A 144,179-nucleotide genomic window follows, 5' to 3' on the forward strand; every position below is an offset into this window, starting at 1 on the left:
TATCAAAGTACTTTTAATGAATAATTTTGGAACAGATTGAAGGTTTTGAAAAACATAATCTCATGAATTCCAATCTGATTTTACAAAATCACATTCCAGAACAGATTTTATCGCAAGGAAGTGGATAGCATAAACTCTTTTGGAATGGTGTTGCAGGACTTGAAAAATAATTAGATTAAAAAATCTAATCGTTTCAGATTCAGATGACTTTATTTATCCCAGAAGAGAATTCAGTTCTAAAGCCTACCCGGCCCCGACGTTGACTGAGCCGCGCTCAGTGGGACTGCATGAGTTTTTAATGTGCAGGACTGCATCGAAGAGTCTAGTGAACAGAGAGAGCCTATTCCACATGAACAGAGTCTAGTGAACAGAGCCATAGAGAGAGAGGCTATTCCACATGAACACAGTCTAGTGAACAGAGCCATAGAGAGAGAGGTCCAGAAAACGCCTCTTGCCTCTAAATAGGCTACTTTTTCCTCTACTTGAGTAATTTCCTGCACTAGTAAACTTGTAGGCCTTTAAACGATTTTCAGACGGCAGCCCGTCTTTATTGTCACACAACACACTAAACACATGCACGGAGGGCCACAACACACACATGCTGACGGTGGCCGGTGAAATTTGTCCTCTGCATTTAACCCATCCTGGCTTTGTCCTTTCCTCCTGGGGCAGGCCAGGAGCAGTGGTCGCTTTCTCGTACAGCGCCCGGGGACCGACTTCGGATGTTGTCGTCACTGGTCGGATGACGATGACGATCTGATCTTCTGCATGTTTTTAGTGGGGGGGGGTTATATACGGAGGAACCCCCCTGGGGGAGCACGGGGAGAACATGCAAACTCCACACAGACAGAAAGGCCCTTACGACGAGATACCCCACCTGGGCAGTGGGCACTGAAGATATGGGGGGGAACACAACCACACAGCGCCCACAGTGTCCCAGGCGAGAATCGAACTCAGGACCTTCTGACTGCGAGGCGACAGCTCTACCACTGAGCCACCGTGCCCCCTTGTGTTTGTAATGTGCCAGCTATCTGCTGATCATTCTGCACTGCTGCTGTTGACCCAAGTCCATCCAAACCTCTCAGCTCTCATGTGCTCACAGGATGCTTCTGCAGATATCTCTGAATTCTCTCTGTTTTAGGATGGTTCCATGTTATTAACACATTCAGTGCCACAGCGCTTCAGTAAAATTGTCTGGAGCCTGTGCCAGATTCACTTCCATTCAGTTGAAAACAGCTATAGAATTTTTTCTATTATGGCTATATTAACGGGGCTGGACTTTAATGAAAGATTGAACACTCCTGCTTCTTCCAAAGAAGAAATTTTGTTTCTAGACAGTTCCATTATGAAATTACAGCCTCTCAAAAAAGTGCACTTTCAATGGTTTTCTGTCGTTTTTTTTTTACTTTCCAAGTTATAGGCCCTTTTATGAATACCTTTTGCACTCTAATTTCGACCACATTCACTGACTCTGGCTGGTGTTTTCTGATGTGGTGGCGTGTGGTGTGGTTTCTGTGAAGCCTGTGTGACACACACACCTCTCCCCCCCCCCCCCCCCCCCCCCCCTCCTCTCTCCACCTCTGAGCTGCGGGCTCCTCCCACACGCAGAGTTTGTTTTCTCGTTTTTGCCCCGGACAGATCCCAGCGCGCATCATTTCCTTGATGGGCAAACGCGACTGAACGAAAAGGCATGGCCGTTCGGCTTCGGATGCTGCCTTTCTAGGAAATCGTGTGGAGATAGATAGAAGCATAAGAGCTCAGTTGTGAGCGCGGATGCAGCCGAGCCCACTCTCCGCTGTAGGCAGAGCAATATATACGGCGCTGGCAGAAAGCATGCATCGGTTTCCACTTTCTCCGCTGTCTCCTGTACAAAGTAAAGGATCTGAGGTGGGTGGAGCAGCTCCTGTGACGATGTTTAAGGTGGCGCCGTGTGATCCCTTGAAGGGATTCATGCTCACTGGCTAGGTACGACCTTAAACAGCAGAATTATGGAATAATATGAATTATGATTTTAGGACGTCCACAGACGTCCTTGGCACTCCTCGTTACTTTTTTTTAGGACGTCCACAGACGTCCTTGGCACTGAATGTGTTAAATGATATATGTCTGCTGTGCCCTATGGGGTTTGTTGTGTTCAGGATCCAACAGGAGAGACCAGACTCTCCTCAACCCAGCTGTGTGTCTCTGAAGAGCCACCACTCAAAGGGTGGATATATTGATTTTAAAGATGGACAGCATTCTTCTGAAGAGAAGTAAGTTGTTTTAACTGACTCATGCAGAGAAGGTTTGCTGCAATCTCACGAGAGTAATCGTCTCTTTATGTTCACATACTTAATAACCTTTTGTTTGGTGCTTTGATGCAGCCAAGCATCATGGTCATGTGACAATTTACACTAACCATGTGACACTGCACATATTTCATTGAGACCCTTTATTATTTCAATACTTGCTGGAAATGCATTGATACATCATTCAGTAACATCTTTAGAGTCTTATAACTGAAATAGTTTCACGGTCACTATTGTGCCTGGTGGGATTAAATGCAGTGGGGAACCATTAGGGCCCTCTAGGCCTCTGTGAGGGCCTAACATGTTCTTAAAAAATAAAATTTAAAAAGTAATTTTATTATATTAATTCATAAATTGACAATCATCATCTAAACAAACATGTTTCTGAGTAAATAAGCCCTTAAAACTGCCTGTTCAGTTTGATTTGGACTGTGAAGGGTTAACTGAATGAAGCCCTTTGTGTGACCCTATTAGAATTGTGCACCTCTGTGTTGTTGGGAAGAATAGCAGAGCTCTCTGCTTGGCGTTCCCTCTACTAAATTCAGAGGGTTGATGTAATGCATTCACCATGAGGATATTTTTCGAGTGACAGTAAAATTTACCAATCATATCATCTCTGGCATGCTCAGGGTTGACTGTATGACAGATTCCGCCCTCTGTGTGGTCAAGCCCATGTCATGTGACTTGCAACCAGTCCAGAGTCAAGACCAAGACACTCCAGGGGCGGGGCAGAATTCACCATATAAACGCGCACAGTCTGTTTTGTTTTTGAGGAAGTCAGCATCACAGCCGCGCAAGGAAGCAATGCATTTCCCAGATGAATTAACATTGAATGAAAAGTTAGAGTCAGTTGACTTGGTTGGGAAGGGAAGGGAAGGCCCACACCAGCTCTGATTTAGTTCAGCAAACTAAAATGAGAGGCATTTCCACCACCACCAGCAATTATGCTCGTGGATGGATGACTGGATCAAGCTTAAACAGAAGCTGTTCGGCTGGGATTACTTTCTCCTTTTCGACACAGAGACTGAGAGCGGCTCTTGGACTATAGGATAGCACACAGACATCAAATCGTAAGTTATTTAAACTTATAGGCTAGGCCGGCTGCTGAGCCTGTGTCAATTAAACTGTAGGCTATATATACAGTGCGCTGCCGCTGGTGTGTGTGTGTGTGTGTGTGTGTGTGTGTGTGTGTGTGTGTGTGTGCGTGCGCGCGCGCGTGCATGCGCGCGTGCGTGCATAATTATTATTGTTTTCAGACAGTATTGTTGTCATAGGATAGGACACAAGCCAAGATGGTAATTCGCTTTTTTTCCCCGATGGAAGGGGGGGGGGGGGGGTTTGTCATGCGGGCGGTCAGAGGGCCCAGGTGTGAGAGGCAGGGTTCGCTACTGATTAAATGGGGTTGAATCCATATTGCTGTCCCTGAGTGTGAGCGCTGTTTGAACACAGCTTTGAAGCAGAGTGATATGAACACAGTGAAGCACCCGTGATGTTATACTAAAATATCAGCACGGCCAGGATCCCTCTTGTCCAATGAAATTGCTCAGTCAGAAACTAACTGTTGTATAAGGAGGTATAAAACTAACTGGAAACAGAGTGGCAAGATGGGGGCCCATTCATTCCAATGAAAGTTGCTCAAACAGCGCATGCGCCAAAAAAGTTTATATGACTTCTACTGCTGTGCTGATAGAGTCTATGCTGTAGTGTTTTTTTGGTCCCGCCTATTCCACATGAACAGAGTCTAGTAGAGAGAGAGAGAGAGAGAGAGAGAGAGAGAGAGAGAGAGATGCTATTCCACATGAACAGAGTCTAATCTGCCTTGGGGGGTTTATTGCACTCAGGATCCAACAGGAGAGACCCAACTCTCCTCAACCCAGCTGCCTTGGGGGGTTTATTGCACTAGTATGTCTAATCTGCCTTGGGGGGTTATTGCACTCAGGACCCAGAAGAAGAGACCAGACTCTCCTCAACCCAGCTGTGTGTCTCTGAAGAGCGACCGCTCAAAGGATGCAGGGATTACTTTTAAAGATGGACACCATTCTTCTGAAGAGAAGTAAGTTGTTCCAGTGTTACAATGTTACTGTCTCATGTTTTAACTATGACTCATGCAGAGAAGGTCTTCTGAGCATGCATGTTCTTTTTAAGCATGACTCTTCTTCACACACTGAGAGCTGTCCAGTATAACCAGTCTGTTACTGTGTCACACTGAGAGCTGTCCAGTATAACCAGTCTGTTACTGTGACACACTGAGAGCTGTCCAGTATAACCAGTCTGTTACTGTGTCACACTGAGAGCTGTCCAGTATAACCAGTCTGTAACTGTGACACACTGAGAGCTGTCCAGTATAACCAGTCTGTTACTGTGTCACACTGAGAGCTGTCCAGTATAACCAGTCTGTTACTGTGTCACACTGAGAGCTGTCCAGTATAACCAGTCTGTTACTGTGACACACTGAGAGCTGTCCAGTATAACCAGTCTGTTACTGTGTCACACTGAGAGCTGTCCAGTATAACCAGTCTGTTACTGTGTCACACTGAGAGCTGTCCAGTATAACCAGTCTGTTACTGTGACACACTGAGAGCTGTCCAGTATAACCAGTCTGTTACTGTGACACACAGAGAGCTGTCACACTGTCACATACTGCCTGCCTGCCTGCATGTCTGTCTGTCTAACCTTGTTCCTACATCAGCTCTGCTTTGTCCATCCTGTGTTTCTATCAGGATCCAGCAGGACAGAGCAGACTCCTCTGTCCAAAGCTGTGTGTCCATGGGGAGTGACCGGTCTATGGATCATCCTTATGTCTTCAAACATGGACACCACTCTACTGATAAAAGGTACAAACTTAAAACTGGTGAAAACAGATGTGTTTGTTGTCATCTGACTCAAAGTATCTTTGTACCACATGGTTTCTTCAGAGTAATTTTGTTATGTACAGTATGTCTAAAAAGTATTTGAATGCATGACGTCCTTACCTGTCAAACGATGGGAGGAGCACCTGAAGGCAGCAGGAATCTCTGTAAAGTGACCACAGCTTCATGAGTTGATAAATCTAGGAGATAATGAGGTGAATATTGGACTTTTAGACCCACTAGGCATCTTGCGCGCTACGCATGCTTGATTCCTAGGCTCGCCTGCTGCACGGCCTCGCCTGTCCTGCAGCTCACCGAGCTGGGCCTGCAGCTCATGTACCGGCCCGCTTGGCTGCTGCATCGCCTTGCCTGCCCTATTGGCGTGCGTGCAATGTCTCCCTCGCTCTCTCCCTCAGCCTCCCTCTCCTCTCTCCCTCTCCCTCAGTCTCTCCTCTCTCCCTCTCCTCTCTCCCTCATCTCTCTCCCTCTCCCTCAGTCTCTGTCCCTCTCCTCTCTCCCTCAGTCTCTCTCCCTCAGCCTCTCTCCCCTCTCTCCCTCTCCCTCAGTCTCTCTCCCTCAGTCTCTCCTCTCTCCCTCTCCTCTCTCCCTCATCTCTCTCCCTCAGTCTCTGTCCCTCTCCTCCTCTCCCTAAGTCTCTGTCCCTCTCCTCCTCTCCCTCAGTCTCTGTCCCTCTCCTCTCTCCTTCAGCCTCTCTCCCTCTCCTCTCTCCCCCTCTCCCTCCCCTCTCTCCCTCTCCCTCAGTCTCTCTCGTGAGCCTCAGACTGATGACATCACTGATGTCAGTGACATCATCACTGAACTATAGCCTCAGCCTTAACACTAGAAGGGCCTGTGAGTTAAAATAAAATATATCTTTGCACTCGATCGAGTTCCAAATCCCTACTTTCTTGACTTTTCCTAAATATGTCTGTTGTACGACCCTGTGTTCATACATTTTCAAAATCAGACCGATATCATGCGCTATCTACGCTTTGATGACAAGAGCACAAGGGCTGCCGGCCTTGTGGAGGACAAATTTGCCATGATAGCAGAGACACCTCCCCTCTCCCCGGCCAGTACATTTAGCATTTGAATAGAATTCATTTCGCATTTGAATAGAATTGACAGGGAGACTCCACACAAGAGGTGCAAATGCACAGCCTCTCATTCAAATGACTAGGGGTCAGTCGACCCCTCTTCTGGCCCTTGTGGTAGGTAAAAATGTCCCGGCTTTGCTAGTGTTAAAGCAAATTTATACTGACTGCGGAGTGTCCGGTGTCCGCGGTGTTCACGGCAAGACCGTTCTCTCCGCAGAGGCACATCCCTTTATGGTAAATCCGGTAGCAGTGCAGTTTAACCTACATGTAGAGTATGTCCTGTCAGTTATCAGAGGCACATCCCTTTATGGTAAATCCGGTAGCAGTGCAGTTTAACCTACATGTAGCGTATGTCCTGTCAGTTATTGTAGCCTATAGCAAACCCTGCAACAGGAAGTAAGCATGGCGGCAATTTAGAATGTTTATGTTGTCTGTCTTGTTGAAACCATCCTATACAAGTATCAACGCTATGTGATAAACTTACCTCATCGAAGTTAGTATCTGTCTCCCTGTGCTTTACAAAAACACTGAGCTAAGGCAGCTTGTTTAAGATGGGAGGAATTATTTTCCCACCGCCATCCCCACTCTTTCCTTTCACTTTTTTTTTGGCTTTCACAAATTTGTCCCGAAGGTTCTTCCACTTTTGTTTACAGATGTCAGGATCTGTTGACAAAACTCTACCAATTTCCCTCCACGAATTATTAGTAATCTGTAGGTCTTTGTAGTCTCGGGTGGATGAATCATACAAATTTCTGTATTCTGGACTTCTTCTGCCAGGCGATGCTCAAACCCGTTCATTTTGCACTGATTTCGCCGGTCACTTGGTCAGTTTGTGGAGGCTTCTTCCCTATACAAACCATAGCAAACATTAGCCAATCATAGCCTCGGAATTGACTGAACGAGCTCGCGGCGGGCTCCGCGGAGTTACATTTATTGAGAGGAGCGCGGAGCTCCGTGCAGTCCCTCCGCAGAGCCTGTGGGGAGCGCTGCATCGCCGCACAGAGCCTCCGCTCCGCGAACACCAGACACTCCGCAGTTAGTATAAATCAGCCTTAGGGCAATCAGCCTTAGGGCAATTAATCTGCCCTAATTAAAAAAATCTAGCTCCATTACACCCCCTGAAAGTTCACTTCAGAGTTTCTACTTCTATAATAAGAAGGAGAAGCCTATAGAATAAGAATGAGAAGTGTCCGTGTGTGTGTGTGTGTGTGTGTGTGTGTGTGTGTGTGTGTGTGCGTGTGCGTGTGCGTGTGTGTGTGTGTGTTAGAGAGAGATATGATATGATGGTATAACCTACTATATGATGTTTTGTCCCCCCAGAGTTTACCAGCAGAGGTCAAAGGTTCCCAGTGGTCAGTCTGCCCAGGAGCCTCAACCAGACCTGGACTCCATCTTTATGGTGTGGAAATTAACAAAAACACGTTTGACTTCACCAACGAGTCTTTCAGTCTATGATGGATCTGATGTTGTGTTCCATGATTTTAGTAAGAACGTTTAATTCATTATGATTCTGTTCCAGCTGCTTGAGGAGAACATCATCACCTTTGTGAAGAAGGAGCTGAGATGGTTCCAGAGGGTTCTGAGTCCAGATGAGCCAGAATGCTCAGAGAGTCAGAGGGAGGATGAGGAGGAGGTGGATGGTGAGGAGGAAGGGCAGAGGAGGAGCAGCAGAGAGGATTTTCTAAACATCACACTGCTCTTCCTGAGGAGCATGAAGCAGGAGGAGCTGGCTGACTCTCTGAACAGCAGTAAGAGGCTTTCAACAGCTTTAACATGATGGAGATGGGACAGGATGGAAAATGAGAGATGGATTTAAATCAACAGGTTCTCATTACCAGTGCGTCAAAATACGTTGATTTGTCACACGCGCCCTTCAATGTCATTATTGTCACATTTGGGTGTGTACGTTCCTCCAGCACAGATACCAGCTCTCCTTGTTTCTTTATCGCCCTCCTCAGCAAAATAACCAGGAAGAGAGCCAAGCCCTGACTCTCTTCCTGGTTATTTGGTCGGGGAGGTCGGCCGCGACCAGCTGCCACTGGACACAGCTACCGGCTACTGTGGCTACCGGCTACTGTGGCTACCAGCGGCCCGGCAACATTTCACGGGAGCCACGGCTCGAATCCAGGGTAAATTTAGGCAAGCACAACAACTTGGTTGGGTTTAGGGAAGTAAAACAACCTTAAGTTTAGGCAACAAAAACAACTTGGTTGGAGTTATGGTTCAGCTCAGGATTTGAAACAGGTCTCTCATGATGAGAAAGTTACAAGTTGGGAACACTACAGGTCTGCCTCTCCAAGCACTTCTCCCTATAGCGTGACTTTGACCTACTTAAGCCTCAGACTGTTATTACATTCAAGACCACTGGGGGTGGTCACGAGGTGACCTCCAGACGGTCCGGTGGTTCTTCTTCTGCATATTACAATGTGAAGGTACTCTTTCTCGTTCACAATAACGACGCCAAGGGGCCGTGACAAATCAGCACATTTTGATGTACTGAGAGTGAGAGCAGGTTGATTTAAATATATACATCTAAATATTTGTCAAACGAGACCAAATCAGTTCAAGATTAACTAATTCTCTGCCATCAGTCTGATGAAGAGCTTGATGCTCGAAATGTCACTTTAATCTTTTGCTGCTAATAAATCAGTGTAAACGGAGCCCTGCAGTGTGCCAGCTGTTTTTATTAATTTTTTGAAGATATACATTTACCAGGAAATGTTCACTCTTTGATGTTATTTGTCATTTGTTCTTTCAGAAACTCTTTCTCCTATCTGCCAACTCAAATGTAATCTGAAGGAGAGGTTTCAGCGTGTGTTTGAAGGGATTGCTAAAGCAGGAAACCCAACTCCTCTGAATCAGATGTACACAGAGCATTACCTCACAGAGGGAGGGAGTGGAGAGGTCAATGATGAACATGAGGTCAGACAGATTGAAGCAGCATCCAGGAAACCAGCGAGACCAGAAACAACAATCAAATGTGAAGACATCTTTAAACCCTTACCTGGAAGAGACAAACCAACCAGAACATTGATGACAAAGGGAGTGGCTGGCATTGGGAAAACAGTCTTAACACAAAAGTTCACTCTGGACTGGGCTGAAGACAAAGCCAACCAGGATATACAGTTCACATTTCCATTCACTTTCCGAGAGCTGAATCTGCTGAAAGGGAAAAAGTACAGCTTGGTGGAACTTCTTCATCGCTTCTTCCCTGAGACCAAAAAAGCAAGAATTTGCAGGTTTGACAAGTACCAGGTTGTGTTCATCTTTGACGGCCTGGATGAGTGTCGACTTCGTCTAGACTTCAAGAACTACGAGATCCTGACTGATGTTACAGAGTCAGCCTCAGTGGACGTGCTGCTGACAAACCTCATCAGGGGGAAACTGCTCCCCAAAGCTTGCCTATGGATGACGACACGACCTGCAGCAGCCAATCAGATCCCTGCTGAGTGCGTTGACATGGTGACAGAGGTGAGAGGGTTCACTGACCCACAGAAGGAAGAGTACTTCAACAAAAGATTCAGAGATGAGAAGCAAGCCAGCAGAATCATCTCCCACATCAAGACTTCACGAAGCCTCCACATCATGTGCCACATCCCAGTCTTCTGCTGGATCTCTGCTAATGTTCTGGAGTCTTTGTTGGAAACCAGTAAGAGAGAAGACCTGCCCAAGACCCTGACTGAGATGTACATCCACTTCCTGGTTGTTCAGTCCAAACTACAGAACGTCAAGTATCATGGGGGAACTGAGGCAGCTCCACACTGGACGACAGAGAGCAGGGAGATGATTCTCTCTCTGGGAAAACTGGCTTTTGAGCAGCTGGAGAAAGGCAACCTGATCTTCTATGAAGCCGACCTGACAGAGTGTGGCATTGATATCACAGCAGCTTCAGTGTACTCCGGAGTGTTCACACAGATCTTTAAAGAGGAGTGTGGGTTGTACCAGGACCAGGTCTTCTGCTTTGTCCATCTGAGCATTCAGGAGTTTCTGGCTGCGCTTTATGTCATGGTCTCATTCATCGACTCTGGCGTCAATCTGCTGTCAGAACCACAATCAACCTCCAGAGACAAATCTCAGGTAATTAACCTCTGCCAGAGTGCTGTGGACAAGGCCTTACAGAGCCCAAATGGACACCTGGACTTGTTCCTCCGCTTCCTCCTGGGTCTTTCACTGCAGACGAATCAGAGACTCCTGCAAGGCCTGCTGACACAGACAGCACGTAGCTCACAGACCAATCAGTACATCAAGGAGAAGATCAGGGACATTCCTTCTGCAGAGAGAAGCATCAATCTGTTCCACTGCCTGAATGAGCTGAATGACCATTCTCTAGTGGAGGAGATCCAACAGTACCTGAGATCAGGAAGTCTCTCCAGAAAGAAACTTTCCCCTGCTCAGTGGTCGGCTCTGGTCTTCATCTTACTGTCATCAGAAAAAGACCTGGAGGTGTTTGACCTGAAGAAATACTCTGCTTCAGAGGAGGCTCTTCTGAGGCTGCTGCCAGTTGTCAAAGCCGCAAATAAATCTGTGTAAGTGCATAGCAAACTGATAGATTCACTATATGATGTGATCTTTAAAACAGGATAGAAAAATAAATATTTTAATGTTATTTTGTGTCTTCATCACTAATTCCTCTTCAGGCTGAGTGGCTGTCAGCTGTCAGAGAGAAGCTGTGAAGCTCTGGCCTCAGTTCTCAGCTCCCAGTCCTCTAGTCTGAAAGAGCTGGACTTGAGTAACAACGACTTGCATGATCCAGGTGTGAAGCTTCTCTCTGCTGGACTGAAGAGTCCACACTGCAGACTGGAAACTCTCAGGTCAGGATAACTGTTCAACAGACACATTAAATTCTGCATTAGGCTATATGCACATTAATGTCAGTGAAAATACGTGAGTGAATGTTATTGACTTTAAAAATCCATACAGTAAGCCTCCAGCTGTTTCAAGTGGTTTCACATAGACAGACAGACAGACAGACAGACAGACAGGCAGGCAGGCAGGCAGACAGGCAGGCAGGCAGGCAGACAGACAGACAGACAGACAGACAGACAGGCAGACAGACAGACAGACAGACAGACAGACAGACAGACAGACAGACAGACAGACAAACACTGCAATCTCTCCATATACAGACATATATATGCACCAGGTATGACTGCTGTAAGTTGTTGGCTCATTTTTGGCAGTTTGTAAGCAAAAAAATAAAATTACCTTAGTTTTAAACTTTTTCCCCATTGTTCTCAGGTGTGACAAGGCCCAAAATGATCACTTTATTATGTAGATACTTAGGCCTCCAGCTCTTTCAAGCGGTTTCACATAGACAGACAGACTGACAAACAGACAGACACACACCACAATCTCTCCATATACAGACAGACATGCTGTTGACGCCATTTTGCATATTTCTCTTATTGATTCATAATTCATGTTGTGTTGAGACATCATGCATTTTCTGTTTATTATGCCAATCATGTTTGCACTGTCTCGTGCTGAGGTTTTGTTGTTTGGTTGATTGTTGCTAGTATTGTGATGAGTATGATGATTTGATGCTGAATAGGAGCGTCACCTATTAGGGGGTGGATGCAACCTGTGCACACTGATTAGAGCAAGCGGACAGGTGCTGCTCACTAGAGTGGAAGGGCAAACAATTTTCAACCGCATTTGTTTATAGCCTACGAGATCCTTATGTTTTAAGTTGGATAACTGTGATGTTTTGCTGTCCAAATAAAAGGACGTATTGTGACATTGAGAACAAGTGAATGCGCGTTGATTTTACGGACCGCTCTAACACATGCACCATATTGCTGCTATTTCTGGCAGTTTGTAAGCAAAAAATAAAATTACTGTTTTAAATTTTTTTTCCATTGTTCTCGGTTGTGACAAGGCGCAAAATGATCACTGTAAGCAGAGTATTGATCACTATAAGTAAACCATTTAAACAGCATGTGTATAGGAATGATTCAGGACCAAGCTTTATGATCAATATAATCAGTTGATCACTATAACCGTGATCACTATAAGTGGATTCCACTGTAGCAGGCCCGGCTCCAGACCCAAGTTACAGAGGGGGCCTGCCACTAGCTTGGGGGGGCCAAGCTACCCAAGGGGGGTCCGGGGGGATTCTCCCCCGGAAGAAGATTTTGTACATTTTAAAGTAAAATTCGTCAACCTGGTGCATTTGAGAGCAAAATGAAGAGGCTAAATCTGTGAAGAACTACACACATCTCTAATGTGTTGTGACTTTACAAATAATTAGGCCTAAACAATTAATATTAAGTGTATTTACACATTGTGCACAAATTGCATTCATTGTGACAAATTTACAATAGTTAATATCCAGCCAGAATCATTGCAAATGGATGTTCAAAGTAACAGTTAGCAATAGCATTCAGTTAATCAATGCCTAATGACAGCCAGATTCCATGTTAAACTTTAAAACAGAAAAACGGAAAAACGTTTAGCAAAAAAAAAAAAAAAAAAAAAAAAAAATTGGAATGGGGGGGCCAGTTTGTTGAATGGGGGGGCCCGGCCCGGTCAGGCCCGCCCCTAGCGCCGGGCCTGCACTGTAGTGAGTTTTCATTGAGAGTTGGGATCTCTCTTTCACAAAACCTGTGCAAAAGCTCACAACACTCAATAATAAACAATCAATAAATGATTATTGCTGGGTGATGTTGCTGAAAATGTTATGGGCAACATACGGCCCGCGGGCCGTATGTGTCAGGATCGGGGTGAGAAGTGTGGATCTAATCGCGGGTAGTTGATGACCACGGGAAACTTGGTAGGTCTGGAGAAGCTGGGGTGCTGTGGGACTTGGTAGCTTGAAAGCTGGGGGGCTATGGAACTTGGTAGCTTGAAAGCTGGGGGCTGCACTGTTCGAGGTTTTGGGAACGGTTGCAGAGATTGACGGATCCAAGTTTAGATTATGAATCACTGGCCAGAGCCTGCCGGAACAGGCCTTTATAGATCCGAGCATGACACCACCTGTGCTATGACATCATACCGTTTGTGACATCATCAGAGACATGACATCACCTGTGCTATGACATCACTAGCGAAAGGCATGAAGACACTTATGAATCATGACATCATCAGTGATCGATGACATCATAGTCGGAATGACGACGTCAAAGTAGGAATGATGACGTCATCCTAACAGTACCCTCCCCTCAACGGACGTCACCTGGCGTCCAATGAGGCCATCAAGGATGGCATCTGGGAGACAAAAAATCCGTAGGTTCTGGTGGAGGTGCTCTTCCGCAGGTGGTTAGGCCCCAAAGGGGGTGTAAGAGAGTGAGGTGCTCTTCAGCAGGTGGTTAGATGCAGGTGGTCAGACCCCAAAGGGGGTGCAGGACAGTGGAGGTGCCCCTCCCTAATACAGGATATCGAAGCCATAGATGGACCGATACGTGGATAGAACTTCCACCGGGTCCGGTGGATCCTCTGGGACCGGCCATCCCCCGGGGCACGATCCAAACATGGGAGGCTGGGGACCATCAAAAGGGTCAAATGCCGCCGTCTCCGAAGGTAGAGCCGCAGGGGGATCTGACACAGCGAGGCCTGCCCTCCCGACCTGTAGTTTGGGCAGGACACCCACCGTCTCCTCCTTTAAACGCCTCTTATTTCTTCTTGCTCTTGACCGAGGGCTGACGACACTACGGGAGCCTCCCAGCATGAGTTGTTGGTCCAGCATGAGTTGTTGGTCAAGGACAGGAATTGGCTGCTGCTGGGGTACGGGTTCAGACTCGGCGAGGGGAAGGTCCACAGGTTGTGCCTCAGGTACAGGTTCAGACTCGGCGAGGGGCAGGTCCACAGGTTGTGCCTCAGGTTGTGCCTCAGGGCCAGCAGACTCGGAGGCCCCCTGCGGGGGGACGGAGCCGATCTGCAGGCAGCGATTGAGCTTCCCAATGAGACGGTCGACAGTCCTCTCCAACTCGTTAACCCTCTTGGAGACACACTGCCACTCCTGGGTCCTGCAGGGAGCGCTACCCAACCGTACAGATCTTTCGGCTGGACACGTAGAGTCTTGACCCACTGAGAGTACCACGGGCCGGCGAGCGGTGGGACCACTTACTGGACGCCGGGAGCAGGAGGAGAGGTAATGCCCGGCTCGGCCACAGTACAGGCAGCTCCGGGTGTCCAAACGGCGCTGCCTCTCCTCAGGTGTGATGCGAACCCTGCCGGTCAGATCACGGTACAGATGGCTGCTGGGACTCGAATGTGGCTGCCCCTGCTCTGGGATGACGCGAACTCCCCCCCAGAATATGCCCTTAGCAGCTGGGGGCGGCCGAGAGGCAGAGCTAAAAGCAACGGCCGCTGTAGACGGGGGAGTAGCAGGTCTGGAAACCTCCGGAACGGCGGTGCGCTCGGAAGCTGGGGCTTCGAGACGATCTAGCCGGCCAATCAAGAGGGCGTGCCGATCAGCGGCGGCGGAAGCCAGAGCCTGGATTGCTTTTTCCTGCTGGGCGTGCCGATCAGTGGCTTCGAAAGCCAGAGCCTGGATTGCTTTTTCCTGGTGGGCAATCAGGCGACTTGACTCAAGTGCGAGGTCTTGCAGAGGCTGCGGGGTGGGACCCTCAGGAGGATTCAGTCCGTCGAGACGATCTAGCCGGCCAATCAAGAGGGCGTGCCGACCAGCGGCTTCGGAAGCCAGAGCCTGGATTGCTTTTTCCTGCTGGGCGTGCCGATCAGTGGCTTCGAGAGCCAGAGCCTGGGTTGCTCTTGCGAGCAGCTCAATTATCATTCGAAAGGCCTCCCTGATTGGCGGAGATGTATCCGCTAGATCCAGTTCTGAGTGATTCATACTGTCAGGATCGGGGTGAGAAGTGTGGATCTAATCGCGGGTAGTTGATGACCACGGGAAACTTGGTAGGTCTGGAGAAGCTGGGGTGCTGTGGGACTTGGTAGCTTGAAAGCTGGGGGGCTATGGAACTTGGTAGCTTGAAAGCTGGGGGCTGCACTGTTCGAGGTTTTGGGAACGGTTGCAGAGATTGACGGATCCAAGTTTAGATTATGAATCACTGGCCAGAGCCTGCCGGAACAGGCCTTTATAGATCCGAGCATGACACCACCTGTGCTATGACATCATACCGTTTGTGACATCATCAGAGACATGACATCACCTGTGCTATGACATCACTAGCGAAAGGCATGAAGACACTTATGAATCATGACATCATCAGTGATCGATGACATCATAGTCGGAATGACGACGTCAAAGTAGGAATGATGACGTCATCCTAACAGTATGCGGCCCGCGGGCGCCCCCTGTGTGGCCCGCGATGGAATTGCAAAAAAAAAAAAAAAAAAAAAAAAATTTTTTTTTTTTTTTTACACTGCACTTGAACGCAACATGCAATATACCCGCTGAATAAGTGTCCAAATGTTCATGTCATTCTGGGCAATACTCAGACTGAAATACTTATAGCATTTCAGTCTGGAATATGGAATATCTTTCAATAATATTTATGACTAAAAGGCTAAAAGTAATCTCATGTGTAAGAAATGACTGTTCTACATTGAAGTAGAAATTTAAATAATTAACTTGTTGGTTTTGGATTTATTTAGCTTCAAGAGTGCATTTTTGTTCTTGTGTGACCCTCAACACAGGCTTTGAGAATCCCGGGCCACTTACTGATACTCATGCTTAAATTAACCCACTCATATTCTGGTTTATTTCAAGAAAAACATTTCGGCTAGTGGAAATTCTAATTGGCTGGTAACTTTAAAATCTAGCAGCCATATTGGCAGGTGGTGAAAAAAGTTAATTTCAAGCCCTGAATGGAGAGCAGGTGATGACATAGGAGTGAGTGAGGAAAAGGATCAAATATTGGTGGTTAAGACTGAATAATGACGTCACAATTGTTAATTTAAAATTAGTTATTCCTCTAAACCTGGCTTCAAATGCCCCAAATTTTTCACGCTGGCGCCGTTCAGCCCTCAGCAAAATCTGGTAGCGAGGAAATCTTTTTGTGGCCCTCTCTATCATCAAAGTTGCCCATCCATTACGGCATGACAATATTTGTTCGGCCCCCGGCAACAATCTGGGTTTCTCATGTGGCCCCCCATGAAAAATAGTTGCCCACCCCCTTTTACATACACTTATACTATAAGTGTATGTAAAATCACCATTCTGTCAAATGTTTTAAAGGGTTAATGTTTATCCTGAATATAAGTTTAAATATATCAGTAAACTTTTATTTAAAACACGTCTTTATTGCTAGAATAAAAGTAAAAACACTAGATGTTCCTCAGTAGAGCTCAGAATTCCACCAACTCTCTGAATTTGGAGGTTGTACTGGTCAGCTTCCAGGTGTGAATGTGTGTGTGAGTGTGTGTGTGTGTGTGTGTGTGTGTGTGTGTGTGTGTGTGTGTGTGTGTGTGTGTGTGTGTGTGTGTGTGTGAATGTGAACAGGGCGCACCTTTTGGAGTTCACGAGATTCAAAGTGGTCAAAGTGGTCTTCTATGATTGTAGCGAACCTGAATACAACAAGACCAAATAGTTCTAGCGGGAGTGGGTGTGTGGTGCCTCGGGCCAAAAAGGAGTTAGGTCAATCAGCGCTCGATTGCTCTTCCTCCTTCCTCCTCTTCCTCCTTGAGGACCCGGATGGCGCACACTGTTGACATTTTTGAACACAAGATTCTGAAAATTTTGAATTGAATTTTGAAATAGGAATGTGGAAACTGAATAATTTCAAAGCAAATAAATTCAGTTTAAAATTATGCTATTCAGATTCAGTTTTTCAACTCACATAAAAAAATAAACAATTCAAAATAAAATACAGCAATTCAATTTCAAAATGAAAAAATTCGAATTCAAATAGAGCAATTCAAATTCAAATAGAGCAATTCAATTTCAAAATGAAAAAATTCGAATTCAAATAGAGCAATTCAATTTCAAAATGAAAAATTTCTAATTCAAAAAGAGCAATTCAAATTCAAAATTCAAAATTTCGAATTCAAGTTGAGCAATTCGAATTCAATTTGAGGTGGCACATAAATCAGCCCATACTCGTCCTTCTAAATATGACCTTAATGCACAAACGCAGCAGAAACCAGCAGCACAGCAATGAGTGGACTGAAGTGCAGAGACAGAAACTCAGCAAGAGGTCCGGGTCATGAACAGTACAGTAGAGCCATCTAGTGGTGAACCGGGGCTATAGCAAGTAAACAGGGGAGAGCGAGCAACATTCAAAAAGCATCAAATAACGGAAATGTCAAGATGAAAATTGTTCAGTCACAAGTCACAACTATCTGTTGGAGTGTGTGTGTGTGTGTGTGTGTGTGTGTGTGTGTGTGTGTGTGTGTGTGTGTGTGTGTGTCACAACTATCTGTTGGAGTGTGTGTGTGTGTGTGTCACCACTATTTGTTGGCGTATTGCGTGTGTGCGTGTGTGTCTCACAACTATCTGTTGGAGTGTGTGTGTGTGTGTGTGTGTGTGTGTCTCACAACTATTTGTTGGAGTGTGTGTGTGTGTGTGTGTGTGTGTGTGTGTGTGTGTGTGTGTGTGTGTGTGTGCGCACGTGCGTGTGTGTGTGTGTGTGTGTGTGTGTGCGTGTGTGTGTGTGTGTGTGTATTGGAAAGCAACGCCCCTGTTTTCAGTAACTGAATCAAAGTAAAACTACAGTGGAGGAAGTGATGAAATGTTGACGTCAATCGTCATGACAGCAAAGACGAGGAAAACAATATAAACTATAAATGCAACTGTGTGTGTGTGTGTGTGTGTGTGTGTGTGTGTGTGTGTGTGTGTGTGTGTGTGTGTGTGTGTGTGTGTGTGCGTGCGTGCAGGCTGTCAGGCTGTCTGCTCACAGAGGAAGGCTGTGCTTCTCTGGCCTCAGCTCTGAGCTCCAACCCCTCCCATCTGAGAGAGCTGGACCTGAGCTACAATCATCCAGGAGCCTCAGAAGAGAATCTGCTTTCTGCTGGACAGTGGAGACTCAGGTATGGAGAGGCAACGTCTGCTAGAAGGCTGAGAGTCACACACATTTTCTCTGTCACACTGCGAAGCTCATGCAGGAATACAGTTCAATGGAGGATATGAGAGGAAATCCTTCATAATGAAGGTTATTAATAAATGTCCATGTTGTTTCCATCATCAAAGAGAATCAGCTGATCTGACTTTGTTTATTCCTCCAGTGTGGACCATGGTGGAGTGCAGTGGCTGAAACCAGGAGGTCTGAGGAAATGTAAGTGTGTATTTAGTTTGATTCATGAAAACAAAGCAACACATTCAACTACTGAGATAGAAAGTCCATCTATGGCACAGTCTGTGACGTCCATTCATTCTGATCCTACTGTGAATCAGGGTGATGATGGCTGACATCATGCCTTTAATCAACATATTTGAAAAGGAGGTGAAATGAGTGAGGCAAAGTGTGCTGTGGTCTGACCAGTCCATCTCAGATGAGCTCGTGCACGTTTCTGGATGTGGTTGATATATGGCTTCACTTTGCATGGTAGAGTCTTAACTTACATTAAGATGCAGCGAGGAACTGTGTTAACTGACTGCTTTTCCCAAGTGTTCCAGAGACCATGTGGGAATATCCATGACAGAATGATGTTGGTTTTTAATGCAGTGTCGCCTGAGGGATCAAAGGCCACGGGCATTCAATGTTGGTTTCAGCCTTGCCCCTTACGTGCAGAGATTTCTCCAGATTCTGACCTGACCTCCTACTTCCTGCTTCAGCACTGTACCAGAGATTTTCATCTGCCATTTATTTTCCCATAGACATTTCGTAAAATGCTTATAAAAATAGTTTGACTTTGTCAAACCAAACGGTTCAGATATATTTACAAACAGGAGAGACCACATAACATTTCACTTGGACCAAAACGTAAAAATAAAATGCGGATTTAAAGAAAATATTTTTTCTGTGTAGTTTTTTAAAGTTCTGGTCAGAGTTAAATGTTCTATGGTCTCTCCCGATTCTAAATGTAGCTGAACCGTTTGGTTTGATGAAGTTAAACTATTTTTAAAAGCATTTTACGAAATGTCTATGGGAAAATAAATGGTGGATAAAAATCTCTGGTACAGCGCTGAAGCAGGAAGTAGGCTGTCACTTTGCCTCTCTAGTAACCTGTTTACCTGTGGAATGTTCCAAACAGGTGTTTTTGAGCATTCCTCGACTTTCCCAGTCTTTTGTTGCCTCTGTTCCAACTTTTGTGAAAGGTGTTGCTGGCATCAAATTCAGAATATGAACATTGTATGATGTGAAACACAATATTGAGCCAGGCTGGACTGGAAGTTGATCAGGTAAAACATTCAATATATTTCTACTGTATTCAATTGAATATAGGTGGAAAATGATTTGCAAATTATCACATTCTGTTTTTATTTAAGTTCTACACAGCGTCCCAACTTTTTCTGAATTGAGGTTGTAATTTCAAATACATTTGTCATTCTGAAATGTCCCATTGTTTGTGTTCAAGGATTTTTTTTGTCTAAATGTGAACACAAATAAAGGTAATTAAAATGTGTCTCAAGGGTGTGGAGTGTGACTTTAAGAATAAAATACACTAGTTTTCTACAGGGGAGTGGTGCTGGCCCAAACAACAGTACAAGTTAAAAAACAAAGGGATTTATTACTAATTATTAATTAATACACAGGACAAGATGTTACTATCCCTTGTGCCAAAATCCGAGGAAAAACACATTTAGAAGCCCAATCCAGAATAAAACAAGCTAACAGGCTAACAAACTAATAAACAAGACACAAATCACCAGTTACCTACCCTAGCCAACAGCAGTATGAAGCATGTCATTGGGGTTTTCAAGTGGGCACCTTCCTTCACCGACGTTTCGTTAAGTTAGGCCCACGACACCTCAAGAAGGCTTAACGGTGTAATCCAGCGTCCTGGAAACACCCCCCTCCATGCTACCACCGCACAACTGCATATTACCTCACTATCTAAGCCTAGCTATCCAGGTCGGTTCGGTATGACATTCCTGACTACACCACCACTGTCAATGATTCAGCCCTGTTGATGCGGACCGTCAATCATGACCAACAACAAACAATCCCTAACTACACCACCACTGTCAATGATTCAGCCCTGTTGATGCGGACCGTTAATCATGACCAACAACAAACAATCAATCTGACCTTAGCGAGCTCCCCAGCTAGCATGTTTCCTCCTTATCCACAGCCATTCACTTGCTCGTTCTGCTGCCCGAGACATGTTGCTAACCGCAAGTTTCAGGCTCCGTCCCCGAATGCCCAACTCAGTTAGTAAGGCAATAACGGACTTTGCCACAAAACCACGGCAGCCCACCTCTACAGGCCGCACTCGAGCCCTCCAACCTCGCTGCTCTGCCTCTGCTGCCATTTCAGCATACCTAGCTTTCTTGCGCTCATAAGCCTCCTCAACTCGATCTTCCCACGGGACTGTGAGTTCGATAAAATAAACTCTCTTCTCTACCTCAGACCACAGTAACAAGTCCGGACGTAGCCGGGTACTAACTATATATGCTGGGATAACTAGCTGTTCATTCAAGTCAACCCTCATTTCCCAGGCTCCACCTACACTTAGCTGCCCTAACTTGTGCCTGACCTTAATTGGTCTAATCTTTTCTCCCTCACGTACACATTTGATCTGTCTAGTCTCTTTGCTAGCAACTAGAGAATTTACTTCTAGCCGCTTTTCCTCAACTGCAGCTGCCAAACATTTCAACACCTGGTTGTGACGCCAGGTGTATCGCCCCTGGGAGAGACTGACCTTACACCCTGACAGTATATGCCTCAGTGTACATACACTAGAACACAACGGGCAGGCACCATCCTCGCACAACCACTGATTTAAGTTCTGGGGAGATGGCAGCACATCATAAGTAGCCCCTAGAATAAATCTAATTCTGCTGGCCTCCATGCTCCACAACTATTAAAATACAAGTTAAAAACGTGCCTAATTAAAAGAGTCCACCGTCCATAAGAGTTTAATGTCCAGTGTCCACTGCAGCCAAGAGTAGTGACTGTTTTGTCTCCAACAGCAGGCTGTCTTGCTGCCTCCTGGCGCCTCCAAGTGGCAAAGAAGTGCATTACAGAACAGACTTTAATGTCTTGCTTTCTCAGTGTATGGAGTTCATATAACCAGCTAAATGTAACACTGATTTAGGGAGGAGCCAAATTAAATTCATTATATAAATGCATTGCAACCTAAATCAAACCAGCAGGATTGCAAATAAAGCAAAAAGCCAAATGAAAGAATCAACAGTCATTAAAGTCGAGCTGAACCCAATAATGACTTTTCTTTTCTTTTAGTTCAAATACCTGGGTATGCAGTGCACCTATTTAATAATGTATGCAAAACATATCACAACAATCTAATTTCTTTCGTTTTTCACACTTTTTCACAGATTTCATTGATAACATTAATTTACAGTTTGCTGACATCACCTAGTACTATCAAATTTCTACCCCATTTCAACCAATCATATCACGACATGCAGCTGTCAATCAAATCTTCATTTCTGGATAATTTTCTCTTCCAAATGATGTAGAAAATGGTGCCTAGTGCCTGTCATCTGGCATAATTCCTATCCCATAAACTAACTACTAACTTGACCAATTGTTAGAAACATGAACAACAAACAAAAACTATAATCTCTAAGAATGCAAAGAAATGTAACTGGCTCGTTAAAACGCGCATTCCAGGGATATCGTATTTACAGAAATAGCGTTAAAAGGCGCGCGCTTGAGACCGTTTGAGAGCGTGGTTGTCAGGGGTCTGCCCTCGGAGATTCCAGGCGGGCGGGCAGCACCCATTCATTGGATTGTCCGCTCCCTCCGCACGAAGCAGCTGGCTGCCTGGTACTCCGCGGATCCCACTCGCGTAGCACGACAACACGCTGAATCCCACTCGATTTGGGGGTGGAACACGCCATGATTGGCCAAAGCCCAATCCAGTCCCCAGAATTGTCAAATAAAATCATCGACATGATACTATGACCCGCCTCTCAACCTGTCATCTTAGACAAACTATGTTTTCAGTCTGAAACGGACTCATTATGCACGTGACGAACAGGTTCAGTTCCATGGGGCTCTTCCCTTCAGCTCCAGTCTGTTGTCCTGATGCCAGGTTTTAGAGTTAGCCTCTTCCCTTCAGCTCCAGTCTGTTGTCCTGATGCCAGGTTTTGGAGTTAGCCTCTTCTCTTCAGCTCCAGTCTGTTGTCCTGATGCCAGGTTTTGGAGTTAGCCTCTTCCCTTCAGCTCCAGTCTGTTGTCCTGATGCCAGGTTTTGGAGTTAGCCTCTTCTCTTCAGCTCCAGTCTGTTGTCCTGATGCCAGGTTTTGGAGTTAGCCTCTTCTCTTCAGCTCCAGTCTGTTGTCCTGATGCCAGGTTTTGGAGTTAGCCTCTTCCCTTCAGCTCCAGTCTGTTGTCCTGATGCCAGGTTTTAGAGTTAGCCTCTTCCCTTCAGCTCCAGTCTGTTGTCCTGATGCCAGGTTTTGGAGTTAGCCTCTTCTCTTCAGCTCCAGTCTGTTGTCCTGATGCCAGGTTTTGGAGTTAGCCTCTTCCCTTCAGCTCCAGTCTGTTGTTCTGATGCCAGGTTTTGGAGTTAGCCTCTTCCCTTCAGCTCCAGTCTGTTGTTCTGATGCCAGGTTTTGGAGTTAGCCTCTTCTCTTCAGCTCCAGTCTGTTGTCCTGATGCCAGATTTTGGAGTTAGCCTCTTCTCTTCAGCTCCAGTCTGTTGTCCTGATGCCAGGTTTTAGAGTTAGCCTCTTCTCTTCAGCTCCAGTCTGTTGTCCTGATGCCAGGTTTTGGAGTTAGCTGTACTGTGGCTCGTTATGTGGACCTGTATCACCTCCTCATGGAGCCACACACACACACTGATGAATCAACATGAATCTAGACTTCACTGAAGGAGGTGAAGCCACTCCTCCACTCTCCCACCATGTCTCTTTTTCTCTCTCTCTCTCCTTCTCCCCCCACTCTTTGTTTCCCTCTCTCTCTCTTTCTCTCTCTCCCTCGTTCTTTCCCGCTCTCTTTGTTTCCCTCTCTGCCTTCCTCTCTTTTTCTCTCCCTCTCTCCCCCCCTCTCTCTCTCTCTCTCTCTCTCTCTCTTTCTCCCCTCACTCTTTGTTTCCCTCTCTCTTATTCTCTCTGTCTCTCTCTCTCTCCCTCTATTTCTTTCTCTATCTACCTCTTTCTCTCCCTCTCTTTCCCTCCCCCCTCTCTCTCTTTCTCTCCGTCCCTCTCTCTCTCCCTCCTCTCTCTCTCTCTCTCTCCCTCCTCTCTCTCTCTCTCTCTCTCTCTCTCTCTCAGTCAGCTCGTGTGAGTCTGCAGATGGCAGTAAGCTCCTCCCACGCTGGCGTCTTTCCTCTGTCGTGGCTCGTGCGCGTGTGGCTGCAGCTCCGTTGTCTCGTGTCGCGTGCGGCGTCTCTCTCGGCTCCCTGCGCACCTGCTGTGCATCTCCTAATCAGCTGTGAGCCCCGCGCGCGCTGTGTGTGTGTGTGTGTGTGTGTGTGTGTGTGTGTGTGTGTGTGTGTGTGTGTGTGTGTGTGTGTGTGTGTGTGTGTGTGTGTGTGTGTGTGTGTGTGTGTGTGTGTGTGTGTGTCCCATGCTGGCTCAATATTGTGTTTCACATCAAACAATGTTCATCTGTTGTGTTTCTCTGTGTCTCATTGTCTTTAGTTTTTAAATGGAACCTGTCAGAGTTTCCTGCAGCACAACACTTTATTTGGTCTGTTTTTAAGCTTTTGACAAAAGGTTTATTTATGTGAACATGAATGTGGTAAAAACCTACAATCAACCATTTCTTAAAATCACTTGTAAAATATCTTCATAACCACTAAGAATGATCGTTATTGTGAAACACAGCCCAGGTGTTTTAGATGAGAAGCTGCTGCTGTATTGAGTCTTGTTGTCTCATCAGATGCCTGTGAACTCACACTGGATCCAAACACAGCAGGCAGACGCCTCCTCCTGTCTGAAGACAACAGAAAGGTGACGATGGTGGAAGAGAAGCAGCCATATCCTGATCACCCAGAGAGATTTACCTACTGGTCTCAGCTGCTGTGTAGAGATGGTCTCACTGGTTGCTGTTATTGGGAGGTGAAGAGGGAAGGAAGGGTTTATATAGGAGTGACTTACAGAGGAATCAGCAGGAGAGGAGGGGGTGATGACAGCAGGCTTGGACATAATGAAAAGTCCTGGAGTCTGTACTTCTCTGATGATCATTACACTGCCTGGCACAATAACAGCTACACAGACATACCTCTACCCTCCTCTCGCTCTAACAGAGTCGCAGTGTATCTTGACTGGCCTGCTGGCTCTCTGTCCTTCTACACAGTTTCCTCTGACACACTGACTCACCTCCACACCTTCTACTCAACCTTCACTGAAAAACTCTACCCTGGGTTCTGTCTGTATGAGTACGGTCACTCAGTGTCTCTGTGTTAGATAGAGGAGTGAGAGAGAAACTGTCAGATAGAGGAGGGAGAGAGAAACTGTCAGATAGAGGAGAGAGAGAGAAACTGTCAGATAGAGGAGGAAGAGAGAAACTGTCAGATAGAGGAGAGAGAAACTGTCAGATAGAGGAGAGAGAGATAAACTGTCAGATAGAGGAGGGATAGAGAAACTGTCAGATAGAGGAGAGAGAAACTGTCAGATAGAGGAGAGAGAGAGAAACTGTCAGATAGAGGAGAGAGAGAGAAACTGTCAGATAGAGGAGAGAGAAACTGTCAGATAGAGAAGAGAGAGAGAAACTGTCAGATAGAGGAGGGATAGAGAAACTGTCAGATAGAGGAGAGAGAAACTGTCAGATAGAGGAGAGAGAAACTGTCAGATAGAGGAGAGAGAGAGAAACTGTCAGATAGAGGAGAGAGAGAGAAACTGTCAGATAGAGCAGTGGTTCCCAACCTTTTTTGTGCCGTGTACCCCTTGAGCTGTTTTGCCATGCCAAGTGTACCCCCTGACAGCGTGTTGATGATTCTCCCAAATTTGTTCCATTAATCTCATTCAACTTTTACTATCCAACACAACTGATTATTAACACTTTGAGTGCCACGGCCCTTGGGCAAAAGGTTGCTTGCTGTGCCATATAGGCCGCAATGCATTTTAAAACAGTCATATAATTTCTTTAATAATTACTATGTAAACACTGAACACGCACAAATAACGATGAGACTCTCTTCTATCACCTGCAAAAAAAAGTTTATTGATTCCATTTTCCGTTCTTTAGTTATGAGCCGGAGAAGATAGCTTGATTGAACGAAAAACAGACCTTTTTTTTCTACGAGCTGAGATAATGAGCCTTTTGTGAAATTAAACATTTCAAGCACATCACTGACTCTGAAGCTAATTTTCTGATGTAGTCACACCTCAAAAATAATTTCCTTCAATAAAACAGTGAAGGCCAGGGAATTTTGTTTGGCAGAATAATATTTTTTAGCTGTAACCAGCAGCACTGGCCGCTGCGTGCGCTGCTGGTTACAGCTTCCTCCTGTGTCAAATGCCATGTAACCGACCCTTCCTCCTGTAATCCTGTCCTGCTGTCTGGGTCTGTCTGGGTGAAGTGTTGTATGGTGCTCTGCTGCTCTGCGTGCCCCCCCCCCCCCCCCCCCCAACTGCACACGCCTCCTCCTGGGTGTGTCTGGTGGCTCTCTACTGAGTTTGCTCTGCACAGTGAAGGGTCCGCGACATCCAGCATTTTTACAGCGTTCCGCGTGTTTGTCACGGGCTCCTATGCTTCCAGTTGAGAATAATAAGGCAGTTTATGTGATTGTGCTGTCGCAGCGTACACGGAGGTGCTCAGTTGTGACAGCGGATGCTGCTGCTGCGGGCACAGCTGGCGTTGTGCTCGTTGTGCTTCATGCACGTCGATGCATACGGACGGATGCGATGCGATTTCCTCCTTTTCCCCAGCGACTTCTTCTGTGTGTTTGGCTCCTTTTTCTCTGATCAGGAGAGTGCTGTCGCCACCTAATGGGTTTGTAAAATAGGTTATCGACCTCCAATAGCTACAATATCGTTAGAGGCGACGTAAGAAGCTTAGATCGACACCCCCCCCCCCCCCCCGTCAAAAAAACAATTTGGAGTTACTGACGCCATTTGGCGTCGCTGGCAGCCTACGGTAAATTTCTAATGACGCCATATGGCGTCGCTGGCACTCAATGTGTTAAATTAAAACAATATAAAATTAAAATCGTTTTGAATGACTCCCCTTTAATACAAATAGCTATACACTTATTGAGAATGAACAAAATATTATATATAGCCTATATAGAGATAGATATATTCAGACTCACACAGTAACAGTTTCAACTATTTTTATTTAGTCACTTGGCACCTTTAAAAAGACACCTGAGCTAGTTTGTCTTTCATAAGCTTTGACGGGGACAGCTGTTACCAGGCAAAATATCACACATAAGATAAGTAGATCCAAAAAGCAAAAGTTCAAATCAGTGCACATCACACCAAAATAGCACACAAACATAGCACACATATTAGATCCAAAAGGCAAAAGTCCAGTGCACATTTCCCAGTTCAGGATATTCCCTTTCAACCTCACAGCAAAACACTGCCAAGAATGAAGACAACTGAATATTAAACTAAAATCATTTGAATGACAAAACTCTTATGATTCAGTTATTTGGCAGCTTTAACTCATTCAGGACCAATGACGTCTTTGACGTGTTATCAGGAATAGCCCAGAGGGCCAATGACGTGTTTGACGTGTTTTTGTTTTTATTCGTGCAGCGCATAGTTAAAACACTTCCCCAGCCTGTCACATGGTATCAGGTCCCTAGCATCTAAGACAACACGTGAACAAACACATACCGCAGCTGTTGTTTTGAAATTGAGCAAGAGGAAAAGCAGAAAACGGGTAACGCTTCCTTGTGCAGACAGGAGAAACGCCATTGAAACGCGCCTCGGCGCGCTGCACGAGCTGGAGTCGCCTTCCTCTGTGCCAGCCGGGAGAAAACGGGAGAAAGTAATCAAGAGATGTGTTTGATCATCGGAGGAATGAGGAAATGATCGATCAGTTTGCGAGGGCGGTGAGGACGTGTTGAATAGCCGAGGGGAAAACGGGAACGATCAGATAGCAGGGAGGATATGACAGGGAGACATGGACGAGGACTGGTGGACCAGAACAAAACAAAATAAACACACAAGGCAGAAGCGGCAGTCACAGCAGCCCGCTGTCCTTTCTCAAGAGCTATTCAGTTGGTTCATGAAATCGCTGGGCTGCGTGCCCTCCAGTGTTGCTCCTGGCCAATCCCAGCGCCACAGGGCGTGGTTATTGCTTATCCTATGTGGGGTTAGAAATCTAAAAGGGGGATCGTGTGTGTGTGTGTGTGTGTGTGTGTGTGTGTGTGTGTGTGTGTGTGTCTGTCTGTCTGTCTGTCTGTCTGTCGGTGTGTCTGTCTGTCTGTCTGTCTGTCTGTCTGCACACTCACTCACACCGAGTAAACTGTATTGTTGAATGTAAAAAAAAAAGCACTTCATGTGTATATATATATATATATATATATTTTTTTTTTTTTGTCATTTGTGTCCTAACGAATAATATTTACATGTCTGATGTCAATACAGTTCAAAATAAAAGAATTGAGAGTGAGTTCTGCCTGAGATTGTGCCCTTTTACAAAAATTGCCTTTTCTCCTGTTTATTTTCTCAGGGAGACCTATTGGGGGAAAACAGGGTGTATATAAATGGCTATAAGTAGAGTACAGAACATGCTAAAAGCTCACTTTTTTTTTCCTGGTGAACCCAGAGACGTACATCTTCATTTTGAGGTATTGCAAATCACTCTGGTGCTAATAGATAATTTACTGTGGGTCTTGAAAGATGACCAACAATTATGAAAATCTTTGGCCTGTGCTAAATATTGGCAGTCCTAAACTGGCCCTGAATGAGTTAATGAGACACCTGAGCTTGTTTGTCTTTCATAAGCTTTGATAGTTCTGGGGGCAGCGTGGCAACAGCTGTTACCAGACTGTTCTCCACATTCAGTCTGTTCCTCTGCTTGTTTTTGATGTGGGTCAGAGCTGAGAAGGTCACCTCACACATATAAGTAGATCCAAAAGGCAAAAGTTCATTCAGTGCACATTTCCCCAGCTCAGGATATTCCTTTTCAACATCACACCAAAACTCTGTCAATGACTTTTCAGCATGTGCCATCTTCAGCCCACGATCAGAGGACATGTCCACCAGATCTTCCTGCAATCTTGCAGGGAGGCTGCTGCTGCTTTCACTCACAGTGAAAGGGTTCCTCACCGAAACCCGGATCAGCCGGGCGTTTGAGCCACTTACGCATATTGATAGCTATTTGACCTGCAGCCAGCGTGAACGACTTCTTTTGTTTTTCACAGAGTAGAGGTGTCACAGTCAACACCTTCCGGGGAGCCGCCGGGGCAACATGGGGGGGTAACATGTAGCATTAATTTTTTTTTTTTTTTTTTTTTTTGTTGTTACCTGAAAACTTTTCGCGGACCCCCTGCAATGTGCTCGCGTACCCCTAGGGGTCCTACCCCCGGTTGGGAAACACTGAGATAGAGGAGAGAGAGAGAAACTGTCAGATAGAGGAGGGAGAGAGACACTGTCAGATAGAGGAGAGACAGATAAACTGTCAGATAGAGGAGAGAGAGAGAAACTGTCAGATAGAGGAGGGAGAGAGAAACTGTCAGATAGAGGAGTGAGAGAGAAACTGTCAGATAGAGGAGAGAGAGAGAAACTGTCAGATAGAGGAGGGAGAGAGAAACTGTCAGATAGAGGAGAGAGAGAGAAACTGTCAGATAGAGGAGAGAGAGAGAAACTGTCAGATAGAGGAGAGAGAGAAACTGTCAGATAGAGGAGAGAGAGAGAAACTGTCAGATAGAGGAGAGAGAGAGAAACTGTCAGATAGAGGAGGGAGAGAGAAACTGTCAGATAGAGGAGGGAGAGAGAAACTGTCAGATAGAGGAGGGAGAGAGAAACTGTCAGATAGAGGAGGGAGAGAGAAACTGTCAGATAGAGGAGAGAGAGAGAAACTGTCAGATAGAGGAGAGAGAGAGAAACTGTCAGATAGAGGAGAGAGAGAGAAACTGTTAGATAGAGGAGAGAGAGAGAAACTGTCAGATAGAGGAGGGAGAGAGAAACTGTCAGATAGAGGAGAGAGAGAGAAACTGTCAGATAGAGGAGGGAGAGAGAAACTGTCAGATAGAGGAGGGAGAGAGAAACTGTCAGATAGAGGAGAGAAACTGTCAGATAGAGGAGGGAGAGAGAAACTGTCAGATAGAGGAGAGAGAGAAACTGTCAGATAGAGGAGAGAGAGAGAAACTGTCAGATAGAGGAGGGAGAGAGAAACTGTCAGATAGAGGAGAGAGAGAGAAACTGTCAGATAGAGGAGGGAGAGAGAAACTGTCAGATAGAGGAGAGAGAGAGAAACTGTCAGATATAGGAGAGAGAGAGAAACTGTCAGATAGAGGAGAGAGAGAGAAACTGTCAGATAGAGGAGAGAGAGAGAAACTGACAGATAGAGGAGGGGGAGAGAAACTGTCAGATAGAGGAGGGAGAGAGAAACTGTCAGATAGAGGAGGGAGGGAGAAACTGTCAGATAGAGGAGAGAGAGAGAAACTGTCAGATAGAGGAGAGAGAGAGAAACTGTCAGATAGAGGAGGGAGAGAGAAACTGTCAGATAGAGGAGAGAGAGAGAAACTGTCAGATAGAGGAGAGAGAGAGAAACTGTCAGATAGAGGAGGGAGAGAGAAACTGTCAGATAGAGGAGAGAGAGAGAAACTGTCAGATAGAGGAGGGAGAGAGAAACTGTTAGATAGAGGAGAGAGAGAGAAACTGTCAGATAGAGGAGGGAGAGAGAAACTGTCAGATAGAGGAGAGAGAGAAACTGTCAGATAGAGGAGGGAGAGAGAAACTGTCAGATAGAGGAGGGAGAGATAAACTGTCAGATAGAGGAGAGAGAGAAACTGTCAGATAGAGGAGAGAGAGAAACTGTCAGATAGAGGAGGGAGAGAGAAACTGTCAGATAGAGGAGAGAGAGAGAAACTGTTAGATAGAGGAGAGAGAGAGAAACTGTCAGATAGAGGAGGGAGAGAGAAACTGTCAGATAGAGGAGAGAGAGAAACTGTCAGATAGAGGAGGGAGAGAGAAACTGTCAGATAGAGGAGGGAGAGAGAAACTGTCAGATAGAGGAGAGAGAGAAACTGTCAGATAGAGGAGAGAGAGAAACTGTCAGATAGAGGAGGGAGAGAGAAACTGTCAGATAGAGGAGAGAGAGAGAAACTGTCAGATAGAGGAGGGAGAGAGAAACTGTCAGATAGAGGAGAGAGAGAAACTGTCAGATAGAGGAGGGAGAGAGAAACTGTCAGATAGAGGAGGGAGAGAGAGAAACTGTCAGATAGAGGAGAGAGAGAAACTGTTAGATAGAGGAGAGAGAGAGAAACTGTCAGATAGAGGAGGGAGATAGAAACTGTCAGATAGAGGAGAGAGAGAGACACTGTCAGATAGAGGAGGGAGAGAAACTGTCAGATAGAGGAGGGAGAGAGAAACTGTCAGATAGAGGAGGGAGAGAGAAACTGTCAGATAGAGGAGAGAGAGAGACACTGTCAGATAGAGGAGGGAGAGAGAAACTGTCAGATAGAGGAGAGAGAGAGACTGTCAGATAGAGGAGGGAGAGAGAAACTGTCAGATAGAGGAGGGAGAGAGAAACTGTCAGATAGAGGAGGGAGAGAGAAACTGTCAGATAGAGGAGGGAGAGAGAAACTGTCAGATAGAGGAGGGAGAGAGACACTGTCAGATAGAGGAGAGAGAGAGACACTGTCAGATAGAGGAGGGAGAGAGAAACTGTCAGATAGAGGAGGGAGAGAGAAACTGTCAGATAGAGGAGGGAGAGAGACACTGTCAGATAGAGGAGGGGGAGAGAAACTGTCAGATAGAGGAGAGAGAGAGAAACTGTCAGATAGAGGAGAGAGAGAGAAACTGTCAGATAGAGGAGAGAGAGAGACACTGTCAGATAGAGGAGGGAGAGAGAAACTGTCAGATAGAGGAGAGAGAGAGAAACTGTCAGATAGAGGAGAGAGAGAAACTGTCAGATAGAGGAGAGAGAGAGAAACTGTCAGATAGAGGAGAGAGAGAGAAACTGTCAGATAGAGGAGAGAGAGAGAAACTGTCAGATAGAGGAGGGAGAGAGAAACTGTCAGATAGAGGAGGGAGAGAGAAACTGTCAGATAGAGGAGTGAGAGAGAAACTGTCAGATAGAGGAGAGAGAGAGAAACTGTCAGATAGAGGAGAGAGAGAGAAACTGTCAGATAGAGGAGAGAGAGAGAAACTGTCAGATAGAGGAGTGAGAGAGAAACTGTCAGATAGAGGAGGGAGAGAGAAACTGTCAGATAGAGGGGTGAGAGAGAAACTGTCAGATAGAGGAGAGAGAGAGAAACTGTCAGATAGAGGAGGGAGAGAGAAACTGTCAGATAGAGGAGGGAGAGAGAAACACTCAGACCAAACACAGCTGCTGAGATGATGCTTCACTCTGTACAGGATCACACACACACACACACACACACACACACACACACACACACACACACACACACACGACAGTTATGACAAGTCAAGACATAGAAAAGCTTGTCCATAGGTTTAGATCACATGACAGGAAGCAGCTAGAAGTGAAAAGCTGCCTCTAGAATTCTGACACAAACTAATCTGAACACAAAGCCTCAATTCTCAGCTCCCTGCAGTGACTCCAGTTACACTTTGTCTCCATCACTTCACTCTTAACTCAACATATAATTAAGCAATATAGCACGAGAGCAAGTGTGTTGTGGTGAATATATCCCGCTGATAAGCTGTTATCCCACTCGGCCTGCGGCCTCGTGGGATAACAGCTTATCAGCGGGATATATTCCACAACACACGCTGGTCGAGTGCTATATTGCTTTTATAAAACGGTTTCCAAGTATAATAATATAATAATAATAATACTATAAGTCCGACTGGCATGGTATTCTCATAGAGTCAGTTGAAACACTACTGTAAGGCGGGACCTCTAGCAAGAAGATAGACGTGCGGGTGATTTGATTGGATCGTTCTGGAGACTGAAGTCGACATTGGCCAATCCTGGCGCTTGCTGAGAGCTTTTTGCAAAGTCCGACACCAGAGCCGTATGCCGACACCAAGTAACGTTACGTCTTATTTAGAAATGCGGGGTTAAGAGTGAGGGTGCGTGAGAGAGGGGTTAAGACATTAGCCCCCGTCTATTCTTGTACAAAACATCATTTTCTGCAAAGTATTAGTAAAGTTATAAGCGAAGATCGATTCACAAGGATCTGAAAGCTGTCTCCGCCATTTTGTTTTTGAGGTAACCAAAGCCTAAGAGCGTTGCGCCATCATGCGTCTGGCTGCAAGCGAGTAGCTTTTTGTTTTGACACTACTGTAAGGCGGGACCTCTAGCAAGAAGATAGACGTGCGGGTGATTTGATTGGATCGTTCTGGAGACTGAAGTTGACATTGGCCAATCCTGGCGCTTGCTGAGAAGCTGAGAGCTTTCTGGAAAGCCCAACACGGAGCTCGAGCGCAGCGCTGCCTTTTAGTAAGAGAGTTGCCATGGCAACCAATAACCCATGGCCATGGGTTATTGAACTCGGTTACTGGAATTATACAATGGCTGTGAACCAATCAGATTGCTTGATTTGAGAGAGCCGTTTTATAATATATATTATAAAACGGCTCTCTCAAATCAAGCAATCTGATTGGTTCACAGCCATTGTATAATTCCAGTAACCGAGTTCAATAACCCATGGCCATGGGTTATTGGTTGCCATGGCAACTCTCTTACTAAGAGAGTAATAATAAGGCTTACCTCAAATGACAACGTAGAGAAAAAAAAATGGCGGAGACAGCTGTCAGATCCTTGTGAATGGATCTTCGCTTATAACTTTACTAATACTTCGCAGAAAATGATGTTTTGTACAAGAATAGATGCGGGCTAATGTCTTCTTTGCAAAAGAAAGGCTGTTAACCCCGCATTTAACCCCGCATTTAACCCCGTAACGTTAGTTGGTGTCGGCTTTGCAGAAAGCATTCAGCTTCTCAGCAAGCGCTGAGAATGCAGCGCTGCGGCTCGAGCTGCCTGTCGGGGATTCCAGAAAGCTCTCAGCTACTCAGCAAGCGCCAGGATTGGCCAATGTCAACTTCAGTCTCCAGAACGATCCAATCAAATCACCCGCATGTTCTTGCGGTCCCGCCTTACAGTAGTGTTTCAACTGACTCTATCAGAATGACATGCCAGTCGGAGTCGGACTTATAGTATTATTATTATTATTATATTATCATACTTGGAAACCGTTTTATAAAAGCAATATAGCACTCGAGCTGGGTGTGTTGTGGAATATATCCCCCTGCTCAGCAGTTATCGCACTCGGCCTGCAGCCTCGTGGGATAACAGCTGATCAGGGGGATATATTCTTCACAACACACTGGCTCTCATGCTATATTGCTTAAACATAACGCGGACGCATGTTTGTGTGTGTGTGTCTAAAAACTCCCTTCACATGTCACTGGCTGCACCTTATGCTAACCTATAGATAGATAGATATATAGACAGATAGATGGATAGATAGATAGAGACAGAGAGATAGATAGAGACAGAGAGATAGAGAGACACACAGAGAGATAGAGAGACACAGAGAGACAGAGAGAACATGTGGTCACTGTTTGACAGGTGAGGTCAAAGAGATGCACTTCCTCCTACAATGTAAAACCTTTGAAGAAACAAGGAATATTGACTTCAATAAACTCAACTCTGTAATTCCAGACTTCAAAGAACTTAATGAGCTCCAAATTAAAAGTAGTCCTAAGAGAAGGAGACAGGGCTCATCTGTCTGTCCAATATGTCTCAACCTGAGGGACAGTGAGTGACCTACATACACTGATGTGTATCAATCTGTGTTTTATAATTAATGTGTATTATTATTATGATTATTATTGCATTGTATGTATTGTATTACTGTATTATTGTATTATTCATGAGTGATGTTTAATGTTGAATGTGATTGTTTCTTGATGCTTTGGCAATATTGTTGTTATGACATTCATGCCAATAAAGCTATTTGAATTTGAAAAATTTGAGTTAGAGGGAGACACACACACACACACACACACACACACACACACACACACACACACACACACACAGACACACACAGACACACACACACACACACACACACACACACACACACACACACACACACACACACACACACACACACACAGAGATAGAGACACAGAGAGATAGAGATACAGAGATAGAGAGACACAGAGAGAGAGAGATAGAGACACAGAGAGAGACACATAGAGAGAGATAGAGAGAGACACAGAGAGAGACTTTTGATGTTCCTTTAATGAACAGTCAACTTATCTTTAAAAAAACAGAGCGACCTAACAAAGCCAAAACCTAAACAAACTCAAAATGCCCCGCCACCCACAGGCACACACACGCGCACACACACACACACGCACACACGCACACGCACACACACACACACACACACACACACACACACACACACACACACACACACACACACACACACACACACACACACACAGAGCAGGGATTAAAAAAAACCATGCCAACAAAACCCCACAGATGCACAGAAAGCCAGGTTAACAAAACCACACCGGCTACTCACACTCAAATACAAATGACCAGCCCCTCCTCCCCCACAGTGCAGACTGCCCCCCTCAGCCCCCAAACACTGATGAAAGCCTCCACATCATTATTCATTTCATAGTACATGTACTCAATCCTGAGGCGAGCTGTGATCATCCCCCTGACCATAGCCACAGGATCAGTGGGCCCAGCACCTCTCACCTTGTTCCTGCGTGTTAGCCAAATGGCTAGCTTAGCCTGCCCAAACAGGAAGTTCATCAAAGTGCACACCTGTTTCCTTCTGAGTGAATACACAGGCCCCAAAATGAAAGCTTCGACACTGAAAACCTCACCCAGCTTCACACACAAACCATTCAAAACAGTAAAAACATGTACCAAACGGCGGCATTCATGAAAAACATGTACAGTACTACAGTTTCATTGGCATTACAGAAAGGACATTCACTGCCGACCCCTGGAGTAAACCGGGCTAGAAACCTATTGGTCGCCAGGGCGCCATGAAGCACCCTCCACTGTAAATCGCCAGACCTTTTAGGGAGAGGAAGCTTGTAGAGCACTCTCCACCTAAACTTTACAGGGCTCTGGTCCTCTATCACCTCCTCCCACTGATGCTCCCTGACATCCTGTAAAGCCCCCAGGTTCTTCACCTTAACACAGGCTGCATACAGAGCCTTGGTGCCTGCCTGTCTGAACCTCCCCAGGCTCGGAGTGGAGAAGCACAGCAGCCTCCCTGCAGCATCCTGCCAACCCCCATCCTCAGCAGCTATCTCCAGTTCCGGAAACGCTGGAGTCCCGTCCCCCTGTGGCACATTGAAGCAGTCCCGCACATTGTCCGGCAAGTTCCTCAGGACCTCCCTCAAGAAGCCCTCTACCAGTCTCAGGGAGGTCACCCCTGCCCGCTGTGCCAGCTCATGGGGGGATTTCCACCCCCCTCCCCCCGGAGACCACAGGTGGCCCAGCTTGGTGATTCCCCCGGCCGTGAAGCGGTGTCTCAGCGTGGCAGAGCATGTAGATCCCAGTGGCAGCAAAGGGTTGTGGAAAATGGGCTCCTCCCACAGCCATGGCCCCGGCACTACACCTCCCCCTCGTGTAGGCCTTAGCAGTCTCCAGGCTCTCAAAACAGAAGTGTAGAATCCTGAGAGCCCCGCTGTGTTCAGACCGTCATGCTCCATCAGGAATAACTGGCGGTCCAGACCTAGACCACCAGCCTTCCGCAGCAGCCCACACGCCGGGTTCCCCCCAACAGACACCAGCATGGTACAGCAGTCTCTGTGCCGCCTGGAGCCGAAAAGCTGCCACTCTGCTCTCCAGATGTATCAGCCCTTGTCGCCCCTCCTGGACAGGCAGGTAGAGAACAGCGGCCCTCAGCCAGTGATGGCCCGACCAGAAAAAATCCACAAGCTTCCTCTGGATTTCGGCCAGTAGGCCTCCAGGGGGATTGAGCACAGCCAGCTTATGCCACAGGGAGGACGCTACCAAGTTATTGATAACCAGCACCCTACCCCTGTAGGACATAAAAGGCAATAACCACTTCCACTTAGAAAGTCTGGCATTGATAGCCTGTAGCCTCCCCTCCCAGTTCTGTGCTACATACCCCTCCGAGCCCAGGTACACCCCCAACAGTTTCACACCTGTGTGACTCCACTGCAGGCCCCCAGTTAGTGGTGGAGGCACCCCCCCCTCCCACCGCCCACACTGCAGAGCCTCACTCTTACCCCAGTTAACCCTGGCAGAAGAAGCCCTCTGATAAATATGAAGACAGCCCTCCACTGCGCTAGTGCCCCGCCCATCCCTGACCAGCACGGTCAGGTCGTCAGCATAGGCTGAGAGACAGACCGGTAGGCTAAACCCTAGCTGAGGTGCACAGACTCCCTGCAGCCTTCTCCTTAACAGACAGAGCAGAGGCTCTATGGCCAAAGTATAGAGCTGGCCTGAAAGTGGGCAGCCCTGGCAAATACCCCTACCTACCTGCACCGGCCTGCTGAGGCCCCCACCCACCTTGACAAGACATGAAACATTATTATACAACATTTTTACCATTGTACAAAAATGTGGCCCAAAACCAAAACTCTGCAACACTTTAAACAGATACCCATGGTCAACTCTGTCAAAGGCTTTCTCCTGGTCTAGGGAGATAAGCCCAAAGTCCAGGTTGCAATGATGAGATAAATCCAGCATGTCCCTTATTAGACACAGATTGTCCGACATCGAGCGCCCAGGGACACCGTACGATTGGTCCTGGTGTACCACAGACGCACTGATGCACAAGTTCAGTCTGTTAGCGAGGCATTTGGCAACCACCTTATAGTCCGCGGTGAGCAGTGCCACGGGCCTCCAGTTTTTTAGCGTGCACAAGTCCCCCTTCTTGGGCAGGAGAGCCAGAACTGCACGTCGGCAGCTCAGCAGCAGCTCCCCAGCCCGAACGCATTCACACACCGCGCTGTAAAAGTCCTGGCCGATAATGTCCCAGAAGGCCTTGTAAAAATCCACAGGCAAGCCATCAGCACCCGGGGCGCGGCCCGGAGCCATTTGGGCAACTGCCTTAGTCAGTTCAGCAAAGCTAAGCGGAGCATCTAAATCAGTCCTTTCTGAAGGTGAGAATTGAGGGAGGTCCTCTGACAACACATCAGTACATACAGAATCACATACATCAGCACCATACAACTCAGAATAGAAACGCACAGCCTCATCTCGCATTTCCCCAACCACACATGTCACATGACCATTAGGCAGGCGCAGACAGCGCATTTGCTTCTCCTCGCTTATCTTTTTCTCCAGCCCAAAGAAAAAAGAGCTGGGGGCGTCCATCTCCCGCAGCATGGTGACCCTAGCTCTCACGAGCGCACCTTTGGCCCTGTCAAGGAGGAAGACACCCAAATCTCTGCGCAGCTCCGACAAGTTCTCCTGTAGCTCGCCAGCATTACTGCCCACTAACTCAACCTCCACCTCTCTGATACTGTGCTCTAGTCCTACGAGCGCCCTCCTGGACTCTGCCGAGGACATAGCAGTATACTGCTGGCAAAAGTTTCTTACATGAGCCTTACCAGCATCCCACCACTGACTCTGAGACTCAAACCCTCCTTTCTCCTGCCTCCACCTGTTCCAAAACTCCTGGAAGCTAGAACAAAAAGCTGTGTCTTTCAATAGCTTTACATTAAACTTCCAATAAGCAGACCTGCGTGACCCGGCCGAAATAGCCAGATGCGCAGTAATTAGATGGTGATCTGAAAAACTAACGGGGCAGATCTCTGCTTTACATAGCCCATTACTTTGGTGGCGTAGAATATAAAGTCGGTCAAGTCGAGCTGCACTGACTCTGTCTCTCCCAGCTTTAACCCATGTGAACTGCTTCCTCCCAGGATGCTTGATCCTCCAAGTGTCAACCAAATCACTGGATTGCACTATCTCTCTCAGCTTGTTAGCAGAAGGGAAATGGGGATCCACCCCACTCCTATCTATGGTGAAATCCAGTGTGCAATTCCAATCCCCTCCTAAAACTAGCACTGCCTCAGGATTAAGGCCTGCGAGCTCCTGCCCTAGCTGAGAGAAAATGACTATTCTCTCCCTGTCCAAGTTGGGAGCATACATGTTGATAAAAACAAACTCCTTGTTATTAATACTCACCCTCACCAGCAGTAGCCTACCATTATGGACCTCCTTCTTGGAAAGAATATTGACCCCCAAGCCTGGAGCAAAAAGCACAGCCACTCCAGCACTAAAATTTGTCCCATGGCTCAACACCAAACCCCCTCGCCACCAAAGCTCCCAATCCCTTTCATTGTTCACATCGCTATGTGTCTCCTGTAAGAAGATGACATGTAAATGTTTATGTTTAATGACCACACAGCCAGGCTGGTGGAATTTGTTTTCAGTACAGTTCATACGTAAGCATGTCCAACATCATGATACATACATACATAAAACACAATAACAGTACACAATACAGTTATAGCAGCAGTGATATGGGGGTTGTTATATAGAGTTCAGTGTCCTTATAGCAGTGGGGAAGAAACTGTTTTTAAAACGGGTTGTCTTGGTGGGCAGAGACCTGTAGCGCCTCCCAGAGGGCAACAGCTGGAAGATGTGGTATGCTGGGTGAGTGGGGTCAGAAATGATTTTTTTAGCTCTATTTATTGTCCTTTGGCGGTGGAGTGATTCAAGTGACGGAAGGGGGGTGTGGATTATTTTGGAGGATTTATTGATGATTCTCTGTAGTTTGTTTTTGGAGTGAGTGTCCAGACTGCTGTACCAAACTGTTATGGAGAAGGTGAGGATGCTTTGTATGATGGCCAGGTAGAACCGGAGCAGGAGATGTTTTCTTATTCGGAATTTTTTGAGCTGACGGAGGAAGAAGAGTCTCTGATTGGCTTTTTTGTAGATGTGGTCTGTGTTGGTTTTCCATTTGAGGTTATTACTTATGTGAGTGCCGAGAAATTTGAATGAGTCCGTGGTGCTTATTGGTTTGTCAGAGATGAGTATGGGGGTTTTGGGGTGTGGCTGGCGTCTGAAGTCGATGATGAGTTCTTGGGTTTTGGATGAGTTGAGTAGGAGGTTATTGTCTGTGCACCAGGTAACTGTTTGGTGTATCTGTGCACGGTATTCCATTTCATTATTGTCTGTGATGAGGCCTATGATGGTTGTATCGTCTGCGTATTTGTAGATGTTGACGGAGTTGTAGTGGGATATGAGCAGGTAAAATGCCACTGGGTAAAATGCCACTGAATGACCAAATTGATTTAACTTTTAACCATTTCGATTTCCAGTTTCAATACGGACCCCCAGCATTGGTTAGTTGTTAACGTCGTGACTATATTTATAACGTTAATAACGTACTCCGGTTTGCGGGCTGAATCTGTGTGTTGCGCAATAGCTACAAGTCGCACTCTGGCTGTAGACCCGAGTTATAAACTGGAAACCGGAGTACGTTATAAACGTTATAAATATAGTCACGTTATAAACAACTAACCAATACTGGGGTCCGTATGGAAAGTGGAAATCGAAATGGTTAAAAGTTAAATCAATTTGGTCATTCAGTGGCGTTTTACTGCCATTTAAAGTAACGACAAGTAACAGTTAGCCGCTAACATAGCGCTTACCCATCAGCGCAGCGTCATTCGACGTCAGCAGCACACTCTTCTAACAGCCTTGTGCCTGGATGATGTGTGACCATCTTACATGGAGCATTTGTCTTTCTCCAAAATTAAGAGCACTGTTACTGAAAATTGCACACCGTTGTACTGTAAGATGATGATTTTATGTTGGACTGCTGCTAAACTCAGTTGACATTGCACAAGGTTTTTGGTATTCCTCCTGAAAGTAACTTGAATTTAATTTATTCTACTATTTTATTTTGAATTGCACTATATTCATTTTATTTGAGGACAAGCTCTTGCTTTAATTTTATTTGAGAGATTTTATGTTGGACTGTTAAAGAGAATGAGATGGTTAAATAAAATACAGAAATTGAGAAGTTTTTGGTTATTTATTTGTTTTGGGTAAATTTATTGTTATATAATAAAAAAATAAAAATAATCGTTAGATTAATCGACTAATCGAAAAAATAATCCTTAGTCGAATCGATAAGAAAATAATCGTTTGGGACAGCCCTATAGCCGTGTCCCATAATGATTCCATTACAAATATTGCATTGCACACGTGACATGTTATTTTACTAAAAATAATACATTTTACCATCATTTCAAGTAGAATGATACCACCCAAGCAAGAATATTTCAAGTGTTTCAAGTGCTTTACTGAAATATTTGGACCATATAGTGAGGTCTCTAGACCATATTTCAAGCTGAAGGCCATTCGTGCATAATCTAATCCGATCACCCCCTGACGTCAGTCAAGTTCTAGTATGACGTGGTCAGTCAAAGTCTTAGTATGACGTCTGTAATGACGTCAGATATGACGTCAGTTAATTCTCATATATATAGCAAGGGTTCTACCTCACCTCTCTCTCTCTGGCCGATCATAGCAGCAGCAGCTTCACGGCAGTCCATCTCCCCTGAGCCGTCCTCCGAAGCGTTGTTTTGCTAATCCCTGCGGATCTCTCAACGCTTCCCCACCCCACTCCTGGCATGTCGGATCCAGCTCTGGCTCGGGATCCGTCGTCAGTCCATGGACAGACAACAGCTTAAACAACGATACCCTGTTCCGGATCAGCCACGAAGCGTATTTGCCCTCCGAGACGCCTGACGACACCGGCGAAGCGGGCATGCCACAGGCCGCCGACGTATGCCACGACGAGAAGGCACGGGGCGCGCCACTGCGACGGGCCGCGCCACAGCTCATCAGCCGATCCTGTCCCGGGTGTTCAGCTGCGTCCGCACCCAGGCTCCTCCAAGCAGGCATCACAGGCCGTTCCATTCCACGTCGCTTGTGGTCAGTTGCACGGCAGGCGCGGATCCCTCTCACCGGGCACTGGCAGTTAAGTCTTTACTTTAACCGTAAATAAACGGGAGGTTGCGTGAGTAAAAGATGTCACGTCGCTGCCTGATGACGGTGACGTTATCACCGCACATTGTATATTTCATCCATAATTCTGTCAGCATGTTGTTGAGATCATCAAAAAAAAAAAAAAAAACTTGGCTCATGGAGCACGTCTGGGCATCAGTTTGAGTGTCATAACCTTAAGACCGAAGTCAGACGGCCCAGGGGATGTTGACAGATCATCATCATTTTTCTTAACAGCAAAGCTTGAAACGTTTGCATTGAGGCCGTGTTGTTTATCACCACTCTGACAGTAACAGCGTCGTCGTTTACATTCACGCTGGCTGTCTCATTTCACGTTTTTCCGCGTCAAGCTACCCAGTCCTAACTCACCACTTCCTGTTAACGAATTTCAAGGTAAAACGCCTTTGGCATTCCTGTTGACCATAAATAATACCAAAAGCTAAAACAGTTTATACAGTGACATGCTAGTCATGTAACAAGAGGCTGCGAAACCCACCGCTATATAACCATATAACCAACCATAACATATCACTGCGAGTTGCAAACTAGCAGTATATGGTGCATTTGCAAGGGGGTGAAACTATTTTATTCGTTGTTAACCAGTTTCTTTATATCTCATGCATTAAGCATTTCATTTCAGCTCTAGGGTTGTGCCAGAATGAACAGTTTGCCCCATGGATCTCTTGGTCTGCCCAGAGCGTCCGAGACGATATGGCACTCCCGCATCAGTGCTGCAGGCCGGGTCCCGTCAACCACCGTGAATCTGCCCAGACTTCCCCATGGTCTGGCCTCAGCTGCGCCAGCAAGGCTATGAGCAGTCCGTAGCAAACAGGTGTTTGTTGGGAAAAAATATGGTCGCTATCTGATGACATCATCACCGGCCGTCACCGTATCTTTTTCATGCAATAGCTACTAATAATGCTTGCATTCCCATGAATTATTGGCATCATGTAATCTTGAAATAATTTGTCCTTGAAAGGGTAAAAAAAAAAAAAAAAAGTGCTGAAGCTACTATTATAAGAATCTCGCATCGGGTGAATCATGTCTGCCTCTCCACCTAGCGATCCTGTCCATGTGTCATATTTATTTTCAGCTCATCAATCTCATCATGTGATGACTGCTCCGGATTCGGACTCTGGACTCCTCATCGCACAATTCGGTTCACCAGACAAACCACTAAGTAATCCAAGTCCAGCGCCAAGTCAAGTCATTAAGTCACCCAGGCCACAAGTCATCCAAGTCCAGCGCCAAGTCGGGAAGTCACTAAGTCACCGAGGCCAAGCTGGGAACCCCTAAGCCACTAAGTCACCAACCCCTAAGCCATCCCCTAAGCCACCAAGTCACCAACCCCTAAGTCATCCCCTAAGCCACTAAGTCACCAACCCCTAAGTCATCCCCTAAGCCACTAAGTCACCAACCCTAAGTCATCCAAGTCCAGCGCCAAGTCGGGAAGTCACTAAGTCACCGAGGCCAAGCTGGGAACCCCTAAGCCACTAAGTCACCAACCCCTAAGCCACCAAGTCACCAACCCCTAAGTCATCCCCTAAGCCACTAAGTCACCAACCCCTAAGTCATCCCCTAAGCCACTAAGTCACCAACCCCTAAGCCATCCCCTAAGCCACCAAGTCACCAACCCCTAAGCCATCCCCTAAGCCACTAAGTCACCAACCCCTAAGTCATCCCCTAAGCCACTAAGTCACCAACCCCTAAGTCATCCCCTAAGCCACTAAGTCACCAACCCCTAAGTCATCCCCTAAGCCACTAAGTCACCAACCCCTAAGCCATCCCCTAAGCCACTAAGTCACCAACCCCTAAGCCATCCCCTAAGCCACTAAGTCACCAACCCCTAAGCCATCCCCTAAGCCACTAAGTCACCAACCCCTAAGCCATCCCCTAAGCCACTAAGTCACCAACCCCTAAGTCATCCCCTAAGCCACTAAGTCACCAACCCCTAAGTCATCCCCTAAGCCACTAAGTCACCAACCCCTAAGTCATCCCCTAAGCCACTAAGTCACCAACCCCTAAGTCATCCCCTAAGTCACCAACCCCTAAGTCATCCCCTAAGTCACTAAGTCACCAACCCCTAAGTCACTAAGTCACCAACCCCTAAGTCATCCTAACTCCTGGAAACAATCTACTCCCCATGGCTCGCTACATCAGGCTCAGGCCTCAGACTGGCCCCGGCTCCCCTGTTCCTCATCGCACCTCGTCACCACACGTCAAGATCCTGGTTCATCCTGTACCTCAAGCGGACGCTCCAGAATGGCAACCTCCCGATGAAGAACTACTCCAGCCACTCCTTCGGGATCGGGGCGGCCACCTCAGCCGCCGTGCAAGGAGTGCCCTCCGACTAAGTCACCCAGGCCAAGTTGGGAACCCCTAAGTCACTAAGTCACCAACCCCTAAGTCATCCAAGTCCAGCGCCAAGTTGGGATATCACTAAGTCACCCAGGCCAAGTCGGGAACCCCTAAGTCACTAAGTCACCAACCCCTAAGTCATCCAAGTCCAGCGCCCAGTCGGGAAATCACTAAGTCACCCAGGCCAAGTTGGGAACCCCTAAGTCACTAAGTCACCAACCCCTAAGTCATCCAGCACCTCAAGCGGACGCTCCCGCTGGTCTTCATCAGCTCTCCAGCTACACCCGCCCAGAGCAGGCGGCCATACCGTGGCCCAAAGAACCCTCCTTCCTCAATCGGCGAGCATGGCAACAAACAGTGTCCCGGGCTCCGTGCCAAAATGTCTCGTTGGTGGTGGCTCCCCGAAAAGCACAGCCCCAGTAGGCGCAGTAAATCTCCCGGATCATTTTTGGGGGAGAGAGAGAGTCGAGAGAGAGAGTCAGGGTCAGTCAGAGGGCCAAGTCGTGCGGCGCGCAAGGCCCGACCAAGCTGGGAAGCGCCAGCCGCAACGCAAGTAGGGGGATCAAGATCGAAGGCCCGACCGAGTTGGGAAGCGCCAGCCGCAAGTAGCCATAAGTCGCCAAAAAGGTTGAAGGCCAGAAAAGTACAATCAATTACTAATGTACCAAGATCGAAGGCCCGACCGAGCTGGGAGCGCCAGCCGCAAATAGCTGTAAGTCACTAAAAGGTCGAAGGCCAGAAAAGTTCAATCAACTACCGGTGCCCGTAGATCTCAATTAACCTCCGGTAATCAGATCTTCCTTTTGGGGGATCTCCTAGCCTATGCAGATGCCCTCCTCTTGCCTCAAGAGCAGCGCCACTGGCTAATGGAGTCATGCGCCAAAGTATTTGCCATGCATGCCGATTGCTAAATAAAGTTCGTTAAATCCTACCAACTGGCCTCTCATGATTGAAGTGAGGTCTCTAGTCTAGACCATATTTCAAGCTGAAGGCCATTCGTGCATAATCTAATCCGATCACCCCCTGACGTCAGTCAAGTTCTAGTATGACGTGGTCAGTCAAAGTCTTAGTATGACGTCTGTAATGACGTCAGATATGACGTCAGTTAATTTATATAGCAAGGGTTCTACGTCACCTCTCTCTCTCTGGCCGATCATAGCAGCAGCAGCTTCACGGCAGTCCATCTCCCCTGAGCCGTCCTCCGAAGCGTTGTTTTGCCCCACCCACCTCCCCAGTCCGCCACCAACGAGTCGTGACTCCTGATCCCCCACTGGGGGGGGATCTCCTAGCCTATGCAGATGCCCTCCTCTTGCCTCAAGAGCAGCGCCACTGGCTAATGGAGTCATGCGCCAAAGTATTTGCCATGCATGCCGATTGCTAAATAAAGTTCGTTAAATCCTACCAACTGGCCTCTCATGATTGAAATGATAATACAATTATCTCAACCTTAAAAGGTTACATATAGGTGCCAAAAAGCCATAAATTCACATCAAAGAACGAAGAAAAACAACAATTATAATTAAAGTTTAAACAGTAAGTGTGCAGCTGCAGCATTTATTAAAAAAAAAAAAAAAAAAAAAATCTTTATCCTGCATCCCTAAACACAAATAGGGAAAAAAGGTGGAAAATCAGATGACGGCTTATATGTGTTATGTTGATTGTTAAAATGTGTATGGGTATACATGGGTGACGATCTGCACCGGCCGTATGCCAGGTTTCGACCTGGCCTTGTTAAATTACATTCTCGTGCATTTAAAGTAACGAACCTGTTTTGAAAATGTACACAAGTAAAAGTACAGATACTTGTGTTAAAATGTAACGAGTAAAAGTAAAAAGTCGTCAGAAAATTAAATACTCAAGTAAAGTACAGATACTCGAAAAATCTACTTAAGTACAGTAACAAAGTATTTGTACTTTGTTACTTCCCATCTCTGCCGCCCATATATCTCATGGGCTGACTCACCAAAAGACGGTGCTGCGGCTCTAAACTACAGGTTTGGGGGTTCTAGAGCAGAACACAAGATGTCTGCTCAGATGTGGTATACTGCGGTGGTTGAATCCCCGATCGTGTCTGCCTGGGCTGGGCTATCAGCTAAATTCTAACTTTGCTGAACGGATAGAACAGGGTTTTTTACCCCACCCTGACCACGTCCCCAGCCAGGCTGAGCCAGCTAAACCAGCGTCTATGACGAGACGTGGCCTCAACCTATGAAGAGACGTGGCCTCAACCTATAACATTTTATTTTTAGTTCAGGGCAATTATTTTAATTACTTGTAGTGAAGAAGCTACAAGATAAAAATCAGGTTAAAATATTTCTTTATTCCAACAATTGATTTAAAATGGATGAATTACAAAATAGTATAGACGGTTTTCACCAGAGCGCAACCCCACAGCACTTCCTTTTTCTCAGCATTCGGCAAACTGCAGAAATATTCACTCAACATGTTACTTTTGTTTTCGCCGCTCAGCTGTATAGACGGTTTTCACGGAATGGTCAGTCCTGCACTTGAATGTTTTTTTTTCTTTTATGTCCATAGCAAACACTGCAACAGGAAGTGAGCGGGGGTTCAATTTAGAATGTTTTGTCAAGTTAAAACCGTCTATAGGAAGAAATGTTAAAATGTCATCAAACAGACCCTGTTACCAGTACAGCAGGAGGGTGCCAGTGGAGTCCACAGGAGGAGGGATTGAGTGAGGAGAAGGGAGGGGGGTTCAGAGGGTTTCTCCACCACCAGTTAACAGAGAGGCACACCAAACTGCTTGTGTAATGGTGTTGTGTAGGTAAACCGCCGACCTTCGGCTTGGGAGTCCGACATGTTAACCGCAACACCAAGAGAGCTAGCTCCCTTGGCGGAGCTGATTAACATGCCTTTATACTGGGGAGTGAGTTTAACCAATCCACTCGCTACCACTCGGGACTCACGAGGAATCCGCGCTGATTCACTTCGGTTACACTTGCTTCCACACTCCAAGACACAAACCTATAGAAATCAAATCAATTGCAATTTTTGTCTTCCTCATCCTCCAGGTCCATGTTATCGCTGTGGTTTTGAGGGGTGAGAAGGTGACCTATCGCTGCCTCCTCCGTTGCCAGGGGCAACAGCACACCGCAGCAGGTGATCCCATCCACTGGGACCACTCGGACCACTTTGACTTTGCGTACGGGACAGCGACCATCATGTGTCCTCTCCCCTCGGACTGCAAGAGACCTTCTCATATCGCTGTGACCTCTGCTGCTGCAGCTGACTCTGAAGGTGTGTGACAGATTGGAGGTTGGCCTGAAATATGTTTAAGTAAGAGTAAAAAAGTAGCCTACACTATTTAAAAGTACACAATTAATTTGCGTTAATTAAACAAAATAAATATTATAATTATTTACCATAATACAGTGATTCCCAAACTGTGGGCCGCTGGCCACTAGTGGGCCGTGGCAGTCACGAGTTGACGAGAGTCACGTGTCAGAGTGCATCATGTCGTTAGTCTATTGTTGTTGTAATTGATGGTGCAGCTGTATTTGATGTAAGACAGTGTAGGTGTACAGTAGGTGAGACATTGTAGGTGTACAGTATAATGCCAATACCTTGTTCACAACTGCATCTCTCACATTGTACGTTTTCTCCAACACAATTTAGACTGCGTTTACATGGACACGAGTATCAACTGGGTGAGGGACAATTCCTGCCCACTCGGGATAACCAAACAAATACATTAGCATTACTTCTGGCTCTTTACTTTGGTGTCTCTGATAAAGGCGAGGTGTTTTTGGAGGTGCTGAATCAGGAGGCAAGGAGTGACTCCTTCCCACACAACTTCACCGTCTGCTTCTCCACCATGTTCAACTTCAACAATGTTCTGCAGGTACGTCACAGAACACTGGTTTCTACTATTCTTCTCTTCGTCTTACATTTCATGTATTTCTATGATTGATGCAGTATAGAGAGGCAAAGTGACCGCCTACTTCCTGCTTCAGCACTGTACCTGAGATTTGTATCTGCCATTTATTTTCCCATATACATTTTGTAAAATGCCTATAAAAATAGTTTTACTTGGTCAAACCAAACGGTTCAGCTATAGAATCGGGAGAGACCATAGAACATTTCACTCTGACCCAAACTTAAAAAAACGACACAGAAAAAATATGTTCTTTAAATCCGCAAGTTGTTTACGTTTTGGTCCGAGTGAAATGCTATGTGGTCTCTCCTGTTTCTAAATATATCTGAACCGTTTGGTTTGAACAAGTAAATTTTTTTTATACGCATTTTACAAAATGTCTATGATAAATGGCGGATGAAAATCTCTGGTACAGTGCTGAAGCAGTAAGCGGTCACTTTGCCTCTCTATTGTGCTTATTAGGGCTCAAGCAGCCTCTTGTATTTGCCAATATTAATATTAATATTATTAATATTATTATTATTATTCCTAAGAAATCTTCCCATGCATGAAAATAAACCAAACTTCACACATAGGAATGGTGGGCCAATAATCAGCAACCGTCTAAATTCTGAAATTTTGAAAATTCATAACAAATCAATCAATTCATACATGCTACGGCTTTGCAAGTTTCACCAAAATGCAGGCCCAAGTGAGCAGAAATGTTCAGATACGTCAAACTGGCAGGAATTATGAATAGAAGTCCACAGTTTTTTTTGCAAAAACTGTAAAACTAATTAAAATGATCTCCTCTCACAATCTTTGGTTCAATCGACACCAAACTTTTGCATTTGCATCATCAGACTGCCCTTTACACAAACATAATAAACATAATACACAGTCTGTTGCATGTTGGGAAAGTCCCGGTGTAAAGGGGTAGCTTTGATGAGGGCAAGGCATCAGGAACAGAGGACAACCAGAGGGTTCAGCTTTCACCAATTTATTTTGAAGTCATCAAAATGGTGAAAACGGCTTTGAAATCTTACAGGAAACATGAACACTTTAAATAGAAAATAAACAAAAATGTCTTAACGGACTTGAAAGCTTGATCTAACAATCAACCACTTTAGGTTTGCTCATGGCAACAAACCTTAGTTGGGACAGAGCATCCGCATAGTGCCCCCAACCTCTCTTCTCCAGGTCTGAGTACAGACTGTTTAAATGCAGGCCTCAACCCAGGCCTCCCTCCCCAGACTAAACCATTTTACAGCCAAGGGCAACATGAAGTTTCACCTCCGCACAGGTAAACTTTAGACACGCATCAAAACTAGAACAGGTGCATCTAAAATATACAATCCCATATAAGTAGTTCTGAACAACATTATTCTTAAATAACCATGATATCAAACGTTAGAAACCCTTCTGAAAACATAACCCCCCTCCACACAATGGTAGCAGCAAATTACCTGGTCTCCTATAAATATGGCCGACACCCACCCAGACTCTTTTGTCTGTAGGACAGTCTGAGAGAAGGTAAGTATGATCTGTAAATGAGTTTTGTGATGCATTTACCTGTATCTAATAAACATTCATTAATGGACCAGTATTCTATGTGTCTGTGTTTGTAACTTGTAAGTTGTTAACTCTGTGGTGCCGTAGGTGGTGGGATGAACACAATAATACCAACAAACATTTGGTGTTAGCCTAGCTAGCATAGGCCTCTGCAAATGTTTGGTGTGGTCAAGTCTGCCAGTTGAACTAAACATAACATAACAAAGGAAATGTACATTTGTGTGGGCACTGTTTACACTGAGGGTCAATATGAACAGTTTCAAATATGAATATACAGAACCATACAAATTTAATATTAATTAGAATTTAATAAAGAGGAAGAAAAGACAAGAAACACTGTGCGATGTCCATAAGGAGTCACATCGTCACACACCCCCACCCCTCAAAATCTGTCCATCATCTATCCTTCCTGGACAGGAAGTCAGCCACTACATTGTCCTTTCCAGGGCGGTACTTCACTTTGAACCTGTAGGGCTGCAAGGACAGATACCACCTTGCAATTCTGTCATTTGAGTCTTTCATGTTGTGAATCCACTGAAGGGCACGATGATCAGTTTCTAAGAGGAATTCTTGCGCAAGGAGATAGTATCTGAGTGTATCTACAGCCCATTTGATGGCCAGACTCTCTTTTTCAATAGTGGAATATCGAGTCTCCCTTGGAAAGAGTTTCCGACTGACGTACAGCACTGGCCTCCTATTGCCCTCCTCACCTTGCAACAACATTGCCCCCAGACCAATTTCAGAGGCATCGGTCTGTACAGTGAAAGGTTTTGAGAAGTCTGGGCTCTGAAGAACTGGATCCTGGCACAAACACAGTTTGAGGTCTTGGAAAGCTGCTTCACACCTCGGTGTCCAGATGACTTTCTGTGGGCAAGATTTTCGGGTTAGGGAATTGAGAGGCTCCGCCCTTTCTGAGCAATTTTGAATGAAGCGCCTATACCAACTTATGAGCCCCAAGAACGATTTTACCTGTTTCTTGGTAGTTGGGGTTGGGCAGGACCTCACAGCTTCCACTTTGTCCACCTGAGGACGAATCTGGCCTCGCCCCAGCTTGTAACCCAGGTATTTGACCTCTGACCGGGCTAGTTGACACTTTTTGGCATTTGCCACCAACCCAGCTTCCCAGATGCGCTCGAAGACATCAGTGAGATGTCGCAGATGCTCTTCCCAGGTTGAGCTGTAGACCACCACATCATCTATGTAAGCTGCTGCATAGTCTTCAGCCCCCCTCAAGACTGTGTCCATGAGACGCTGAAATGTTGCGGCAGCACCATGCAACCCAAAGGGCATCACAGTGAATCTATACAGTCCAGAAGGCACTCTGAAGGCAGTGATGTCTTTGGCTTTCTCTGACAGGGGAACCTGCCAATAACCTTTGCAAAGGTCAAGGGTCGTCACATAATGGGCATTTCCCAGCCGTTCAATCAGTTCATCCACCCGCGGCATCGGGTAGGGGTCAAAAGCAGAGACATTGTTAACTTTAATGAAATTGATACAAAACCTCAGCTCTCCATCTTTCTTGGGCACTAGAACTACTGGGCTGCACCATGGACTTGAACACGGCTCTATGATGCCCATATCTAGCATTGTCTCCACCTCATTTTTGAGAGCGGGAACCAGTTTGGCTGGTATTCTGTAACTGGTCTGGCGGATCGGTTCAGGTGAAAGCAACTGTATATCATGAGTGAGTAGATTGGTACGGCCAGGCTTGTCACTGAACAGTTCATCTGGAATACAAGCTTTCAGTTCTTCCTGCTTTGGGTGACTTAGATGACTGAGGTCTGGAAAAGAAGAAAGTTGGTGGGGTACAGGGAAATATTGCTCCTCCACCTCCTCCTCATCTGGAATGACCCTGGCCCACAGCTGGTGAGACACTGGGTTTCTCTCTCTCCACGCCCTTAGGAGATTTACATGAAATGTCTGATGTTTCCTCCGTCGATCTGGCAAATTGAGTTCATATGTAACCGGTCCCATCTTGCGGGTGATCTCATAAGGACCCTGCCATTTGGCTAGTAAACTGCTGTCTGAGGTGGGTAACAACAAGAGCACCTTTTGCCCTGGTTGGAAAGAGCGGTGTTTACTGGCCCTGTCATACCCACGCTTCTGCTTCAGCTGGGCTTGGTCGACATTGGCATGAGCCAGCTGAGCCAATTGCTCAAGTTTGTCCCTCATCTTGAGAACATATGAGATGACTCCTACTTGTTTGCAGGGCTGTTCTCCCTCCCAGGCCTCTTTTAGGACATCCATTGGCCCTCTGACGTGGCGTCCATACAAGAGGTCAAATGGGGAAAAACCGGTTGAGGCATGGGGAACTTCTCTGTAGGCATACAACAGAAATGGAAGCCACTGGTGCCAGTCTGAGCCAGAATCGGACACAAACTTCCGAAGCATGGATTTTATTGTCTTGTTGAAGCGTTCTACCATGCCATCAGTCTGAGGGTGGTAAGGAGTGGTTCTGATCCCCTTTATGCCTAACAGACTGTAAACATCCCTCAAAAGCTTGGACGTGAAATTGGTTCCCTGATCGGTAACTATCTCTTTGGGAATCCCTACCCGGGAGAATAACTGTATCAGACAGTTAACAATCTGGCGTGCCTTGACTTTTCTGAGGGGGAAAGCCTCTGGGAACTTTGTAGCATAATCACACACTACCAAAATGAAACGATGGCCTGCTGCACTTCACTCCAGGGGACCAACAATGTCCATAGCAATACGGGTGAATGGGGTTTCTATGACTGGCATGTTAATTAAAGGGACCCTATCACCTTTCCTCCCTGGAGTAGTGAGTTGACACTCTGGGCAGCTCTTACAATACTGACCTACATCCTGGTACATTTGAGGCCAAAAGAACCGACCAGCTATGCGTGCATAGGTTTTAGTATGTCCCATGTGTCCTGACCAGGGTATAGAATGACCTAAGTGTAGTATTTTGGGCCTTAAGCTCTTTGGCACCACCAACTGGTCACCTGCACTGCTGCGCCTGTACAGTTTCTGCTCCTTTGTAACAAACAACTCTTTGTCTAACACTGAGACTTTAGCTGTCTCAGCTACGCTCCTTTCAAAAAGTGGCTTGAGGGTAACATCTTGTCTCTGTAGTACACCAATATCACTTGGCAGGGAATCAAAATTGGGCTCTGGCACCTCTGGTAGCTCTGGCTCTGCCACCACTGGCTTAGTTCCCCATACTTTCTCTCTGCGCTTCTGTCTACGGGTCTTCTTTTCCCCCTCTTGTCTGACACCCTCTCCAGCAAATGGTAGCTCCTCCCACCCAGGGTCTAAGTCTGCCTGTCGTGTGTGTGACCTAGTCACCACCATAGCTTCTCTGGAGTTGTCAATTGTTTTGTCCTCAGAAAGACAATCAGGCACCCTAAATTGGCTTAACAGATCATAAAGAATAGGAAGATCTTTGCCTAACACCACAGAGTATGGTAACTGCTGCAAGACTCCTACTGTCAGCAAGTATTCCTGTCCATCCACATTAATGGGGATCTCAGCTGTGGGGTAATCCTTGTCATCACCGTGAACACACGTTACCTTAACACGCTGCTGGCAAGGCACTGCTTCTCCTGGCAAACAATCCTGCCTCACCAGTGTCTGATCACTGCCTGAATCTAACAGGGCTTTACATTGTCTGCCGGCAACACGTACCTTAATAACACTGTCGTTAGCCGGTGTGCGTGGTAATGGGCATGTGGGGGGTCTGGGAACATAACACAATCGGGTCTTACAAAACCGTGTAACGGGACAATCTGCTCTGAGGTGTCCGGGCTGACCACAGTTATGACACAAAAGTGGGGCTTTCTTAATAAAGTTTTTATCTGGGGCCTCATTATCAGAGCTGGTTCCCTGCTGCCTGTTAAAACCTCTAGAACCACCAACCAAGAGAGGAGCTAGGTGGGTTGCTTGCTCGCCCCAGGTGGTAGCTCTTGGAGGTCCTCCGCGCTGCGATGAATGCTTCTGCCAGCTCTGCCGCCTCACGAGATGTAGTGGGGTTGCGTTCTCGAATCCACGTTCGCAGGTCTGGGTTGACGACACGTAGAAACTGCTCCATGATGACTGCATCTCCAATCTCGTCCTTCGTCTTCTGCCTGGGATTCATCCACTTTTCATAAAGGTCTTTCAGCCGGGCCTGGAGCTCTTTAGGGGTATCCCCCTCATCCACCACACTGGATCGGAATCGGCTGCGAAAAGTCTCTGGGCTTATTTCAAACTTGGCCAAAATGGCCTCCTTTACAAAGTCATACTGCATAGCGTCCCCAACGTCCATAGCCACATAGGCCTTCCTTGCTTTGCCAGTGAGGAGAGGGACCAAGTGCAAAGCCCAATCCTGTTGTGGCCACTGACAGGCTAAGGCTATGCGTTCAAAAGTGGTCAAATAATGTTCAATGTCCTCATCCTCTCTGTATGCTGGCATCTTAGGCCCCTTCCAACCAACCTGGACTCTGCTCACTCCTGGTGACTGGGCTGAGGAGCTCGGTGGTGACATTGCTTGGCCTGGATTAGGAAGAGACCCCGACGTCCTCCACGGTGCCCAAGGACGCCCGCCATCAGCCGGTGGCGCCTCTGCCGCTCCACGAGCACCGTCATCGCCAGTCGGCGGCCGGTCCAAACGATCAAGCTGGATCTCCTGTTGCAACTGACCGAACTGGTGCTGAAGAGCCCTGAGCCGCAGGTCCTGGCGTTGGCTTTCCTGTTCCTGTTGCTCATCTCGCCGTTGCTGGTTCAACAGGAACCTTCGGAAAGTGTGGCTCAGGCTCTCAATGGTCTCAGGTGGCCCTCCGTCACTTCTGCTCGGCCCTGGCTCCTCTTCATCCTGGTGCTGTGGTTCTGGTTCCTCCCCATCATGCTCTGACTGGTTCTCCATGATGGGTGGTTCACCCTGCTCCAACAAGAGCCTTGCTTCAGCCCGGGTGGGTGGTTTCTTAGCCTTGCCTCTAGATGCCATTGGAGTTCCTGTAGCCCTTCCAGCCACTCATCCCACCACTGCCACCAAATGTAAAGGGGTAGCTTTGATGAGGGCAAGGCATCAGGAACAGAGGACAACCAGAGGGTTCAGCTTTCACCAATTTATTTTGAAGTCATCAAAATGGTGAAAACGGCTTTGAAATCTTACAGGAAACATGAACACTTTAAATAGAAAATAAACAAAAATGTCTTAACGGACTTGAAAGCTTGATCTAACAATCAACCACTTTAGGTTTGCTCATGGCAACAAACCTTAGTTGGGACAGAGCATCCGCATAGTGCCCCCAACCTCTCTTCTCCAGGTCTGAGTACAGACTGTTTAAATGCAGGCCTCAACCCAGGCCTCCCTCCCCAGACTAAACCATTTTACAGCCAAGGGCAACATGAAGTTTCACCTCCGCACAGGTAAACTTTAGACACGCATCAAAACTAGAACAGGTGCATCTAAAATATACAATCCCATATAAGTAGTTCTGAACAACATTATTCTTAAATAACCATGATATCAAACGTTAGAAACCCTTCTGAAAACATAACCCCCCTCCACACAATGGTAGCAGCAAATTACCTGGTCTCCTATAAATATGGCCGACACCCACCCAGACTCTTTTGTCTGTAGGACAGTCTGAGAGAAGGTAAGTATGATCTGTAAATGAGTTTTGTGATGCATTTACCTGTATCTAATAAACATTCATTAATGGACCAGTATTCTGGATGGATAAGGGTCATAACTTTTGAACTAGACGTCATACAGAGACAAATGACACCACTTTTCTGTATGATTTCTGCATGAGGAATTGATTGAGAGGGTTGTTTTAATGATTTTAACAGATTTGGTATAGTAAAACTCAAAAACATTGAAAAAAAGTGTCTAATTTACTCTCAAAATCTTGCAAAAAAAATCTATCTACATATTAGTCCATGGGCCAAAAGGGTTGGGAATAATGCTCATATTGATTTTTGGCAAGGTATACATCTCTAGAGTTAGAAAATATGTGAGAGCATTGCACCAATGGTAGCTAAATGTGTGTTATCACTCGATTTATAACACCATGCAAAACATAATAGTTGCGGGACTTTTAGGGACATTTGAGGCTAAGTTCATGCAAATCAAGTCTAAAAGTACCAGATTTTGCCCAGAATTAGCCCAGGGCATGCTCTAACAATTGAGCCAGAGTGCCCAAGCCGGTGACCCCCGGGGTCACCATGGCGGCCAAATCCAATATGACCACTGTCCGAAAAAGATTTTGGCTATAACTTTTGAAAGAGATGAGCTAGAAATACAGACTTGGTGTCTATCTTATATTTTTTGACCATTAGAAAGGTGTTGGAATGCTTATCTTTACTAATGAAGATGTGTGTGGACCCCTAATCTGCATATTTCTAAGATAGCGGCTACCTGAATATGAGTTTTACCATAACTGTTGATGCTTTTAGTAAACTCGGTGTCCATTTTATGGTTTTTGAGTTTTAGAAACACATTGTAATACTCAGATTTATGATTGAATCTATCTATAGCACTCTACTTTGCATAGTAAGTAGGCTACCAATATGGCCGCTAACCGATTTTTTTTTTACATACACTTTCACCCAGATTGAGTGTAGAGTTGTAAGAATAGGTTACCATCAAACTGGTGGAAACAAACAACCTACAGTATATAATAATATTTTACCTGGGCACTTCACACAGACTACCCGAAGTAAAGACACCGGAGCACTCTTTTCCGTCTGCACGTTTTAATAGAAGGGGCTGACTGACGTTTCGACAGACAAGTCTGTCTTCCTCAGAGTCAAGAACCTACAGTATATATCTTACAGATTTTATTGAAACAATTAGACAAATAGAGTATAACCCATTCACATTGATACAGGTAATAGCCAGTCTGTGCATCAATGCTCTCCATAAATGTGAAATGCTATCAATACTGATCAAAGGTGTTTAGAATTTGAACAAAATATTACAATATCAGAAACAAAAACAACAGAACAAAACATATATTGGTGCCTATATGTACAAGTGAGTAGTAGCCTACTTATGTCCATAGGTTGAATTGAGTTAGAAGTGCTCAGTCCTTTTGATTTACCAGGGGGACTGATTTTGCATAAAATACTTCAGATGACAAGTGGTTTTTGTTTATATCCTTATATCCACAGCCAGATTACTAAAATATTGTTGTCTCGACCCTCATTGTTGGTACAGGCACTCTTGCATCCACATTGAGGTGCCACAGCCTCCAGCTTGACAACATTCACAATCACAGCACCCACTACATGGCTTTTTGCAGATGCAGCAGAGAATGATTGCTCAGGCTTTACTGGCATCTGGAAGATGGGTCCAGTAAGGTTCCAAAGTCTTGGTCATGGAGTCCCAGTACCAGCCCCACGTACTGAACTCTGCATATTTTGCTGGACAGAGGTTGCCTGATTCCAGTAGAAGCTGGCCTGCAGCAGTCCCCATTTGACATGCTGAATCAGTGCATCTTGGGTGGGAGGCAGGTTCTCTTGATGCATTTAAAAAAAGCCAATGTCTAGCATCATCTACTTCGCTGGAGCCACAGCTTTTGCTGTACATGACAACCCCAAGGTGAGGGCGACCAGGGTTTTGGGATGAACTCCTCCTTTCTACCAAGAAGGATGTTATACTCTCCAACAGATCTGAATATGACATATCTGCACTTCAGCCTTGTAACCATCTTGAAGCAGACACTACAGTAGAATGATTTATAGCACCTGGCACATGCTGGGCCAGTAGCCATAGAAACTCAGGATCCATATGTCCGACAATGATGTTGTAATACTTGCAATACGCTTCTTCTACACATTAGGCCTCACAGAGCACTGGATCGGCTTCACATGTGGAAAGTACATTTATGTTCACAAAATCTGCAATGTTCTTGGTCCCCAGAGATCACTGGCATTACATCTCTTCCATGTGCTAAAATGATGTGATACTACATCAGCCTTCCAGGGCTATGGGAAAAGGAGTGGATGGGCAGCTTGGGAAGCAACATCGGATCTCACTGAGACCGTGGACGCCTTCACCTTGGAGCCTGAACCGATCAACTCAGATGTCCATGTCCAAAGACTGGAAGCATTATGGTTGTTGTCATGTCCAGCAAGAGCTGTGTCTCCAGCCAAGTAGATGAAGCCAGACATCAGCTTTTCTCAAATGGTACCAAGTCCCTTGAGAACTTGCCTCCGACCCAAGATGCACTGATTCAGCATGTCAAATGGGGACTGCTGCAGACCAGCTTCTACTGGAATCAGGCAACCTCTGTCCAGCAAAATATCCAGAGTTCAGTACGTGGGGCTGGTACTGGGACTCCATGACCAAGACTTGGGAACCTTACTGGACCCATCTTTCAGATGCCAGTAAAGCCTGAGTCATCATTCTCTGCTGCAGCTGCAAAAAGTCATGTAGTGGGTGCTCTGAATGCTGTAAAGCTGGAGCCCGTGGCACTTCAACGGGGATGCAAGAGTGCCTGTACCAACAATGAGGTCAATTCAACAATATTTGATTAATCTGGCTGTGGATATAAGGATATAAACAAAAAACACTTTACACTCAATCTAACTTAACCGCCCCAACCCATGGACATACCTAAGTGTTACTCACTAATTGTTTCAATAAAATATGTAAGATAAATACTGTAGATTGTTTGTTTCCCACCAGTTTGATGGTAACTCATTCTTACAACTACAAAAGTGTATGTAAAGAAGAAATGGGATAGCAGCCATATTGGTAGCCTATTTACTATGCAAAGTAGAGTGCTATAGATAGATTAAATCATAAATCTGACTATTACAATGTGTTTCTAAAACTCAAAAACCATAAAATGGACACCGAGTTTATTAAAAGCATCAACAGTTATGGTAAAACTCATATTCAGGTACCCGCCATCTTGGAAATATGCAGATTAGGGGCCCACACTCATCTTCATTAGTAAAGATAAGCATTCCAACACCTTTCTAATGGTCAAAAAATATAAGATAGACACCAAGTCTGTATTTCTAGCTCATCTCTTTCAAAAGTTATAGCCAAAATCTTTTTCGGACAGTGGTCATATTGGATTTGGCCGCCATGGTGACCCCGGGGGTCACCGGCTCGGGCACTCTGGCTCAATTGTTAGAGCATGCCCTGGGCTAATTCTGGGCAAAATCTGGTGCTTTTAGACTTGATTTGCATCAACTTAGCCTCAAATGTTCCTAAGTCCCGCAACTATTATGTTTTGCATGGTGTTATAAATCGAGTGATAACACACATAGCTACCATTTGTGTAATGCTCTCACATATTTTCTAACTCTAGAGATGTATACCTTGCCAAAAATCAATATGAGCATTATTCCCAACCCTTCAGGCCCATGGACTAATATGTAGATAGATTTATTTTGCAAGATTTTGAGAGTAAATTAGACACTTTTTTCAAATGTTTTTGAGTTTTACTATACCAAACCTGTTAAAATCATTAAAACAACCCTCTCAATCAATTCCTCATGCAGAAATCATACAGAAAAGTGGTGTCATTTGTCTCTGTATGACGTCTAGTTCAAAAGTTATGACCCTTATCCATTTTCATCAGACATCGCAATATGCCCGCAAAGATGGCCGCCAAACGGACCCATGGGACACTATTTCAACGGGGTAACAACAAAATTTGTTTATTAGACACCTTGAGGAGTACAAAAATCTATGTTAGAAAAATATATCTTTCGGGTGCGTGGGGACCCCCCGTTCCTACTAGACTAATACTTCAGTGTCAAATGATGTCAGTGCATTTTCTAATTTTGTTACATAATGCATCACTTCATTTGCAGCCAGAAAAAAGTGCAACCCCCGCATTATCTAATAATCTGCGCGATATGTAATACATTTATTACAAAATGTGTCAAACTATATTACATATTGCATTCAGGCGATCTATTACATATTGCGCATGTTATTACATAATGCGTCGTTATTACATATTGAAAGTGACGTTTTATTACATTTTGAGATTTTATTACATAATGGGCAGTTATTACATAATGCATTACAGTTGGTTAAGTCATAGTGTGAAGCCTCCTCTGATTTTCCTACTACTTCTCAAGTAGCTCAATGAGATCACAACTTGCCATTGGTTGTAAAGGTGAGATCACAACTTGTCATTGGTTGTAAAGGTTGTAACTTTGAACCCAGAGGGATGCAGAATAAACGTGCTTATGCCTACTCAAGAATTGTACTGAGTGGGTTATAAACACATTATCTGAAAGATATTTCAAGGTTTAATGATGTTTTTGGTCTGGAAAGTTCACCGCGCAGCAGCTATAATTGTGCTTATTATACGAACAAGTTCTATACGCCTTTTATATGCAAATTCCAGTACAGTAAATTTTGGGGCCGGACAGCTATCTTCAATACAAGAAAGAAAGAAAGAAAGAAAGAAAGAAAGAAAGAAAGAAAGAAAGAAAGAAAGAAAAAGAAAGAAACAAAGAAAGAAACAAAGAAAGAAAGAAAGAAACAAAGAAAGAAACAAAGAAAACACAACCCGGAATATGTATTGGGATGGAACTCTGTTGACGACTGAATGGCATTGTAAGAAAGAAAAAAACATCACCCAGGATTAGCTGCACCACCAAGACTGAGAACCTGAAACCGTTCAAATGTATTTGACTGCTCAAGAGCAACAATAAAATGCTTATGACTGTGCTAAATGCCTGGAATGCCTGTAACAAAGGTGTGACAGTGATTAACCATGAAAAGTGACCCTTTTAGCTGGTCCAGAGTCTGGAAATGCTGAAGATCCTGGGAGTGAGCAGAGTGGTCGTCTATAAGACCAGCTGCAGCCCAGACATACAGAGGCTACTGGACTACTACACAAGCACAGGTGGAGTATAGCCATGTGCTTTAACTCATTCATGACCATGAGACCAAAGACTATTCTATATTTAGAGAGACATATGTCTGTGATCATTGTGTGTGTGTGTTGTAATGACTGCTGCTTTGCTTCACTGTGTGTGTGTGTGTGTGTGTGTGTGTGTGTGTGTATGTTGTAATGACTGCTGCTTTGCTTCACTGTTGGCTCATAAATGTACAGTGGCATCCAACCGCTGAGATCTATCAGCGAACAGCTAATTTGATACATTGATTAATTTGACATTTCAGGTTGGGTTCGTCTCTGTTTAGAGAGTGGTGCCCCAAGGTATCGTTAACCTCGTCAATCATTTAAAAAAGTGTCATATTCATAATTTCACAAGTTATTGAATATCATATGCTAATATCCATAGCTGGCCCTACTGATCCCCGAACAATCTCAAAGTAAAAAAAACAAAAGTGAGGTCTCCAGACCATAGTTCAAGCAGAAGGCCACTCACGCGTAATCCGATCTCAACGTGGTCAAAAATCCTAGTATGACGTCTGCTATGATGTCAAACATGACGTCAGTTAATCCTCATATATATAGCAAGGGTTCTACGTCACCTCTCTCTCTCTGGCCGATCATAGCAGCAGCAGCCCACGGCAGTCCATCCCCCTTGAAGCCGGCCTCCGAAGCGTTGTTTTGCGGCCTCCGAAGCGCGTTTTGCTCCACATCTGCAGACCGAATCAGCATCCTCAAGCCTTCTCCACCCGTGGATATTCACCGCAGATTTCAACGCTCCCCACTCCATTCCGGTATGTCGAGTTCCGAGCCAGGGCTGTCCACGGACAGCGACGACAGCTTAGACATCGCTTCCCTGTTCCGGACCGGCCACGGAGCGTACCTGCTTTCCGAGTCTTCTGATGAAGACGCTGGCGAAGTGGCTGGACCACAGGCTGCACAGGCTGCTAGCATAGCCCCAACGAGAAGGCCCAGCACGCGTTCCCGTGGCACGGGGCGCGCCACTGCGACGGCCCGTGGACGCCCAAGTACGCGTGCCAGCGTGCCGGAAGGAGAGGCCGCGGACGCGCGAGAGGCCGCGGGCGAACACCAGCAGCCGCCTCGAGAGCCGGGAGCCGCCGGGGAAACGCAGGCCGCGGGGCCGCCGCGAGACGCCTCGTCCTTCCCGGTCGCACTGACCTCCAGGCCGCCGCCCCGGAAGCGGAAGCGGCCCCATCCGTAGCTCCGCCGAGCCGACAGGGGTCGTCAAGAGCCATCCTGCTGTCTCTGCTAGATGCAAGCAGAGCAGTAGAAGCCCGTCTGAGCGCCCTGGAAACCCCGGCGCAGCAGCCGATCCTACCCCCGCCCATGCAGCAAGCTGATATGCTCCCCACCACCACCCAACCCGCCCAGATGAACACTCTGGCGTCCGCTTTGCCTGCCAGCCCATTCGGTATGTCTTTTGTTTCTCCCTGTGCTGATATTTCGCCCAGGCTAAGGTCCGAGATTTTAAAGGGCAGAGACATCAATTTAGTTAGCATACTCCTGCCATCTCCCGAGTGTAAAAGGAAGGCTACGGGTGACCCAGATGGCCCTGTTTATTTAAAGTCGTCCGACCCCCGCCTGCCCAAAGACCTGTCCTTATGTGACTTCCTGAACACGTTCGGCGTCTACCGTGACGTGATCTGTGAAGTGTATCCAGAGCACCGCCATGAGCTAGACAAATATCTAGCGCTAATAGCGGATCTCTACTCCAGCCACGGTAAACTATTTTACCAATATCATAAAGCATTCTCTGCTAAAGCCGCCCTGATGATCACTCGGGCAAATAGGCGGCTCGACTGGTCCGTCATGGACACGCAGATATTCATGAAGCTGGTTAGCGGCCGGCCGGCGAACACCTGCTACTCATGCGGCGAACCGGGGCACTCCGCACAATTCTGCCCAAAGGCGGCCTTTCAATCCGGCGCCGCCCCCTCCCAGGCGCCCGGCACCAGCGGGTCCTCCCAGGCAGGCAACCAGGTGCGTAACACCGGCCTCAACACGCTCTGCAAATATTTCAACGAGAACGTGTGCACGGTCCCTAACTGTTCCTTCCTGCACTCATGTAGCTCCTGCGGGGACGCCCACCCCCGCTCCACCTGCCCGCGAAGGTACCGCCCCCCAAAGATGACCCTCAAGAGGGAGAGATCGGGCTTTCGGCAATACTAAAACTCCACCCCTCCACCCCCATCGACGTCCCAGCCCTAACACAGGAGCTGTCCCTTCACCCCAACCGCCCTTTCGTCGACTACCTGCTGTCAGGCCTCTCCCAGGGGTTCAGGATAGGCGTAGTCAACCCCCCCCTGGCCCCCCACATATCAAAAAATTTGCAATCCGCCCTCAAGGAACCCGAAGTAGTCTCCCAACTTCTCGCCAAAGAACTATCTAAGGGATTCCTAATCGGCCCCTTCAAGGCCCCCCCCCTTCCCGGTGTTCCGGACAAGCCCAATAGGCATCGCCACGCGCAAATATTCCGGCAAGAAAAGAATGATAATCGACCTCTCGGCACCCCGGCACGGCCCCACCTCCAGCATAAATAGCCTAATTCCCCCCGAACCCTTCTCCCTCCACTACGCCACAGTAGACCACGCCATCCTCCTTATTAAGTTTGCGGGGAGAGGCGCCCAGCTCTCTAAGGCCGACATCTCGGACGCCTTCAAAGTCATGCCCATCCATCCCTCCCAATGGCCGCTGTTCGGAATCAAATGGGAGTCGAGGTTCTACTTCGCCGTCAGGCTCACGTTCGGCTGCAGGAGCAGCCCCGCCATCTTCAACTCCCTATCAGAAGCGTTATGCTGGATCCTGCTGAACAACGAGCGTCTCCCCGCCGTGCTCCACATGCTGGACGATTTTCTGCTGGTGGACCCCCCGTCGGTCCCCTCGGCCTCCCTAATTAAACTGAAGGGGGTGTTCCGAAGGCTAGGCGTGCCTCTAGCAGAGGAGAAAACCGCCGGCCCTGCGTCATCACTCGAATTCCTGGGCATCAACCTCGACTCCGAGCTCATGCAAGCCTCTCTCCCCCTCGAGAAGCTCACCCGGATCCGTGAAATCGCCCAGGCTCATACGTCCGCCACCCACGTCACCAAACGGGAGCTCCTGTCCCTCCTCGGCCACTTACATTTCGCCATGCGCATAATTCCCCAGGGCCGCTCATTCATTTCTAGGCTGCTCGACTTGGCGTCCTCAGTCCCCGGGCTCCTCGACCCGGTCACCCTCGACGGGGGCTGCCGGTCCGACCTCCGGTTCTGGTCTCACCTGTTATCGGACTGGAACGGGGTTTCCTTCTTCTACGAGGACGTCGTCTCGTCGGCCGACGACCTGAAATTTTTTACAGACGCGGCCCCGTCCGTGGGCTTCGGGGGGCTTTTCGGAGCCCGGTGGTTCACCGGCCCATGGCCGCGGCAGTTCGCCGGGCTGGACCAGTCCTCAGCGCTGTACGAAATCTACCCAATAGTGGTCGCATGTCACCTGTGGGGAAGTCTCTGGGCAAGGAAACGGATAGCCGTAAAATGCGACAACGCAGCGGTGGTTGACATAGTCAATAAGGGGCGTTCAGCATCCCCGGATATCATGCCTTTCGTGCGGCGCCTGACCTGGGTCTCAGTCGCCCATAACTTCATTATAGTAGCCCAGCACCTCCCCGGTCACTCTAATATCCTTGCTGACCATCTCTCCCGTTTCAATTTTCAGGCCTTCCGCAGACTGCGGGGGGGGGGGGAAAGAGAAAGAGAGAGCAGAAAGTCAGGGTAGTCGCGCCAAGGCAGCCAAGTAGGCCAAGCCGGGAAGCGCCAAGCTAAACTCTAATGTACCAAGATCGAAGGCCCGACCGAGTTGGGAGCGCCGGCCGCAAATAGCCGTTAGCCGCTAAAAGGTCGAAGGCCGGAAAAGTACAATCGCGAAGCGCCAAGGCGGCCAGGTAGGCTAAGCTGGGAAGCGCTATCGCGAGGTGCCCGACCGAGTTGGGAGCACCAGCCGCAAATAGCTGTAAGTCGCTAAAAAGGTCGAAGGCAGGAAAAGTACAATCGGGAAGCGCCAAGGCGGCCAGGTAGGCTAAGCTGGGAAGCGCTATCGCGAGGTGCCCGACCGAGTTGGGAGCGCCAGCCGCAAATAGCTGTAAGTCGCTAAAAAGGTCGAAGGCAGGAAAAGCAAGATCGAAGGCCCGACCAAGTTGGGAGCGCCAGCCGCAAATAGCTGTAAGTCGCTAAAAAGGTCGAAGGCCGGAAAGTACGATCGCGAAGCGCCAAGGCGGCCAGGTAGGCCAAGCTGGGAAGCGCCATCGCGAGGTGCCCGACCGAGTTGGGAGCGCCAGCCGCAAATAGCTGTAAGCCGCTAAAAAGGTCGAAGGCCGGAATAGTGCAATCAACTACTGGCGCCTGCAGATCTCAATTAACCTCCGGTAATCAGATCTTCCTTTTGGGGGATCTCCTAGCCCATGCAGGCGCCCTCCTCTGCCTCAAGAGCAGCGCCACTGGCCAATGGAGTCAAGCGCCAAAGCATTTGCCATGCACGCCGATTGCTAAATAAAGTTTGTCTAATCCTACCAACTGGCCTCTCCTGATTGAAGTGAGGTCTCCAGACCATAGTTCAAGCAGAAGGCCACTCACGCGTAATCCGATCTCAACGTGGTCAAAAATCCTAGTATGACGTCTGCTATGACGTCAAACATGACGTCAGTTAATCCTCATATATATAGCAAGGGTTCTACGTCACCTCTCTCTCTCTGGCCGATCATAGCAGCAGCAGCCCACGGCAGTCCATCTCCCTTGAAGCCGGCCTCCGAAGCGTTGTTTTGCCCCACCCACCTCCCCAGTCCACCACCAACGAGTCTTGACTCCTGATCCCCCACGGGGGGGGGATCTCCTAGCCCATGCAGGCGCCCTCCTCTGCCTCAAGAGCAGCGCCACTGGCCAATGGAAGCCCATGCAGGCGCCCCCCATGCAGGCGCCCTCCTCTGCCTCAAGAGCAGCGCCACTGGCCAATGGAGTCAAGCGCCAAAGCATTTGCCATGCACGCCGATTGCTAAATAAAGTTTGTCTAATCCTACCAACTGGCCTCTCCTGATTGAACCAGAGTATTTTCTGAACATTGAAAGCTAAAAATTCCTCGGTTGGGTAAGTGTGTGTTACTAAATAATTATAACAATTTGATTGTTCCACTTTCCCTCCCAGGCCTTTTGGAGGTGATTCCCTGGTCTATATCCAAACTTCTGAACGTATCTCACAGTTGGAAGCCTGAATACAGTCCTGGTGACATCCACTACTACGGCCAGATCCCTGTTCTCAATGACTGTGTCTACAGATACATGTACCAGACCAAATACTTGGCCCTGCATGACATCGATGAGCTCATACTGCCCCAGTCAGTGGACAGGTAGTGTTCTCTACTTCAGAGTTTTGTTCCAAAATACGACACCATTTATAAAACTGTACCTTTAACTTTTCAAGTTGATTGCTGACTAGAATATTGTTCCAAACCCTGAAGATAATCTTTACTTTGTATACCTACCGTAACCAAATAGGTCATTATCAAGATGATAGCCGCTATCTCACACTACAGGTATTTTTAGTGCGAGTGTTTCTCAAAATTAAGACCACATTTCCCATAAACCTTGTGGTTTCCTGTCACATAGAAGATGTTGCCCTGGAAAAACAGTGCCTCTTCCCTATTTTGTGCCACAAAGCAATCTCCTTTTGTGCTTTAAAACAATCCAGCAGATTTATTTCCTGCTGGCTCAAAATGTCAAATGAGACAGAGAAAGAGAAAAGATTTCAAGGATAAGCCTGGTGTTTTTTTAATGCATTTCTTACCATCCACAAATCAGATGAAAATAACAAAATCAGCAATATTTTTGAACAAGTCTCTTCTATCGCGCATGTAGCCGGTGCAAAAAATAAAAAAAGCCGACTGTAAACCCATTTTCAATCTCAGTAAAGTCGTTCCGTAGCAGTGAAAAAAGATTCCCGGAGTAATGAAGAACTTGTTCATCTGCGTTTGTGGCTCAGGAGGTAGAGCGGGTTGTACACTCATCAGAAGGTCGGTGGTTCGATACTCAGTTCCACCAGTCTGCATGTGTGAATGTTGGAATCACCAAATGCCCACGATATTATCATAATACATATCCACAACTCAATACTATTGCGATATACAGTATTGTGATTTTTTTAAATGGCTAATTATGTCCCCAAAGGAAAACATTTGGTCAAAATCTGTTTTATCTAATGAGATCCCAATTTCCCCCCGGGGATCATTAAAGTCTTTCTGATTCTGATTCTGATTCTGATCAAGTTTCCAGTCTACTCATCTCACTTCAATCATTTCTACTGCACAGATAGAGCATTAAAGACACAAGGCCCAGTTGCCATGACAGATACGATATATTGCCACACAAAATATCGCGATACTATGCTGTATCGATTTCCCCCACCCCTAATGAATCTGTGGGTGTATATGGCATGTGTTGTAGAGATAAAAGGCTGTGTAGAGATCAGAGATAAGCTGTGAAAAAAAGGGAGGTTTTCTATGGTATCGGCAAAGTCGGAAACTAATGTTAGTAGAGAAAATGCATTGCTGATATTGTTATTTTCATAGGATTTGGTGACTGTATCAAATGCCTTAAAAAACCACCAGACCTTTAATTAAGAAAAAAAAACATTATTTTGCCAGCTGGGGGGAGCTGCTCCCTCTGCTGGAGCAGAAACACGGTGTCGACGGAGGGTACATGTTTGAGAACTTCGTCTTTCCCAACACCGTCAAGCTCCCTCCTTCCACCTCCAACACCCCTCAGCACCCACAGAGCAGCTGCTGGTCCAGCTGGCCCGGTGTCTCCGGAGTGAACATCCTGGCACACCTGTACCGCGAACCCACTAGAATGACCAGGAACTTCAAGATCATCGTCAACCCCAGAGCTGTGTTCACCCCCACCGTCCACGGAGTGCTGAACTCACAAAAGGGTCTGCTTTGGGTCAACATCGACGTAGCACGCATGTACCATACAAGGCAGGTTGTCCTATTCCAATCATATGAGGTGCATACCGTAAAACTTCAATTAAAAGTCGAGTCCCATATAGACGCAGGGTCTGGCTACATATTTTGGTAAATAAATGCCAGGGCTATTAATTGAAGTTTTACGGTAACTGTATTATGGTCTGTGTGGGAATGACAGGTGTTATGTATGTATGTACTCGATGCATGCACAAAGATTTATGAATCAGGGAAAATGACTGTGATTTTGCATCCTGTTATTCTGTTACCTTAGAGTTTTATGAATTCATCCTTTACTGTTAAGTAACTGTTGTACTTTTGCTTCCTCTCCAGACCTCCATTCATGGTACCTCAAAATGAGCTGACAGTAGACAAGCTGGTTTATGACGGCCGGCTGTTGACCTACTGCAGCCGCCTCATCCTCGCTGTCAACAGAGTGCTCAAGGAAACCAGACTCCTATGATAACACACAATATCTTGTGTGTGTGTGTGTGTGTGTGTGTGTGTGTGTGTGTGTGTGTGTGTGTGTGTGTGTGTTCTTTAGGTCACAGCAGTGGAACAAATCGGAGATCAGGGTTTTTGGATTTATTTTTGGTCTGATGTACTGTATAAAGAATTGCACTAATCTAGGCAGCTAGGAAAAAACTAAACTTTTCCAAGTTAATATAACTTAAAAATTATTTAATTATAGAAAAAATTCTAAGGTCGCCTAAAAGCAGAACTGAGAAACCATTTCCCCTTGTGGGTTGTTGAAGCTAAAAGGGGACTTGAATGAGGGGTAGCACTTTGCTTTTTCAGCCATTTTATATAGTATGTATACATTATAAGGACTTGAACGTGAAGTTTGATTTGAACAGACGACAAAGATCTCTGTGCTCAGTTACGATCGGGAACTCTTCCCTTAGCACTAGAACAGGGATGGGCAACATTTTTTTTCCCAAAGGGCCATACTGACATACATCAAACACGTGAAGGGCCACACATTGGAGATCATACCTGCCAACACCTGATTGTCATGGGAGTGTGACTATTGTTAACCCTCTCTCTCGTTGTGATTGGTAATTTCTCGTTAATCTCCCGATATAATAGTGATACAAATCCAATGGCTGTAGCAGATGAGATTTATTAACATAATTCTGCCTTTTATTGAGTTTTTGGGGGTTGTTTTGTTTTTCTTTCAGGACCTTGGGGGCCGGATCGAGATGGTCCAGGGGCCAGGTCCGGCCCTGGGGCCGCATTTTGCCCATGTGTGCACTAGAAACTGGTAGGTTTAATGCTACCCCTGAACATGATAGACTGTTTACTTTGTGAGTTACACAAAATTGAAAATGAGATTCACTTCTTATTTTACTGCACTGCTTATGATGACGCAAGGGACGTACTGTTTAATAAAATGTCCTCTATTTATGGTGACTTCTTTGAGTTGGACTATGAGAAACTCAAGCTGTTTCAAAAACTCACTGCAAATTGTATATGTCAAGCATGGGAGCAGAGACAGAACCTCTTATTTAGAAACTGATGTATTGTTTTATATTACTGTCCTGCCCATTGCTGTCTTGTGACTTGTATTTTAAATGTTTTATTTTAAAATGTAAATGCTGTAAATGTGAGGTTTTTACTGTGTGTGTCTTGTAAACCGATGGGAGTTGGGCACCTTGAGTGCATGACACTTAAATATAATAAATCAAAATCAATCAATCAATCAAACTGTAGCTATATCTATGCTTTCAGATGCCTGACAAATCATAACAGACTGGATGCCCAGACGTGAACTGTGATGAGCCCCAAGTTTATTGTTCTGATCAACAAATCAGACTGTTAGGATACAGTGTTGCCAAAGCAATCTGGACTCTACTCTTTTTCTAAAATATTAATTTGTTTAAATTTTTGTCTGAATCGTAAACTACCTAGTCTTTTTAGTGTTTTAAAAGTTGCAACACAAGACACAAAGCGGTGCTTTATTTTCTAACAGTGTAACATTAGTAACTTGGCTGTCTGGATGTGTACTGTGAGTAAGATTGCTTCTGTTATTCCAACTTCCTGGGTAATTCTATGGAATAACCCAACTGAAGGGCAGCTTTCATTTCTCAATAATAAATCTATCCAAAACCTTTCTTTGTTTTATTTTTGTAGCTTTGAATTGTTTGGCATTCACCATCATTTTCATACCTAGGCTTCTTATCTAAGTATTTGATACTAGGGCTGGGCAATTAACGGAAAAACTATTGAAACCGACATTTAGAGTAGTATGTAGTGGAGCATTTAAAACATCCCCAGTAGCTGTGATACAGATGGAAGTGGGAGAACAGCCGTTGTGGATTCAAAGAATTAAAAACTTATGTTGGCTTACTGGGTTAACCTGCAAGGTCATAATATTTCACATCCATCTAAGTCTATCCTACAGGATTGTTGGGAGCATCACAAGACAGATTTGATGAGTTTGGGATGGATAGGGAATATAATGGCAAAACAATATGATTTATATACAGTATAGTCCAACAGTTCCATCTTCAATTATTCCACCTTGGGTATTTATAAGTCCATCAGTAGATTTAACTATACAGCAAGAATTGAGAGAGAAATCCAAGCATGCACATCCTGGGAATATAGCACAAAGTTATATTGATCATCACTTTATAGATAAGTTGATATTATTTACAGATGGTTCAAAAGACCCTGAGACTGGACGCAGGGCCGTAACCAGGGTTCCGAAATAGGGGAGGTCCAGCAAGGGGACACGGAAAAAAATTTGAGTTTTTTTTCCCCCTTTTTTAGCCATATTTAGAGTAATATATCATTTTAAATCAACATTAGGATTATACTGTTGTGATGTCATTATTCAGTATATTCTCTTTCATGTCACCACCTGCTCAGCTCTCCTGTCAACATAATTGTAACTAACAAACACAAACTGTTTTAGCCAAATTCATATCAAAATGACACCTACAAACACAGGTACACAACCCAAGCCATACACAACACACAAAGTCATCATCGATAATAAAAAAAACATACAGAGATCTGAGCTTCGGGCAGCTGAGAGAAAATGGAGAAAATCACATCTCCCTGAAGATCTCTCTTCCTACCACCTTATCCACTCAAACTTCACTGATGCTGTCTCTAAAGCAAAAACCTCCTTCTTCATCACTGAAATCCAGTCCTCTGCATCCAATCCCAGTAAACTGTTCGCCACCTTCTCCACGCTCCTCAACCCTCCCTCCCCTCCCCCTCCCTCCTCCCTCTCTGCTGATGATTTTGTAACCTTCTTTACTAAAAAGGTGGATGACATCAGCTCCTCCTTCCATCCTCCAGGCACCCTCACTAACACTCCCGACTCCAATCCTGCTCCTCGGCCCCCTGTCCCTGGATTTCCTTCCTTCTCCCCTCTCTCTCCTGATGAAGTGCTTAAACTCATCAGCTCAAACCGAGCCACTTACTGCCCCCTCGATCCTATCCCTTCCTCTCTCCTCCAAACCATCTCACCTAACATATCTCCCTTCCTCACTACCTTCATTAACTCCTCTTTGTCCTCTGGTCTTGTCCCGCCTGCTCTAAAGACTGCAAGAGTCAAGCCTCTGCTTAAGAAACCCTCCCTTGACCCTACTGCTATTCACAACTACAGACCTGTCTCTCTTCTCTCATTCCTTTCCAAAACCCTCGAACGAGCAGCGTCCGAACAACTTTCTCTCTATCTCTCCCAAAATGACCTCCTGGACCCTCTGCAGTCCGGTTTCAAGGCCTCTCACTCCACTGAGACAGCTCTTCTTGCTGTCACAGAGGCCCTTCACACTGCTAAGGCCTCATCCCTGTCTTCTGTTCTTGTCCTCCTTGACCTGTCTGCTGCCTTCGATACAGTCAACCACCAAATCCTTCTTTCCACTCTGTCTGACCTCGGCATTTCAGGCTCTGCACTCTCCTGGTTTGCTTCCTACCTCTCGAACCGCTCATACCAGGTCTCATGGAGAGGGTCCCTCTCCAGATCCTGTCCTCTTACCACCGGTGTCCCCCAGGGCTCAGTCCTGGGCCCCTTACTTTTCCTTCTCTATATAAGATCTCTTGCCTATGTGATCTCTTCTCATGGCTTCTTCTCATGGCTTTTCCTATCACTGCTATGCTGATGACACCCAGCTTTTCCTTTCCTTCGCCCCCTCTGACACTCAAATCGAGGCTCGCATCTCTGCATGCCTCAAAGACATTGGCGACTGGATGTCTGCCCACCACCTCAAGCTCAACCTTGGTAAGACCGAGCTACTCTTCCTCCCAGGAAAAGACTGCCCTCTCGCAGATCTCTCCATCTCCATTGTCAACACCACTGTACTGCCCTCCCAAACAGCTAAGAACCTTGGGGTGATCCTTGACAACCAGCTGTCTTGCTCTGCCAACATAGCTGCTACAGCGCGCTCCTGTAGGTTCTCTCTCTACAACATCCGCAAAATCCGTCCCTTTCTCACAAGAGAAGCGACTCAACTCCTGGTCCAGTCTCTTGTCTCCTCCCGCCTGGACTACTGCAACGTGCTCCTGGCCGGCCTACCTGCCACCGACATCCGACCGCTTCAGCTCATTCAGAATGCTGCAGCCCGTCTGATATTGAACCAACCCAAATTCTCTCACGTCACTCCCCTCTTCCAGGAGCTCCACTGGCTTCCCATCCCGGCCCGCATCAAATTCAAGACACTGGTACTGGCCTACAGGGCAGTACACCAGTCAGCTCCCCGGTACCTGCAATCCATGGTCAGGTTCCAAACCTCTCAGCGCTCCCTTCGCTCCTCCACCAGTGCAGGTCGCCTCGCCCCTCCTTCGCTACGGGGGCTCAAAAGTCGCTCGTCCCGATCTCGACTCTTTTCGTCCCTGGCACCTCAATGGTGGAACGAGCTTCCACCTTCGGTCAGGACAGCTGAATCACTGCCGATCTTTCGGAAAAGACTAAAGACACACCTTTTCAGGCTCCATCTGGGCCCTTCTTGATCTAACTTCGTTCTCTCTCTTTCTTAAAAAAAAAAAAAAACTAACCAACCTTGTACCACTAACCTAAACTTGTACCACTGTTCCTTCAGAAGTTGTAGTTGTCATAGACTGTGCTCCATAGTTGATTGCTCTATTGCTGACAAAAAATGTGTTATTGTAAGTCGCTTTGGATAAAAGCGTCTGCCAAATGACGTAATGTAATGTAATTTATTTATTCCTGATAGGAACGATTGAAAAATAAAATAAAATATATTATGTTGTTTTTAACTTTACACCACCTCTTTTTGTTACTTATTGGGTCATGAAACTGAAACCATGCATATAGCCACCTGCATACCTGACTTCGGGAGCTTGGCAATTGGCATCATGCATGATTAGCCAGTAGCATCCCAACGTGTCACACAGGTAACATTACTTAAGAGACAGACTAGACACTTACTTTCTTGGTTGTTGCGAAAAAATCTGTCAGTGTCACTCACTGTCTGTCGTTCACTTCGCTCACTGTCTCGCAGCTCGCTCACCTTCAATTATCTCGCCAGGCAGACAGACAGTCATCACTCACCACCATGCTGCTGCTCTCTCGGAATCAAGTTACCGCGGATGCGGCATCAGATGACTTCCTGCCTGACCTGCCTTTCGTTTCAAAATAAAAGCGATCCCGTGTTTTTCATGCTTTTCCATGCAGATTGTTTTATAATAATTTTTTTTTTTTTTTTTTCCCCTCTGAAATATTAGGGGAGGTCCGGATCTCCCCGTCCTCATAGCTAGTTACGGCCATGACTGGACGTACAGGAGCGGCAGTCTTTATCTCACAGTATAAGGTGGAGATCAAGAAAAGAACCACAGTATGTTAGTTTACACATTGGAGCTCCTAGCCATTTTTACAGCGTTGCAATGGTTGGTAGATAATAGGAAAAATAATGCAGTAATTGCCTCTGACAGCTGGGCAGCACTTTCTAGTCTTAGGTGGAAAACAATACATATGGATGTTCCAATAAGTAAAGCAGAGGGAAAGTGTATAATTAAAACATATGCAGAAAGTATGGCAAGAGCACTGGGATTTAAATGAAACAGGTAGGCATCTGTATAATATTCAGAAGAAGGTTGGAGTAGGAAGTAGGCCGGGCAGGAACCGGAAGGAAGAGACAGTCTTGACCCGTCTCAGAATAGGACCATGGATCAATAGGACACACTGGATTGGATAATACACTTAATAAAATAGGGAAACACCCAACTGGCATTTGTGCAAATTGCAGAAATCTGGAAACTGTTCAGCATGTGTTGCTTGAATGTGAGAGTTATGAGGTGGAGAGGAAGGTACTGAAATCAGCATTACAGAAAGCTAATAAGCTAAACTTCACTGTAGGGACATTACTAGGAAAAGCAGTACGAGGAGTATACAATCAGTTAATAAAGTATTTGAAAGAAACTGGGTTAGTCGATACGATTTAAATACTAAATGTATTTTATTTTATTTTCATATTTTCTGTCAATCTAACGCTCCACACTTCAGTCCGCTAGGTGGCGGTAATGCATCTCTAAACTGGTTGCCAACCGCCAATTAAATCTAAAGAAGAAGAAGAAGAAGAAGAAGAGGAGGGAGAATATGGCGGCACACAGAGAGAAACGCACAGTAATCCGTAAGCAGCTACTTTTTCCCATACATTTTTCACTTTGTTGTGTTTGTGTGATGAAACGCGCTTTTAACAACTTTGTAGTTGCCATTTCGATTTGCATACAGTTTATTTGTGCTTGACAGAAGTCTTTGCGAGCGTGTGGTACGACTCGAGCCATCTACTCCTCCCGTATTTTTTACAGTGTGCTAATCTGTTAAACCAGCGGGTGTATGAAACCCTGCATGTAGGTAGGGACCTCCATCGAACATGATAGTTCCATAGCCATGCATGCTCTAACGCATCCATTGATACCAACCATGTCATACATCTGTTGGGAAGGAATAACGCTCCGAAATTAGGCTACATTTTGGCGAGGGAAAAACTGGCATGGGCATTTTCAAAGGGGTCCCTCACTTAACCGCTCACCTCAAGATATCTGAATGAGAATGGCTTCTATACGAGTCTCCCCTTTACAGATAAGTGAGAGATAAATGCATGTCATGGAATAGGAGGGCAGAGTAGAAATGTACTGTTCTACAAACATGAATATGAGTTGAGAGCTCGCTCGCTGATTTTTGAGACTCAAGTGCGCTCAAATACTGTATTGGTAGCCCTCCCCTTAAGTTCATTAAATCAGTGGTTCTCAAATGGGGGTCCGGGGTCATTGAGGGGGTTCCAGAGGATCCCCAGCCAAAAGGGGGGTCATTTATTTGAGCTATAATTCCATTCATAACTAACACAATGACTATTTTGGTTATGGGTTTTATACACTTTCTGTAATAAAACATCTAAAAGCATCAATCTTATTATCATATGGGGGTCCGTGGGACAAAATCCTATCAAATGGGGGTCCGTGGTCTAATTTTTGTCAGTTTAGGGCTCCTTCATGTGAAAACATTTGAGAACCACTGCATTAAATGAATGAAAGCATTTTCTAAATGCATTTGAATATGAAAAATATAAATGTTGGTATAATAAACTTTGATCAGTGTATATTTTGTCCTTTTCATCAATCATCAAATGAGTATACTATAATTGGGAGTCATGATGGGGTTCCAGTAGGCTATTGGTGGATGTGCACAGTCACAATCTGGCCCTCTGGTGGCGAGGATATTTTTTTTGCGGCCCTCTCTATCATCAAAGTTGCCCATCCCTGCTCTAGGTGGATAGATAAAGTGTAGTCTCAACGCCAGACCATGAGAGTTCTTACGCTGATATACCACGTTACTGCATGCTGCAGCTGGAACACTCCTCTCACCAAACAGATGATGGACCCTGGCCAGTGATTGGTGAGTGGTGGATTCACCACTCACCAATCAGTAATGACTTTACTAATCAGGCGTGCCCAGTGCCACTCAACCTGACTGTTGACTTTTGAAACTGAACCGCTCTCTCATTGGTCTTTCAATTGTTCCCGACCTCAAAACAGCAGTGGGGGCTGTGAAGTGGCACAGCACAGACTCATTTATGTAGTATGTGGAGCACAGCTATTCAACGTAATATTTTAGTCCGGGGAGAGACTAGATAAAAAGGGTAGAAAACAGAAAATGTAAAAATGTATTTTGTTTTGTTACAGTGTTCGCAGGCAGAAGCATGAATCTGTTTCTGGACGAAGGCAGAACACAACCATTCAACGTTGCCCTCTACCAGACGTCGTCTGACCCTACCTCCTACTACCTTGACGCGGGGCTGACGGTCAAGGTCCAAATACGTGTACTTGGTGAGTCAAATGTTGCACGATGATGCCCTGTGTCACTCCCTTTGCTGTTATGTCTTCAGGCATCATTAAAGACGTTCTTGATGGACGCCGAGGAGCTGAGGAGTGCATGAGGGGTTCCTCTGTTTTATGCATCTATGTTGAAAGCCTGGAGTCTGTTCTGGCCCTCACATCCGGGTGGGGGGGGGGGGGGGGTGGGGGGGTGGGGGGGGGGGGGGTTGTGGAGCCAGGACCTTGCGTGTGGGAGGAGCCCATTTTTCCGCGTGATTTCTAACCCCACATAGGATAAGCAATAACCATGCCCTGTGGCGCCGGGATTGGCCAGGAGCATTGAAGCTTGGGACTAAAGCACCTGGGGTTTTTCATCTTTTAAAATAAAGATGTTTAAAAAACTATTGCTTGTTACATTTTCAGTGCTGTACCTTTTCTCTGGGTAAGAATTGAGCTTGAAATTAACGATATTTGTGTACATTGTGTAGATTACAATTATTATGCTTATTATTAGTATTACTATGCTAAGGAAGGTAGGTGACCATAATTCATTTCAATGTCCGCTCTCAATGTCCGCTCTCGAAATCGCTGTCCGTTCTCCAGAGCTATTCAGTTGGTTCATGAAATCGCTGGGCTGCGTGCCCCTCCAGTGTTGCTCCTGGCCAATCCCGGCGCCACAGGGCGTGGTTATTGCTTATCCTATGTGGGGTTAGAAATCACGCCATTTTTCCCAACCCCCTTATCCAACTGGAGTCAGTGGTGTGGGACAACACCTCTCTCTTTCTCTCTCCATATGCACAGCCAGCTAACATGAGGTGTAGCTTCGTGTGAGACAGTCTCTATAGTTTTCTTGCTGGGCGCGGCTTCAGGCCAACACTGTTTTAACACAGGGGGGGGGGGGGGGGGGACTCACACCGGCACGCGCCGTGAGCACAAACTCACCCAACAGCCAGTAGCCACACAGACGGTGAGCTGTGGTCTGCGGAGCTCGTGTTGTAAACATGAAACTTCGTACACTTCTTTCCAACCCAGTTTTTCTTATTTTGTGACGCCGCCCCCAACTCTGGCTTCTTAGACTCACCAGAGTTCTTCTCCAATGCAGTGGAAACATTCTTAAATTGGGTGTAGTGGAATGAGATGATTTGATTTATGCTCGCTCTGTGTGTATGTGTGTATTTCAGCCTTGCCTCCAGACGTCCAGCAGCTGTTGGTCAGTAAAGAAGAGGTTCCCCCTGAGCAGCAAAATTGGAGCCCCAGTCTGGCCCAGGAGGACCCGGGGCCTCCACACATTGAAGAGGAACAGGAGGAACTCTGGACCAGTCAGGAGGGAGAGCAGCTTCAGGAGGACCCAGAGCCTCCACACATTGAAGAGGAAAAGGAGGAACTCTGGACCAGTCAGGAGGGAGAGCAGCTTCAGGATGACCCAGAGGCCCCACACATTGAAGAGGAACAGGAGGAACTCTGGACCAGTCAGGAGGGAGAGCAGCTTCAGGAGGACCCAGAGCCTCCACACATTGAGGATGAACAGGAGGAACTTGAAGAGAGAGATGATTATAATTCAAAGGAGCCTAGAGAACCTGAGTCAGGTTTAGACTCACAGAAAAATGGTGAAGTCATAAGTCATAAGAGGTTTCATACCGGGGAGGAAGAATTAAGTTGCTCAGTTTGCGGTATAAGATGTGCCCACAAGGGACGTCTGCAAGTACACATGAGAGTCCACACTGGTGAGAAACCATTTCTTTGCTCAGACTGTGGTAAAACATTTGCTTGTGAAGTAGGCTTGAAGACACACATGAGAGTCCACACTGGTGAGAAGCCATTTCTTTGCTCTGACTGTGGTAAAACATTTAGTCGTAAAGAAAACTTGAAGACACACATGAACATTCACACAGGGGAGAAACCATTTAGTTGCTCAGACTGTGGTAAACATTTTAGTCAGAAAATAGTGTTGAAGGCACACATGACAATCCACACTGGTGATAAACCGTTTAGTTGCAGAGACTGTGGTAAAGCATGTCGTCGTAAAGAACACTTGAAGATACACATGAGAATCCACACAGGGCAGAAACCATTTAGTTGCCTAGACTGTGATAAAACATTTAGTCAGAAAGGACTGTTGAAAACACACATGATAATCCACACAGGGGACATGAAACCATTTATGTGCTCAGTTTGTGGTAAACTATTCCATTTGAAAGCAGAATTAAGTATACACATGAGAATCCATACTGGAGAAAAACCTTACAGCTGCTCAGTTTGTGGCAAAAGCTTTACGCAGAAGGGTGCTTTGAATGTACACATGAGAATCCACACAGGAGAGAAACCATTTATGTGCTCAGTTTGTGGTCAAAAATTCAATCTGAAAGCACATTTACGTGGTCACATGAGAATCCATACAGGGGAAAAACCTTCCAGCTGCTCAGTTTGTGCCAAAAGTTTTAGTTTTGAAGAAAACTTGAAAAGACACATGCGAGTCCACACAGGAGAGAAACCGTTCAGTTGCAGTGTTTGTTGGAGACGTTTTAGTCAGAAGTCACGGGTCAAACAGCATAAGTGTGGTGGTGAGATCAGCAACAGGTGAAGCTGCTGGTTGAGCTGAGCTGAACTGTTCAGCAGTAACTGAACAATAAACTGGAGACACATCATGATAGTCCATCATTCAGGAGGAAACCCAAACCCTTCTACTCAGTGTTGTGGCTCTGGATGCAGCCAGTTCTCAATACTGCTCATACACAGATTTTATGATCAAAGTGTCAACTTCGGTGAATTTGGAGATTTAAAAAACGGAGCTTGTGAGAGCCCGTCAAACACAGACTGTGCTGTGCCATAAGAAACTAGAAGGGCACTCGCAGAGCGCAGACCTTTTTGTCTGCTGTCATATGCAAATTTTGTGAGTTCGCTCGCATCTGCTCCAAAATGTTATGGGTTCTTCTTTGGCCCACGCTACACCCTTCCACCAAGCTTCATGAAAATTGCCCAGGTAGTTTTTCTGTAAACCTTTTAAATAATAGACAAACGGCACCAAAAATATGACCTTGGCGGAGCTAATTATATTTTTTTATAATTTTCTAATTATAATATAATTATATAATAATTAGAAAATACAACTAACAATACAATTATACTATAACATTTTTAGATTGAGCTGGGATTCTTATGTTTGTCAACATATTCATAGTTATTGTGAATTTATTCTGTAATTCTGCATATAAATGCTATAGTCAGATATAACTCTTAATAATAACTTTTATAATTAACCCCCCACAACTTTATTTTTTCCTTCACTTCAGACTTATTTTTTTTTGTAATGTCTGATACCGTTTGATTCTCATAAACCGGCTGTGATCCTTTGAGAGGAAGATACAGTAACTCCATGTTTAGCTGGAAAATATATTTCGGTTTTTACATTGTTGAAGACATTGTGTTAACACTGTCAAGCTACTGACTGTCAATTTGTATGACAATTTTGTTACTATCACTTGCTACTAATTTATATTCATCTCTAATATTGCATGTTCAATTTCCATTTCTGTTTCTTTGTGCCTTTTTTGCAGTAACTATATAGAGTCCAGATTGCTTTGGCAACACTGTATCCTAACAGTCTGATTTGTTGATCAGAACAATAAACATGGGGCTCATCACAGTTCACGTCTGGGCATCCAGTCTGTTATGATTTGTCAGGCATCTGAAAGCATAGATATAGCTACAGTTTGATTGATTGATTGATTTTGATTTATTATATTTAAGTGTCATGCACTCAAGGTGCCCAACCCCCATGGGTTTACAAGACACACACAGTAAAAACGTCACATTTACAGCATTTACATTTTAAAATAAAACATTTAAAATACAAGTCACTAGACAGCAATGGGCAGGACAGTAATATAAAACAATACATCAGTTTTTAAATAAGAGGTTATGTCTCTGCTCCCATGCTTGACATATCAAATTCGCAGGGAGGAAGATTCCTTTTTTGAAACACAGCTCGAGTTTCTCATAGTCGTCGTCCAACTCAAAGAAGTCGCCATAAATAGAGGACATTTTATTAAAGAGTGCGTCCCTTGTATCATATTCAGTGCAGTAAAATAAGAAGCAAATCTCATTTTCAATTTTGTGTAAGTCACAAAGTAAAAAGTCTATCATGTTCAGGGGTAGCATTAAACCTACCAGTTTCTAGTGCACACATGGGCAAAATGCGGCCCCAGGGCCGGACCTGGCCCCTGGACCATCGCGATCCGGCCCCCAAGGTCCTGAAAGAAAAACAAAACAACCCCCAAAAACTCAATAAAAGGCAGAATTATGTTAATAAATCTCATCTGCTACAGCCATTGGATTTGTATCACTATTATATCGGGAGATTAACGAGAAATTACCAATCACAACGAGAGAGAGGGTTAACAATAGTCACACTCCCACGACAATCAGGTGTTGGCAGGTATGATCTCCGATGTGTGGCCCTTCACGTGTTTGATGTATGTCAGTATGGCCCTCTGGAAAAAAATTTTTGCCCATCCCTGTTCTAGTGCTAAGGGAAGAGTTCCCGATCGTAACTGATCACACAGAGATCTTTGTCGTCTGTTCAAATCAAACTTCACGTTCAAGTCTTTATAATGTATAAATACTATATAAAATGGCTGAAAAAGCAAAGTGATACCCCTCATTCAAGTCCCCTTTTAGCTTCAACAACTCACAAGGTGAAACGGTTTCTCAGTTTTGCTTTTAGGCGACCTTAGAATTTTTTCTATAATTCAATATTTTTTTTAAGTTATATTAACTTGGAAAAGTTTTGTCTTTTCCTAGCTGCCTAGATTAGTGCAATCCTTTATACAGTACATCAGACCAAAAGTAAATCCAAAAATCCAAAACCCTGATCTCCGATTTGTTCCACTGCTGTGACCTAAAGAAGACACACACACACACACACACACACACACACACACACACACACACACACACACACACACACACACGATATTGTGTGTTATCATAGGAGTCTGGTCTCCTTGAGCACTCTGTTGACAGCGAGGATGAGGCGGCTGCAGTAGGTCAACAGCCGGCCATCATAAACCAGCTTGTCTACTGTCAGCTCATTTTGAGGTACCAAGAATGGAGCTCTGGAGAGGAAGCAAAAGTACAACAGTTACTTAACAGTAAAGGATGAATTCATAAAACTCTAAGGTAACAGAATAACGGGATGCAAAATCACAGTAATTTTCCCTGATTCATAAATCTTTGTGCATGCATAGAGTACATACATATATACATACATAACACCTGTCATTCCCACACACACCATAATACAGTTACCGTAAAACTTAAATTAATAGCCCTGGCGTTTATTTACCAAAATATGTAGCCAGACCCTGCGTCCATATGGGACTGGACTTTTAATTGAAGTTTTACGGTATGCACCTCATATGATTGGAATAGGACAACCTGCCTTGTATGGTACATGCGTGCTACGTCGGTGTTGACCCGAAGAGTGCCCTTTTGTGAGTTCAGCGCTCCGTGGACGGAGAGGGTGAACACAGCTCTGGGGTTGACGATGATCTTGAAGTTGTGGGTCATTATAGTGGGTTCACGGTACAGGTGTGCCAGGATGTTCACTCCGGAGACACCGGGCCAGCTGGACCAGCAGCTGCTCTGTGGGTGCTGAGGGGTGTTGGAGGTGGGAGGAGGCAGCTTGACGGTGTTGGGAAAGACGAAGTTCTCAAACATGTAGCCCACGTCAACACCGTGTTTCTGCTCCAGCAGAGGGAGCAGCTCCCCCCAGCTGGCAAAATAATGTTTTTTTTCTTAATTAAAGGTCTGGTGTTTTTTTAAGGCATTTGATACTGTCACCAAATCCTATGAAAATAACAATATCAGCAATGCATTTTCTCTACTAACATTAGTTTCCGACTTTGCCGATACCATCGAAAACCTCCCTCTTTTTCACAGCTTATCTCTGATCTCTACACAGCCTTTTATATCTACAACACATGCCATATACACCCACAGATTCATTAGGGGTGGGGGAAAATCGATACAGCATAGTATCGCAATATTTTGTGTGGCAATATATCGTGTGTCTTTAAAGGAGAATTTAGGTTTTTTACACCACGGTCCTCATTTCCAGCTTAACACGTTCACTGCCGTGGACGAGATATCTCGTCAAGCAGAAACCAACGGTTGACTGCCGTGGACGAGATATCTCGTCAAAAAACTTTTTTTTTTTTTTTGACGGTGGGACGTGGATCAAACCCTTTTACATCTCCTATAAAAATATGGGAGGTATTGAATGTGTATAATCTATTTTACCGACCCACTAAGTGGCGACAGTGCTCTCCAGACTAGACGAAGCCAAGCAAAAACAGCAGCGTGAGGAAGCCATTCCCATGAAAATGGATTGGCGAAAACGCTTTCGCTTTCGCGCTGGGAGCTGGCGGTGGGGGATTGCAAATTTGCATAATAGATTATGGGTGCAACACACTTTGAAACACTGGCAGAAAGCCCAGAATCGCACGCAGCTTCATTCCAGCTGAGCTCACAACCGAAAAACGAGCCCCATCCAGACTCGCCCAAAGAGCGGCCGCCAGCAGCCAGGCAGCACAGACAGGCAGGAGAGACTCGCTTGTGACAAACGCTGCAAAGCCACCAGAGACACACCCACGGAGGGAGGAGTTTGGAGGAGAGGGGGGTGAGGGTGCTGTTATGGAGGAAATTACTGTTCAAAGAACTATTGTTTAGATGTCGGATGTCTCACTGATGCCAAAAATAAATAGTTAAAGTGACTGTTCTATCGAATTTCACAAAAATGCATTTTTCTCAGCTTTTCTTCTCAGACGCTGAAACCATGCTGTATTCAACTGCTAATGCCTACATAACTACTAACTCTACAAACTAACTCTTTTAGACAGAGAAAGCACACATTCTATTAGTTCTTTTGAGATATATTGTGTCGACAAATTCCTAGCAGAAAATAATCCTCGGATCTTGAAAGATGAGCCAGAATCCTCAAAAAAAACATTGGCAGAAGCTACCTACAGTAAAAAAAAAAACTGTTGGCAGTGAATGTGAAATATGTTTGGCTTCATTCGGATGCCCACGGAAGATTTTGAGCTCTGAGTAGTCTCCTCAAACAGGCTATAACGAGAGCATACGGGGCAAGGTGCCTGCGCTCTGTAAATGTCACTTTTTCTGTTACATCGCGGTTCATTATGGTTGTAAATATAATTATGAGAACATGAAATCGATATCTAACTAAGCATCGTCTGCTGGGAGTCCCGACAGCCCACTCCGTTTGCTGTCCGGGTGTCCATCACATAGATAGATCACATCTCCCGCTGCTGTTTGTTGTTGACGATATGTGGCATGATTCCACGAGCGGTAATGGAATTGAAACGTCCATAATCTTGACATCAGATATCTATAATAATGCCAAGCTAAAAGCTAAGCTAACAACATCACCGAGCGACTCAACTCTGATCTGCCCCGGATGGGGTTACAGTGATTATCTTCCCCTTCTGTGAAACCACACTTCTTCAGAGAAACCACAGAAGGGGGAAGATAACCACTGTAACCCCATCCGGGGCAGATCAACGTTGAGTGTTGTGTTGTTGTTAGCTTAGCTTCTAGCTATTAGCTAAATAATTATATTTACAACCATAATTTACCGCGATGTGACAGAAAAAGTGGCATTTACAGAGCGCGTGCAGCATGCCCCGCAGGCTCCCGTTCTAGCCTGTGAGGAGTGTACTCGGTGCGACAAATCTTCTGTGGGGATCCGAATGAACCCAAAAGTATTTGGGGGTAGAAAACATCATATTTTAAGCTGGAAATGAGGACCGTGGTGTAAAAAACCGAAATTCTCATTTAATGCTCTATCTGTGCAGTAGAAATGATTGAAGTGAGATGAGCAGACTGGAAACTTGATCTCATTAGATAAAACAGATTTTGACCAATTTTTTTCCTTTGGGGACATAATTAGCCATTTAAAAAAATCACAATAGTATTGTATTGTGGATATGTATTATGATAATATCGTAGGCATTTGGTGATTCCAACATTCACACATGCAGACTGGTGGAACTGAGTATCGAACCACCGACCTTCTGATGAGTGTACACCCGCTCTACCTCCTGAGCCACAAACGCAGATGAACAAGTTCTTCATTACTCCGGGAATCTTTTTTCACTGCTACGGAACGACTTTACTGAGATTGAAAATGGGTTTACAGTCGGCTTTTTTTTTTTTTGCACTGGCTACATGCGCGATGGAAGAGACTTGTTCAAAAATATTGCTGATTTTGTTATTTTCATCTGATTTGTGGATGGTAAGAAATGCATTAAAAAAACACCAGGCTTATCCTTGAAATCTTTTCTCTTTCTCTGTCTCATTTGACATTTTGAGCCAGCAGGAAATAAATCTGCTGGATTGTTTTAAAGCACAAAAGGAGATTGCTTTGTGGCACAAAATAGGGAAGAGGCACTGTTTTTCCAGGGCAACATCTTCTATGTGACAGGAAACCACAAGGTTTATGGGAAATGTGCTCTTCATTTTGAGAAACACTCGCACTATTACAATTCAAAATACATACTTCGGCATGCGCTAGCCTGGGACGCGTCATCAGTGATGTTAGCTGGGGTCGTAAGGTGTTTCGGGGTCTCTCAACATCATACACCCTCGCCCAGTAGACCCAGCCGAGGCCGATGACCCCGACCCGCGTCCCGGAAGCAGCCGCTACGGATCAGCCTCTTCCTACTCTGTCTGCAACGTTGCCCGCGGAAGGGCTGATCACACCCAATCCGCTGCAATAGAGCTAGTGCTACACCGCAGTATTGAAAGACCCTTCGGTGCATGGAGGCTTAGGCCCTGTGGTTTTCCCGGGCGTGCTCCTCCTTCGTCTCACCAGACCAGTGGCGTGCCGTCCATTAGGCGAACTAGGCAAATGCTAAGGGCGCTTGAGCCGTTAGGGGCTATCATTATTATTATTATTATTTCTAAGATCTATTGAAAACTTTCCTTCTCGCTGTCAACTGATACTTGCAACTATCTTATTTTTTGTTTTTGAATTTTGATGTAATAAAATGTAAAAAAGGGTAGGCATTTATAAGCTGCGGCTTCAGCCTACACCTTTTCGGTCTCCTATATGTAAACGCACATTATTACTGTAATGCATTCATGTGAAACTGAAAAATTGACCGAAATAAATTATTTACTTACTTACTTACTTACAGAGAGGGTAATTTTTTTTTTTTTTTTTTTTTTTTTATACAAATACTTTTTCATGATAATAGGCCTACTATTATTTTACAATAGTAGACAAAAAATAAGCAGCACAACGTCTTAAGTCTTTAAATAATAGTGAAATCATTTTTCTAATTCTGCCTTTCTGGCTGCCTGGGCTGCAGCACTTTCACCATGGTCCCTAATCCATACCACCCCACCCCCTGCACGGCCGCGCCCCCTTCTACCTGCTCGGAGCTTTTTCCCAGAGTGGGGGAAGGGAGCTGGAAGGTGGGTGCTGAGGGTGCTGCAGCACCCCCTAGTGGCAAGAAATGGGATTTTCGAAATTGTTGGATTTGGCTGTCTTGTTTATACCAGCAAAAATCTTGCCTAGGGCACCAACTTGGTCAGGCACGCCACTGCACCAGACCCTCCCTGGTAAAGAAGGCAATCCTACCATGCCGTACCATGATGGCGTACCATGGGCAGAGAGGATGCCTCAAGAAGGCCTGTGCGCTGCACGTCATTCGCCTGCGACGAGCACCTCGCTCTAGCCTGAAGGACCCCAGGCCGCGCCGATGTTTACACAGATTTTCGGGAGGCTAATCCGTAGCGTTTGTGGATTTCTCCCTCACGAGAGAGCCAGGCTGGGGTGCTAAACCCATCCCGTACCGGGTGCCGTCTCTCCGACCGTCAACTGTCTCTCCAATACAGTAAAAATACCTGTAGTGTGAGATAGCGGCTATCATCTTGATAATGACCCATTTGGTTACGGTAGGTATACAAAGTAAAGATTCTACAACAGCTTTTTAGATAGCCGATATCTTATCTTCAGGGTTTGGAACAATATTCTAGTCAGCAATCAACTTGAAAAGTTAAAGGTACAGTTTTATAAATGGTGTCTTATTTTGGAACAAAACTCTGAAGTAGAGAACACTACCTGTCCACTGACTGGGGCAGTATGAGCTCATCGATGTCATGCAGGGCCAAGTATTTGGTCTGGTACATGTATCTGTAGGCACAGTCATTGAGAACAGGGATCTGGCCGTAGTAGTGGAGGTCGCCAGGACTGTATTCAGGCTTCCAACTGTGAGATACATTCAGAAGTTTGGATATAGACCAGGGAATCACCTCCAAAAGGCCTGGGAGGGAAAGTGGAACAATCAAATTGTTATAATTATTTAGTAACACACACTTACCCAACTGAGGAATTTTTAGCTTTCAATGTTCAGAAAATACTATGGTTTTGTTTTTTTACTTTGAGATTGTTCGGGGATCAGTAGGGCCAGCAATGGATATTAGCATATAATATTGAATAACTTGTGAAATTTTTAATATGACACTTTTTTAAATGATTGACGAGGTTAACGATACCTTGGGGCACCACTCTCTAAACAGAGATGAACCCAACCTGAAATGTCAAATTAATCAATGTATCAAATTAGCTGTTCGCTGATAGATCTCAGCGGTTGGATGCCACTGTACATTTATGAGCCAACAGTGAAGCAAAGCAGCAGTCATTACACACACACACACACACACACACACACACACACACACACACACACACACACGCACACACACACACAGTGAAACAAAGCAGCAGTCATTACAACACACACACACACAATGACCACAGACATATGTCTCTCTAAATATAGAATAGTCTTTGGTCTCATGGTCATGAATGAGTTAAAGCACACGCTATACTCCACCTGTGCTTGTGTAGTAGTCCAGTAGCCTCTGTGTGTCTGGGCTGCAGCTGGTCTTATAGACGACCACTCTGCTCACTCCCAGGATCTTCAGCATTTCCAGACTCTGGACCAGCTAAAAGGGTCACTTTTCATGGTTAATCACTGTCACACCTTTGTTACAGGCATTCCAGGCATTTAGCACAGTCATAAGCATTTTATTGTTGCTCTTGAGCAGTCAAATACATTCAAGTCCCTTATTGCCACAACCAATAGCAAGTAAGAGCCATGATGCACTGGCATTAGATCAATCAACTATTGAACGGTTTCAGGTTCTAAGTCTTGGTGGTGCAGCTAATCCTGGGTGATGTTTTTCTTACAACGCCATTCAGTCGTCAACAGAGTTGGACGGTTCCATGGCCATGGGACACCCCAATACATAATCCGGGTTGTGTTTTCTTTCTTTCTTTCTTTCTTTCTTTCTTTCTTTCTTTCTTTCTTTCTTTCTTTCTTTCTTGTATTGAAGATAGCTGTCCGGCCCCAAAATTTACTGTACTGGAATTTGCATATAAAAGGCGTATAGAACTTGTTCGTATAATAAGCACAATTATAGCAGCTGCGCGGTGAACTTTCCAGACCAAAAACATCATGAAACCTTGAAATATCTTTGAGATAATGTGTTTATAACCCACTCAGTACAATTCCTGAGTAGGCATAAGCACGTTTATTCTGCATCCCTCCGGGTTCAGAGTTATAACCTTTACAACCAATGACAAGTTGTGATCTCACCTTTACAACCAATGGCAAGTTGTGATCTCATTGAGCTACTTGAGAAGTAGTACAAAAATCAGAGGAGGCTTCACACTATGACTTAACCAACTGTAATGATGCATTATGTAATAACTGCACATTATGTAATAAAATCTCAAAATGTAATAAAATGTCACTTTCAATATGTAATAACAACGCATTATGTAATAACATGCGCAATATGTAATAAATCGCCTGAATGCAATAGGTAATAACGTTTGGTGCATTTTGTAATAAATGTATTACATATCATGCAGATTATTAGATAATGCGGGGGTGCACTTTTTTCTGGCTGCAAATGTAATTAGAAAATGCACTGACTTTGTCATTTGAAAAAAAAAAAGTATAAATAAATAAATATATTTGACCATAAAAAGCATTTAAATTCCGGGACTTTCCCAACATGCAAAGGGCAATCTGATGATGCAAATGCAAAAGTTTGGTGTCGATTGAACCAGAAATTGTGGGAGGAGATAATTTTAATTAGTTTTACAGTTTTTGTAAAAAAAAAACAGTGGACTTCTATTCATAATTCCTGCCAGTTTGACGTATCTGAACATTTCTGCTCACTTGGGCCTGCATTTTGGTGAAACTTGCAAAGCTGTAGCATGTGTGAATTGATTGATTTGTTATGAATTTTCAAAATTTCAGAATTTAGATGGTTTGTGATTATTGGCCCACCATTCCTGTTGAGGAAGTTTGGCATGGGACTGGACCTATGTGTGAAGTTTGGTTTATTTTCATGCATGGGAAGATTTCCTAGGAATAATAATAATAATAATAATATTAATATTAATATTAATATTGACAAATACAAGAGGCTGCCTGAGCCCTAATAAGCACAATACTGCAGCAATCATAGAAATACATGGGTCAGAGTGAGAAGAAATCAGTGTTCTGTGACGTACCTGCAGAACATTGTTGAAGTTGTACATGGTGGAGAAGCAGACGGTGAAGTTGTGTGGGAAGGAGTCCCTCCTTGCCTCCTGGTTCAACACCTCCAAAAACACCTCGCCTTTATCAGAGACACCAAAGTAAAGAGCCAGAAGTAATGCTAATTACTTTAAAATTAAAATTTAATTAAAAACTTATTTGTTTGGTTATCCCGAGTGGGCAGGAATTGTCCCTCACTCAGTTGATACCAAGGGCGTCAATTCAGTATGGCAAGATATGGCAGGCGCCATACCTTGGCTTATGGCCCCCCAAAAAAAAATCGCTCCCAAATGCGCTAATAATAGCCAGTTCATGTACGCTAATTAATGATCCTCCTGTCCTCACCTGACAGCCCCCGACGCAGCACGTCGGTTAAATATGTAATGTCGAGTCCTGAACATGTTCTTATGTTATATTATTCATTACCTGTTGTTGGTATTGTGTGGAATGATGTTTTATGATGGAGCAAGCAAGCCTCCCGAAGTGATTATTATGCCTGCGTTTATATCGAGGTTAAGCTAGGATAGTTAACTGCAACAGGAAGTGTGGATTTTCACAATAAAAGCCTCGCTAGTAAAACGTGAGTTATAAATTACCAGTAGCTAATGCGTAATTTCTATTCGCAATAACCACGCCCTGTGCCCGCCTACGCAGCAGTCTATGTGCGAATAGAAATCACGCATAGCTAATAATGTTTGTGGAAACCTGTTAATAAGTGAATGGCATTTAAGGGGAGTATAATTGTAGCCATTTGATTTCATCCTGTTAGAATTAATGTTATGGATCAGTAATAGTAATCAGTAATTTGTTCAGCATTCATAAAATGCACTTATGTTAGTTTTACAGTGACTGGAATAAAGAAAATATGTTTACTGAAGTTGTCTCCTTAGTTAACCTTATAAGGTTGACATTATGTCATATAAATTAATTGCATAGAAACAACTCATGAAAATTGACTATTGCACAACTGATTTCACAAAAAATCTTCAAGCAAGAAGATTTACAACCCCAACCCACCCCCCCACCGCGGACCTTGCCATACCTTGGCCTTTACTGAACTGAGCCACTGGTTGATACTCATGTCCATGTAAACGCAGTCTAAATGGTGTTGGAGAAACATGCAGTTGTGAACAAGGGATTAGGCATTACTGTACACCTACAATGTCTCACATTATAACAACAATAGACTAATGACATGATGCACTCTGACACGTGAACGACATGATGCACTCTGACACGTGACTCTCGTCGATTCGTGACCGCCATGGCCCACTAGTGGCCCTCAGCCCACAGTTTGGGAATCACTGTATAATTGCAGGAGCGTCTGTCTGTCTCTCTCTCTCTCTGTCTCTCTGTCTGTCCTTCGCGTATCTCGAGAACCGTTGGTCGGATCGACTTCAAACTCGGGGGGTGCGCTGATGGCGACCCGAGCGAAACACGTTCGATATTAATACATTTGTGTTCAATCAAGCGTGTGCTCCTTCAAGCCCTGGCTGATGTGGGCTAAGTGTCAACCCTGCTGTGAGTACAGTCGTTGAGTGAACAGGGTCGTTAACTAAGTCAACATCGAGTCCCTGAGATTTAATGGGGGGCGGGGTGTTATTTTAAGGGGTCCTTGGCTGAAAAACAGAGCAAAACCTGGCCTGCATCATCTGCTGCATGCCATCGAGAACCGTTGGTCGGATCGACTTCAAACTTTGGGAGTGTGCCCTATTGTGCAGTGCAGTGCCCTGTTTTTGTGCAATTCGGCATAGCGCCACCTACTAGCAACATAGAAAATGTGGTTTATCTCAAGAACCATTCGTCAGATCGACTTCAGCTTTGGGGAGTGTGCTGAGGGGAACTCGACACAGTGCAGTGCCAAATTTCGTGTAATGCGGCACAGCGCCACCTATTGGCCACACAAAAAGTGGTTTATCTTGAGAACCGTTCGTCCGATCGACTTCAAACTCGAGGAGTGCGCTTAGGGGGACTCAAGGAGGTGCAGGGAGCTGATTTGGCATAGCGCCACCTACTGGAAGACAAAAAGCGCTTTATCTCCATAGCCATTCATCTGATCGACTTAAAACTTAAAACTCAGGGAGTGCGCTTAGGGGGACTCAACGGAGTGCAGGGAGCTGAATTCTGTGTAATTTGGCATAGCGCCACCTACTGGCAACACAAGTGGTTTATCTCAATAGCCATTCATCTGATCGACTTCAAACTTGGTAAGTGTGCTGCTGGGAACCTGAAATAGAGCAGTGCCGAATTTTGTGCAATTTGGCACAGCGCCACCTACTGGCAACACAAAAAGTGGTTTATCTTGAGAACCGTTCATCCGATTGACTTCAAACTTGGGGAGTCTGCTCCTGGGAATTCAAATTAGTGCGGCGCTGAATTTCTTGCAATTTGACATAGTGCCACCTGCTGGCAACACAAAAAGCAGTTTATCTCGAGAAACATTTGTCCGATTGTGACTTCAAACTTGGGGAGTCCGCTGCTCGGACCCCGATGGAGTGCGGTGGCGCATTTCATGCAATTTGGACTTATTCCAGGACTGTCTGTATGTCTGTCCTTCGCGTATCTCGAGAACCGTTTGTCGGATCGACTTCAAACTTGCGCTTAGGGGGACCTGACAGAGTGCAGTGTGTGCGGGGGGGGGGGGGGGGGGGGGGGTGCATGGGGGAACGGGCACTGCACGAGTTAGGGTAAATAATTATAATATATATATTTTTAATTAACACAAATTAATTGTGTACTTTTAAATAGTGTAGGCTACTTTTTTACTCTTACTATTTTCCTGGACTAGTAATTTGACTTGTACTTGAGTTAATTTTGACTAAAGTAACAATAGGATTTGTTTCTGAAAACATTTTTCAGGCCAACCTCCAATCTGTCACACACCTTCAGAGTCAGCTGCAGCAGCAGAGGTCACAGCGATATGAGAAGGTCTCTTGCAGTCCGAGGGGAGAGGACACATGATGGTCGCTGTCCCGTACGCAAAGCCAAAGTGGTCCCAGTGGGTGGTGGGATCACCTGCTGCGGTGTGCTGTTGCCCCTGGCAACGGAGGAGGCAGCGATAGGTCACTTTCTCACTCCTCAAAACCAAAGCGATAACATGGACCTGGAGGATGAAGAAGACAAAAATGGCAATTTATTTGATTTCTATAGGTTTGTGTCTTGGAGTGTGGAAGCAAGTGTAACCGAGGTGAATCAGCGCGGATTCCTCGCGAGTCCCGAGTGGTAGCGAGTGGATTGGTTAAACTCACTCCCCAGTATAAAGGCATGTTAATCAGCTCCGCCAAGGGAGCTAGCTCTCTTGGTGTTGCGGTTAACATGTCGGACTCTCAAGCCGAAGGTCGGCGGTTTACCTACACAACGCCGTTACACAAGCAGTTTGGTGTGCCTCTCTGTTAACTGGTGGTGGAGAAACCATCTGAACCCCCCCCCCCTTCCCCTCACTCAATCCCTCCTCCTGTGGACTCCACTGGCACCCTCCTGCTGTAGCCTACTGGTAACGGGGTCTGTTTGATGACATTTTAACATTTCTTCCTATACTATTTTGTAATTCATCCATTTTAAATCAATTGTTGGAATAAAGAAATATTTTAACCTGATTTTTATCTTGCAGCTTCTTCACTACAAGTAATTAAAATAATTGCCCTGAACTAAAAATAAAATGTTATAGGTTGAGGCCACGTCTCGTCATAGACGAGACAAACATTTTTACGGTTTAGCTGGCTCAGCCTGGCTGGGGGGCGTGGTCAGGGTGGGGCAGCCGTTTAACATTTTGTGGGCGTTCCCAGACATGCGACAGTCCGCATGTCTGGGAACGCCCATACAGGCTCTAGGAATGCCCACAATAGACGCTGGGTTAGCTGGCTCAGCCTGCTGGGGGCGGGGTCAGGGTGGGGTAAATTCCCCCGTTCTATCCATTCAGCAAAGTTAGAATTTAGCTGATAGCCCAGCCCAGGCAGACACGATCGGGGATTTAACCACCGCAGTAAATGCACATCTGAGCAGACGTCTTGTGTTCTGCTCTAGAACCCCCAAACATGTACGGTAGTTTTGAGCCGCAGCACCGTCTTTTGGTGAGTCAGCCCATGAGATATATGGGTGGTTTTACCCCACTCGCACGCCAGCCGTTTAACATTTTGTGGGCATTCCCAGACATGCGGACTGTCTCTATACTACGTGTCTCTGCTCCCTTTTCTTTATCAAACCTGATGTTGGATATTCTCTTAACTTTGGTGTGGTATATTCTCTGGGTGAAACTCCCAGAGTGGCGTAGTCTGGTAGATACCTTCTGCCCGGGCCTTAGTGCCCTGGTTACATACACAAAGAATAGAAGTATAAATGTTAGTGCCTTGCTCCCTAACGTCCCCTCTCTTCTTCACTGACCTCGCGTTTGTTTGTGCGATGCTCCAGGTAAGCGGACATCAGCAGGGTGTGCGTCCCTTTGACTGCCACTAGAGGCAGCTTTTGTCCAGGTGGATCTTCTGCATGGATGAAGAACAATGGGTGAGTGGAGAAGAGACCAGAGGAGATAAAAAGATATGAGATGAGAAAAGAGTGAAAGAAAAATAAGTTCATTTAGACATGCTTGTGATAGATTAGATACATATCTGAGTTTAGCTTCATTGTACAAAGTAGGAATTTGTTATAAGTACACGGTAATTAGCAAGTAGTCGGGAGAGGGGAGCCCACCTATCTGACCTTTTTGCTGTTAATGTTTGTCCCTATAACTGACTGATTGACTCCCCATTGTTGAAACTCATATGCACAACTGTCTCAGCAGCATCGTACTCAATCAGTCTCCCATTGTGAAATCAGATCTGTCAAGTGTGCAGTGCAAAGACTGTCCTGTTTATGCCTGCTGTCACTGTAGTAAATACAGGTCTCATTTCCTGACAGTGCTCCGCACAGGCTGCAGTGCGGTGCGGCTCCAGTTTCCAACGTTTCCAGTTCTGCCCACATCAAGTTCAAGTCCTTGATGCTCACCTACAAAGCAGCAACCAAAACTCCCTGAACTTCCTCATCCAGGTCTACGTAGAGAGCGCTGTGCCAAGGAACGATGCATGGTGCTGACATCACAACAAGGTATTTTGTCTCTAGCCAGACCCTTCTCTTCTGTGGTGGAAGGAGTTACCAAACTCCATTTGATCTGCAGATTGGAAAAGGCTAAATAACCAGCTGGCTTTTTAGTGAACACCTCACCTGATTGCATGTGTAACAAAAAATAAGAAGAATACATCTTTATCTGCCGTGCATTGCCTCATAGCAGCTGTTTGAGCAGAAGCTCTTCCTCGTTGTTCTCTCCTGACTTGCCTGTTTTGTATGAACATCTCATGTGTACATCGCTTTGGATAAAAGTGTCTGCCAAATGGGGAAATTGTAATTGTAACCCTGTTTGGAGACGCTCACCTTGTCCTCCTGGGCTACTTCTTGTTGGTGGTGTGTGTTGGACTGTTGATGGGGAGTACTGGCTCTGGAACTGGGTCATCTTGTCAAGTCGGAAAGCGATGATCCTTTCGTCGTTTCTGACCCAAAACAAACACAACACAACATGAGGAGAGAGGAGAGGAGGAGAGGAGGAGAGGAGAGGAGAGGAGAGGAGAGGAGAGGAGAGGAGAGGAGAGGAGAGGAGAGGAGAGGAGAGGAGAGGAGAGTTTTTGTATTTTGCAAAGTCTCCAATAGATTTGTATTGTTTCTATCAGTCTTCTATTTATTTATTGTGGTTTTATTGTCTGAAAAATATTTTGGAGTTCTGTTTTTGAATATTGTGACAGTGAGAGGAGAACAGAGGAGAGATAGGCAAAGAGCACATGCTCTGCCCCACTGGCCACTGTGCCTAGCCTGAGTTCACCACAAACCCCGTTCACAGGGTGAATATCCCAAATTTGAATATCCAGGATGTAGAGGGAGGAGCCAGGATGTAGAGGGAGGAGCCAGGATGTAGAGGGAGGAGCCAGGATGTAGAGGGAGGCGGGGTTTTGACTTTTCCAATGCAACAGAATCCGTCTACGGGCTATGAGTGAGGCAAAAGCGACAACATCAGATTCAGTTTTAGAGAGATTACCCAGCAAACATTTTCACGTATAACGACTGTGTGCTGTACGTCAAACCACTACATCTAGTCAGGGTCTAAAAATAGATCTGGAATGGAAATCGTAGCGACGTAATTCGTCTACTTCCCCACAACGTGTATCTTAACCATTAGGCTACAGAATCTGTTAGAAATACTATGTGAATTGTGTCATATATAGATTCCTTAACATTGGAAACTTGGCTTTTGACATGACGGTCGCTACTGGAACTTGGCTAGGTTAGGCTGCCTCGCTAATTCTGTTTCATGATTCCAACCAGCGATGAGACAGGTATATATTTTATATCATTTACGATAATGTAACCAACGTGGCTTGACCATTTATTTAGCAGACAGCACCATACAGCACAACTTCCAAGACCCGGAACACTGCGTTCAGTTACGGCAAGTCTAATGGGACAATACACCACAGGATTCAGGAAGCTTGTGATGAATACAATAACAGACACTTGCTATGGGTACTTATATGACATAAACGTGTTTTCATATTTAAAAAAAGAAAAGGGCGTTCAATAATAGTCATCATTGCACGTGGAGGGCACGTCACACTGTGACTATCTGATCACACAACAGGTAAATTGTCAATCAAATGTCATTTTATTCAACAAAAACACAAAAGACACCTACATGTGGTGTTTTCATAGCAATATGAGATCAATATTTATTGTTTTGAAGGGACAGTCTAAGTCAGACTTTCTGGGTAGATGCCAAACCACAATTATATCGTCTGGTGACGTCGCGGTCAAGATGATGTTTGCTGGGTAGCTAATGTAGAGGGCACCCCAAAAATGGAAATAAACGGACATGGGTTCAGTGTAATATTAAGGGCTTCACTTAACGTTCTAAAAAAACATGACCAGAAATCAGACAACTTTGGACAAAGGAAAAACATATGAGTATGGTCAGCTGGAGAAAAGCCGCATCGATCACAGGTGTCATTCGTATCAGGGAACAGCCTGCTAAGCTTAGCGTTTGTGTAGTGAACCCTGTGAAGAACGAGAACATGAGGATGAGGAGTTTACTCTAACTACTGCCTCCTCCCAACATTCATCAGACAGTTCTTGTCTGATGAACGCTTACCTGCGTGTGTGCGCACGTGCATGTACGCGCACAGCGCTCTTGTGTGTGTGTGTGTGTGTGTGTGTGTGTGTGTGTGTGTGTGTGTGTGTGTGCGTGCGTGCGTGTGTGCGTGCGTGCGCTTACCTGCGTGTGTGCGCACGTGCATGTACGCGCACAGCGCTCTTGTGTGTGTGTGTGTGTGTGTGTGTGTGTGTGTGTGTGTGTGTGTGCGTGCGTGCGTGCGCTTACCTGCGTGTGTGCGCACGTGCGTGTACGCGCACAGCGCTCTTGCGTGGGTGTGTGTGTGCGTGCCTTCATCTGGTATCTGGAGATACTGGTATCTGGAGACACCAGATGAAGGTCACTTCATCTGGTATCGTTTATTGTTTATTGTTTATTATGGATCCCCATTAGTCTGACTATTCAGACTATTCTCCCTGGGGTCCCTGCAACATACAGAAAATACAAAACAATATAATGCAGTATTACACTGCACAAGGAGATACCTCTGGAGATACCAGGTGAAGGTCACTTGATCTGGTATCTGGAGATACCAGATGAAGGTCGATACCAGAGGAAGGTCGGTTGACCGAAACATATTTGTTATTGGATAAAAGTTTTGCTCAAGTGGTGGTGGTGTTTTATGGATTTGCTGAAGTGAAGTCAGTGTGCTGGAGTCTTCTGCTTCTACAAATTGTCCTGTTCCCCCACTTGATGCACACGGTAGTGCAACAAGGATCACCTCTCATTGACGCCGTCAACTAATAAGCTGTTGAATTGTATAAATAGGCAGACTATCCAAATAAGGTAACAAGCCAAACTGAAATAATCTTTGTTGGCAGAGTGAGGTTCCTCACAAAGAAGAGGATGAAGAAGAAAATGGAACCATTTTGACACTTGGCATGTTCCAGCATGAAGCTGTGATCTATCTCTTCATTGATTCCACCAACCTGTAGATCCAGAGCAGCACCAGGGGCAGGGCGAGGATGGTGATGATGACTCCACCCAGGGACATCAACCGTCTGATGCTCCTTAGTTTAGTCAGCTTCAAACACATAATGGCTGGTTTCTATTGCTTTCAGTTCAGATTCAGAGACAGACAGACAGACAGACAGACAGACAGACAGACAGACAGACAGACAGACAGACAGACAGACAGACAGAGGAAGAGAGAGAGAGCAAGAGAGTTAGGAAAGAATGGGGGATTATTGTATTGTATTACTGCATAGCTGCATTTTATACCTGTATTTTGAGACTGTTTCATGTCTTATCATGTTTCATGTTTTTACCACCTGAATGTCCCTACATGGGATAAGATGAAAGTTTGGTGGTGTTAAATGAATCTGTGTGGAAGGGACCATCTGGCCTCAAGCCCTGGGAGGGCTTTAGCAGAAAGTGGACGAGCCAATCAGCGACTGCGCTCAGTGCCCTGTGATTGACAGCGCAAGTTGGCCAATCAGGAACGCCACTAGCAAAGCAATAATGGCCGCCTCCTCGCCTGTCCGCATCGAGGAGTAATGTCAACGTTCATCGAGTTTAAACAGCCATAAAGTGCAGTTATTGTAGAAATAGACTCAATAACAACAATTAAGCAAGTACAGGAGTATGCAACAGCGGAGTTTCTCGGCAGAAAATGTGTTTTTGCCATTCTCCCGAGTGGATTTGGGTTTCACTGGATCCAATGCTGATTGGCTAAAGGAGTTGTCTGTCAAGGCAAGTAGGCTACACCCACCCAACTTCCGCCCACTGCGATACACTGGGTGAAAGCTTGAGGCCAGACGGTCCAGCAGAACGAAATGAAATGTGAGGTCATGTGACCGGCTGGTTTACCAGGCTAATGTGAGGTCATGTGACCGGCTGGTTTACCAGGCTAATGTGAGGTCATGTGACCGGCTGGTTTACCAGGCCAGCTACAACCCTACAGTCTCTGGTGGTGAAGTCGCACGCGGTGTACAGTATGTGACGGAGTTGGCAGTTCAGCGTGCCAAGATGCCACCAAAACATTCAAAATGATGGCTATACTATATAAAACGTATGGAATGATGTACTCTATTGGGTACTCACTTCCTCTGAGCTGGTTTTTGTGTCATGCTTTTGTCATTTGAGCCGCCAGCCATGCTCAGCTGCATAAGAAAACAAAGCAAAGAGGAAATGTGTGCCTTCCAGCGAGGATCAGAACAGTGACTCATCTCATGTATTTATTTTTCAGTAACAAGTTCCTCGTCTGTCAGGATCACAGTTTGTATTGTACACATACTGTATGCACGTCTGCATGCTTCACTTCGTGCACGTCAACACATACGCACAGAGGCCTTGGCTCTCTTCCTAGTATGACACATTTTGCAGAAAATCACACAACATGAAACACTTTCCTTTTCCCCGCACAGCGTCCGTTAGTTACGGTACAACTGGTTTGGAAATCCCTCAGTGAGAGAAACTGGGGGGGGGGGAGGGGGGGTTGGTTGGTGGCTTGGCTCAATCTAGGACCTTACATGACGGTTTTATCTTGACAACAAGAACAAACGGTCACAACCCACCTGAATATCCGGTTTATTCAACTCCAGAGAAGAAGAAGAAGAATATCCGGTCTACTTCCTGTATACATAGCTGAGCGCAGGCTGATATTCGGCTCATTAAATGTTAACGTTAGGCCGTGTCTCCGACAGACACAGTAACAACGTAGCTTATTTCGGTCTTTATGTCTTGTACTTAGTAGTAGTAGTAGTAGTAGTTGTTGTTGTTGATAGTTGACATAACAACGTGCACACGGTGGGTAGTAGGAAGCATTGTCGTCAGGTCCAGAGCTAGCCTGAGAGGCTAATGAAAGCTACATGTTACAGAGTAAGCTGAGTATTAGTACGTTATTGCACGCATAGCCCTATCTTTACATTTAAATGTTTACATAGTAAAAAGTTGAAATAGATGTATTTGTGTTTCCCCCTGATAAGCCACATCCTTTGGATATAAGTGCTAAATGGTAAATGGACTGCATTTATACTTACTTTTATCCAAAGCGCTTTACAATTTGCCTACATTCACACACCGAAGGTGGCCAGCTGCCACGCAGGGTGATAATCAGATAAGATAAGATATACAGTACCTGTATTGTCCCCTTAGGGAAATGTGTGCTGGACTCCGTCCTGCAGTTGCAGTACGCAAATTTACAGTTAGTAGTGGTTCAGTGTCTTCCCCAAGGACACTTCGACATGCAGACTGGACATGCGGACTGGAAGAGCCGGGGATCGAGCCACCGACCTTCTGATTAGTGGACGACCCGCTCTACCTCCTGAGTCACAGCCGCCCCAAAGCCAGTGGAAACAACATTAATTCTCATTTGCAGAGCTGTTGTGGGGAGACGTGCAGACATGAGGCACAGCAGAGTGGAGACGTGCAGACATGAGGCACAGCAGAGTGGAGACGTGCAGACATGATGAGGCACAGCAGAGTGGAGATGTGCAGACATGAGGCACAGCAGAGTGGAGACGTGCAGACATGAGGCACAGCAGAGTGGAGATATGCAGACATGAGGCACAGCAGAGTGGAGACATGCAGACATGAGGCACAGCAGAGTGGAGACGTGCAGACATGAGGCACAGCAGAGTGGAGACATGCAGACATGAGGCACAGCAGAGTGGAGATGTGCAGACATGAGGCACAGCAGAGTGGAGACATGCAGACATGAGGCACAGCAGAGTGGAGACATGCAGACATGAGGCACAGCAGAGTGGAGACGTGCAGACATGATGAGGCACAGCAGAGTGGAGACGTGCAGACATGAGGCACAGCAGAGTGGAGACATGCAGACATGAGGCACAGCAGAGTGGAGACATGCAGACATGAGGCACAGCAGAGTGGAGACGTGCAGACATGATGAGGCACAGCAGAGTGGAGACATGCAGACATGAGGCACAGCAGAGTGGAGACATGCAGACATGAGGCAGAGTGGAGACATGCAGACATGAGGCACAGCAGAGTGGAGACGTGCAGACATGATGAGGCACAGCAGAGTGGAGACATGCAGACATGAGGCACAGCAGAGTGGAGACATGCAGACATGAGGCACAGCAGAGTGGAGACGTGCAGACATGATGAGGCACAGCAGAGTGGAGACATGCAGACATGAGGCACAGCAGAGTGGAGACATGCAGACATGAGGCACAGCAGAGTGGAGACATGCAGATATGAGGCACAGCAGAGTGGAGACGTGCAGACATGAGGCACAGCAGAGTGGAGACATGCAGACATGAGGCACAGCCAGAGATGGGCAGTATTTGAAATACATGTATTTCAAATATGTATGTAGGCGCCAAATGGGACATGGTTTGTATTTCTTGTATGATTATTGAGTGTAATATTATATGTGTCCAGGGGGCGTCGCTGTGACGACTACCTGGGCTCAGGTAAGCTATTTAATGCTCTTTCCACTGGGTGTCGTTAGGTGTTTGAACCTGGAAGGGCGAACGGTTTTTACCGCACTGCGTGCTTTCGTGCCGGTAAGGTTAGTTTATTGTTTGTGCTACATTTGCTTTCGTACTGAATGGATTGTTGTTCACATTGGAATAAATGGACTGGTTTCCGCACTATAATGAGCTTTCTGGACCCTTCATCAGCACACAAACATCACGGTATCGTATTAACATCAGCACAGCTAGCGAGTCAGCCACAACTCAACCCGGTAATCAAGCACCTCGGTGGCTTACAGTATAGGGCTGTAAGCCTGCCTCAACAATGTATTTCAAATACATTTGTGTATTTTGTAATTTGTATTTGGCTGGACCGAGAAAAACAAGATGTAATTTCTATCAAAATACTTTCAGATCTTGTATTTTGTGTAGTTTAAACAAATAAAATACATTTTTTATTTCATTTTATTCTCAAATGGACACATTTTAAACATTGACACAGGGTTAAACTGTGGAATAAAAAAGACATCATGTGAGATGTCACTTATACTCCGCCTCTGATTGGCTTACCCGCAGAACAATCTCAACCACAAATCAGAGGAAGAGGGTGGGAACCTAGTACTGAAGCGTCATGTTGGTGGAAATCCCCCCAGAGATAAAGTACTAAATGTGATGATTAGATATTGCATGCTAAGGCAAACACTGCCCTATCTGCAAATGAAACGGTTTACTGCATGCAAACCAGTGTCTCATATTAGAGAGACACAACAACGCTAATTCAACAAAACAAAACAAAGCAAAACAACAATAACAAAAGGATGTTTGGTTCTGAGCTTTAGCGGGGTGCAGAACCATGAGTCCCCCTGACCCTCTGATTAAAGCTGTGATGAACCCGACAGAGTGCCACATTACACCAGGCTGATAGAGTAGAAGTCTAATGCTACAGCCTGATGCCTGAATGATTACAAGCCTGTTGATTTAACTGTCATGAAGGTGTTTGAGCGACTGGTCTGTAACCATTTATCCACTGTTGAAATGGACAGGAAGTCTCACTCAAACAGAACAGGAAGTCTGACTAGTACTGAAGAGTCACAGTATACCCTCTGAAAAAAGGTAGACTACACCACTGTGTACAGTGGAGAACAGACAGAGGATGATGAAGAAGATGATGCAGCCGAAACAATGACGTTAACAGCGGGGAACGCAGCCAACAACACACCGGAGGTTTGGGGCCAGAGGACACTGACGCTACAGATCTCTCTGCAGTAGACGAACATGCCAACCAAATTTGAGTTCTTTCCCGACTAGAACACTCATTGGAAAAAGTAGGTGAGACTTTTTTGAGATACTAAACAAAGTGGTTTTACATGTTGCCAAAAAATACAATTTAATTGACTGCTTCTACCTGCTAATAATGAGTGCGAAAAGGAGCAAACAACACACAAATATTCCTCTAAATCTGGTTTGAAAAGACCCAAAAAAAAATTGCCGGCGGCCTCGCGGCCGCCACCAAATGGTCCGCCCTCCGGCACACCCTGGCTTTCTGTGGCACACCCAATGAGCCAAGTCTGGCTACGCTACTGAGAGAGACACAACTAATATTAAAAAAACACCTCTGTGCCCAACTCAGCTCTACAAAATGGATAAATAAATATACTGTTACAAAGCTGACAGCCTCCCTGTTTCCATACATTAGCCACAGGATTAAGTTCCCCTCACCATGAATGCCATACTGCGGCACCATGGTTACATGTTCCTGAAAAGTAACCTTTTGTGGTGGAATAAATAATGTTGCTGTATTTCTATGTGTGCAGCGTGTTAAATAAAGACTATATTATGTGACAATTTACTGACATGGTGGATGTGAAGTTGTTAATAGGGGACCTACTATCATAACATACCATTCATAACAGATCTCATATCTATGGCTAAACATGGACAAAGCTCCAAAACATGAGGTTACTGTAACATGTAGAAATGCTACCTGTAACTCAAAAGCCCTCACAGAAGGCAATTAACAGCTGAAGTGAAGGAGAAATAAGTTGTGCTGAAAAACAACTGAAATGGAAGAACTGTAGTGTGTTAGAGGGTACACAAAGGAGAATACTGCCACAGAGGACAAAAGAGATGATTTACCATGTAAATAAACCAGAACATTTCTCATTTGAGAAGCTGGAATCAGAGAATTAGGACATTTTTCCTTAAAGAAATGGCTCAAAATGATTAATAGATAATCAAAATAGGAAAGTTATGTAATATTTGGCAATGAATCGATAAATTGACTAATTGTTGCCATTCTTTATCAGTCTTTATAAAATGTATTTTCATGTATTTTCAAAATACGTATTTGTATTTCAAATACATTTTTCAGACGAGTATTTTGTATTTGTATTGTGATACATGTTTTGAGCAAGTATTTGTAATTTGTATCAAAATACTTTTTGATGTATTTTCGCCCATCTCTGGGCACAGCAGAGTGGCGGGGGAAGAAATATTGAGAGAAAAGGGACGCTTCATTTGTAGATGAGGGCGTCCTCCTTTCCTGGTGATCGTTCATCATTATAGGTCTGTGTGTGTGTGTGTGTGTGTGTGTGTGTGTGTGGGTGTGTGTGTGTGTGTGTGTGTGTGTGTAGAGAGAGAGCGAGCGAGAGAGAACATAGCTAAAAAACGAAAGAATTTAAAGCATGTACTATATTATCCTCACTCCTTTATTAGCATACAGTATCAACATTGATTCGTTGACATCATTAGTACAGTAGTAGACATTTCCTTAAAGTTAATGCACACACAAAAATAAAAATAGTCCAAGTCAAATCTCAAGTATTTGAGGACAAGTCTCAAGTCACTGTGTGAGCGACTTAAGTCCAAGTCCCCATCTCTGCTATAAGCACATTATTTAAACAACATCTGCATAGCAATGGTTCAGGACCAACCTTTTTGATCAATAAGCAGTTGATCATAGTGGATCCCACTGTGTGTGTGTGTGTGTGTGTGTGTGTGTGTGTGTGTGTGTGTGTGTGTGTGTATATATATATATATATAAAATAAAGTTCTATTTTATTTATAAATATAAGAAATATATATATGTGTGTGTGTGTGTGTGTGTGTGTGTGTGTGTGTGTGTTTCTGTGTGTGCGTACGCGGGCACGTGTATGCATATATATGTATGTCTGTGTGTATATATATACACACAGTATATATATACATATATATATATATATATATATATATATATATATATATATATATATATATATATATATATATATACAGTATATATATATATATAATGTATATATAACTAAACTGACCACTCAGATACTCACCGGGTGATGTGCCTTTTTAAAGTCAAAAGCTCCGTGTCCTTGGTGGCTCAAACCTCGTGTCCTTGCGCTGAGTATCCTGTACACACCTCACCAGAGAAGATTCAAGAAAGTCCTCCCCTTTCACAAAACAGGTTATGTCAGACTCAGCACCTTGTTCACTATCTTTGTTCCCATGACCAAAACACCACACACGCGCGCGCACACACGCTGGAGAAGTATATATACTGTGTATATATATATAGACATATATATATCTATATCCAGACATATCTATCGATCTATCTATCTATATCAATATATATGTATATATAGACATATACAGTATATCTATCTATATTAAGACATATCTATCTCAGAATCAGAATCACAATCAGAATCAGAATCACTTGTATTGCCACAGTATGCAAGTTACATACGAGGAATTTGTCTTAGTGTCTGTATGCAGCGTAGCGGTTACATAAATATACAGAGATAAGAAGTAGGAAGATAACTAAAGACAATCGCAAGGTTGCAAGTGCAATCAAATCGAATCAAATCGAGTCAATATACACAATATGTACATGAGTGGTGAAGTGTCCTGTGGATGATAAATATGAATTTACGTTGGATTTACATGAGATTTACAGACTGAGTTAAATATACGTTAAATAGGCAGTGGATTTACATGAATTTACAGTCAGAGTTAGATAAGAGTTTACATTGAATGTACATGAAATTTACAGGCTAAGTTAAATAGGCATTAATGTGCAAGGAATTTACATCAATTTACCAGTCCCAGTAAGACAGGCATTAAATTAGATACAGTATGAGTTCCAGTTTTATGGGGGGGGGGAGGGGTTGTTTGTGAGGCCTTTGGCGGAAGGGGTTTCCGGGCCTTGTTGGTGAGGCTGATGGCGGTTGGGAAGAAGCTGGTCTTGTGGCGGGTGGTTCTGGTCTTGGCAGACCTCAGTCTCTTGCCGTGGGGGAGTGTCTTAAAGAGTTTGTGGCCAGGGTGGGAGGGGTCAGCCATGATCTTGCGAGACCGCTTCAGTGTCCTGGCTGCGTGCAGGTCTTGGAGGGATGGCAGGTTGCATCCGATTATCCTCTCAGCGCAGCGGATGATGCGCTGAAGTCTGTTGATGTCTTTTTGAGTGGCAGCAGCATACCAGACGGTGATGGAGGAGGTGAGGATGGACTCAACGATGGAGGAGTAGAAGTGCACCATCGTGGCCTTTGGCACTTTGAATTTCTTTAGCTGCCGCACAAAGTACATCCTCTGCTGTGCCTTCTTGGTGAGAGCTCTGATGTTCAGCTCCCATTTTAGGTCCTGGCTGATGATGGTCCCCAGGAAGCGGAAGGACTCCACAGTGTTGAGTCTATCTATCAGTGTAGATCTATCTATCTATCTATCTATATCTATATCCAACTATATCTATATCTATCTATCTATATCTATATATCATAGATATCATCTACTGCAAGACTATGCTAGAACTGGCTTGGTGGGTCAGGTTAACAGACAGGGACATTGTTTCACTGAGATTAGTTTGTTTTCTTATTAAACCAGCAAAACAAACACGCATACTAGGAGAAAACATGCTAGAACTTGTCTGGTGAGTCAAGTTGACAGGCGGTATATATCTATATCTATATATACTGTATCTATCTATCTATCTATCTATCTATCTATCTATCTATCTATCTATCTATCTATATATATATATACACAGATCCTTTTCAGCAGATTGCCAAGCAAAGACGATTCAAAAATTTGGCGGAGAGTCAGAGGGAGTGGACGGAGGCTGCAGTCAGTCATAACTGAGAAGTAACTGCTGATTTTTTTCCACACTATTCTAATTTCTTGAAATACTGTTTTGGGGGTTTTCTGGAGCTGTAGGCCAAAATTATGAAAAATTGAACAAAAAAAGGCTAGAAATATTTCACTTTGTGTGTAATGAATCTATAATCTATGAAAGTTTCACTTTTTGAAAGGAATTTATATATTTTTTTTGGAAAGGATCTGTATATATATTATGTATATATATATATACTGTATATATATATATATATATATATATACATTATATGTATTATATGTACATTCATACACTTGGTTCACACATAAAGCATCTCAGAAGCAGCGCTTCACGGAAGCTTCGAGCAGGAGCCTGCATTCACACCAGAAGCACTCTGTTTTGCCTCGTGCTGCCCTGCCCCCGCTCACAACTTGCATTGACTTCATGCCTGGCTGCTCGCGTGCAGTGCACTGCATGCTTGAAAAATAGACCAGAAGCCGAAACTATCGCTGCAGCACGGGTGCAGCGTGGCTTCAGCGTGGCGTGGCGAGGCAAAGCGCTGCGGCCGGCTGGTGTGATCCGTCTCGCTTGTTGACAAGGACGCTGAAATGAAACTGCCTCTGCGCTGCGTTGCTTCAGCGTAGGATTGTCGTATGGTGTGTTTGGCTCCATACAGGAAAAACAAATTCATACCTGTGAGCTGGCAATACAAACACAGTCTTCCACTGTCGGCCAATGAAACCAAACCAAATAAGCTTTGTATTATGTAATGTACACAGACAGACGGACTGATTGATTTATTTGTTTAGGCGTCATGCACTTCACCATCACATGCCCATCCCTCATGGGTTAACAATACACACACACACACACACACACACACACACACACACACACACACAGACACACACAGACACACACACACACACACACACACACACACACACACACACACACACACACACACACACAGACACACACAGACACACACACACACACACACACACACACACACACACACACACTACACATGCACACACACCTGGCGTAGCCAGAAAAAAAGACACCCATTGAGATAATATGTCGATGGTGACACATCGGTAAAATGTTGAAATCTAACTGTCATTTGCCATCATGTGACATCTGTCATCAGGCGTATTATGGAACGCACACCGACACACCTGGACCTGGTCGGGGTGAGGCAAAGGTCAAGTTACGCCCTGGAGTTGGAGGCTGGAGCTGGAGCTATGGACTAGGGACATCTTAGTTCAAATTGGTATGGGCTCTGTCTGTCTGTCCGAGTGGTGTCAGTCACGATTTGGTGCGCTACTGTGAACCCGAGAGAGTGCAGTGCCGAATTTCATGCAATTCGACCAATCAGAACACGGCTTTCACGTATCTCGAGAGCCGTTCGTCTATTAGGGTGAAGCGCATGATGTGTCCTTGGGGCGGGAAGTTGGAGGGAGGGGAACGGGCACTGCACTACTGTAGTTCTACAAATGCAAGCAAATTTGCTGTGCATAGTATAGCCTACAACACAACATACTGTAGCCTACTACTGCCAGTGCTAACTGCTGCTGTTGCAATTTCATTTAGTTTAACTCTACGGTCACCGAATTCTCATGGATGACCCAACTATCACTGATTAATATAGCTCGGTGATCACTACTAATTCAGCTCACCTGTGTGGTGGGCACATCAGATTTAATCATAGAAATTCAGACAGAAGCCTGTGCACTCAATAGAGAGCCAAAGTGGAACATCACTTCCTGCTTCAGCACTGTACCAGAGATTTTCATCCGCCATTTATTTTCCCATAGACATTTCGTGAAATGCTTATAAAAAGGGTTTTACTTGTTCAAACCAAACTGTACAGATATATTTAGAGACAGGAGAGATCGCATAACATTTCAGTCGGACCAAAACGTTAAAAAGAAAAGCGGGTTTAAAGAAAATTTCCGAGTCAAATGTTCTATGGTCTCTCCCGATTCTAAATATAGCTGAACCGTTTGGTTTGACCACGTAAAACTATTTGTAGACGCATTTTACAAAATGTCTATGGGAAAATAAATTGCAGAAGAAAAGAGACAAAGACAAAGAGAGTCCTCCCTTGCTTTCAAGCTCAGGAGCCGCCACTGATATATATATATATATATATATATATATATATATATATATATATATATATATATATATATATATATATATATATCTAGACATATCTATATATCTCTATACATATCTATATCTATCTATCTATAGAGGCCATTTACACCTGGTGTTAACATGCGTTTTCTGTGATCAGATTGCAATCAGATTGTGTTTTATCACTTGAAATGCCAGGTGTAAACACCCCCAAAACGCATTGAAGAAGGATTGCAATCTGATCGGCCAAACCACCTCCGGAGGTGGTCAGGGATGCAATGTGTACACATTGAACACAAGTGTAAATGCAATGTGTCCTCTCAATCTGGATACAGCAACTTTATGCGGATTGAGAGGACAACCATTTCTGCAATCAGATTGCAATCAGATTGCAGAAAACGCATGTTAACGCCAGGTGTAAATGGAATCAGGCTGAAGTGATAAAATACAGTCTGATTGCAGAAAGCGCATGTTAACGCCAGGTGTAAATGGCCTCTATAACTATCTATCTATCTATCTATCTATCTATCTATCTATCTATCTATCTATCTATATATATATACACACAGCGATGTAGATATCATCTACGGCTAGCACTGCAAGACTATGCTAGAACTGGCTTGGTGGGTCAGGTTAACAGACAGGGACATTGTTTCACTGAGATCAGTTTGTTTTCTTATTAAACCAGCAAAACAAACACACATACTGTGTATGTATAACAGCACACCGAGTCATTTGAGGACATGGGCTAGAACTTGTCTGGTGAGTCAAGTTGACAGGCGGACTTGACCAATAAATGACCATCATGGTCAATTAATATCAACTCACCTCAAAGAAGAGACCAAAAGGCCAAATTGTTGCCATCACTAAAATGGCTAAAACTAGCTTGCTGACTGATTTATTTCAAATATAACTACATTACTGTAAAGTAGAATTCTGAGATTAATCTCAGAACTCAAAATATATTTTTCACGGGTCGCCCAATCCTCATGGGTATAAGGTGGAGTTTGATCACTATACTGTACAGGCCAACCTTCTTTTCTGAGGATCCACTTTTTTTAAATGACAAACCAAGCTATTATACAGTATCTTGAATAGGGAAACTAGCCATTTAGAAGAGATATGATGTTACGTTTGATAAATCACACAACTTCATTTCATGCATGTTATTGAAGACGTAAAGTATAACCTACAAATGTTAAATACTTTACAAATGAGATCAAATAAGTGATGTTTTTAGAGTAATTTCAATAATGAAGACTATCAGCCAATGGCCGGGCCAGGTTATATCGTCCCATACATTGATATGCACGCCCCTTCATTCATGCTTCTCTCCTTGTCCAATCACAGTCTCCCCAGGCTCTCCCTCTATGGCCAATATCTTCCTCCCCTGACCACCACCAACGTCATGACTCCTGAAGAATTCCCTATGGAGGGGATTCTCTATCCTATATATCACTGACATCATATCATCATCAGTCATACACCAAATCTAATTTGTTTATTGCATTATTAAAGTTTATCTGTACGAGTTAAAAGGCTACCTTTTGTATTTCCTGTCATCAGTAAAACACCAAGGCTAGGTCGAAACCTAGCATATGGCAGGCATGGGAAAGTGTTGAGGAGCCTGTTGTCAGCCAAAGTGGTTGGCCGATTTGAAATTGTACCAGCCATGCACATTTGTTTATCAGGCAGGCATATTTTGTAATCCCACTGTTGTGTGTAACTGATATTTGTGTAACGGTTGTCTTGATTCGGGCGATATGGACCAAAAATTGATTGATTCCTACACTCCTCGGATTGGTTCCTAGTTGTTTTGGTGAATGATAGGACTGTATACAAAGTTCTTAAAGATTGTGACCACCAGTAAACCATCAGTAAAAATGCACAAACTCAAGATGTTCAATGTTCAGGCCAGGGTTTACTTGGTATGTGTGTGGTTCTGGAAAACCAAAGGAAAGTAGCTGTTACAATCTGCATATACTTAGGTTGTTACAGGAATTGCCTTACATGTATACAGTACACCAAAATATACATATAATATACTCACTTAGCCTACATGTATACAGTACATCAAAATATACATATAATATACTCACTTACATGTATACAGTACATCAAAATATACATATAATATACTCACTTACATGTATACAGTACATCAAAATAATATACTCACTTACATGTATACAGTACACCAAAATATACATATAATATACTCACTTACATGTATACAGTACACCAAAATATACATATAATATACTCACTTACATGTATACAGTACACCAAAATATACATATAATATACTCACATGTATACAGTACATCAAAATATACATATAATATACTCACATGTTTACAGTACATCAAAATATACATATAATATACTCACTTACATGTATACAGTACATCAAAATATACATATAATATACTCACTTACATGTATACACACCAAAATATAATATACTCACTTACATGTATACAGTACATCAAAATATACATATAATATACTCACTTACATGTATACACACCAAAATATACATATAATATACTCACTTAGCCTACATGTATACAGTACACCAAAATATACATATAATATACTCACTTACATGTATACACACCAAAATATACATATAATATACTCACTTACATGTATACAGTACACCAAAATATACATTTAATATACTCACTTACATGTATACAGTACACCAAAATATACATATAATATACTCACTTACATGTATACAGTACACCAAAATATACATATAATATACTCACTTACATGTATACAGTACACCAAAATATACATATAATATACTCACTTACATGTATACAGTACACCAAAATATACATATAATATACTCACTTACATGTATACAGTACACCAAAATATACATGACGGCTGGTGGTGATATTGGGTGGAGGGGCTAAAAATTATAACCATCAATAGCTCATGCTGCAGCAACAGCAGCATCCGAGATACCAAATTGCAGCAACAAATGACACTACAAGAATTGCCTGATGCAAAACTTTCTGTATCACTCACTCTCACTCTCACACACACACACACACACACACACACACACACACACACACACACACACACACACACACACACACACACACACACACACACACACACACACAATTTGATTATTTTGCTCTGTATTTGCTCTGTAGGCTACACATTAACAACGTTACCCACGGTGTTGCAATAAAAAACCTTAACTGGAGCCCTTTGCAGTGTGCAAACGTTTTACAACTTTTTCTATAGCCTACTTACTACTGTAAGTTCTGCACCTGCCCTACTAGGCTGGGATGTGCGTGTCCTACCTTTGGATACACATTAGCACATGCCATTTTAACAAAAACAAGATACAGTCCCAGTCTTTATCACTCCACAATTGAGAGGAGAGAGAGAGAGAGAGAGAGAGAGAGAGAGAGAGAGAGAGAGAGAGAGAGAGAGAGAGCGAGCTGTCCGCCTCTTTTCCCTTTGATGTCTAACGACACCCGATCTACTATGAATCACCTCATTGAATGGAAAGGAATTGCTTCAAAATGTCCCCATTCGATGGGGTGGAGTTGTACAATCTCTACAACCCAGTTTCTCTGGGTTGTAGATTTTACTTGCAAACCCCCATTCAATGGACAGCTCTACAACCCAGATAGAGATTACTTGCAAAACCCCATTCAATGGATAAACCTGGGGTCTCCGAGGCCTGGGTGGGCCACAGGACCCTGTGGAGGTCGTGGGGTCGCTTCGGGGGGTTTGCGGGCCGAACGGAGGGTCTGGGGGCCGAACGGAGGGTTCGAGACCCTCTGGGGTCGTCTCCGGAGACCCCTCCAAGCCTCTCCCATGCCCCATGCCTAATCCTAACCCAGACCCTAACCTCTCCCACCCCCTAACCCTAACCTCTCCCACCCCCATGCCTAAACCTAACCTCTCCCACCCCCATGCCTAAACCTAACCTCTCCCCCCCCTAACCCTAAACCTAACCTCTCCCACCCCCCATGCCTAAACCTAACCTCTCCCACCCCTAACCCTAAACCTAACCTCTCCCACCCCCATGCCTAAACCTAACCTCTCCCACCCCCATGCCTAAACCTAACCTCTCCCACCCCTAACCCTAAACCTAACCTCTCCCACCCCCCATGCCTAAACCTAACCTCTCCCACCCCTAACCCTAAACCTAACCTCTCCCACCTCCCATGCCTAAACCTAACCTCTCCCACCCCCCATGCCTAAACCTAACCTCTCCCACCCCTAACCCTAAACCTAACCTCTCCCACCCCCCATGCCTAAACCTAACCTCTCCCACCCCTAACCCTAACCTATCCTATCCCCCATGCCTAAACCTAAGGACACAGGGGTCCAAGCAGACCCTCCCCATGCCTGCAGAGGTGGGCAGGGTGGTTGAGAGAAGAGCCAATGGAGAATCCTATCCATTAAATGAGGTTTTGCAAGTAATCTGTACAACCCCCGAATCCTACCCATTAAATGGGGTTTTGCAAGTAATCTCTACAACCCCAGGGAAACTGGGTTGTAGAGATTGTACAACTCCCCATTAAATGGGGTTTTGCAAGTAATCTCTACAACCCCAGGGAAACTGGGTTGTAGAGATTGTACAACTCCACCCCATCGAATGGGGACATTTTGAAGCAATTCCTTTCCATTGAATGAGGTGATTCATAGTAGGTGCTAACGAGCAACAGCTGTTGTCCTAGTTCAAACCACGTAACACAAAACTTACATTTTGTCGTTTGTGCCAATGTGCATCCAATCTCTTCACTTGTAATTCCCCCCCGTCAGACAAGGAAAATGGATGAGGAAGTAAATAGTGTGTGAATCTCATATTCGAGCTGTCTGTTTGGTTGTCGAGTCAGTGGCAGGTTGGTCCTGGTGGGCTGAACCACTGGGCTGAATGAGTTTAGCCCAAACGGGCCGTAGACAGCGGCAGCTCAAGGGGGGCGTGCCAGACACTTGTCAGTTGTCAATCACTTATAACGAAGGTGATTGAAGCCTGACACTAGTGTATTTGGGCTGGACATGGGCTGGACAAAGCTAGCCCATTTCGATGATTTTCTTGTGACTACAGATGGCGCTGTTGCTGCTCTATAGCTTCCACCAACATAAACAACCAATTCTAAGTTTGTTTGATATAATTTATGTAAAGAATAAATAATAATAATACTTTTCTCATTTTATTGGAAATGATAGGGAGGGCTTAGCCCCCCTAGCCCATTGATACCAGCCGTCCCTCGACATAAGTAATGCTAGCATTGCAGCATGATAACATCATTTCTACTATCCTATGTTCTAATTAATATTCTAGGAGGTCAATATTAGATGAATATAAATATGTTAATATTCCAATTAAATACTTAGGCCTAGATTAAAATGTTATTCTATAAGGTTCGGAGTGTGAACTGGTCAAGATGAGGTCTGACAGTAAGAGTTTTGCAGGGTTTTACAGTTCTTTGAATGTGTCATGTGTCCTGGGACACATGGTCCACTTGTTCTTTAGGTAACATGACAGGTAATTCCATTTGTTCAAAGGGTCAGGGAAATCATTTTATAGTCATAGTGTACTGCAAAGTCATTAAAAGTTTGCTTTGTTTGCTGTCAAAAGGGTGTAATAATTGCACTTATGCCCTTTTGACACCTAGTAAAACCCCACTTTTGACACTGACCAAGCGGGTAGAGGATTCAAACAGCTTAGCTCAGCTCAAAATGCATGCTGACATAAGTAATGCTACAGTAGCATGGCAGCATGATCACATAATTTCTCCTATATTCTAATAACAAGAGTATCAACTTTCCACTCATACCCAATTTAGGAAATTCCAAAACGGTTGAGGGACCCCAGTATGCAAAAATATTCAAATAGAATAGGTGCAAATAACATATTTATACTGCATGCATTTTTTTTCTCCAAAACTGCATAGGATCAGTATAAAGTGGGCATGACTGTAAAGGGGAGACTTGTGGGTACCCTTACAACCCATTCACATTCAGATATCTTGAGGTCAGAGGTCAAGGGACCCATTTGAAAATGACCATGCCACTTCCCAACAAGTGAACATGACAGGGTTGGCACCAATGCATGGGTCTTCTAGTTTCATATGATAGCAGGAGCCTCACTCTATCTCTAAATATAAGCCCAGTACAGCCTCTGAAAGACAGTAATGCCGGCCATTTAGGAAGTTTTAAAGTCTTGTGATTGGATGGGCCTAGGCAAGAAGTGGGTGGGCCTAGGCCCAGCCAGGCCCACCCATAGCTACGCCCCTGGGTACATCCCAAATCGATTTTGACCACCACAAATACTGCCATATTATTAATTTCAACTATAGTTGACTGCAAACTCCTGCTTTAGGGCTTACAGTATATTATTATCTTGTCTGAATATTATTCCAGCCAATAAGTTAGGAAGTTCCCTTTTGATTTCATTTTACTGTTGTTTTCAAAGCAAATGTTACTTCAGTTGAGTTCTCCTCTGGAAGTGATTTTGGTATGTGGATCATTGTATTATTTAAGCAAGCAGAATTCTACTATATACCTGTATGCAGAATATATATAGGGAGACAATACTTTTTTCATCATTTTAAAGGGACAGAACAGTAAAGAGGATATGAATGTGATTTGTGTAGTTCTTCATAGCTCTAGTCTCTTCATTTTGATCTCAAAGTGCACCAGATTGATCCATTTTTACTTTAAAATGTACAAAGTTTTCTCACGGGGGGGCATGCACCCGGACCCCCCTAGGGGGTCTGCCGTCCACCCTATATTCTCTTCGGGGGCTGAGCCCACCCAAAGCTCTGATCCTAAAACCGCCCCATGTATATATATCTAAACTGACCACTCAGATACTCACCGGGTGATGTGCCTTTTTAAAGTCAAAAGCTCCGTGTCCTTGGTGGCTCAAACCTCGTGTCCTTGGGCTGAGTATCCTGTACACACCTCACCAGAGAAGATTGAAGAAAGTCCTCCCCTTTCACAAAACAGGTTATGTCAGACTCAGCACCTTGTTCACTATCTTTGTTCCCAACGCTGAGGAGGGTCTTTGACTGAAACGTTCGTTGTCTGCTGCCCAGGTTTGAGGAACTAATTAAACCCTATGAAAAGACATTTGGAGAGCTGGCTTCTCGTTTCACTGCACTATCTTTGTTACATTACATTACATTACGTCATTTGGCAGACGCTTTTATCCAAAGCGACTTACAGTAACACACTTTTTGTCAGCAATAGAGCAATCAACTATGGAGCACAGTCTATGACAACTACAAATCCTGAAGGAACAGTGGTACGAGTTTTAGTTTAGGTTTTTTTTTTTTTTTTTTTTTTTTTATATTAAATAAAGAGAGAGAAAGAAGAGAGAGAAAGAAGTTAGATCAAGAAGGGCCCAGGTGGAGCCTGAAAAGGTGAGTCTTTAGTCTTTTCCGAAAGATCGGCAGTGATTCAGCAGTCCTGACCGAAGGTGGCAGCTCGTTCCACCATTGGGGTGCCAGGGAGGAGAAGAGTCGAGATCGGGATGAGCGACTTTTGAGCGCCCGTAGCGAAGGAGGAGCGAGGCGCCCTGCACTGGTAGAGGAGCGAAGGGAGCGGTGAGAGGTTTGGAACCTGACCATAGATTGCAGGTACAGGGGAGCTGACTGGTGTACTGCCCTGTAGGCCAGTACCAGTGTCTTGAATTTGATGCGAGCTGAGATGGGAAGCCAGTGGAGGTCCCGGAAGAGGGGAGTGACATGAGAGAATTTGGGGTGGTTGAATACCAGACGGGCTGCAGCATTCTGAATGAGCTGAAGCGGTCGGATGTCGGTGGCAGGTAGGCCAGCCAGGAGCACGTTGCAGTAGTCCAGGCGAGGGACGATAAGTGACTGGACCAGGAGTTGAGTCGCTTCTCTTGTGAGGAAGGGACGGATTTTGCGGATGTTGTAGAGGGAGAACCTACAGGAGCGTGCTGTCGCAGCTATGTTGGCAGAGCAAGACAGCTGGTTGTCGAGGATCACCCCAAGGTTCTTAGCTGTTTGGGAGGGCAGTACAGTGGTGTTGTCGATTGACATGGTGTTGTCGATTGTTCCCATGACCAAAACACCACACACGCGCGCACACACACACACGCTGGAGAAGTATATATCTATCTATCTTCAACTTCAACTTCTTCAACTTCAACTTCAACTTCAACTTCAACTTCAACTTTATTATGTCCCCGAGGGGCAATTTGGTTTACAGCAAGAACAGACAAAGCACATGACACAGCAGCATCACACCATAATACAAAACAATAAAATACAATACAAATAAAAGACAAGGGGCTCTATCGTTGCATCGGCCTATAAACTGCGCCCAGCGCCCGGCGCACCTCAATGGTGGAACGAGCTTCCACCTTCGGTCAGGACAGCTGAATCACTGCCGATCTTTCCGAAAAGAGTGGGCTGGCAAGTGGGCTGATGATCATGGGGAAACATAAAGATGGCAAGTGTGAGCATTGTGTTGTATTGGAAACTGTGCACCATGTACTGTTGCAATGTTCACACTATGCAGAGGAAAGGAGGGAATTATTTGTTGAGCTGGGCAAACTGGGAGTTAAAAGCTTTTCCCTTAAAACACTGTTGGGTGATGGGGTGGCACAAATAAATAGTGTTAGGGAAGTAGTTCGCTTCCTTGTAGCTACAAACAGGCCCGTATCTAGCCTGCCACTCTAGGGTGGGCTGGTAGGGGGCAACTTTGGCAGTAGGTTGCCAGAGGTTGTGGGTTCGGGGATGGGGATTAAATTGCATTATATTCAGTGGCGCTGGAAGTACTTTTAGGTAGGAATGGACTCTCGGTGCTGCCTGCAAGGGCAGCGCCGAAGAAAATTTGACGTTTTTTGGACTTTCATCCAAGAATATTTAATTTTAAATTAACATTAGGATTATACTGTTGTGATGTCATTATTCAGTATCTTCTCCTTTTCTCACTCACTTTCATGTAACCACCTGCTCTCCCTTTAGTCGTTTTACACTACAACAGACAGCAACACAGGCATAAACACTGAACCAAATTGTTCCAGTAGGAGTCACCATTCTGTTTTGGGTCACCAAACTGTAAGTAGGAACTTTCACTCAGGTGACAGGCCAGTGTTTACATTATTATTGTCAAAACTATTAGCAAACATGTACAAACTAACTATTTACAAAACTATTGCTATATTTCCAAGACGTTTAGTCTTATTCAAATTCAAACTGAAAAGTGACAAAGAAAACTACTTTGAAAGCAGATTGACTTACCCTAAAAATAAATAAAAATACTTCATCCAGTTTAAAATAATCAACTCCATAACATTTCTTTTCATTGGATGATCTTATTTCTCAAATCAAATTAAAGACTAGTGCAGTGAGACTTAACCATAGCTAAAAACTATTTGCCATTTAGCCTTCAAACCTATATTTACAAGACTTTTAGTCTTATTGAAATTAAAACTTTGAAAGCAGATAGACTTTGTTACCCTAACAAATAAATAACAATCCTTCATCCATAGTTTAAAATAATCAACTCCATAATATTGTAACGTATCGGTGATACGCCAAGGAACGGAGAGTTGTAGTTGGTACAGGGTCTTTATTCACAGGCTCCTTTAGCTCCTAGCAGCTAGCTTCACACCGCTAGCTCTACACACAACAACCGGTCTCGCTCACTCCATAGCTTGACTGACATCCGGCCTGCGGCCGCTGGTCATATATACCCCGTTTCCCCTAGGAACACACCCACACACATTAGTTCCTAGCTGCAGTTGAGACACTTCTATTGCCCATCACATTACAGGTAATACATGGATTACCTGAAACGCTACAATATTCTTTGCATTGGATGAGCTTATTTCTCAAATCAAATTAAAGCTATAACTACAACTGTTAGGTGCCCTAAACTAACTAACCCAGTGGTCTCCAACCTTCGGGTCGCGACCCTAAGCGCGGTCGCCTGGAATTCAAAAAGGGAGATACAATTTTTTTTTTTTTTTTGGGTGGGCAAGATTAATTTTTGGGTGGGCAGAGGCCACCCCTGCCCCCCCCTAGAATCGGCCCTGGCTACAAACATGTATCAGAGGATATAGGTCAATGTGCAGTGACGTAGTTTAACAGTGTGAGGCAGCAATGCACCAACCCGTGCCTAGTCTGCCGGAAATCTAAAGAAGAAGAAGAAGAAGGAGGGAGAAATTGAGAATATGGCGGCACACAGAGAGACACGCACAGTAATCCGTAAGCAGCTACTTTTTCCCATACATTTGTCACTTTGTTGTGTTTGTGTGATGAAACGCGCTTTTAACAACTTTGTAGTTGCCATTTCGATTTGCATACAGTTTATTTGTGCTTGACAGAAGTATTTGCGAGCGTGTGGTACGACTCGAGCCATCTACTCCTCCCGTATTTTTTACAGTGTGCTAATCTGTTAAACCAGCGGGTGTATGAAACCCTGCATGTAGGGACCTCCATCGAACATGATAGTTCCATCAGCCGATCTACTATGAATCACCTCATTCAATGGAAAGGAATTGCTTCAAAATGTCCCCATTCGATGGGGTGGAGTTGTACAATCTCTACAACCCAGTTTCTCTGGGTTGTAGAGATTACTTGCAAAACCCCATTCAATGGACAGCTCTACAACCCAGTTTATCTGGGTTGTAGAGATTACTTGCAAAACCCCATTCAATGGACAGCTCTACAACCCAGTTTCTCTGGGTTGTAGAGATTACTTGCAAAACCCCATTCAATGGATAAACCTGGGGTCTCCGAGGCCTGGGTGGGCCGCAGGACCCTGTGGAGGTCCTGGGGTCGCTTCGGGGGGTCTGCGGGCCGAACGGAAGGTCTGGGGGCCGAACGGAGGGTTCGAGACCCTCGGGGGTCGTCTCTGGAGACCCCTCCAAGCCTCTCCCATGCCCCATGCCTAATCCTAACCCAGACCCTAACCTCTCCCACCCCCATGCCTAAACCTAACCTCTCCCACCCCCATGCCTAAACCTAACCTCTCCCACCCCTAACCCTGAACCTAACCTCTCCCACCCCCCATGCCTAAACCTAACCTCTCCCACCCCTAACCCTAAACCTAACCTCTCCCACCCCCATGCCTAAACCTAACCTCTCCCACCCCCATGCCTAAACCTAACCTCTCCCACCCCTAACCCTAACCCACCCCCCATGCCTAAACCTAACCTCTCCCACCCCTAACCCTAAACCTAACCTCTCCCACCCCCCATGCCTAAACCTAACCTCTCCCACCCCCATGCCTAAACCTAACCTCTCCCACCCCTAACCCTAACCTCTCCCATCCCCCATGCCTAAACCTAAGGACACAGGGGTCCAAGCAGACCCTCCCCATGCCTGCAGAGGTCGGCAGGGTGGTTGAGAGAAGAGCCAATGGAGAATCCTATCCATTAAATGAGGTTTTGCAAGTAATCTGTACAACCCCTGAATCCTACCCATTAAATGGGGTTTTGCAAGTAATCTCTACAACCCCAGGGAAACTGGGTTGTAGAGATTGTACAACTCCTCTCCATTCGATGGGGGCATTTGAATGCAATTCCTTTCCATTGAATGAGGTGATTCATAGTAGATCGGGTGGTTCCATAGCCATGCATGCTCTAACCGTTAGAGCATGCATGGGGTTAGAGTCTAACGCATCCATTGATACCAACAATGTCATATAGCTCTTGGGAAGGAATAACGCTCCGAAATTAGGCTACATTTTGGCGAGGGAAAAACTGGCATGGGCATTTTCAAAGGGGTCTCTCCCTTGACCGCTCAAGATATCTGAATGAGAATGGCTTCTATACGAGTCTCCCCTTTACAGATAAGTGAGAGATAAATGCATTATTTGAAACATGTCATGGAATAGGAGGGCAGAATAGAAATGTACTGTTCTACAAAGATGAATATGTGTTGAGAGCTCGCTCTCAAGGGCCACCCCTGTATAAATAAATAAAGGCAAACTAATAAATACAGAGGCCTAGTTGTTGTTGCACTTACTGTGTTGTGTATCATCATTCAATGATTTTTGAGACTCAAGTGCACTCAAATACTGTATTGGTATCCCTCCCTGTTAAGTTCATTAAATCAGTCGTTCTCAAATGGGGGTCCGGGTCCAGGGGATCCCCAGCCAAAAGGGGGTTAATTTATTTTTGCTATAATTCCATTCATAAGTAACACACTGACTATTTTGGTTATGGGTTTTATACACTTCATGTAATAAAACATCTAAAATCATCAATCTTATTATCATAAAATCCTATCAAATGGGGGTCCGTGGTCTAATTTTTGTCAGTTTCAATCATCAAATGAGTATAGTATAATCCAAAAAGGTTCATAGTGTCTATACTTTACTTAGATTGATAGGTTTTCTTTTATATCAGACACAGGTTTGTGTTCCTACCTGACATGTTTCGACGGTAATACTTCCGTCTTCTTCAGAGGTGTCACTAGATGGTGTGTGACGTGTCTTTAACAGGTAGGAACACAAACCTGTGTCTGATATAAAAGAAAACCTATCAATCTGAGTATAGTATAATTGGGAGTCATGATGGGCAGTACAGTAGGCTATTGGTGGATGTGCACAGTCACAATCTGGTGGTGAGTATATATTTTTTGTGGCCCTCTCTATCATCAAAGTTGCCCATCCCTGCTCTAGGTGCATAGATAAAGTGTAGTCTCAATGCCAGACCATGAGAGTTCTTACGCTGATATACTACGTTACTGCATGCTGCACCTGGAACACTCCTCTCACCAAACAGATGATGGACCCTGGCCAGTGATTGGTGAGTGGTGGATTCACCACTCACCAATCAGTAATTACTTTAGCGATCAGGCGCGCCCACCCAACCTCACTGTTGACTTGAAAATGAACCACTCTCTCATTGGTGCTACGACCTGTCTTTCAATTGTTCCCGACCTCAAAACAGCAGTGGGGGCTGTGCAGTGGCACAGACTCATATATATAGTATGCAGAGCGCAGCTAGATAAAAAGTGTAGAAAACAGAAAATGTAAAAATGTATTTTGTTTTGTTACAGTGTTCGCAGGCAGAAACATGAATCTGTTTCTGGACGAAGGCAGAACACAACCATTCAACGCTGTGCTCTACCAGACGTCGTCTGACCCTACCTCCTACTACCTTGACAAGGGGCTGACGGTCAAGGTCCAAATACGTGTACTTGGTGAGTCAAATGTTGCACAATGATGCCCTGTGTCACTCCCTTTGCTGTTATGTCTTCAGGCATCATTAAAGATTACAAAACAAACTATTCACTTAAAGACCACAAACATATCTATGAAACATAGTCAGCCAATAACAAAACTGCCAACTTTTGACTTCAACTTGGAGAATTTGGAGTGAGTTTTTTTCCAGGGGGGGGGGGGGGGGGGGGGGGCACACCTATTTTTGTTGATCATAAAATTAGCACTATGTGTTCAATTGACCCACTCAACCTCTCTGTGGCCTTATGAACTTTGGGACCTTGGGTGTGGGAGGAGCCCATTTTGTCACAACCCCCTTATCCAACTGGAGTCAGTGGTGTGGGACAACACCTCTCTCTTTCTCTCTCCATATGCACATCCAGCTAACATGAGGTGTAGCTTCGTGTGAGACAGTCTCTATAGTTTTCTTGCTGGGCGGGGCTTCAGGCCAAAACAGTTTTTAACACGGGGCGGGGGGGGACTCACACCGGAGCGCAAACGTACCCAACAGCCAGTAGCCACACAGACGGTGAGCTGTGGTCTGCGGAGCTCGTGTTGTAAACATGAAACTTCGTACACTTCTTTTCAACACAGTTTTTCTTATTTTGTGACTCATGTGATTTATGTCCTCAGGTAGTATTGATGTTGCATGTTTTGACTGCTAAATCCTGAATAAATCATTGAAATTCTAATTACGTGCATGTGTGGTTTTGTCAGCTATGGTGCTGTCTCCTAATAGCAAGCGGTGCTGGTCAAGTAGCTCACAAGCTTGTTAGCTCGCGAGCTAATGCCTTTCTTCTCCTTCGGCAAAGACAACCCCATTGCATCGTGGTATACCGGCAAAAATGTAGGGTACATTCACTGTTCACTAGAAATCGCTGTGCATTGTGGGTATTTTATAGTGGACTAAATAGTGAATCAAATTAACAGTTGAGAATGTGGACACTATAAAAAAAAATCGCCTTTACGTTGTCTTAAAGTAAGCAGGAAGTTTGTTCTTGTCCAATGCAGTGGAAACATTCTTAAATTGGTTGTAGTAGAATGAGATGATTTGATGTATGCTCACTCTGTGTGTATGTGTGTATTTAAGCCTTGCCTCCAGACGTCCAGCAGCTGTTGGTCAGTAAAGAAGAGGTTCCCCCTGAGCAGCAGAACTGGAGCCCCAGTCTGGACCAGGAGCACCCAGAGCTCCCACACATTGAAGAGGAACAGAAGGAACCTGAAGACTGTGATGATGATTGGAAGGAGACTAGAGAACCTCAGTCAGGTTTAGCCTCACAGAAAAACTGTGAAGTCATAAGTCATAAGAGGTTCCATAACGGGAATGAACAGTTAAGTTCTTCATTTTGCGGTAAAAGACATTTGCATGTAGACAAAAGAGTTGAAGCTAGTGAGAAATCTATTAGTTGCTCAGACTGTGGTAAAACATTTAGTCATAAGAAAAGCTTGAAGAGTCACATGAACATTCACACAGGGGAGAAACCATTTAGTTGCTCAGACTGTGGTAAAACATTTAATCATAAAGAAAGCTTGAAGACACACATGAGAGTCCACACTGGTGAGAAACCATTTCTTTGCTCAGACTGTGGTAAAACATTTGCTTGTGAAGTAGGCTTGAAGACACACATGAGAGTCCACACTGGTGAGAAACCATTTCTTTGCTCAGACTGTGGTAAAACATTTGCTTGTAAAGTAGACTTGAAGTCACACATGGGAATTCACACAGGGGAGAAACCATTTAGTTGCTCAGACTGTGGTAAACATTTTCGTCAGAAAACAGTGTTGAAGGCACACATGAGAATCCACACTGGTGATAAACCGTTTAGTTGCAGAGACTGTGGTAAAGCATGTCGTCGTAAAGAACACTTGAAGAAACACATGAGAATCCACACAGGGGAGAAACCATTTAGTTGCCCAGACTGTGATAAAACATTTAGTCAGAAAGGACATTTGAAAACACACATGGGATTACACACAGGGGAGGAGAAACCATTTATGTGCTCAATTTGTGGTAAACTATTCCGTTTGAAAGCAGAATTAAGTGTACACATGAGAATCCATACTGGAGAAAAACCTTACAGCTGCTCAGTTTGTGGCAAAAGCTTTACGCAGAAGGGTGCTTTGAATGTACACATGAGAATCCACACAGGAGAGAAACCATTTATGTGCTCAGTTTGTGGTCAAACATTCAATCTGAAAGCATATTTACGTTGTCACATGAGAATCCATACAGGGGAAAAACCTTCCAGCTGCTCAGTTTGTGCCAAAAGTTTTAGGTTTGAAGAAAACTTGAAGAGACACATGAGAATCCACACAGGAGAGAAACCGTTCAGTTGCAGTGTTTGTTGGAGATGTTTTAGTCACAAGTCCCAGGTCAAACAGCATACGTGTGGTGGTGAGATCAGCAACAGGTGAAGCTGCTGGTTGAGCTGAACTGTTCAGCAGTAACAGAACAATATACTGCTCAAACACAGATTTTATGATCAAAGTGTCAACTTCGGTGAATTTGGAGATTTTAAAAACTGAGCTTGTGAGAGCCCGTCAAACACAGACTGCTGTGCCATAAGAAACTAGAAGGGTATTCACAGAGCGCAGACCTTTTTGTCTGCTGTTATGCAAATTTTGTGAGTTCGCTCCATCTGCTCCAAAATGGGTTCTTCTTTGGCCCACGCTACACCCTTCCACCAAGCTTCATGAAAATTGCCCAGGTAGTTTTTCTGTAAACCTTTTAAATAATAGACAAACGGCACCAGAAATATGACCTCCTTGGCGGAGCTAATTATATATTTTTATAATTTTCTAATTATATTATAATTATATAATAATTAGAAAATAAAAGTAACAATACAATTTGCAGTGCACTATAACATTTTTCGATTGAGCTGGGATTCTTATGTTTGTCAACATATTCATAGTTATTGTGAATTAATTCTGTATATAAATGCTATAGTCAGATATAACTCTATAACTTTTATAATTTCCCCCCACAACTTTATTTTTTCCTTCACTTCAGACTTACTTTTTTTTTTGTAATGTCTGATACCGTTTGATTCTCATAAACCGGCTGTGATCCTTTGAGAGGAAGATGACTCCATGTTTAGCTGGAAAATATATTTTGGTTTTTACATTGTTGAAGACATTGTGATTAACACTGTAAAGCTACTGTCAATTTGTATGACAATTTTGTTACTATCACTTGCTACTAATTTATATTCATCTCTAATATTGCATGTTCAATTTCCATTTCTGTTTCTTTGTGTCTTTTTTGCAGTAACTATAGAGTCCAGATTGCTTTGGCAACACTGTATCCTAACAGTCTGATTTGTTGATCAGAACAATAAACTTGGGGCTCATCACAGTTCACGTCTGGCCATCCAGTCTGTTATGATTTGTCAGGCATCTGAAAGCATAGATATAGCTACAGTTTGATTGATTGATTGATTTTGATTTATTATATTTAAGTGTCATGCACTCAAGGTGCCCAACCCCCATGGGTTTACAAGACACACACAGTAAAAACGTCACACATTTTACAGCATTTACATTTTAAAATAAAACATTTAAAATACAAGTCACAAGACAGCAATGGGCAGGACAGTAATATAAAACAATACATCAGTTTCTAAATAAGAGGTTATGTCTGCTCCCATGCTTGACATATAAAATTTGCAGTGAGGAAGATTCCTTTTTTGAAACAGCTTGAGTTTCTCATAGTCCAACTCAAAGAAGTCACCATAAATAGAAGACATTTTATTAAAGAGTACGTCCCTTGTGTCATCATAAGCAGTGCAGTAAAATAAGAAGTGAATCTCATTTTCAATTTTGTGTAACTCACAAAGTAAACAGTCTATCATGTTCAGGGGTAGCATTAAACCTACCAGTTTCTAGTGCACACATGGGCAAAATGCGGCCCCAGGGCCGGACCTGGCCCCTGGACCATCTCGATCCGGCCCCCAAGGTCCTGAAAGAAAAACAAAACAACCCCCAAAAACTCAATAAAAGGCAGAATTATGTTAATAAATCTCATCTGCTACAGCCATTGGATTTGTATCACTATTATATCGGGAGATTAACGAGAAATTACCAATCACAACGAGAGAGAGGGTTAAAAATAGGGAGACTCCCACGACAATCCGGTGTTGGCAGGTATGATCTCCGATGTGTGGCCCTTCACGTGTTTGATGTATGTCAGTATGGCCCTCTGGAGAAAAAAATGTTGCCCATCCCTGTTCTAGTGCTAAGGGAAGAGTTCCCGATTGTTACTGAGCACACAAAGATCTTTGTCGTCTGTTCAAATGAAACTTCACATTCAAGTCCTTATAATGTATAAATACTATATAAAATGGCTGAAAAAGCAAAGTGATACCCTTCATTCAAGTCCCCTTTTAGCTTCAACAACCCACAAGGGGAAACGGTTTCTCAGTTCTGCTTTTAGGCGACCTTAGAATTTTTTCTATAATTCAATATTTTTTTTAAGTTATATTAACTTGGAAAAGTTTTGTCTTTTCCTAGCTGCCTAGATTAGTGCAATCCTTTATACAGTACATCAGACCAAAAATAAATCCAAAAATCCAAAACCCTGATCTCCCATTTGTTCCACTGCTGTGACCTAAAGAAGACACACACACACACACACACACACACACACACACACACACACACACACACACACACACACACACAAGATATTGTGTGTTGTCATAGGAGTCTGGTCTCCTTGAGCACTCTGTTGACAGCGAGGATGAGGCGGCTGCAGTAGGTCAACACCCGGCCGTCATAAACCAGCTTGTCTACTGTCAGCTCATTTTGAGGTACCCTGAATGGAGGTCTGGAGAGGAAGCAAAAGTACAACAGTTACTTAACAGTAAAGGATGAATTCATAAAACTCTAAGGTAACAGAATAACGGGATGCAAAATCACAGTAATTTTCCCTGATTCATAAATCTTTGTGCATGCATCGAGTACATACATACATAACACCTGTCATTCCGACACAGACCATAATACAGTTACCGTAAAACTTCAATTAATAGCCCTGGCGTTTATTTACCAAAATATGTAGCCAGACCCTGCGTCCATATGGGACTCGACTTTTAATTGAAGTTTTATGGTATGCACCTCATATGATTGGAATAGGACAACCTGCCTTGTATGGTACATGCGTGCTACGTCGATGTTGACCCAAAGCAGACCCTTTTTTGAGTTCAGCAGTCCGTGGACGGTGGGGGTGAACACAGCTCTGGGGTTGACGATGATCTTGAAGTTGCTGTCCATTCTAGTGGGTTCGCGGTACAGATGTGCCAGGATGTTCACTCCGGAGACACCGGGCCAGCTGGACCAGCAGCTGCTCTGTGGGTGCTGAGGGGTGTTGGAGGTGGGAGGAGGCAGCTTGACGGTGTTGGGAAAGACGAAGTTCTCAAACATGTAGCCCACGTCGACACCGTGTTCCTGCTCCAGCAGAGGGAGCAGCTCCCCCCAGCTGGCAAAATAATGTTTTTTTTTCTTAATTAAAGGTCTGGTGTTTTTTTAAGGCATTTGATACTGTCACCAAATCCTATGAAAATAACAATATCAGCAATGCATTTTCTCTACTAACATTAGTTTCCGACTTTGCCGATACCATAGAAAACCTCCCTCTTTTTCACAGCTTATCTCTGATCTCTACACAGCCTTTTATATCTACAACACATGCCATATACACCCACAGATTCATTAGGGGTGGGGAAAAATCGATACAGCATAGTATCGCAATATTTTGTGTGGCAATATATCGTATCTGTCATGGCAACTGGGCCTTGTGTCTTTAATGCTCTATCTGTGCAGTAGAAATGATTGAAGTGAGATGAGCAGACTGGAAACTTGATCTCATTAGATAAAACAGATTTTGACCAAATTTTTTCCTTTGGGGACATAATTAGCCATTTAAAAAAATCACAATACTGTATATCGCAATAGTATTGAATTGTGGATATGTATTATGATAATATCGTGGGCATTTGGTGATTCCAACATTCACACATGCAGACTGGTGGAACTGAGTATCGAACCACCGACCTTCTGATGAGTGTACAACCCGCTCTACCTCCTGAGCCACAAACGCAGATGAACAAGTTCTTCATTACTCCGGGAATCTTTTTTCACTGCTACGGAACGCCTTTACTGAGATTGAAAATGGGTTTACAGTCTGCTTCTTTTTTTTTGTTGCACCGGCTACATGCGCGATGGAAGAGACTTGTTCAAAAATATTGCTGATTTTGTTATTTTCATCTGATTTGTGGATGGTAAGAAATGCATTAAAAAAACACCAGGCTTATCCTTGAAATCTTTTCTCTTTCTCTGTCTCATTTGACATTTTGAGCCAGCAGGAAATAAATCTGCTGGATTGTTTTAAAGCACAAAAGGAGATTGCTTTGTGGCACAAAATAGGGAAGAGGCACTGTTTTTCCAGGGCAACATCTTCTATGTGACAGGAAACCACAAGGTTTATGGGAAATGTGGTCTTAATTTTGAGAAACACTCGCACTAAAAATACCTGTAGTGTGAGATAGCGGCTATCATCTTGATAATGACCTATTTGGTTACGGTAGGAATACAAAGTAAAGATTCTACAACAGCTTTAAGATAGCCGATATCTTATCTTCAGGGTTTGGAACAATATTCTAGTCAGCAATCAACTTGAAAAGTTAAAGGTACAGTTTTATAAATGGTGTCGTATTTTGGAACAAAACTCTGAAGTAGAGAACACTACCTGTCCACTGACTGGGGCAGTATGAGCTCATCGATGTCATGCAGGGCCAAGTATTTGGTCTGGTACATGTATCTGTAGGCACAGTCATTGAGAACAGGGATCTGGCCGTAGTAGTGGAGGTCGCCAGGACTGGATTCAGGCTTCCAACTGTGAGATACATTCAGAAGTTTGGATATAGACCAGGGAATCACCTCCAAAAGGCCTGGGAGGGAAAGTGGAACAATCAAATTGTTATAATTATTTAGTAACACACACTTACCCAACCAAGGAATTTTTAGCTTTCAATGATCAGAAAATACTATGGTTTTGTTTTTTTACTTTGAGATTGTTCGGGGATCAGTAGGGCCAGCTATGGATATTAGCATATGATATTCAATAACTTGTGAAATTATGAATATGACACTTTTTTAAATGATTGACGAGGTTAACGATACCTTGGGGCACCACTCTCTAAACAGAGATGAACCCAACCTGAAATGTCAAATTAATCAATGTATCAAATTAGCTGTTCGCTGATCAATCTCAGCGGTTGGATGCCACTGTACATTTATGAGCCAACAGTGAAGCAAAGCAGCAGTCATTACAACACACACACACAATGACCACAGACATATGTCTCTCTAAATATAGAATAGTCTTTGGTCTCATGGTCATGAATGAGTTAAAGCACACGCTATACTCCACCTGTGCTTGTGTAGTAGTCCAGTAGCCTCTGTGTGTCTGGGCTGCAGCTGGTCTTATAGACGACCACTCTGCTCACTCCCAGGATCTTCAGCATTTCCAGACTCTGGACCAGCTAAAAGGGTCACTTTTCATGGTTAATCACTGTCACACCTTTGTTACAGGCATTCCAGGCATTTAGCACAGTCATAAGCATTTTATTGTTGCTCTTGAGCAGTCAAATACATTCAAGTCCCTTATTGCCACAACCAATAGCAAGTAAGAGCCATGATGCATGGCATTAGATCAATCAACTATTGAACGGTTTCAGGTTCTCAGTCTTGGTGGTGCAGCTAATCCTGGGTGATGTTTTTTTTTTCTTACAACGCCATTCAGTCGTCAACAGAGTTCCATCGCCATGGGACACCCCAATACATAATCCGGGTTGTGTTTCATTTCTTTATTTCTTTCTTTCTTTCTTTCTTTCTTTCTTTCTTTCTTTCTTTCTTTCTTTCTTGTATTGAAGATAGCTGTCCGGCCCCAAAATTTACTGTACTGGAATTTGCATATAAAAGGCGTATAGAACTTGTTCGTATAATAAGCACAATTATAGCTGCTGCGCGGTGAACTTTCCAGACCAAAAACATCATTAAAACTTGAAATATCTTTGAGATAATGTGTTTATAACCCACTCAGTACAATTCCTGAGTAGGCATAAGCACGTTTATTCTGCATCCCTCCGGGTTCAAAGTTACAACCTTTACAACCAATGACAAGTTGTGATCTCACCTTTACAACCAATGGCAAGTTGTGATCTCACCTTTACAACCAATGGCAAGTTGTGATCTCACCTTTACAACCAATGACAAGTTGTGATCTCATTGAGCTACTTGAGAAGTAGTAGGAAAATCAGAGGAGGCTTCACACTATGACTTGACCAACGACGCATTATGTAATAACTGCCCATTATGTAATAAAATCTCAAAATGTAATAAAACGTCACTTTCAATATGTAATAACGACGCATTATGTAATAACATGCGCAATATATAATAGATCGCCTGAATGCAATATGTAATAAAGTTTGACACATTTCGTAATAAATGTATTACATATCGCGCAGATTATTAGATAATGCGGGGGTTGCACTTTTTTCAGGCTGCAAATGAAGTGATGCATTATGTAACAAAATTAGAAAATGCACTGACATCATTTGACACTGAAGTATAGCTTTACTGTGATTTATTCAGATAAATCAAATAAATACCGTAATTCTTCCAATAAGCGTTTTTTAGAATAAATACGGTATTTTGCACTGTATGTTTTTGTGTTGACTAAATTCAGTCACTTACGGTAATGACGTTGTTTTGGAGGAAGTCAGGCGGAAGTTTCATCCTGTCAGACAGTTTTATATTTTATATATACTGTACATGCCGTAACCGACATGTTTCAAGTAGCCTATGCATACCGCATTGTTTAATGCTAGGGATTCCTGTAGGCAACGTGCTGAGACGCTGTCTAACCAGGAGCAGTGGGCAACTTACGCTAACGTAGCTCAGTTGTGCCTTGTAAAAGTGCATTTCTCTCAGCGGAACAGCGATCATAAATGCAGTATAGATTATACCCATTATACTGGACATGTATTGGAAACTTGGCGTCTACCTACTATTTGATAAGTCTCCTTGTTTTGTCTAACGCTAGTGCTGCAGTGCTGTTTGTTTGGTTGGCGTTAGCTTGGTAGCTAGCTACGTTAGCGTGCCTTCTGCTTTGCTGGGAGTGTCTGGCAAGCGAGACTAATAACGTTGCTATGACTTCTTTCCAATGAAACACAAACAACTGAATGTGTGAGCGGTAGGCTAATGTTACTTGTTTAAAATATGGTATGGCTGTTTGGCAGAGGAAGAAGAGGAGAGCAATGAACTGATACAGTAGTTGGATGATGATGATGATGATGATGGCGATGAAGACGAAGGCTATCAATTGTTTTCGTTCATTCCAGTCCATTGTACAATACTAGGCATGTTCAAAACTGCCTGTACCTACCCTCTTGTGTGTACTAAGTACTATCTCACTGGTTTAAATAAGCAATTTGATACTTTCCATTTTTGCTGAGCAGGCATTTATGTTCAAAAAATAATAATCGCCTGGCTCAATTATGCCCAAATGGAAATAACCGCCTGACTCTAATTGCCGCCTGGTCTTCCTTTTACCGCCTGGTCCAAATTGCTTTAGCATAATAAGCGCCCGGGCTCTTGTTGGCAGAATTACGGTAAATAAATATATTTGACCATAAATGCAACAGACTGTGTATTATGTTTAATATGTTTGTGTAAAGGGCAATCTGATGATGCAAATGCAAAAGTTTGGTGTCGATTGAACCAAAGATTGTGAGAGGAGATCATTTTAATTAGTTTTACAGTTTTTGCAAAAAAAACTGTGGACTTCTATTCATAATTCCTGCCAGTTTGACGTATCTGAACATTTCTGCTCACTTGGGCCTGCATTTTGGTGAAACTTGCAAAGCCGTAGCATGTATGAATTGATTGATTTGTTATGAATTTTCAAAATTTCAGAATTTAGACGGTTGCTGATTATTGGCCCACCATTCATATGTGTGAAGTTTGGTTTATTTTCATGCATGGGAAGATTTCCTAGGAATAATAATAATAATATTAATAATATTAATATTGGCAAATACAAGAGGCTGCTTGAGCCCTAATAAGCACAATAGAGAGGCAAAGTGACCGCTTACTTCTTGCTTCAGCACTGTACCAGAGATTTTCATCCGCCATTTATCATAGACATTTTGTAAAATGCTTATAAAAAATGTTACTTGTTCAAACCAAACGGTTCAGATATATTTAGAAACAGGAGAGACCACATAGCATTTCACTCGGACCAAAACGTAAAAAACTTGCGGATTTAAAGAACATATTTTTTCTGTGACGTTTTTTTAAGTTTGGGTCAGAGTGAAATGTTCTATGGTCTCTCCCAATTCTATATATAGCTGAACCGTTTGGTTTGACCAAGTAAAACTATTTTTATAGGCATTTTAGGAAATGTATATGGGAAAATAAATGGCAGATACAAATCTTTGGTACAGTGCTGAAGCAGAAAGTAGGCGGTCACTTTGCCTCTCTATACTGCATCAATCATAGAAATACATGAAATGTATAAAGAAGAAGAGAAGAATAGTAGAAACCAGTGTTCTGTGACGTACCTGCAGAACATTGTTGAAGTTGAACATGGTGGAGAAGCAGACGGTGAAGTTGTGTGGGAAGGAGTCACTCCTTGCCTCCTGGTTCAGCACCTCCAAAAACACCTCTCCTTTATCAGAGACACCAAAGTAAAGAGCCAGAAGTAATGCTAATGTATTTGTTTGGTTATCCCGAGTGGGCAGGAATTGTCCCTCACCCAGTTGATACTCGTGTCCATGTAAACGCAGTCTAAATTGTGTTGGAGAAAACGTACAATGTGAGAGATGCAGTTGTGAACAGGGTATTGGCATTATACTGTACACCTACAATGTCTCACTTACTGTACACCTACACTGTCTTACATCAAATACAGCTGCACCATCAATTACAACAATAGACTAACGACATGATGCACTCTGACACGTGACTCTCGTCGACTCGTGACCGCCACGGCCCACTAGTGGCCCGCGGCCCACAGTTTGGGAATCACTGTATTATGGTAAATAATTATAATATATATTTTTTTAATTAACGCAAATTAATTGTGTACTTTTAAATAGTGTAGGCTACTTTTTTACTCTTACTTGAGTAATTTCCTGGACTAGTAATTTCACTATACTTGAGTTAATTTTGACTAAAGTAACAGTACTTGTACTTGAGTAGGATTTGTTTCTGAAAACATATTTCAGGCCAACCTCCAATCTGTCACACACCTTCAGAGTCAGCTGCAGCAGCAGAGGTCACAGCGATATGAGAAGGTCTCTTGCAGTCCGAGGGGAGAGGACACATGATGGTCGCTGTCCCGTACGCAAAGCCAAAGTGGTCCGAGTGGTCCCAGTGGATGGGATCACCTGCTGCGGTGTGCTGTTGCCCGTGGCAACAGAGGAGGCAGCGATAGGTCACCTTCTCACCCCTCAAAACCACAGCGATAACATGGACCTGGAGGATGAGGGAGACAAAAATTGCAATTGATTTGATTTCTATCCACCTTATTTTTGGCGGCCATTTTTGCCTGATCTGCTGATGGGTGCTTCTTCCGGTGTGATCCTCCCAGCCTTGTTGCTGACAGCTTGACACCCGTCTGGGCGAACGGAGCAAATCACTAATCAGGTCCAGCTTGGCAAAAATCTCGTCGATAAATATCCCTTTAAGAGCGCAGTGCATTCATGGGTAATCGCCTGCTGTGGCCAATATTAACCATTTCGAGTAACACTGTTTCCATACGGATCACCGGCGTTAGTTTGTTGTTTATAACGTGGCTATATTCATAACGTTTTCTATCTCGGATACATAATTTCAAATCGCACATAATTGCCCTGAACTAAAAATAAAATGTTATAGGTTGAGGCCACGTCTCGTCATAGGTTGAGGCCACGTCTCGTCATAGACGCTGGTTTAGCTGGCTCAGCCTGCTGGGGGCGTGGTCAGGGTGGGGTAAAAACCCCCGTTCTATCCATTCAGCAAAGTTAGAATTTAGCTGATAGACCAGCCCAGGCAGACACGATCGGGGATTCAACCACCGTAGTAAAAGCACATCTGAGCAGACGTCTTGTGTTCTGCTCTAGAACCCCCAAACATGTAGTTTACAGCCGCAGCACCGTCTTTTGGTGAGTCAGCCCATGAGATATATGGGCAGTTTTACCCCACTCGCGCGCCAGGCGTTTAACATTTTGTGGGCGTTCCCAGACATGCGGACTGTCTCTATACTGCGTGTCTCTGCTCCCTTTTCTTTATCAAACCTGTTGGCTATTCTCTTAACTTTGGTGTGGTATAATTCTCTGGGTGAAACTCCCAGAGTTGCATAGTCTGGTAGATACCTTCTGCCCGGGCCTTAGTGCCCTGGTTACATACACAAAGAATAGAAGTGTAAATGTTAGTGCCTTGCTCCCTAACCTCCCCTCTCTTCTTCACTGACCTCGCGTTTGTTTGTGCGATGCTCCAGGTAAGCGGACATCAGCAGGGTGTGCGTCCCATTGACTGCCACTAGAGGCAGCTTTTGTCCAGGTGGATCTTCTGCATGGATGAAGAACAATGATGGGTGAGTGGAGAAGAGAGCAGAGGAGATAAAAATATATGAGATGAGAAAAGAGTGAAAGAAAAAGAAGTTCATTTAGACATGCTTGTGATAGATTAGATACATATCTGAGTTTAGCTTCATTGTACAAAGTAGGAATTTGTTATAAGTACACGGTAATTAGCAAGTAGTGGGGAGAGGGGAGCCCACCTATCTGACCTTTTTGCTGTTAATGTTTGTCCCTAACTGACTGATTGACTCCCCATTGTTGAAACTCATATGCACAACTGTCTAAGCAGCATCATACTCAATCAGTCTCCCATTGTGAAATCAGATCTGTCAAGTGTGCAGTGCAAAGACTGTCCTGTTTATGCCTGCTGTCACTGTAGTAAATACAGGTCTCATTTCCTGACAGTGTTCCGCACAGGCTGCAGTGCGGTGCGGCTCCAGTTTCCAACGCTTCCAGTTCTGCCCACATCAAGTTCAAGTCCTTGATGCTCACCTACAAAGCAGCAACCAAAACTCCCTGAACTTCCTCATCCAGGTCTACATAGAGGGCGCTGTGCCAAGGAACGATGCATGGTGCTGACATCACAACAAGGTATTTTGTCTCTAGCCAGACCCTTCTCTTCTGTGGTGGAAGGAGTTACCAAACTCCATTTGATCTGCAGATTGGAAAAGGCTAAATAACCAGCTTTTTAGTGAACACCTCACCTGATTGCACGTGTAACAAAAAATAAGAATAATACATCTTGATCTGCCTTGCATTGCCTCATAGCAGCTGTTTGAGCAGAACGTCTTCCTCGTTGTTCTCTCCTAACTTGCCTGTTTTGTATGAACATCTCATGTGTACATCGCTTTGGATAAAAGTGTCTGCCAAATGGGGAAATTGTAATTGTCAAGTAAAGTCAACCTTATTTATAGAGCACATTTACAACGACAAAGCCGACCAAAGTGCTTCACAGATAAAACAATAAAATATGGAAGAAAACGACAAGTACAGAATACACTGCTACAGAGCAAGGTGCAGTACAATGCAGCAGATACAAGTAATAAAAACAAAATAACGAGGTAGGTTGCGAAGAGGCAAGGCTCAATTCAGGTCAAAGTCCAGGGAGAAAAGGTGCGTTTTGAGCAGGGATTTAAACGCCTCAAGGCTCTGAGCAGATCGAATACGGAGGGAGAGGTTGTTCCAGAGCCTGGGGGCTGCTATGGCAAAGGCTCTATACCCTCGGGTCTTGAGCCTGGTCCTAGGCACCACCAGGAGTAGCTGGTCAGCTGACCTTAAGGCTTTGGATGGGGTATGGTGGTGCAGGAGCTCAGTGAGGTATGGTGGTGCCAACCCATGTAGTGCTTTAAAAACATTCAATAGTCATTTAAAATCGATGCGGAAGCGGACGGGGAGCCAATGGAGTGAGGCCAGGATTGGCGTGATGTGGTCTCGCTTCTTGCTGCCGGTTAGGAGACGGGCAGCTGCGTTTTGGACCAGCTGCAAACGACGGAGCAACAACTGGTCGATGCCAACGTACAGCGAGTTGCAGTAGTCCAGCCGAGTTGTAATAAAGGCATGGATCACCCTCTCCAGGTCGCTCCGGGGAAGATAGGCCATGGTCTTGGCTAGGAGCCTAAGCTGAAAAAAGCTGGTTTTGACCACAGAGCTGACCTGTTTGGCAAATTTAAAATTGCAATCAAAAATCACTCCTAGGTTTCTAACGGAGGAGCGGATGTTAGACCCAAGGGGACCTAGGGCATCGACAGAGGGGATGGGAGAGGCATTTCCAAATAAAATAATGTCGGTCTTGCTCTCGTTTAAGTTCAGGAAGTTAGCACTCATCCATGTCTTGATGTCAGTCAGACAATCAAGCAATGGCTGGCGTGCTACCTTTCCTTTGGATTTTAGGGGCAAGTAGATCTGGACGTCATCGGCAAAGCAATGAAAGGACATGTTGTGCTTTGCCAGGATTGAGCCTAAAGGCATGTAAAGAAGAAAGAAAATGGGGCCCAGTATCGACCCCTGGGGTACCCCGCAAGTAAGGAAGTCAGAAGAGGAGACCATCAGCACCAGAATAAAACGTTGGTAGTGAATGGACAAGATTGGCCTGGAAAGACTAGTAGTCCATAAATAAACCAGATATAATTCAGTCAAGTTATCGATAGATGGAACAGGGGTGTATTTTTTGTTTTGGAGGGGGCAAAGGAGTGATTTTATTTTATTAATATTATTATTATTATATATATATACTGTATATATATATTTTTTTTCTTTTGATAAATATATGTCCCCCCTTCTCTTAATTTAGATGATGAAAGATGCATTAGTAAGATTAGTAAGCCCCGAGTATTTTTTAGTTATCATGGACGAAGAGGACTCAGTTTTATGGAGGAACATTTTACTTTTCAAGCAAATCCGGGACCACACATGATAACTCATGACTCAACGAAATAAGTAAAAAAAAAAAACGATAGAGGAGTTTCGTTACTTAGGCGCAGAATGTTGGACACTTCTAGTACCAGAGGAATACCAGTTACTGGGAATTTTCTCACTACTAGGGAGGGCCCCTTCAGCAGTGAGGGACTTTTCCCTCCTCCCACCAACAGGGTTCTCAAGGGACGTCAGAGCACTCCCTTTGTTTCGGAAGTTTTTATGTTGTTTGTGTGTTTGGGGTTCAAGGGTTCTAGGGGTATTTTTGTTGTTGTTTTATTTGGTTTTAGCATTGGAAAAGTCTGTGGCAGAGCGGGTTACTCAAAGGTTGAAAATGACGCAATATAACCATATTAAAATGGTGTCTCTGAATGTGAACGGGTTAAATAATCCAAAAAAAGGGGTAAGGTCATAGCCAAATTGAAAAAAGAAAAAAGACAGGTCAGTTACTTACAAGAAACACACTTGTCAGGGCAAGAACATGAAAAATTCAAAAAGCTGGGATTTAAAAATACATTCTATAGCTCATAAAAGGGGGGCAGTAAACGGGGAGTAGTTATCTTAATTTCAAATACAACAAAGTTTGAGACCCTAAAAGAAATAAGTGATAAAGAGGGAAGGTATATATATTGGTCAAAGGGAAAATGGAAGACCAAATGGTGATACTGATTAATGTTTATGCCCCCCCCGGAAAGTGAGAAACTCTTCTATAAGAATTTATTTGAGGTTATATTACAAGAATCGGAAGGGATAATGATATGTGGGGGAGATTTTAACGTAATATTGAATCAAAACTTGGACACAACTAGCACAAAGAAAAGTAGTAAAACCCAATTGACTCGATATGTTAACACAGCTCTAACAGAAGTGAGGTCTCTAGACCATAGTTCAAGCAGAAGGCTATTCGTGCATAATCTAATCCGATCACCCCTGACGTCAATCAAGTTCTAGTATGACGTGGTCAGTCAAAGTCTTAGTATGACGTCCGTAATGACGTCAGATATGACGTCAGTTAATTCTCATATATATAGCAAGGGTTCTACGTCACCTCTCTCTCTCTGGCCGATCATAACAGCAGCAGCTTCACAGCAGTCCATCTCCCTTGAGCCCTCCTCCGGAGCGTTGTTTTGCACCATATCCGGAGACCGAATCAGCACCCTCAAGCCTTCTCTACCCGTGGAAATCCAACGCAGATATTCCCCGCATATTCCTCAACGCTTCCCACTCCATTCCCGGCATGTCGAGCTCCGAGCCAGAGCAGTCCATGGACAGCGACAGCAGCTCAGCCAACGAGACCCCGTTCCAGATCGGCCACGGTGCGTTCTTGCTTTCCGAGACGTCTGATGAAGACGTTGGCGAAGCGGCGGGACCACAGGCCGCCAACGCAGCCACGATGAAAAGGCCCGGCGCGCGTTCCCGTGGCACGGGGCGCACCACTGCGACGGCCCTTGGAAGGAAAGCAGATGACGAAGTGCCGCGTGCGCCCGGTCGCCCAAGAACGCGTGCGAGCGTGCCAGAGGGGGAGGCCGCTCGGCGTGGACGTGCGAGAGGCCGCGGACGAAGATCAGCAGAGGCAGCCGCTCCGAGAGCGGGGAGACGCCGGGGAAATACAGGCCGTGGGGCCACCGCGAGACGCCATGTCCTTCCTGGCCGCACTGACCTCCAGGCCGCCGCCCCGGAAGCGGAAACGGCACCATTCGCAGCTCCGCCGAGCCGACAGGGGTCGTCAAGAGCCATTCTGCTGTCCCTGCTAGATGCTAGCAGATCAGTGGATGCTCGTCTGAGGGCCCTGGAAACCCCCCCCCCTTTCCCCCCACGTTCGCCACAGCCCAGCCAGTGCAGCAGCCGATCCCGCCCCCGCCCACGCAGCAAGCCGACGTGCTCCTCACCACCGCCCAACCCGCCCAGATGAACACCCTGGCGTCCGCCACGCCCGCCATCTCATTTGGTATGCCTTTTGTTTCTCCCTGTGCCGATGTGTCTCCCAGGTTGAGATCCCAGATTTTGAAGGGCAGAGACATCAATTTAGTTAGCATACTCCTGCGCCCACCCCCGCTCCCGCTGCCCGCAAAGGACCCGCCCCCCACCAAACAAGAAATATTGATTTACATTGCTTTGAAAACACCACATGTACTGTAGGTGTCCCTCGTGTTTGATTAAATAAAGCGAGTTGATCGACAATCTACCCGGTCTGCGATCCGATCATCCCATCTTTAAACGCCCACTAATAACAATAGTAATAACACAAAAAAGGGCCAAGCCGGGAACCCCTAAGCCACTAAGTCACCAACCCCTAAGTCATCCCCTAAGCCACCAAGTCACCAACCCCTAAGTCATCCCCTAAGCCACTAAGTCACCAACCCCTAAGTCATCCCCTAAGCCACTAAGTCACCAACCCTAAGTCATCCAAGTCCAGCGCCAAGTCGGGAAGTCACTAAGTCACCGAGGCCAAGCTGGGAACCCCTAAGCCACTAAGTCACCAACCCCTAAGCCACCAAGTCACCAACCCCTAAGTCATCCCCTAAGCCACTAAGTCACCAACCCCTAAGTCATCCCCTAAGCCACTAAGTCACCAACCCCTAAGTCATCCCCTAAGCCACTAAGTCACCAACCCCTAAGCCATCCCCTAAGCCACTAAGTCACCAACCCCTAAGCCATCCCCTAAGCCACCAAGTCACCAACCCCTAAGCCATCCCCTAAGCCACTAAGTCACCAACCCCTAAGTCACCCCTAAGCCACTAAGTCACCAACCCCTAAGTCATCCCCTAAGCCACTAAGTCACCAACCCCCTAAGCCACTAAGTCACCAACCCCTAAGCCATCCCCTAAGCCACCAAGTCACCAACCCCTAAGTTCATCCCCCAAGCCACTAAGTCACCAACCCCTAAGTCACCCCCTAAGCCACTAAGTCACCAACCCCCCTAAGCCACTAAGTCACCAACCCCTAAGCCATCCCCTAAGCCACCAAGTCACCAACCCCTAAGTTCATCCCCCAAGCCACTAAGTCACCAACCCCTAAGTCACCCCCTAAGCCACTAAGTCACCAACCCCTAAGCCACCAAGTCACCAACCCCTAAGTCATCCCCCAAGCCACTAAGTCACCAACCCCTAAGTCACCCCCTAAGCCACTAAGTCACCAGCCCCTAAGCCACCAAGTCACCAACCCCTAAGCCATCCCCCAAGCCACTAAGTCACCAACCCCTAAATCACCCCCTAAGCCACTAAGTCACCAACCCCTAAGTCATCCCCTAAGCCACCAACCCCTAAGTCATCCCCTAAGCCACTAAGTCACCAACCCCTAAGCCATCCCCTAAGTCACTAAGTCACCTACCCCTAAGTCACTAAGTCACCAACCCCTAAGTCATCCTAACTCCTGGAAACAATCTACTCCCCATGGCTCGCTACATCAGGCTCAGGCCTCAGACTGGCCCCAGCGCCAAGTTGGGAAGCCACTAAGTCACCCAGGCCAAGTCGGGTCACCAACCCCTAAGTCATCCAAGTCCAGCACCCAGTCGGGAAATCTCTAAGTCACCCAGGCCAAGTTGGGAACCCCTAAGTCACTAAGTCACCAACCCCTAAGTCATCCAGCACCTCAAGAGGACGCTCCAGCTGGTCTTCATCAGCTCTCCAGCTACACCCGCCCGGAGCAGGCGGCCATACCGCGGCCCAAAAAACCCTCCTTCCTCAATCGGCGAGCATGGCAACAAACAGTGTCCCGGGCTCCGTGCCAAAATGTCTCGTTGGTGGTGGCTCCCCGAAAAGCACAGCGCCCAGTAGGCGCAGTAAATCTCCCGGATCATTTTTGGGGGAGAGAGAGAGTCGAGAGAGAGAGTCAGGGTCAGTCAGAAGGCCAAGTCGTGCGGCGCGCAAGGCCCGACCGAGCTGGGAAGCGCCAGCCGCAACGCAAGTAGGGGGGTCAAGATCGAAGGCCCGACCGAGTTGGGAAGCGCCAGCCGCAAGTAGCCATAAGTCGTTAAAAGGTCGAAGGCCAGAAAAGTACAATCAACTACCGGTGCCCGCAGATCTCAATTAACCTCCGGTAATCAGATCTTCCTTTTGGGGGATCTCCTAGCCTAAGCAGATGCCCTCCTCTTGCCTCAAGAGCAGCGCCACTGGCTAATGGAGTCATGCGCCAAAGCATTTGCCATGCATGCCGATTGCTAAATAAAGTTTGTTAAATCCTACGAACTGGCCTCTCATGATTGAAGTGAGGTCTCTAGACCATAGTTCAAGCAGAAGGCCATTCGTGCATAATCTAATCCGATCACCCCTGACGTCAATCAAGTTCTAGTATGACGTGGTCAGTCAAAGTCTTAGTATGACGTCCGTAATGACGTCAGATATGACGTCAGTTAATTCTCATATATATAGCAAGGGTTCTACGTCACCTCTCTCTCTCTGGCCGATCATAACAGCAGCAGCTTCACAGCAGTCCATCTCCCTTGAGCCCTCCTCCGGAGCGTTGTTTTGCCCCACCCACCTCCCCAGTCCGCCACCAACGAGTCGTGACTCCTGATCCCCCACGGGGGGGGGATCTCCTAGCCTAAGCAGATGCCCTCCTCTTGCCTCAAGAGCAGCGCCACTGGCTAATGGAGTCATGCGCCAAAGCATTTGCCATGCATGCCGATTGCTAAATAAAGTTTGTTAAATCCTACGAACTGGCCTCTCATGATTGAACTGGGAATTATAGATATTTGGAGGGAACTACATCCACTTGAGAAGGACTATACTTTTTACTCAGCCCCACATTCAGTCTATACAAGAATCGACTACTTTTTCATAAATATAGTGGATAGATTTAGAGCAGAGGAATGTAACATAGGAGTAGCAGATTTATCAGACCACAGCACCCTCTACCTGACATTGAACCTAAATAGTAGAAAGAAAAACACAACTTGGCAAATGAATGTTAGTATCTTGAACAATCCAAGATGTGTTGAACAGATTAAAGAGGAGATAAAAACATACAAAGAGGAAAATGATAATGGGCAGGTTGGCCCTGTAATTCTATGGGATGCGATGAAGGCAGTTATGCGAGGCAAATTAATATCGCAAACTGCATCACTTAAAAAAGCTAGGTTAGAAATATATCAGAATAAGATTGGTGAACTTAAAATTTTAGAACAGCAACGTAAAAGAACACGTGATCCAGAAATATTACACCAAATCAAAGAAGCCAAGAAAACGGTGAATGAGATACTAGGAAATGAAGTAGAAAAGAAAATCAGATACATGAAACAAACATACTATGAGGCCGGACCTAAGGCAACAAAACTACTTGCCAGACGGATTAAGAAGAAACAGGTACAGAATGCAATTCACAAAATTAGAGACCCCACAACAAATGCACTAGTATATGAACCAGAAAAGATAGACACGATATTTGAGAACTATTATACGAAATTATACACACAACCAGCAGCAGCGGATGAGAAGTCTATACGAGACTTTCTCAATACACTAGATTTGCCAGCAATAGGGGAAGATCAAAACGAGACACTGAATTCTTTGATCAATGTAGAAGAGCTAGAGCAGGCAATAAAGAAATCAAAATCCAACAAGGCACCGGGAAGTGACGGTTTCCCGTCTGAATGGTATAGAACGTTTAAAAACGAATTAAGCCCACTATTATTGGCATCATTCAATGAAACATTAAAAGAAGGTACAATCCCCCCCTCGTGGAAGGAAGCCATAATTACCGTAATACCCAAAGAAGGCAAGGATAGAGAGTTTTGCGAGAACTACAGGCCCATATCAATACTGAAGATTTATACAACCATTTTATCAAAGAGACTAATTGACAAAGATCAAGCGGGTTTTATTAAGGGAAGACAGACACAAGACAATATAAGAAGGACACTACATATAATTGAGAAAGTACAAAATAAGGGAGAAAGTGCAGTGCTAATTAGTTTAGATGCCGAAAAAGCCTTCGACAGTGTAAGTTGGAAGTTTTTATACCTTTGCCTGGAGAAACTGGGATTTAACATAGACTCAATAAATAGCATCAGAACACTCTATCAAGATCCAAGTGCAAGAATAAAAATAAATGGTAATCTTACTAATTGGTTTAAACTAGAAAGGTCTACTCGGCAGGGGTGTCTTTCGCCGACGCTCTTCGTGATTTTTATAGAACCCCTGGCCCAAGCAATTCGACAGGAAGAGGGCATTGAAGGAGTGATGATGAAGGGCACAGAACACAAAATTGGGCTATTTGCGGATGATGTCATAATATATTTAAAACAACCAAACACTGGTCTCCCTACTCTCATGAAATTGTTGGAATCTTATAACTACTTTTCAGGATACAAACTTAACATGGCAAAAACACAGGTTTTATCCATTACTCTCCATCACCAACTATTCGACAAGAGTACGACTTCAGATGGAAAGCAAAAATAATAAAATACTTAGGAGTAAACAGCCTATCAAAACTCAAATTATAGGGCTTTAAGTCAGGAAGTCCAGAAAGACATGGAAAGGTGGACAGTACTTACATTAGACTTTAGTTCCAGAATAGAAATCATAAAAATTAATGTGCTACCGAGAATTCTGTACCTGTTTCAATCCCTACCGGTGGAATTTCCCCAACTACAATTTCAGGATTGGGACAAGAAAATCTCTAGGTTTATCTGGGGGGGGAAGAAACCAAGAATTAAGTATAAGACACTTCAACTTCCCAAAGACAATGGAGGACTATCCTTACCGAACCTTCTAGAATATTATGCTGCACAGATCCGGCCTCTGGTTTGTTGGTGTGACACAAAGTGCATCACAAGATGGAAAGAGATTGAATTAGGAAAGGAGGGGAGTCAAGTTCAAAACATGATACCAAATAGAAATTTGTTTAAAGAGAAGGAGAAAGAGCTTGACCCAATCACTGCGTTTACTCTGAGAACCTGGTTTATAGTGGTCAGAAAATACAATCTGGGGAGGGAGGTCAAACTACTGAGCTGGTTGACTCATAATCCCAAATTCAAACCCGGGACCCTTGACATCAGTTTTGTACAATGGGCAAACAAGGGCATTACGGCAATAATCACAATAATAGATAAAAAAGAAATTAAAAGTTTTCGGGACTTGAAGAATGAATTTGACCTGGAGAAGCAAGATTTGTTTAGGTACTTGTTTAGGAGACTTCTTCAATAAGGAAATAAAATCAGACCTTCCGGAGGAGATAAGCGGAGTGATTGGGGCTCTGGGTAATGCCTATAAGAATAACACAAGCAGAGTGATATCGGTGCTGTATCAGGGCTTGATGATGAGTAGAGGATCCTCCACGCTGTATGTTAGAGATAGATGGATAAAGGAATGTAAATTAGAAATAACGGAAGATGATTGGCATAATATATGTTGTGTACAGCAAACGACCACCAGCTCCAGGATGTGGAGAGAGTTTTGCTGGAAAAATATCATGAGGTTCTTTATTACTCCCAAGACAAAAAGTAAATTTTCTGAAGCACCTCGTATGTGTTGGAGGCTTTGTGGGAGAGAAATGTAGATCACGCTCATGTTTTCTGGGAATGTAAGAAAATTAGGAAATATTGGGAAGAAATATGGGTGGAATTGAAAGCAATATTGGGATACGAGGTACCTAACACGTGTGAGGTGCTTTATCTAGGTAACTTAACCAACAAAAATGTACAGCGGGAGGATCAGTATTTGGTTAAAACCTTGGTAACGCTTTAGAATACAGCCCGCAAATAAGCATGTAGTTATAGTATAAAAACGGGGTTTAGGGCTGTAGTTATAGTCTAACTACGGGGTTTAAGGAGTGAATTAATACTTTAACTAGAAGGTAACAAGATCTGTACTTATGGTATAACTACGGGGTTTAAGGAGTGTAGTTATAGTATAACTACGGGGTTTAAGGAGTGAATTAATACTTTAACTAGAGGGTAACAAGATATGTACTTATGGTATAACTACGGGGTTTAAGGAGTGTAGTTATAGTATAACTACAGGGTTTAAGGAGTGAATTAATACTTTAACTAGAGGGTAACAAGATCTGTACTTATGGTATAACTACGGGGTTTAAGGAGTGTAGTTATAGTATAACTACGGGGTTTAAGGAGTGTAGTTATAGTATAACAATGGGGTTTAAGGAGTGTAGTTATAGTATAACAACGGGGTTTAAGGAGTGTAGTTATAGTATAACAACAGGGTTTAAGGAGTGTAGTTAAACCCCATTTTAATAGAATGACTATGTGTTACTGACCCTGAGTAACACCAGCTCAAACACAGTGGTTGATTCTCACCTAGAATAAAAAACACTATAACTTCTGCTGTGTTGATCTGATCTGAAAAAAGGAAGACATGGTTCGATGCGCAAGATTCAGCCGGTTAATTTGGTATGTAGCATGAACAGCATTGTTCAGAATTAACTACCTACGGTAATTAATCACATAAATGACAGATGAACGCAAAAAATCAGAAACGTAACGCCGGGGTTACGGTGCCATGCAAGAGGTTAAAGTTTTGCTAGCAGCAACCAAGAAGGCAATCGCAAGGAAATGGTATAAGGAAGAACCACCCACCCAGATTCATTGGACGGAAATAGTAGAGGAGATTTTCGAAATGGAAAGACTTACACACATCCTGAGAATTCAACAGACACAATTTGAAATAAAATTGGACAAATGGACAACTTACAAGGAAACCCTTCTTCACGGAGACACCACCCTAACCCCTGAAAGAAGACCTGAAGAAGTATGAACCATAGAATGTAATCATGTAACACTGACACACCCGACGCTCATTCCATCTGAGTTGAAAAGAAAACATCTCATATTTGTGCAGCCTTGCTTTACGATGGTAAATTCCACGTTCTTTCCTTTTTCCCTTTTTTGTGGGTGATGTCATGTCACTGATCGCATCTAGGATGTCACTGATCGCATCTAGGATGTCATGTCACTGATCGCATCTAGGATGTCACTGATCGCATCTAGGATGTCATGTCACTGATCGCATCTAGGATGTCACTGATCGCATCTAGGATGTCATGTCACTGATCACATCTAGGATGTCACTGATCGCATCTAGGATGTCATGTCACTGATCGCATCTAGGATGTCACTGATCGCATCTAGGATGTCATGTCACTGATCGCATCTAGGATGTCACTGATCGATCGCATCTAGGATGTCATGTCACTGATCGCATCTAGGATGTCACTGATCGATCGCATCTAGGATGTCATGTCACTGATCGCATCTAGGATGTCACTGATCGATCGCATCTAGGATGTCATGTCACTGATCGCATCTAGGATGTCACTGATCGCATCTAGGATGTCATGTCAC

At 44.7% G+C, this 144,179-nt stretch overlaps 4 protein-coding genes across 7 annotated transcripts; 2 read left to right on the top strand and 2 right to left on the bottom strand.

The window, feature by feature from the left end:
* Positions 1-7,869: 7,869 nt before the first annotated feature.
* On the top strand, positions 7,870-25,352 carry LOC310776715 (NLR family CARD domain-containing protein 3-like). The gene is made up of 6 exons (XM_083636871.1): positions 7,870-7,982; positions 8,993-10,760; positions 10,872-11,045; positions 18,013-18,165; positions 18,361-18,410; positions 24,093-25,352. The coding sequence occupies exons 1-6, from the start codon at positions 7,946-7,948 to the stop codon at positions 24,617-24,619; spliced, it is 2,709 nt and encodes a 902-aa protein (XP_083492997.1). The 5' UTR covers positions 7,870-7,945; the 3' UTR covers positions 24,620-25,352.
* A 12,298-nt stretch (positions 25,353-37,650) lies between these two features.
* Positions 37,651-67,377, top strand: LOC310776303 (uncharacterized protein; the record flags this gene model as incomplete). The annotated part of the gene is made up of 7 exons (XM_083636506.1): positions 37,651-37,839; positions 46,679-46,904; positions 47,402-47,508; positions 59,810-59,921; positions 65,102-65,303; positions 66,597-66,929; positions 67,248-67,377. The coding sequence occupies 7 exons, from the start codon at positions 37,651-37,653 to the stop codon at positions 67,375-67,377; spliced, it is 1,299 nt and encodes a 432-aa protein (XP_083492632.1).
* A 12,327-nt stretch (positions 67,378-79,704) lies between these two features.
* LOC310776718 (uncharacterized protein) lies at positions 79,705-102,766 on the bottom strand. Of its 4 annotated transcripts, XM_083636878.1 has the most exons (11): positions 102,718-102,766; positions 95,939-96,063; positions 93,248-93,363; positions 92,825-92,987; positions 92,225-92,322; positions 90,728-90,947; positions 87,820-87,926; positions 86,126-86,237; positions 85,351-85,552; positions 80,644-80,976; positions 79,705-80,317 (listed from the first exon to the last, which is right to left on the bottom strand). In XM_083636878.1, the coding sequence occupies exons 5-11, from the start codon at positions 92,261-92,263 to the stop codon at positions 80,188-80,190; spliced, it is 1,143 nt and encodes a 380-aa protein (XP_083493004.1). In that variant the 5' UTR covers positions 92,264-92,322; positions 92,825-92,987; positions 93,248-93,363; positions 95,939-96,063; positions 102,718-102,766; the 3' UTR covers positions 79,705-80,187. The 4 variants fall into 4 exon arrangements, with proteins under 4 accessions (XP_083493004.1, XP_083493001.1, XP_083493003.1 ...); XM_083636875.1 differs by lacking the exon at positions 92,825-92,987; XM_083636877.1 differs by lacking the exon at positions 92,825-92,987 and having other exon boundaries at positions 95,939-96,057; positions 102,718-102,760.
* A 21,769-nt stretch (positions 102,767-124,535) lies between these two features.
* On the bottom strand, positions 124,536-131,269 carry LOC310776304 (uncharacterized protein; the record flags this gene model as incomplete). Its single annotated transcript, XM_083636507.1, has 6 exons — positions 131,156-131,269; positions 130,466-130,572; positions 127,270-127,381; positions 126,586-126,787; positions 124,996-125,316; positions 124,536-124,665 (listed from the first exon to the last, which is right to left on the bottom strand). The coding sequence occupies exons 1-6, from the start codon at positions 131,229-131,231 to the stop codon at positions 124,536-124,538; spliced, it is 948 nt and encodes a 315-aa protein (XP_083492633.1). The 5' UTR covers positions 131,232-131,269.
* Between the last annotated feature and the right edge of the window lie 12,910 nt (positions 131,270-144,179).

This window comes from Poromitra crassiceps (genome assembly GCF_964638095.1).
Source record: "Poromitra crassiceps genome assembly, chromosome: 5".
Lineage (NCBI taxonomy): Eukaryota > Metazoa > Chordata > Actinopteri > Beryciformes > Melamphaidae > Poromitra > Poromitra crassiceps.

What these genes read in the sequence shown, in the direction of transcription:
- LOC310776718 (XM_083636875.1), bottom strand. Translation starts at nt 96,045, where the DNA reads ATGTGTTTGAAGCTGACTAAACTAAGGAGCATCAGACGGTTGATGTCC. An exon ending in ATCGCACAAACAAACGCGAG is followed by an intron (nt 90,948 to 92,224) that starts GTCAGTGAAGAA and finishes TTCATCCTCCAG; the next exon opens with GTCCATGTTATCGCTTTGGT. An exon ending in GCACGCATGTACCATACAAG is followed by an intron (nt 80,318 to 80,643) that starts GCAGGTTGTCCT and finishes CTTCCTCTCCAG; the next exon opens with AGCTCCATTCTTGGTACCTC.
- LOC310776715 (XM_083636871.1), top strand. Translation starts at nt 7,946, where the DNA reads ATGAAGCAGGAGGAGCTGGCTGACTCTCTGAACAGCA. An exon ending in GCTGGACAGTGGAGACTCAG is followed by an intron (nt 18,166 to 18,360) that starts GTATGGAGAGGC and finishes TTATTCCTCCAG; the next exon opens with TGTGGACCATGGTGGAGTGC. An exon ending in ACCAGGAGGTCTGAGGAAAT is followed by an intron (nt 18,411 to 24,092) that starts GTAAGTGTGTAT and finishes TTGTCTCATCAG; the next exon opens with ATGCCTGTGAACTCACACTG.